General features: G+C 39.4%; 5 protein-coding genes, 1 non-coding gene and 1 pseudogene across 20 annotated transcripts in view; all 7 read left to right on the forward strand.

Annotated features, from left to right (window-relative positions):
* Positions 1-37,783: 37,783 nt before the first annotated feature.
* Positions 37,784-51,973, forward strand: LOC131222501 (copper-transporting ATPase HMA4). 3 transcript variants are annotated; one of them, XM_058217585.1, is made up of 9 exons: positions 37,784-38,075; positions 39,368-39,670; positions 45,302-46,044; positions 48,219-48,690; positions 48,798-48,965; positions 49,184-49,438; positions 49,588-49,710; positions 50,582-51,064; positions 51,418-51,973. In XM_058217585.1, exons 2-9 carry the CDS (start codon positions 39,380-39,382, stop codon positions 51,838-51,840), a joined length of 2,958 nt encoding a protein of 985 aa, XP_058073568.1. In that variant the 5' UTR covers positions 37,784-38,075; positions 39,368-39,379; the 3' UTR covers positions 51,841-51,973. The 3 variants fall into 3 exon arrangements, with proteins under 3 accessions (XP_058073568.1, XP_058073569.1, XP_058073567.1); XM_058217586.1 differs by having other exon boundaries at positions 37,784-38,056; XM_058217584.1 differs by lacking the exon at positions 37,784-38,075 and adding an exon at positions 38,276-38,576.
* Positions 51,974-68,883: 16,910 nt separating this feature from the next.
* Positions 68,884-71,195, forward strand: LOC131222502 (uncharacterized). Of its 3 annotated transcripts, none has more exons than XM_058217587.1 (3): positions 68,884-69,058; positions 69,263-69,367; positions 69,467-71,195. In XM_058217587.1, the coding sequence occupies exon 3, from the start codon at positions 69,521-69,523 to the stop codon at positions 70,919-70,921; it is 1,401 nt and encodes a 466-aa protein (XP_058073570.1). In that variant the 5' UTR covers positions 68,884-69,058; positions 69,263-69,367; positions 69,467-69,520; the 3' UTR covers positions 70,922-71,195. The 3 variants fall into 3 exon arrangements, with proteins under 3 accessions (XP_058073570.1, XP_058073571.1, XP_058073572.1); XM_058217588.1 differs by having other exon boundaries at positions 69,263-69,336; XM_058217589.1 differs by lacking the exon at positions 68,884-69,058 and having other exon boundaries at positions 69,088-69,336.
* A 4,636-nt stretch (positions 71,196-75,831) lies between these two features.
* LOC131222503 (uncharacterized) lies at positions 75,832-97,372 on the forward strand. 3 transcript variants are annotated; one of them, XM_058217591.1, is made up of 2 exons: positions 75,832-76,126; positions 95,882-97,372. In XM_058217591.1, exon 2 carries the CDS (start codon positions 95,900-95,902, stop codon positions 96,653-96,655), a length of 756 nt encoding a protein of 251 aa, XP_058073574.1. In that variant the 5' UTR covers positions 75,832-76,126; positions 95,882-95,899; the 3' UTR covers positions 96,656-97,372. The 3 variants fall into 3 exon arrangements, with proteins under 3 accessions (XP_058073574.1, XP_058073575.1, XP_058073573.1); XM_058217592.1 differs by having other exon boundaries at positions 95,916-97,372; XM_058217590.1 differs by lacking the exon at positions 75,832-76,126 and adding an exon at positions 91,897-93,046 and having other exon boundaries at positions 95,916-97,372.
* On the forward strand, positions 88,028-88,134 carry LOC131224465 (small nucleolar RNA R71). Its single transcript, XR_009160948.1, has one exon. It is a non-coding gene; the product is annotated as a small nucleolar RNA R71 (small nucleolar RNA).
* Positions 97,373-111,540: 14,168 nt separating the features above from the next.
* On the forward strand, positions 111,541-118,880 carry LOC131222505 (ADP,ATP carrier protein 1, mitochondrial-like). Of its 2 annotated transcripts, none has more exons than XM_058217593.1 (4): positions 111,541-111,702; positions 115,566-116,073; positions 116,347-116,718; positions 118,309-118,880. In XM_058217593.1, exons 2-4 carry the CDS (start codon positions 115,576-115,578, stop codon positions 118,603-118,605), a joined length of 1,167 nt encoding a protein of 388 aa, XP_058073576.1. In that variant the 5' UTR covers positions 111,541-111,702; positions 115,566-115,575; the 3' UTR covers positions 118,606-118,880. The 2 variants fall into 2 exon arrangements, with proteins under 2 accessions (XP_058073576.1, XP_058073577.1); XM_058217594.1 differs by lacking the exon at positions 111,541-111,702 and adding an exon at positions 111,775-112,043.
* A 1,093-nt stretch (positions 118,881-119,973) lies between these two features.
* LOC131223975 (pentatricopeptide repeat-containing protein At2g22410, mitochondrial-like) lies at positions 119,974-123,157 on the forward strand (annotated as a pseudogene).
* Positions 123,158-138,855: 15,698 nt separating this feature from the next.
* LOC131222506 (E3 ubiquitin-protein ligase BIG BROTHER-like) overlaps positions 138,856-144,179 on the forward strand; it is a 12,519-nt gene continuing 7,195 nt past the window's right edge. Inside the window, exons 1-6 of one of the 8 annotated variants that reach the window (XM_058217598.1) lie at positions 138,856-139,107; positions 139,788-139,890; positions 139,997-140,165; positions 140,632-140,869; positions 142,726-142,757; positions 143,403-143,447. In XM_058217598.1, the coding sequence (XP_058073581.1) occupies positions 140,025-140,165; positions 140,632-140,869; positions 142,726-142,757; positions 143,403-143,447 (456 nt within the window). In that variant the 5' untranslated portion in view covers positions 138,856-139,107; positions 139,788-139,890; positions 139,997-140,024. Of the gene's footprint in view, positions 139,108-139,483; positions 139,601-139,767; positions 139,891-139,996; positions 140,166-140,320; positions 140,346-140,456; positions 140,554-140,631; positions 140,870-142,725; positions 142,758-143,402; positions 143,448-144,179 lie in introns of those variants that run through there. The other 7 variants (XM_058217596.1, XM_058217599.1, XM_058217595.1 and 4 more) reach the window with 7 other exon arrangements.

Below are 144,179 nucleotides of genomic sequence, written 5' to 3' on the forward strand. Positions count from 1 at the left end.
AAAAGCTATTATAATTTATCATAAATCAAACTTATTTATCCTAAATAAGTTACTTTTCTACTGCTGTAAGTAGAAAAGTAACTTATTTGGCGGTATCCAAACGCCCCCCATCCTAACTTGCTTAGGATAAGCTACTTATGTCACAAGTAATTCATCTTAGTTTGTACTTATTAAGAAAATAAATACATTTGGTAAACAACATATATACTTATAAACTTCTCCTCTATCATATCTCCTTGTGGCTCTCTTTTCTAACTTATGAAAAGTAGGAAAGTTAAAAAATTTTATTGAAGTGATTGAGTTCTTTTCAGTTAAAATATATATATATATATATATTACTTATAACCAACCATAAACCAAACTTACATATCTGAAATAAGTCACTTATTTACTTTTGTAAGTAGAAAAAGTAATTTATTTGGTGGTATCCAAACTTGCCCTAAACAACTTAAAAATTTATAATTTCTTTTTTCATTAATTAATAAAATTAAAAATAAAAATAAAAAATAAAAATAAAAAATAGATAGGGTCATATAACTATCTTTTTTTATCAACAAAGAAGAGAACCAAGAATTGCAGGGATCTACAGTATGTGTCTCACATCCAAATTGCCTAACAGATGCACACCACATTATTATCCGACTAACCAAAAATATGGTAGATCCGATAAAAAGGTGGGCCATTCTTTAAAAACTAATATTAAGTTATTTAAAATATCCTAATTCAAGTATATATAGCTCAGCTGATGATCGGCATACGTTATGTTTGTTTTAGGCGCTGTTTGATTTTTCAAATCCTCAGGTAAATATTTCCATTGTGGATGTTTGGTATTCGGTGAATATTTCCACCTTAAAAACCGGTCCCAAAAGGGCTGACTTAAATGCGTGGGCTCTATGTGATCTATGTGAATTATCCACGCCGTCCATTCATTTTTAGGAGAACAGTTTAGGGCATTAACCTAAAAGTGAGGCAGATCCAACGCTCAAGTGGACCACACCACAGGAAACAGTAGTACTAAAATGTCCATTATTGAAAGTAGACTCCTTCCCAGGGCCCACATTGATTTTCACTTGTCATCCAACCTATTCTTAAGGTCACACAGACATGGATAAAGGGAAAACACAAATATCAGCTTGATCGAAAACTTTTGACGCACAACAAGTTTTCAACGGTAGGTGTTCAATTCCCACTGTTCCACGTGGTGTGGTCCACTTGAGTGTTGGATCTGCCACATTTTTAAGTGGATACCTTAAAATCAGCTGGTAGAAATGATGGACGGTATGGATAAGCCACATACATCACGGTGGGGCCCACTTTTTTCACAGCCCTTTTCGATTTCGGCTGACATCTATTTTAAAAAAAGCAAAGCCGTCAATCTCCGCAATATCCGCGTGCCAAAAGGTTAGGATCATCAATGAAGCATGATTATATTATCAAAGCTTGTATGTGGCAGCAACCAGAACATGAACAGTTCAGATCGTATTCTAAGATCCAAAATCCTGGTGAGAACCCACACTGTACGGTTCAGATCATCAAATTTTTGTAGTCGCAAGCCCCACTTGATCTTTCTGCGAGGCCCAATTCCAGGCCCACAAACTATTTAAGAGGTTTAGTAATTAGACGTGGCAGATGAACTGGGCTGACTCTGGCCCAAGTCAATCAGTACAAGTCCAGCCCAAGCCCAACCTCTTCATGTAACATTCCTCTATCCTTAACCACCATCCAGAAAATTGGAGCCCACTCCATATGAAGCAGATTGTGCCAGACGGCGGCCTCGAGTCCAATCCAATCCATTGCAACTATTATATCCGAACGCACCACGGAATGCAACCAAAAGTCTCAACTTATTGAGGGAAAACCAAGACCGCTACAGGCAAACCAACCGGTCCGCATTCTCATCCCGAATTCTCATTTTCGGGAATTCAGTTGGGCGGCTAGGTAGCCCACGCCTAGTAAGAGACACTGATATGGGCCGGGGCACTAAAATCGTTGATGCCCACTATAATACGCCATTCGGCAGGTCAACTCATCCGACCTGCTTTTAAGGCATGCTCAGGCCAAGCTAAATTGTAGTGGGTTGGGCTCAAGCTAGAAATGTAACCCATTTGAGTAAATGGGTTGGGCTTGGGTTGAATCATTACCCAACCCAACCCGTCCATCTACGTATCTATGGGTTGGGCCAGATGACCCAACCTAACCCAACGCAAAATCCGAAACAAAATAAAGAAAGAAAAGTAGTTTTCAAACTGTGGGCCGAGCATTGCAAAAGATCTCTTCAAGGGCCCACATTAGGGCTTTGATGCCAAATGGGCCACACTTGGAATGAACGAATAGTGTGGATCAGCCTAGCAAGAAACGCCCAGACCAATCTACGGCCAGCCCATTCCCAACCCAAATTAAGACAATGTATTTTTTGGCCCATGGTACGAAAAGATTACAACAATGATTTAGGACTAACCAATCTTTTTACAAATTTTCATACCTAATAATCATGCATATGCTATGGCTATAACTATATATAACCCTTTACACTAAGAAAATCCAACAGCATTTGGAATTCCTTACACAATCCTCCTATGATAACCATACAAAATCATGATATTAGTTTATTTCTTCATTAAGGCCGTGTTTGGTTGCACCAAATATCATTATATTTCATCATTTGATGTCTAATTTGGTGCAAAATATCATGAAATTTCATGACATTGGGTGCAACCAAAACACGGCCTAAATTACTAATAACCAAACTGAAAACAGTGACTATAATGATGGGCCCATCCCAAGATCGCTTTCGAAATCAGCAGAAATTGGACCTTCTAATTGCCCAAATTGCGACAATGAATGATTAAGGGTGTATTTGGAGAGAAGTGTGGCCCATCACAAGGTTTTAAGTATTTGGGTCCCACTACATACTAATGCCTTGTTTGGCAGACACCTAAAAATGAGGAAAATGAGTTCATCTCATTTTAGTTAAATGGTAATTTTGTAATAGAGATTTTGAACTCTAATACAGAACCATTAACATGAACTCGTTCCATATTTCTAATCAAGATCTCTCATATGTAATTATTATTAACTAAAATGAGATGATCTCATTTTTAAGTGTCTACCAAACAGATATTAAAAGTAAGATATTTCGTAAAAGGTAAGGATGGTGCAGTATCCCAATTTCCACCAAAGGGTGCCTAAAAAACAAAAGAAAATCAAGATACCATGGGAGTTGCAATTTCGTGCAGGTTAATACTCTTATCACCTTCCTATGTTTTCATCTTTTCGGCTTTTTTATATTTCAAATGGCTACAATGGTCTTCATTCATTCATGGAAAATGGCAGTCAGAAAATGCAAAAAGAAAGAAAAAATGCTAATGAAATTCAGATTTTAAAAATTCAGAAGTCTGATACCTTCCTAAATTGCTGTGGAAAATCGACAGAATGTCAATGCTCAGAAATGGGGCTGAGAAGGATGTGTAGTTAGAAACTTGATAGCCAATAGTCACAATTTAATGGGCCTGTGTTGTTCACATGATAAATGGACGGGCCTGATTTTAGGATAGGATACATGCGCCACTCAGAACCACCTAACCAACGTCTGGATCCCGCACACATGTGCTACATTGGCATGCATGGTGCATTTGTCTTTGGTGTTTGACGATGAGGTATATGGAATTAGCATCCATCGAAGATGAAAGTTAGAAAGCATCGTTCCTTTTCTTGAGTACCAACAAACAATCAAAATTCACTTCTTTTTAATGAAATCAAAAAATACCAACAAACCTTCCTTTGATATCGATCCAATCGCGTAGTTGATCTTTAACATCCACCTAGTTAAAATATTCATCTTTAATATTAATCCAATGGAATTATTGATATCTAATTTTGATCTAATCAAACCATTCATCCTTAACGTTCATCTAATAAGACCATCTTTAACATCGTGTGAATTAGACCATTTGTCTTCCACATGGTCCATTGGTTTTTAATATTAGCACAATTGGATTATTCATCTCCAATCTTAGAACATGCGAGCCTTACTCTATATGATTGGGAAAAAAAAAAAAAAACTTATCTTACGCAAATTGAATTGAACACATTTTTTGGACCTTTTTATTCAAAAATAAAATAAAATCATTTGATGGCGTCCCTAAAATTTTATATTTTAGTATTATTTATTATAAAATATAATCACATATATAGCCTTTTTATCACTACATTTTAGTATTATTTTGACCGTCTTTTTAATTGTTGAAACTGAAATGATGGACATTTCTCACTGTTTCTTTGTCACACGGTTACATAAACTTTTAGGCTTTCAACTGCTGAGATTGGGTGACAATTGGTTGGGGTCATTTCAGTTGCGGATCACTCAAACCCAACCTATTTATTAATAGGTCAAGAATTTTCACTTGAATTTAATGAAGAATTCATTACTTGTTGTTTCCAAACCTACTTAAAAAGTTGAAATTCATCTGACATAAGTCCAAACCAACTTATTTATTGCACTTCAATTGGAGTAAACCGGCTTGATTCAACCCCACACAACTAGACTCATAAAAAGGGAACAAGGGGAAAAGGGTCTGCCCAGCTGGACCCATTTAGTGGACATGTAGTGTATGTAGATTAAATCAACGACTAATATTTTATTAGTTTGTTTGGGCTTTTAGGCACAATTGAGTCAAGTCATATGGCCCAGCTCATTGATAACATATACATCCTAATGTAAGACATGGATCAAGCATGTTCTTACCAGATGGACCGGAAAAAGCCTAAAGAGAAATTGAATTTTGACATAGTTCTACCAATCGATCAATTGAGTCTACATGTGGAAATTCTACCAGAAATTTCAGATTCATAGTTGGACAATTTCTACCGGTTTCATCTAGTCAATAGATCTGGTCGACAGGTCAAAGGCCCTGTTCCACAAGTCAACGAATCGAGTCAACATGTCGAAATTCACATAATTTTTTGTTTTAACATCTGAACGTCTTTTAGCCTGATTGACTTGACCAGTCAATAAATGGTCGACAATTTTAGAATTTATTTCTTTATTTAATTAGGACTCTTTTAATTACATTGTAAGATTTGTTTATGATTATTTAAGCATGTTAAACTCATTTTTTTTCAAAAGCTATCAATTAAAAATTCTCATATTTATATCATTTCTCTCGGGGATTTGTAAAATTCTCTCATGGATTCAAGGTGTTTATGACCGAGGAAGATGGTGATCGACCTCATGACATCCTTCCCCGTATCACATCAGGTCAGGTCTAGTACGGTTCAACGTAACCTCGCTCATATACTTAAGTGAGCCACATTTCTAGGTCAGGTCAAGTATGGTTCAACATAATCTCAACCACATACTTAAATGAGCCACATTTCCAGCCCCACCATAACCTGCTCCCTCTTTAGCTTGGCCTATACCCACCACAGAAGTTGGTTGGGCCAATTACCTGATGGGCCAATCGTTTAGCTCGAGCCCTCAATGGATTGGGCCTGTGATGATCAAACTCAAAGATTTATAGGCTCAGCCCAACAGAATCATCCTGGGCTGTTCAAAATCCTAGACCCGATCTACTACTTAGACTTGGCCCACTGAACTGCACGAAGAACATGCTTCCAATACAACGACGAATCCATGTTAGGCTTTCTGCATGCGCTAAAAGGAAAGCTGGTTGCTGGTGGGCCATGAAGTTGACGGTTAACCGATCACCTACAGTCGAGGCACTACCACAACTTGTGGTCCCCTCGCCTCTTTTCTGACAACATGCCACTGGTGTCGGACACTGAAAACGGTACGCCCCACCATAAAGATCATCTCAAAAAAAATCAATCCAAATGCTCGTCAGGTGGGCAACGCCACTGGAATCAGTAGACAACTGAGATATTTTGTTTTGATGTAAAGCAGGCCGAGGACAGTTTCATGGCCAAGATGGATCAGAAAAGGCTCGGTCAACGACAAAAGTGATCCAGACCATCAGAATTTAAATCGGGCATACCTCGTAATCCGGAATGAGTTATCAGACATAAATATATGACTTTAAGGTAGAACAAGCTACTTTAGCCCCCCAACCCGCTATGCTGGATTGTGCAAGCCGGATTTGTGGAATACCATCAGATCATGGTTGTTCCCTATTTTAATTCCGTTTTTACTAAAAATGGTAAGTTTTAGTTTGATCATAACTCTTCATCCATTGGGCTTTAAGAATTGCTTCAACCTAAAATGCTTAGAATAATCAAGAGAATAACTTGGTTATTAAGTCAAATAGGACACTATTTTTGGCCAAAAACCTTGCGCACTAGTGGACATCTTGACCGTCTATAACTAGTAAATTTACTGTTTATATTATGTTGCAAATTCCAAAAATTTTATGATTCTGAAATTTCTCTCATTGCTTGTAATCTCTATTTAAAGGGTTGTAATTATTTTATCTACCAATCAAATTAAGAATTTTGTAAAATTTATTTCTATTTTTCTTGCTTTTTTTCTTTATATATTCGGGAAGTTCACTTGAAGAGTCAGAGAAGCTCCCTGTATTCGGAGTAGTTGTAGTTATGCTCGGGGAAGACGATGATCGACCTCATCACGTTCATCCCTGTGTCATGTTTCAACCTATTGGTGTGGCCCACCCAGCGAGCCGATCAAATTGGTTTTCAAGAAGGGCGATCTTCTTGGTGGGGCCTTTAAAATGATGGGCAAATCGCCCATCAGCACATGTTCCAAGCATTCCAATCGACAGTATTCTCGATTTTCAGTCTGGACAGGTGTAACATGTAATCCAGACCGTCGGGATGTTGCATGGTACTGTTGATGGATCATGCATCAATCCTCAATAACACAATTGAACCTTCTCCATTAATTCCTGGCCTGCAAATGGATGGTTAAGAAGTGAAATACAGCAACGGTCCACATTCAACTGAAATATGCCCCGTGATTGGTGGCTATGGTCTTCCAAATAGAAAGATTTTGGTTTTCCATCCATATCCATTACAACACGCAACATACCAACGGTCTGGATTACTGAACCATGGTCCACACTTGTCAGAACTGAAAACCCGAGTGCCCTGCAAAGCTTAGCTAGAGTGGAGGATTCAATAATTCCCCACCGTCAGACCGGAAATGAACCACAACCGAGCTCAGTGGAGCCACGGTGTTGTATGTGAGACATCCAATCCTTCCATCAGGCGAGTCCCCTTTGTTCACCGTACATCTCAAAAAAAGAAGTCCAATAAGAATTCATGTGGGCCACACTACGGAAACAGATAATCATGAATAAAACATTTTAATTTCATTTGGTGTGGCCCACCTGAATTTTGGGTCACTCTGATTTTTGAAACATCCGTTCATCCTAGCGGGGCTCACCTGATTAACGGGTTGGATTGAATACATATACCATGGTAACCCCCAGGCACAAACCTATTGCTGGAGTACTCTCTTCAGTATTCTCTCTAGTGTGGCCCACCTGACACTTCGATCAGACTAACATCGAGAGGCACGCCGAATGACGGATCACATGTCATGCACAAACATGGTGGGCCCCACAGAGCTCGGACGTTGTACCGGCTGCACATATTGCATTGGTCCCATTGCTGCAAGCTGTAAGAATAATGTGCTGTCCACTGGAATATGGAATGTGAGCCAGGTAAACAGCATTTCGTTTTTATTTTCGTACATAACGAATAAAACGACAAATTAAGAACTTTCAGCTTTATGTCATCCAAACGCATTTCTCGATTTTTTGAAAATCCATTTTCCAACTGAAATTCAACTTCCAGTCGTTTTTTCTTGAAGAATGCATGCATTGATGGTCCCTCTTCACGTGGATGGTATTTACTTTCCATCCCTTTCAAACATCGAGGTTTCACATTGCTCGATAGGTGCCATGTCTCCATATCTCGGGGGGCGGCTCCCGGCATATCACATGAGGCTCCCTAATTATAAAAGCTTTATATTATAGCAAAATTAAAAAAATTTAATTATAAAAGTCTCATATTATAGTAAAATTAAAATTAAGAAGAAAGAAAAAAATCTAAAATTTTTGAAATAAAATTTATTGAAAGACTTACAAAATAAAAACATTTAAAAATTAGTTTGAAATTGAAAATAAAAAATAAATTTTAAAAACTGTCACGCCCCGAACTCGGAAACCGGGCTCACAAAATTTCCGATTGCCGAATCCTGCGCCGACAGCCTCCGTAGAACCTCATTCTCGGATCCCGGCACACATTCACCAGGTTCCGATCCTGGGATACTACAAGGAGGGTTTCAAATCATCAGTCTGATTCATAATGAGCATAACAAAAGCATAACCCACAAACAATAAGCACAAGAACACCACCACAAAATTCACTATGATCAAAAATTTTTTTAGTACAATGCGACAGAAAGGGGAAATACAATGTAACAAAAGAAGCAAAACTCCAGAAGCTCAGCTGCACGCTCCAACTACAATGAGACTATGGCTGCGACTGCGTCCTGGCGTCACCTGCACGCATCAATCGTGCATAAGCTTATAGAAAGCTTAGAGGGTGGTGTAAGTATATGCGCAATATAAACGTACTCAAAATGCAAGGTCAAGGCAATGCGGAATCATGGTGATGAGCACATGAATGCAATCAGCCGTATCAAGGCTATGCGGTGCAAGATATGAATGCTATCGGCCATAACACAGCCATGTGATGTGAGATGCAACTCAAGCAGGCCAATCCTCATCATGTATCAGTACAGTTCTCATTCAGGATAATCACCGGGGTTCAATACACTCTAAATGGCACGGTCTCTAACCGCACATCCAAGTGAGCGTAAGAAACCTCACTATCCGCCCGATCAATAGTCTGCCAATCCTACCCGAGACGTCGATAGCGGACCCATTCGCGAGGTGGTCACTCAACCTAGTATTGCCCCCTACCCTCGGGCGAGTAAGGCCACACTCCTTTCCAACCGACCACGACACTGGGAGACGCGGCCTCCCGGTATTCGGCCCTCATGCGCTCGTACATCCACTCCTGGTCTCGACGTTGGAGTCATCCTCCTGGTACCATCGGGTTTAGGGATTTTCACCCAGGTGGACATCTATGGCGCCCGTATGCTGTAACCAAACATTTCCTAGATTCAATCCAAACCCACCCACGATGTGTCTGTGGAGGCTATGGCCCTGGTGTCGCTAGGGCATACAGTAACTACAATCACACAATGCAAGTGCATGAGTCACACTACCAGTCATGCAATAGTCCTGCGTAAACCATGCGCTCATGCAGGGCAACTCCGCCTATCAGGGAGCTCGTAACAGTCTGCCCGAAGGCATATGCTATGATCAATCACTCCTCATACCAGTCATACATATGATGCGTATGATAATAAGTCATGGATCTATACTAAACATGCATATAGGGATGGGCTCTGCGTATCATAGAGATGGGCCTAAACGGCCTGCAGAGTATAAGTATGGACCTATCAGTGGGCCTTAAGGAGTGTGACAATGCGGACATTTAACCAACATTATCCTTACAATGTGGACGTCAAACCAACATTGTTCCCAAGGCATAGCCCGCCATAAAGTACCATTACACAAACCATAGGAAATCAGACATTGCAATGGACCAATATACATCTCATTAGGCCTCGACCCATAGTTCTCAGATACATCAAATGGGCTATCTCATATGGGCCTTATATAAATCAAGTGGGCCGCATTAGTGGGCCTTATGTACATTGCAATGGGCCATAACCCATGGGCCTTTAAATACGTTAAATGGGTCGAATCACATGGGCCTTATATATATACCAAGGTGGGCCTCAATAATGGCCACAAATACACATCCAGGTGGGCCTCAACAACGGCCACAAGTACACATTAAGTGGGCCTCAACAACGGCCATATGGTTGAACAACTTGGATGCAACACATGCATCATGGTGGGGCCCATAGAGGCCCACCATCATATATATATATATATATATATATATATATATATATATATATATATATATATATATATATTATAATTAAAAACCTTAAAACCCTTTTCATTTCTCATAATATAATATTATATATATATAATATATATATATATATATATATATATATATATATATATATATATATATATATATATATATAATAGGTATGTATGTATATCCACACACACTCACACAAGTGCACACACACCCACATGCATACACACGTGCACACACACCCACATGCATACACACGTGCACACACGTGCACACTCACGTGCAGCAAGGAGGGGTCCCACCGTCCAGGAGGACGGTGCGGACGAACACATACATCAGTAGGCCCCACCGTCCGTCTGGATGGGCATGTAACACATGCATCATGGGTCCCATGTGAGGCCCACCATAGCGTTTATCTTCCATCTCGATCCGCTCATAAGGTCACACGGCCAGGGTGAAGGGGAACAACAAATTTCACCTTGATCCACTTTTGGGACCCGAAAGGGTTTCAATGGTATAGTTCAATTCACACTGCTTTCTTGTGATGTGGGCCGCCCGAGCGTTGGATTGGCCTGGATTTTTAGAGGGGGTCCACGTCGATAGTGGCCCACCAAATGGGCGGTGTGGATACAAAATATACATCATGGTGGGGCCCACGGATGGAGCCGTGGGTCCCTGCCTCTTGGCCGCCCGTCACTGCAGCATGGGCACGTCCTGCAGCAGCAGCGTCAGCGCTGGCTCTCTCTCTTTTTTTTTTTTTTGTTTTTTTTTTGTTTTTCCACGGTTTTTAGTAGATGGGGCCCGCATCGACAAGATCCAATCCGGCCATGGGTCCCTGTGGCTCGATACAGACCTATAGAGTCCAAAGTTGGGCTGTTTTTTATATACAGGAACATAATGGAGTAAATCGAAGGTAGGATCGCTATTCCCTATGGTATGGCCCGTTTGATTTTCAGATTGGTCCCAAATTTTGTCTCAACGGGTAAAATAATCTGGGAAACGGGATAGACGTCTTAGATTATATGCATACTTCAAGGTTTGTACCGCTCATGTCAGTGTATACTCCACTGCTCGGCCACCAATAGCACGTCCAGCGTCCCTGGACGCTGGACGGCATAGGATTACACTTCATTGTGGTGGGTCCCACGTGGATGTGGCCCACTAATCACCTGTATACACATAGTATATATAAATATCCTATATTATATATAGTATATATATAATATATATTATATTATATATCATATATATATTATATAAAATATATCACATAATAAGAAGGGCATTGGGCCCATTTAACAATGGATGGTGTGGATCTTCACCATCACAATGCACGGGAGAGAGAGAGGGAGAGAGAAATTAGAGAAGCGGTGATGGAGAGGAGGAACCCCGCCACTACGGGCCCTCCATTGATACAACTCATACATCAAGTGGGTCCCACAACAAGTGGCCCTTAAAATTTTAAAACAACGGTAGATCACCCACCTTTAAGCCTCCTCCTTGCTCCCTTGGCTTCAAATGCACCTTGCCTATGCCTTGGATGGTGGATGATGGGGGATTAATGGTATGGATGAGAGATGGGAGGGTGTAGATGGATGATGGAAGGTGGACCACACTTGTGGTTTGGGAGAGCAGTGTTGGACGTGAGAGGCTTGGGTTGCTTGGAGAGATATGAGAAATGAGAGAGAGAGAGAGAGAGAGAGAGGGGGTGATATGGATGGGTGAGGTGTGATGGGGGATGGTTTGGGTTGAAAAATTGTAAAAGGGGTATGGGTGATGTTGAAAATGGGAAAAAGAGGAGTGGTGAGGTGGAAAGGGAGGTAGACTTTTGAAAGAGATGGAGATGGGTTGTTGTACTTGAGGTATGGGATGCTTTAATGGTTGATTGATGAGACTTATAGTAGAGATTCCCTCGAAATCCGCAACACGCGGTGTTTCTTGGGAATAAACGCAGATCGGCATCTTCTTGCCTGGGTATCGGTTCGGTGCGCAAGTTACGGCGTTGGAACCGCGGCGACGACGCGGTCGCTATGATACAACTTTCGGATCAAGCTGATGTCGGTGTGCGGGACCTGGCTTAGGATCGTGCGCAAACACCGAATACGGTGCGAAGGTTGCCGAAATTTGACCGGAAGGACCGCGGAAGCCAACGGAACAGTACGGATTAGGACACGGGTCTTACAAAAACTAATACTATCAATAATAATAGTATAACTCTATTGTCTCTTTTCAAAATAATAGCATCATTCTTAATAAATTCTTCTCTTAAAACCTAAGACCACAACTACCTACTTTATTGTTAATTAAGTTTTCAAAAAATTAAATTCTAATGCTATTTTTCTAAATTAAATTCTAACTTCATTTTTCTAACTGTTTAAATTTATTTTCAAAATTATGAACAATTATGTTTCATGATACACTACGCCAAAACTGCGAAAAAAGGACGGTCCAAAACCGTCTCAAATGACCAAAAAGGACGATCATGGACCGTCGTAAGGGCCGTCAAATTTTAACGTGTCGTATTACTTAAAGGACGGTCGAAAACCGTCATTTTTATTGACGGAAAAAGGACGGTCATGGACCGTCCTAAAAAAGGACGGTCTCGGACAGTCTCTTATGAGCCTTTAAAGGACGGCCATCGACCGTCCTTAAAAAAGACTGTTGTAGACCGTCTCTGATGAGCCTTTAAAGGACGGCCATAGACCGTCCTTTTTAAGGACGGTCATGGACCGTCCTTAAAAAGGACTGTCATGGTCCGTCTCTTATTAGGCCTTCAAAGGACGGCCACAGACCGTTCTTTAAAAAGACGGTCATGGACCGTCCTTAAAAAGGATTGTCATAGACCGTCCTACAAAACGACTGTCATGGACCGTCCCTTATAAGAGGGTCAATATACACCTGTTACATCATCATATTCTTCCTGATATACACCTGTTATATAATATATTTCATTATATTCACATTCACATTCATCTAAACCTAAATTACGTAAATCCAACATAAACTACATTCATCCAAACATAAACTACATTCATCTAAACCCAAACTACGTAAATCCAACATAAATTACATTCATCCAAACACAAGCAATCTTATCCACATTACATTCATCCGCACATAAATATATATAAGTTTAACATCATAACTTAAAAAAGAAAAAAAATCAGCAACAATTTTCTTTTTGTGTCTTTCACCTGAAAAAAAAAATATTAAACCAACAAAACATTATAATTTAGAATCATGAAGAATTGCATATACTTCTTCCAAAAAAGTGAGCACTTTTTAAAAATAAAACTGATCATTAAAATAGGTTCATGTTTAGGTTTTAAGTTTTAGGTGTTAGGTTTTAGGTTTAGGTTCAGGATTAAGTTTTAGGTTATAGGTTATAAGTTTAGGTTATAGGTTATAGGTTAAGGTTTAGGCTATAGGTTTTGGTTTAGGTTAAGGTTTAGGCTTAGATTATAGGTTTAGGTTAAGGTTTAGGTTTTAGTTATAGGTTATAGTATATAGGTTATAGCTTTAGGGAATTAAGAATAGGTTAAGGTTTAGGTTTAGGAAATCGGGTCCGAGTTCGGGATCGGGTTTAGGTTTGGGTTATCAAGTTTAAGTTTAAGTTTAGGTTACGGAGTTGAGATTATGATTAGGTGTAGGTTTAGGTTTAAGGATTTGAAAATACATTTCGATTTTAGGTTTAGGTTTAGGTTTTAGGCTTATGTTTAGGTTATAAGTGCAAGTAATAGGTTTAGGTTTATGTTAGGTTATAGGTTAACGTTTAAGTTTAGGAAATCAAGTTCGGGTTCGGGATCGGGTTTAGGTTTGGATTAGGGAGTTGAGATTAGGATTAGGTGTAGGTTTAGGTTTAGGGATTTGAGAATACATTTAGGTTTAGGTTTAGGTTTAGGTTTAGGTTATAGGTTACAGGTTTAGGTATAGCTTTAGGCTTAGGTTTAGGTTACAGGTTTAGGTATAGCTTTAGGCTTAGGTTTAGGTTACAAGATAAAAGTTTAGGGAATTGAGAATAGGTTAAGGTTTAGGTTTAGGAAATCGGGTTCGGGTTCGAGATCGGGTTTAGGTTTGAGTTTTCAAGTTTAGGTTTAGGTTTAGGTTAGGGAGTTGAGATTAGGATTAGGTGTAGGTTTAAGTTTAGGGATTCGAGAATATATTTAGGTTTTAGGTTTAGGTTAAGGTTTAGGTTTAGGTTTAAGAAATTGAGAATAGGTTAAGGTTTAGGTTTAGGAAATCGGGTTCGGGTTCGGGATCGGGTTTAGGTTTTGGTTTTCAAGTTTAGGTCTAGGTTTAGGTTAGGAAGTTAAGATTAGGATTAGGTGTAGATTTAGGTTTAGGGATTTGAGAATACATTAAGGTTTAGGTTTAGGAAATCGAGTTCAGGTTCGGGATCGGGTTTAGGTTTGAGTTTTCAAGTTTAGGTTTAGGTTTAGGTTAGGGAGTTGAGATTAGGATTAGGTGTAAGTTTAGGTTTAGGGATTTGAGAATACACTTAGGTTATAGGTTTATGTTTAGGTTATAGGTATAGGTTTAGGTTAAGGTATAGGTTTAGGTTTCGGTTTAGGTTATAAGCAATGTGTTTAGGGAATTGAGAATAGGTTAAGGTTTAGGTTGAGGAAATCGGGTTCGGGTTCAGGATTGGGTTTAGGTTTGAGTTTTCAAGTTTAAGTTTAGGTTTAGGTTAGGGAGTTGAGATTAGGATTAGGTGTAGGTTTAGGTTTAGGGATTTGAGAATACATTTAGGTTTTAGATTTATATTTAGGTTATATGTTACAGGTTTAGGTTAAGGCTATAGGTAATAGGTTTAGGTTAAGGTTTAGATTAAGGTTTAGATTTAGGTTTAAGGATTTGAGAATACATTTAGGTTTTGGGTTTAGGTTTAGGTTATAGGTTACAGGTTTAGGTTTAGGTTTAGGTTTATGCTATAGGTTTAGGTTACGGTTTAGGTTTAAGTTTAGGTTATAAGCTATAGGTTTAGGGAATTGAGAATAGGTTAAGGTTTAGGTTTAGGAAATCAGGTTCGGGTTCGGGTTTAGGTTTGAGTTTTCAAGTTTAGGTTTAGGTTTAGGTTAAGGTATAAGTTTAGGTTTTGGTTTATGTTATAAGCAATTGGTTTAAGGAATTGAGAATAGGTTAAGGTTTAGGTTTAAGAAATCGAGTTTGGGTTCGAGATCGGGTTTAGGTTTTGGTTTTCAAGTTTAGGTTTAGGTTTAGGTTAGGAAGTTGAGATTAGGATTAGGTGTTTAGGTTTAGGTTTAGAGATTTGAGAATACATTTAGGTTTTAGGTTTATGTTTAGGTTATATGTTATAGGTTTAGGTTAAGGCTATAGGTTATATGTTTAGGTTAAGGTTTACGTTTAGGTTTAAGGATTTGAGAATACATTTAGGTTTTAGGTTTAGGTTTAGGTTATAGGTTACAGGTTTAGGTTTAGGTTTATGCTATAGGTTATAGGTTTAGGTTAAGGTTTAGGTTAGGGTTTAGTTTAAGTTTAGGTTATAAGCTATAGGTTTAGGGAATTGAGAATAGGTTAAGGTTTAGGTTTAGGAAATCGAGATCGGGTTCGGGATCGGGTTTAGGTTTGAGTTTTCAAGTTTAGGTTTAGGTTTAGGTTAGGGAGTCGAGATTAGGATTAGGTGTATGTTTAGGTTTAGGGATTTGAGAATACATTTAGGTTTTAGGTTATGTTTAGGTTATAGGTTATTGGTTTAGGTTAAGGTATAAGTTTAGCTTTCGGTTTAGGTTATAAGCAATTGGTTTAGGGAATTGAGAATAGGTTAAGGTTTAGGTTTACGAAATCGGGTTCGGATTCGGTATCGGGTTTAGGTTTTGATTTTCAAGTTTAGGTTTAGGTTTTGGTTTTCAAGTTTAGGTTTAGGTTTAGGTGAGGGAGTTGAGATTAAGATTAGGTATAGGTTTAGATTTAGGGATTTGAGAATACATTTAGGTTTAGGTTAAGGCTATAGGTTACAGGTTTAGGTTAAGGCTATAGGTTATAGGTTTAGGTTAAGGTTTAGGTTAAGGTTTAGATTTAGGTTTAAGGATTTGAGAATACATTTAGGTTTTAGGTTTATGTTCAGGTTATAGGTTATAGGTTTAGGTTAAGGTATAGGTTTTGGTTTCGGTTTAGGTTATAAGCAATAGGTTTAGGGAATTCAGAATAGGTTAAGGTTTAGGTTTAGGAAATCGGGTTTAGGTTCAGGATCGGGTTTAGGTTTGGGTTATCAAGTTCAGGTTTAGATTTAAGTTAGGGAGTTTAGATTAGGATTAGGTGTAGGTTTAGGTTTAGGGATTTGAGAATACATTAGGTTTTAAGTTTTGGTTTAGGTTATAGGTTATAGGTTTAGGTTTAGGTTTAGGTTTAGGTTTAGGTTTGGTTTTGGTTTTGATTTAGGTTATATATTATAGGTTTAGGTTAAGGTTTAGGGAAAGGTGGTTTTGATTTAGGTTATAGGTTATAGGTTTAGGTTAAGGTATAAGTTTAGCTTTCGGTTTAGGTTATAAGCAATTGGTTTAGGGAATTGAGAATAGGTTAAGGTTTAGGTTTAGGAAATCGGGTTCGGGTTCGGGATCGGGATCGGGTTTAGGTTTTGGTTTTCAAGTTTAGGTTTAGGTTTAGGTGAGGGAGTTGAGATTAGGATTAGGTGTAGGTTTAGGTTTAGGGATTTGATAATACATTTAGGTTTTAGGTTTAGGTTAAGGCTATAGGTTACAGGTTTAGGTTAAGGCTATAGGTTATAGGTCTAGGTTAAGGTTTAGGTTCAGGTTCAGATTTAGGTTTAATGATTTGAGAATACATTTAGGTTTTAGGTTTATGTTTAGGCTATAGGTTATAGGTTTAGGTTTAGGTTTAGGTTTTGGTTTCGGTTTAGGTTATAAGCAATAGGTTTAGGGAATTGAGAATAGGTTAAGGTTTAGGTTTAGGAAATCGGGTTTGGGTTCGGGATCGGGTTTAGGTTTGGGTTATCAAGTTTATGTTTAGGTTTAGGTTAGGGAGTTTAGATTAGGATTAGCTGTAGGTTTAGGTTTGGGATTTGAGAATACATTTAGGTTTAGGTTTTAGGTTTAGGTTTAGGTTATAGGTTTAGGTTTAGGTTTAGGTTTAGGTTTGGTTTTGGTTTTGATTTAAGTTATATGTTTAGGTTTAGGTTTAGGTTTATGTGGTTTTGATTTAGGTTATAGGTTATAGGTTTAGGTTAAGGTATATGTTTAGCTTTCGGTTTAGGTTATAAGCAATTGGTTTAGGGAATTGAGAATAGGTTAAGGTTTAGGTTTAGGAAATCGGGTTCGGGTTCGAGATCGGGTTTAGGTTTGGAAGTTGGTTTAGGTTTTGGTTTTCAAGTTTAGGTTTAGGTTTAGGTGAGGGAGTTGAGATTAGGATTAGGTGTAGGTTTAGTTTAGGGATTTGAGAATACATTTAGGTTTTAGGTTTAGGTTATAGGTTATAGGTTACAGGTTTAGGTTAAGGCTATAGTTTATAGTTCTAAGTTAAGCTGTATGTTCAGTTTCAGATTTAGTTTTAATGCTTTTATTATACATTTTGGGTTTAGGTTTATGTTTATGCTATAGGTTATAGGTTTAGGTTTGGGTTTAGGTTTTGGTTTCGGTTTAGGTTATAAGCAATAGGTTTAGGGAATTTAGAATACATTAATGTTTAGGTTTAGGAAATCGGGTTTGGGTTCGGGATCGGGTTTAGGTTTAGGTTATCAAGTTTAGGTTTAGGTTTAGGTTAGGGAGTTTAGATTAGGATTAGGTGTAGGTTTAGGTTTAAGGATTTGAGAATACATTTAGGTTTTAGGTTTAGGTTTAGGTTTTATGGTTTAGGTTTAGGTTTAGGTTTGGTTTTGGTTTTGATTTAAGTTATAGGTTTTAGGTTTAGGTTTAGGTTTAGGGAAAGGTGGTTTTGATTTAGGTTATAGGTTATAGGTTTAGGTTAAGGTATAAGTTTAGTTTTCGGTTTAGGTTATAAGCAATTGGTTTAGGGAATTGAGAATAGGTTAAGGTTTAGGTTTAGGAAAAGGTGTTAGGTTTCTGGATTAGGTTTAGGTTTTGGTTTTCAAGTTTAGGTTTAGGTTTAGGTGAGGGAGTTGAATTAGGATTAGGTGTAGGTTTAGTTTAGGGATTTGAGAATACATTTAGGTTTTAGGTTTAGGTTATAGGTTATAGGTTATAGGTTTATGTTTAGGTATTTAATAATACTTTTAGGTTATAGGTCTAGGTTAAGGTTTAGGTTCAGGTTCAGATTTAGGTTTAATGATTTGAGAATACATTTAGGTTTTAGGTTTATGTTTAGGCTATAGGTTATAGGTTTAGGTTTAGGTTTAGGTTTTGGTTTCGGTTTAGGTTATAAGCAATAGGTTTAGGGAATTGAGAATAGGTTAAGGTTTAGGTTTAGGAAATCGGGTTTGGGTTCAGGATCGGGTTTAGGTTTGGGTTATCAAGTTTAAGTTTAGGTTTAGGTTAAGGAGTTTAGATTAGGATTAGGTGTAGGTTTAGGTTTGGGGATTTGGGAATACATTAGGTTTTAGGTTTAGGTTTAGGTTTAGGTTATAGGTTATAGGTTTAGGTTTAGGTTTAGGTTTGGTTTTGGTTTTGATTTAAGTTATAGGTTATAGGTTTAGGTTTAGGTTTAGGGAAACGTGGTTTTGATTTAGGTTATAGGTTATAGGTTTAGGTTAAGGTATAAGTTTAGCTTTCGGTTTAGGTTATAAGCAATTGGTTTAGGGAATTGAGAATAGGTTAAGGTTTAGGTTTAGGAAATCGGGTTCGGGTTCGGGATCGGGTTTAGGTTTTAGTTTTCAAGTTTAGGTTTAGGTTTAGGTGAGGGAGTTGAGATTAGGATTAGGTGTAGGTTTAGGTTTAGGGATTTGAGAATACATTTAGGTTTTAGGTTTATATTAAGGCTATAGGTTACAGGTTTAGGTTAAGGCTATAGGTTATAGGTCTAGGTTAAGGTTTAGGTTTAGGTTTAGGTTTAGGTTAAGGTTGAGGTTTAGGTTATAGGTTAAGGTTTTAGGTCATAAGTTTTGGTTTAGGTTAAGGGTATGGTCCCTGCAAATACAGATATAAACACGGCCATCCGACACAAATTGTCAGGCCCTTCCAATGCTGTCCATAAAAAATGGACAGCTTTATCATGGTCATAATAGCGGTTCCCTCTTTCCAGGGAACCCCGCTCTTCCGGATAGCTCCGACGTACATCCAGGTCTGCTCCATTAATTTCGAGTTTAATACATAAACATGGCCTGTCCAAATGGTCAGGCCACTCCAATGCTGTCCATAAGAAATGGACAGCTTCATCATGGTCATAACAGTGGTTCCCACCTTCCAGGGACCCCCCAACATCCGGATAGCTCCGACGCACATCCGGGTCTGCTCGATCAATTTGTATTAAATACATAAACATGGCCTGTCCAAATGGCCAAGCCACTCCAATGCTGTCCATAGGAAATGGACAGCTTCATCATGGTCATAACAGCGGTTCCCACCTTCTAGGGACCCCCGCTAAAAATCCGGATAGCTCCGACGCACATCCGGGTCTACTCCATCAATTTCGAGCTAATACATTTAAAAACAACATAATTATATCTAAAAGCATCTGGATACCTGGAGAAGGCCTCCCATATTCGTATTGTTGGTTACTCATCCCTTTGTTTATAAGCCACAATCGACCAACACTTTCTATTGCTACCTGTACTCTGAAACCAACACAAATATAACTGGGAAACAATATAAGGAATAAGAAAAAATCAAGAAAACATTTACTAAATAAAAATTTTCCAATTTATCAGTAAGGTTCAATTTATTAGTCAGATACATCCAGCTAGACCAAATACTGCTTCTTTTTTTCTAGATTGAAACAGGGTAGATAGTTGATGATCTTTTCATATATAACCAATGTGACATATGGAGAGATGGACTCACAATTATGCCATGTGCCTCACTCAGACATCTCCTAACAAATTTTCTTTCTAATACAACAAAAAGCTCATCACTTGTCCATCCTCTATTCATGAAACAAAATGAAGGTTCTTCTTGAAACAATGCTGGGTTTCAAAATCAATTTGGAAACACTATATATAAGCATGTTTTGCATAAATGATAAAAGCCATATATATAAGATCTTGATGTCACCAAAGAATATATCAAAATCAATTTGAAGGCATTGTGGATAAGTGCATTTTGCAGATAAGTATGATAAAAGGGGGTGAAATACCTACAGAGACTGTCCAGACATCACACGAACATATCATACTGCTATCCATAACGAATATAACAAGATCTGGTTTCTACAACATCAAGGAACTTAAATGTGATATAGATAGCATGTTGACAACCAACATAAATGAATAAGAGTGATAAACCTTTATAATAAGAAAATGAATACCGTTGCTTCAGACACTTGGTGCATTTCTTCAAACAGAGCCGCTTCCTGTTTGTGGTGTCCACTTGTGTCTACAATTATCAGATCACAATTTTCCTTCTTAAACCGTTCTACACCTTCTGCTGCAATTTTTACAGGGTCTGACTCCATGTAGCTGTGGATACAGCACAAATGATTTTTTATGTGAAAATGTTAGGGAAAACACAAAATGAAACAAGCAGTGTTATGTAGACATAAACATATTTTATCTGACCAAAAGACGAGCAGCACTGGCAGCATTAACAAATTTGGAACTAATGTACAAATTTGGAACTCGTTCAGATATTCCAGGACCTAAATCGGGTTTCACTGTGATGACCCATTCTCCATGGTTGCTTTTGAACTCATACCTATGATTCAAAATTTTTGAGGCATCAGCACCGAAAAAAAAAAATCACATTCAATTTTTATAAAGGAGTCATGATAATAAATAATAATACCACACTGCCACTGCTGTGTATATTTCATGAAACAAAATAGATACACCTAGATAGGGGATGGCCCTAACTAACCCCTCAATACAAAGCTATATAATGAAAAAAAACAGACCTCTATGCACAACCGCAACACTTGGATCCCTAAAAAATCAAACATCAAAGGATCAAGAGAATTGTAGCTTCACATGTACAACATGTAAGCACAGTAGCTCTCAAAGATCCCCATAACTTTCCAGCTATTTTTCTTGGGATCCAGGCCGGGTTAAACATTTCATTTAAAGCAAACAAGGGCCTTTTTTGTTCAGGTCCTAACAGTGTTCCAGACAGAATGTACAGCAAAGCTAAAGAACTTGAAAATAAAGACACTTGACCAGGATCTCCATGAACCAATCGGATTCAGATCAATTTGATGAAGGAAGAAAAAGTCACACTGTGATGTCAAGAAAAATCCTGCAACTGCTGATTACATCACATTTGTATGTATCCAGAAAACAGCATCTTGAACAGGACAACCATGCAATTTTTTTCTTGTATTTACAGAGCACTTTGTAAGAATGCAGATAGCCATGCAATTTTTCTTATATTTACAGAGTTTGGTGACTGTTTTATACCAAAATCTACCCAATGCCTCTGAAAAGCAAAGAGATCTCAGGTCCATTTAGACATTTGACTGAACATTCGATAATTCCAGGGGTCTGAGGAAATGAGATCCTCTTTCCCATTCTTTTCAGTATTGTGGTGGAAGGTTGTATTGTAAACAATGCTATGACTGGTCATGTTCGATCCATTTCTGCTGTCCTATCAGTTGCCTCAATGGATAGGTACCTCCTTTTTCTTTTTCTTTTTGAGAAATGAAATTTTCATTGCCGATTAGAAAAAAGAGAAGAAGAAGAAGAAGAGCTAACTCAAGATTCTACAGTTTGATTCAGCAGTTCTTCATGGGGACAAAAAACAGCTCAAATCTCCTTGCTTGCAACAAAATCCAATCATTTCAGGGAAAACATGAATAACCAACAAGAAAAACAGCGTATTAAGAGAAGCACAGTTCATTTTTTAACCAAAATCAATCAAGATATTAACACAAGTGAAACCAATCAGCAAAATCTGTACTCATTTCCTTAACCAAGGCAATAAAATGAGCAAGGAACGAGTATACAACAGCAGAAAATCAATATCATTTGCAAATTCTCATTTCCTACAACAAAATCCTTGGAAACAGTGGTAAAGAAAAAGCAATGTAGGAAGTACATGCTAATGTGGCATGCTACATCAGCTGATTGCATCACTGGTCCAATGGGCCTTGTTTTTCTCTTTGCACCCAATAAGATTTTATATGTATTTTTATTTCGTTCTTAAGGGATGAATAACAAAACAAACATTGTACAGTTCTCAAAATGTCTGATTGGTTAAGACCTAGTACACTAAATCTGTGTATGCTTCTTGTTACAGTGTTTTGCAGATTGCATTGAAACAATGTCGCGAAACTCACTGCCACTTCTGCTTCAATGAATTTCCAGCAAATAGTATACCCTGTTCGTCATGTATGATTTCAATGTATTGCTCCCAGCATTGCCAAGAATAGGCAGGAGGAATACAATCTTGGAACAGTCAGCTCAAAGATACTATGCATGAGCACATATCAGACAAATTTCTGCAGAAGTGCTTGTACAAGTTCTGCATCTCTATTAATGTCAGATCCGAAATGTGAATTACATAAACTGAATTTTAGAGTGTAATCCAAGTTCATGTAATTATAAGATATGAATTAGAGATCGACTAAAAATATATGAATTCATTTTAAAGTGGAACCCAAACAGGTCCTTAGAATTTACATTCAAAAAATCCTCCAGTCTTTTTCCTATTGTGCAGGAGAACCATCTATGCACATAAAATTGCTGGCAACTTTTTTTTTTTTTTTTTTGGTGTATTAAAATCCTCTCACCCCAAACAGGTGACTTTCCTCCCCCAAACGCCAACTGTAACTACGTCACCTGTAACTTACTAACATTTTAGAAAAGTTACAGGCATCCAAACAGGCCCTTAGTTGCATTCTGCTTCAACTGATCAAAAGCACCAGCTCTAATTTTTGGGATAAAGCCCTAAAATGATCTGTAAAAATGGATGAATGGCATGGATAAAATATATACATCATGGTGGGGCCATAGATCATGGTGGTGCTGCAGACGAAATCGGATTGCATACTGAGTTACTCAGTACGCTCTTATTGTACTGAGTAAACTCAGTAGGGCCCACCTTAATCCCAAAATCCCTAAATCCCCATATCCCAAAATCCCTAAGGGCCCGTTTGGCCGGTCGGATTGGAAGGGATTGGATGGTATTGGAAAGGATTAGAAGTTAAATCCCGGGATTGGCCTGGCGTGCCAAACAGAGTCGTGATCTAATCCCAATCCCATGGGTCTTAAGACAATCCACTGACAAAACCATATTACCCTTAAATCCCATCCAATCCACCCTAATCCGTTCAAATTTTCCAGGGACGTGTTTGGCTCCAGGGATTGGAAGGGATGGGAAGGTTTAATCCCGGGATTGGCCGGGCGTGCCAAACAGACTGGATATAGCAATCCAGTGATATAGCAATCCCATGGATCTCAAGACAATCCACTGACAACACCATCATTACCATGCCATCCACCCTAATACCATTCAATCCCTTCTAATCCACCCGGCCAAACGGGCCCTAAATCCCCAATCCCCAAATCCCTAAATCCCCAAATCCCTAAATCACCAAATCGTTTCAATCGGTCTTGAGATTGAGAGAGAGAGAGAGAGATACCTCATGTGGATGTACGAGAGAGAGAGCACCGAGAGAGACAGAAACAGAGAGAGGGCGCGGTGGAGAGCGGACCGAGAGAGAGAGAGGATGCGCGTGAGTGAGAGAGGGCGGCGAGGAAGGGAGGGCGGCGAGGGAGAGAGAGAGAGAGAGAGAGCCCTCGCCGAGGGAGGGCAGGGGTGAGAGAGAGAGAGAGACAGAGAGAGAGAGAGAGATGAGGGAATGTGGGCGCGCGCGGCTCTTTTGAGCGCGCGCCCAAATTTGGGCGACATTGGACGGTGCTCTGTGGGCCCCACCATGATGTATGATTTTCATCCATGCCGTCCATCCAATTTTACAAATCATATTAGGCTCTATGCCGCAAATTAAAGGGAAATAAATCTCAGGTGGTCCACACCACATGAGAACAATAGTAATTGGATATCCACCATTAAAATCCTCCTAAGGCCCACTGTACTGTTTATTTGACATCAAATCTGTTGATTTGGTCATCTAGGACCAGATGAAGGGAAAAAACAAAAATAAGCTTGATCCAAAACTTTTATGCCTATTGATCATATTTTTAATGGTCGACGCTCATTCAACACGTTTCCTGTAATGTGGTCCACTTGAGATTTGCATATATCTCATTTTTGGTCTCATAATGTAAAATTATCTATAAAAATATATGGACAGCATGGATGAAACACATACATCGTGGTGGGAGCCATAGAGCACTGAACACTAGTCATTGGTTAGTGTCAGGGGAATAGTCAATCCATTCTCAAGCGTACAGAGTAAATCCTATGGGGGCCACCATAATTTATTTATTTTATCCACTCCATCTATCCATTTTAACATATAATTTTATTACATAAGTTCAAAAATGAAGCCTATAAAAATCTGAAGTGGACCACATCATAGGAAATAGTATAAACTGAACATCTACCATTAAAATAATTTGTAAGGCCACCGAAGTTTTGGATCAAGTTGATATTTTAGTTTTCCCTTCATCCATGTATTTGTGATCTATTGAACAGGTTGGATGACAAATAGAAATCATTGTAGGCCATAGGAAGATTTCAACGGTGGAAATCATTATTCCTAATGTGTTCCTGTGGTATGGTCCATTATGTCCACGTCATCCATCTGAGAGAGAGAGAGAGAGAGAGAGTGTGTGTGTGTGTGTGAGAGGACAGTGAGTCTCTCTTACGAGCGGTCATGGATCACATGGTCTGTGCTCTGTGGGCCCCACCATGATGTATGTGCATGTTTCATCCTTGTCATCCATCTATTTTTCATTTTATTTTATGATATGAGACAAAAAATGAGGTATATCCCAATCTCAACTGGACCACATTATAAGAAACAGTGTTGAATGAGCGTCGACCATTAAAAACCTTTTGGGGGCCATATAAAGTTATGGATCAATTTGATATTTTTTTTCCCTTCATCTGGGCCTGTATGACCTAATCAACAGATAGGATGTCAAATAAAAGGTACAGTGGGCCTTAGGAGGGTTTTAATGGTGGATATCCAATCACTATTGTTTTCATGTGGTGTGGTCCACCTGAGATTTATATCCCTTTCATTTTTAGTATTTTGCCCTAATATGATTTGTAAAAATGGATGGACAGCATGGATGAAACACATACATCATGGTGGGACCCATAGAGCACCGACTAACATCCAAAAACGGTTACTTGCCTCGAACATATTTCGTATGAGAAAGATATTGGGCAAACAAGATTGATTAACAAATTGAGTGAATTTTGATTTAAACATCTGAAGTTATTTACTTTTCATGTTTGGACTGATCAGATTGTCCAAAAACAGTTAAAGGTTGTTCATAATATCAAAAATATATAAATAAATAGAAAATACAAACATCAGCTTGATCCAAAACTTCTATAGCCACCAAGAAATTTTAAATGGTAGAAGTTCAATCACACTATTTCCTGTGGTGTGGTCCACTTGAGCTTTGGATATGCTTCCTGTTTGTTCTTTAGACCTCAAATTATCTGTTAATATGGATGAATGGAGTGGATAAAATAAATAAATAACGGTGAACCCCACAGAGTTTACTTTGATAAAGGTAACGAGTAATTCACTTAAATGTAGTGGAGAAAGGTTTCCTTAAAACATTCATAATCATATATTGGGCCTGCCTAAATGTGATTCACATATTCAACCCACTCATTATGTGTGTCCCACTTGGATGAGGGGTCAGACCAAGTTTCAACCGCATCCAAAACTCATGTGGGCCCCACCAAGTGCTTTTATATTTTTTAGGATGTCTTCACATAGTTTTAAATGGTATGGCCCACTCGAGTTTCATTTACCGATGATTTTTGAGATATCTCATAACTATAAATAGGACACATCAAATCCACGATGTTGATGTTCGACACACATCATGATGAGGCCCACAAAACTTACTAACATCAATTCTTAGGTTCTCACGAGGTCAGTTATAAGTTGGGTCACAATTTTAACCAGAATATTTGGCCCATTTCACATGTCTAGTTCATTCACTCTATTTTACTAATTAATTCTCAATTTGACTAGTTACTCGCCTCAATCAGGCTACATATATATGAGAAAGATATTGGGCATACAAGATTGACCAACAATTTCAGTGAAATTTGATTTAAACATCTGAAGTTATTTACTCTTCAATTTGAACTGATTAGATTGTCTAAAAACGATTAAAGGTTCAATTAGTGGATGTGCCTAATAATTTAGTAATTTTATTTTTCACAAATAAATTTAACATTTTTTTTTTCAAAATGTATATATTTTTTCTCTTTTAACTAAATATCATTTTTATTATAAATAAATTTAACATTTTTTTTTTACAAAATTTAGTTTTCTTTTTTTAAAAAATATATATGTTTTTACAATTTGTCAATTTTTTCACAAATTTGTTTAATTTTTTAAAATTTATTTTTCAAAATATCATTTTTTAAATCTCACTTTTGTTATAACTTTTTAATTTTTCTTGTCAAAATACAAAATCTGATTAGTGGACTTGGTATGATTTGATGGATGTCGGTCGTCTTTTTTTTTTTTTTTTTTTTAAATTCCATTTGGCTTAAACTATATTCCAATTCCTTTTTAATTAACAAGCAGCTTAAACTATATCTAAGCTGTGCAAGTTTACATCTCATTGCTTTGGAGACGAGTTAATAGCCGAAAAATGATAACATGAGAATGGCCTATACTAATGTATGCATTTGGTACCAATTCTTAATGTTGGCAACACCTGACATACCTGTACCTCTCCAAAGGTCACACTGATTGAATGATCTTAACTGTCTGAAATTGCCGTTGGATTAATTTGGACCATTTTCTTTTTGACTATCCTGAAGAACATTGACTTGTACTATTCTTTTTAAACATATATATGCTTCAATCTCCTTTGGTCTGCACTTGTGTTGAAGGGCACATCTATTATGTTGGGTAGAACACTTATTTTAATATCACAATGACTGGATAATCTCAACCATCTGATATTACCGTTGAATTTAGACCATTTTCTTTTTTACCAAGGTATTGAGGAACTTTGATTTGCACTCCTCTTTCTTAAACGTGTATATTTTTTTTTAACATCGAGTTAACACTCTTCTTCTTCTTCTTTTTCTTTTTTCTTTTCACGTTTACATGTTTTTAATCCCACCTTGTGTATTGTAGGCCACATCCATTTAATTTGGTATAGATCCTTTTTTTTATTCAATTTTTCTTGTCAAAATACAAAATCTAGTTTTCTTTTTTAAAATATATATTTTTTTACATTTTTTCAATTTTTTCACAATTTTGTTTAATTTCTTTTTTTTTTTTTTTTTAAAAATATAATTTTTTAATATAAATTTTTTTATATAAATTTTTAATTTTTTTTTTAAAAATAAAAAATCTAGTTTTCTTTTTTTAAAAAAATATATTTTTTTACAATTTGTCAATTTTTTCACAATTTCATTTAATTTTTTAAATTTTCTTTTTCAAAATATCATTTTTTTATCGAAATCTTGTTATATAACTTTTTAATTTTTCTTTTCAAAATACAAAATCTAGTTTTCTTTTATATATATATATATATATATATATATATATATATATATATATATATATATAATTTGTCAATTTTTTCACAATTTCGTTTAATTTTTTAAATTTTCTTTTTCAAAATATCATTTTTTCAATATCACTTTTGTTATATAACTTTTTAATTTTTCTTGTCAAAATACGAAATCTCGTTTTCTTTTTTAAAAAATATATTGTGTTACAATGTGTCAAGTTTTTCACAAGTGTGTTTAATTTTTTAACTTTTCTTTTTCAAAATATCATTGTGTAAAGTTCATTTTTGTTATCTAACTTTTAAAATTTTCTTTTCAAAGTACAAAATCTAGTTTTCTTTTTTAAAAAATATATTTTTTTTACAATTTGTTAATTTGTTCACAATTTTGTTTAATTTTTAAAATTTTCTTTTTTAGAATATCATTTTTTAAATATCACTTTTGTTATACAACTTTTTAAATTTTCTTTTCAAAATACAAAATCTAGTTTTCTTTATTAAAAAATATATTTTTTTACAATTTGACAATTTTTTTACAATTTTGTTTAATTTTTAAAATTTTCTTTTTCAAAATATCATTTTCTTATCAAAATTTTTTTTTCCAAAATTATCAACTTTATTAAAAGTTCTTAATTTTTATTTCAAAATCTAAATTTTTTTCTTAAACATTGTTAGTTATTTTTCTAAGCTTTTTAATGTTTTTTTTTTTTTCGAAATTCATAAATTTTTTTTTTGTTTTTAATGTTTGAGTTGAGCATTAGTCTAATATAGATGGTCATTGACAGTCTCAAATAGGGACTGCTACGGACCGTCCCTAATGCAGGTTCTTTTTCCCTACCTTGCAAAAGCAGTAAAAGACGGTCGTTGACCGTCTATAATTGAGACGGTCCATGACAGTCTCAGATTACCAATGCAAGACGGTCCTTGACAGTCTCAAACAGAGACAGCTAAGAACCGTCCCTAATACAGATTATTTTTAACAGTCCTAAATTACAGGAAAAGACGGCCAACGACCGTCTCTAATTGAGACGGTCCATGACAGTCTCAAATTACCAGTAAGAGACGGCTAATAACCGTCTCTAATAGGGACGGTCTTTGACCGTCTCAAATTCCAGCATATAAGACGGTCAAGGACTCTTTTATTCCAGACGGCCAATGGCCGTCTTTTATCTGCAGTTAACGACGGTTTTCGACCGTCTCAAATGATTTGTGGACGTTGAAATTTTCAAGACAATAATAAGGACAGTCAAGGGCCGTCTAAAAGTTTAGAGACGGTTTACGGCCGTCTCTAAAGTGTCTTTAAACCAAGTAATTTTAGAGACGGTCCAGAACCGTCTCTAAATCCGTCATTTTTTCCCATTTTTCACGTAGTGATAGATTAACCGGTTTGGTAATTTTATTTATCGAAACTAATTTATTGGTTAAACTTGAATACAAAAGTTTAATTAGTAATTTTGTGTCTACAAAGATAAGAAGCAAATTTATAGTTTAATTTTGAATTTATTAATTTTTAAAATTTAAAAAACTTTATTTTTATGACTTGCTTACAGCCCTCAAAAAATGTTGAGCCGCCCCTGCATATCTCGGTGGCCCAGTTTGAGCCGTGGCTCTGCCCCTCCATCTAGTCTGTCCAGTCCATTTATTTAACTTAGATGACAGATGATTGTAGTCATCAATTTTTCTAGTTAAATCTATGCCGTCCATTTGAAAGTCGTGTATGGTCCTGAATCATCCGATCAGGCAAACTTTCATATTAATAGAATGGTTCATTCAGTTTGATGTTCGTTATCGTGCTCATATTGCTGCATGCATGCCAACAAATTACACGCATGCGTCATTTGAGCCATTGAAAAGGTGAGCCCCACAAGGATGAGTTGGCGCAGGAATCAGATTCTTCCGTGCATCAAGTGGGCCACATGCATAATAACAGCCGATGACAATCATGCACAACAAAAACCATAAACATGGGCCGTAAACCACACCAACGGATAATCTTAACCATCCGATTTTTCCGATTGGGTTTGGAATTTGGTCCACTAGCCAGTATATAATCTGCAGCCTTCCATTTTGATGGCCATTCATTAGACAGAATCTATAAATCATATTTTCTGCACCGGTGATGGGCCCGGGAAAAAGTACAGTCTGGATTATCCACGTGCATGCGACATACGTTGTGGATAAGTGCCCCGCTAAACCTCGATGTGCGTTTGCTACACCTTGTTACGCACATCAAATGGTAGTGACTCATCCACTATAAGTGTGGCGCACATGCATGTTAATCAGGACTGTCCAGATAACGGCCCGTTGCTTTCAAACAATCCTAACCATCCAGTTGGCAGTCGTCAAGTGGATGGTTAAAAGATAAACGGTCTAAAAGTGCAGGATAATATATAGAGCTCCCGATTTGGACCGTCTGAATCAATGGATGGTCGATGAGTTGCCACCGTTTAACACTGCGAGGGAAGAGCACACACGGGTCTAGCGAAAAAGTCGGATGCAGGGCTCTGTGGGGCCCAAATTGATGTAAGTGTTTTATCCACGCCGCTAATAGTTTTTATCAGATCATTTAAAGATGTGATCCGAAAATTGAGGCAGGTCCAGGTCTTAAGTGGACCGCAAAGTGGATATTGAACGTACACCATTAAAAACTTCCTGGGATAAAGCCGATATTTGTTTTTTCACTTCATCCATATGAATAGGTTGGATGGTAAAAAAAAAAACATCACGGTGGCCCTTAGAAAAGTTTCAACGGTGGGTGTCATTATCGCTACAGCTTCCTTTAGTGTGATCTATTGGATCTGTGAAACTGCTTCATTCTTAGAATCATATGTTAAAATGTTCTGATAAAATCGATTAACGGAGTGGATTAAACACTTACATCAAGGTGGACCCCACAGATCCCTGCCCGGACTGATTACCGTCGGGGTGGGGTTAGGACGCAATCCGCGTCCGAAAAAGTCAGTCTCAGAGGCATCTTTGGCAGAGGGGAAAATACTTTGATACTCTCACGGAGTGTGATGGAAGATATGCATGCAGATTGAAATTACTGACAAATTGCAGGAATGAAATTCAAGTAATACAAACTAAACCCTCCAAATTAAAATTTTAGATTTATCATAATAAATATTACTCTTATCTAATCATCTAATTCGGACCCAATCGATTGGAGAAATTATTATCTAGTAGATTATTGGACATTTGTTGGATGGTTAACAACGAAAAATATACAATGGTCTTATTAAAAGATGTTTACAAGTCAGCATGATAGTTCAACTAATCTAATTTTTAGGGGGGCCGATTAGGTTAGCCGAGGGGAACAGCTCAATGAGTGAGTCTTTGACCATGGGCCCATCTCATTGATTGTGTTATATATCCGATTTTCCCCCTCATTTTAGGGCATGGCTTGAAAATGAAGTATATCCAGATCTAAGGTGTACCACCCACAAGAAATAGTGTTGACTGACAACTAAATTAAACTTGTAGGCTATAAAAGTTCTGGATCAAGCTAGCATTGTGTTTTTCCTTTATTTATGTTTGTGTATTCTTTCCAACGTATTGGATAGCAAAAAAATATTATGGTGGCCCTTTGGAAGTTTTTAATGGTGAGCATTCAATGACCATTGTTTCTTGTGATGTAGACCATGTCTTAAACTTAGCCGGCGGAAAGGATGAACAACATGGATATATGATACATACATCAAGTTGGACCCCATGATCTAGGACTCACCCATTAAGTCGTTACTCTGGATTCACCTAATCCTAGCCTAATTTAATTGATTTTATTAGATATAACAATCCATGCAAGGGTATGTACATGGGTAGACCTGATTTGTATATCACCTTCCCACATGTGTTGCAAAGAGATGACTCTACTGTATTCTGGCTCTTTTGGCACTACCGCATCATGTGCTCACTGCTCATATCATGGGTGGGTTCAATTTAGACACACCATGAACTAAATATTAAGCTTATTTGATATCTTATCATTGTATTATTGGACATTCTTTAGACCATTGAAATGATAATTTTCTAAAGGACTTATTCGCCCGGTCATATCAGATTTTGGGATGTGACTTGGCAACCATGGGTCTCAGTGTAGCATGCCTAATTCTATCTAATGTGTACCGCATGTGCACTTTTTAAGACCTTTAATGCAAAGATGTATATCCTCTAAAAGTATTAGATAAGCAAAAGTGGCAAAGGTCTCAAAAAGGTCTCATTTAAATAATAATACTCCTACGAGGCATAACTCCTCGTGTAACTGGTGTTCTTATAGTGCTCATTGGGTTTTTCAATTTTCATGAAACGTAAAATAAATGAGTTATTATTATCATTTTCATGTGTTTATTTAAATAATAATTATAAACTGGGATTTAAGTACACTAGTAAAGAAAGTATGTCATTAAAGTAAATTATAATAATTAGATTTTTCATGTTATAAAACTATCAATATTCATTTGTAGGTGAAAAATTAATAATGTAGTAAAATTATTATTATAGCTAAATGTAAGTGATATCATTACACATTTACAAAAGTAAAATACTCATTACCCATTAATAACTATTTACCAATGTAATTGGAGAATTAAATGGGCTTTAAAATACAAAGTAAATGAGTCATCATTATCATTTATAACAAAATCATTATTGCAATAAAATGTAAATGATGTCACCACATAATTACAAAAGTAAGGTATCATCATCCATTAACAATCATTTACCAGTGTAATTGAAAAATTAATCATATTTTTAAATGCAAAGTAAATGAGCTATTATTATTATTTCTTAGCTTTTGTTTTAAACACCTATATCCATAGCTCAATTGGCAGACTAAGTGGAGATACCTTGTTTCAACACTTGGGGTCTTGGTATTGATCTCTAGCGGGGGTGGCTAATATGGAGAGTGTGTACTGACATGGGTAAGTAAATGAGCTATTATTATTATTTCTAAGTTTTTGTTTTTTTTAAAAAATATATTTCATAAGCAAAAGTCAAAAATACACTCCTAAAGAAAGTAAAGCAAATTGTTATATTTTCTCATTATAAAATTACTCAAATGGGTTTGGCAACCTCTATCCAACCAGCTAAATGGATGTGTCAAAAAAGTGTTCTTCCTCGAGCTTTTATATAAAAAAAACCTAGGACCTTCTCACAAGCAATAGCAGCTAAGTCAACATGCGGTTTGACAAGTACGGTGCTCCCTACCATATTATCATAATATGACAGCAAGGCCACTTTCCGCACGTGGAATGCACCCTTTGATTGATCTGAACGTTGAATTTCGTACCTCTACAATATAGAGTCTAGGGTCATGTAGTCATACTGGATCGTTGATCATCTAGACCTTTAAATCTTAGATTTGAATATGAGCCATTAAATAATCGTCCTTGCGAGTCAATAAATGCTTCTAACTATGTCCCCAGTAGCATTGAATCCAGACCATGAACGGTTCAGATCATCATTCAAGACGCACACTTGATCAGAAACCAGCCCACATACCATACTGTAGTTCATGGGCAACGTAACATATCAAAGTTGGATTTGCAGCTTGATTACAATAATCAGCATACCTCAGGATCTGACAAAATGTTGATTCATTAAAATCTATTAACGTGTCGAGTTCATGAACTTCGCCGAATCCATAAAATAAGAAAGTCTTCCAAAAGCAATAAAGAATGATCTCGGTCAGGGAGATGACACCATAGACCTGAAAGAACATGTGCTGGGTTATCCATTAATCTGAACCGTCCAACTAGTGGACCTCGGAATGGATTGATTACATGCCAAAAATCGTACTTATCTGAAGACCATAGCGATCACTCATCTTTCCTATCTAGCACTGAATGTTGACCATTAACTGTTTTACTTCCTACGGCCTATTTAATGTCTAGGATCATACAGTGGATCAATTTCCATCCGTAGTTGACCCACTAGATGGACGATCCTGATTAAAAGATAACTCTGCCACGTGTAATGCAACCATATGGTTTCGGATCTTCTGGCTTTCTTAAAAAAAACAAAACAGTGATCACCGAAGAACAGGTAGGAATACCAATTGATGTAGAGCTGCGGTACACCATCGGATTAATAGATAACTTGCCGGTCACAGCACGCTAGAGTAAGACTTTCTTTAACGTGTGAAAAAGAGACGACGTGAATGAAATCCATGCCGTCCATTTGGTATAATGGTGGGCGTTCCTTCCCAACCGTCTCTTATGTTGTAACGACCTAAGTTTTGGATTATCATGATTTCTTAGGTTCAATGGTTAACATGAGGCAGCTTGCTGGATGAACGGAGTGGATCTCAAGAAAGTTACACCAACATAGCACGAGATTGTTAGCCCTCCAACCATGCATCATCAGGTCGTGGATGTGGCATGGCCAAAACAGCTGCTTTTTGTACGTTGAATGTAAACCATTGGCAGCTCCTTCGACCATTTTTAACACGTGTGAAGGCCAGCCTTATTTTTCGGGCATGTCTCTACAAGGTGGCGCCGACATGAAGCTTTGTCTTGGATGCCACGCAGCTGTGCCAAGTTCTAATGCGTGAAAGCCGAGAGTTTTTGTCACTTCTATTAAGAAAAGCTTTGATACTCTTAACAGATTATGATTGGACAACACATAAGCACGTAATGACTGCACGTGTGATGATGTTTGTCTCTAGGTAAACCGTTCAAACAGCAGGAGCAATTTGGTATAGTTTGGTCAGCAATTTAAAGATAAAAAATAAAAAAATTTCAATCTTTAAAACTATACAAATAATTTTAATAAATCGAAGACCACCAACTATCCAAATGAAGTCATTTGAACTTTACAAATTTATTTGGGGCGGCAGAGTTCAACATAAGAAATTTATGAAATTATAATTTATTTATTCCATTGAGAATAATATAAATATATAAAAAAGCTAAGAGATAAAAAATCTTAAATGATAGAAGTAATTTTTTTACTTAAAAGCACTTAATCACTTAAGATAATTTTTTACCTTTCCTACTTTTCATAAGTTGATGCAGAAAAGCATTAAGAGAAATGAAAGAGAGGAGAAATTGATAAATATATTATTTACCAAACATACTTACCTTCTTAATAACTAGAAATTAAGATAAGTAACCCGTAGAATGAGTAGCTTATCTTAAGCAGCTTACGATCCAAATGCCCATTAAAGGCCCTTTTGGATACCGCCAAATAAATTACTTTTTCTACTTAAACCAGTAAGTACGTTTAGTTTAAAATCAATTATAAGTAACTTTTTTACTTAAAGTTGCTTAATCACTTCAACTTTATAAGTAGAAACTAATAGAAGTTACTTGAGACATAAGTACCTTCTCTTAAATAATTTGCTATTTAAACGCCATATAAGTTACTTTTTACACTTAAGTTTGTTTGATAAGCACCATCATAAAAGTAACTTAGTATTAAAAATTACTTATTTCAAGTATATTTTTAATAACTTTTTTACTTATTATTTTCTTACTTTTCTCTTTAATTTACTATTCATGTCAAAGGAACCTTTATTACGGTCCTTATCAAAGGAGGTCTCACACGATGGATTATCCCCATTAAAGGTAGGACTTACACGATGGATAGTCCACATCCAAGATAGCTCCACATGATAGATGACACCAAATTAATGTGGTCCCACATAATGGATAGTCCATGTTAAGGTCGGCCCGATGAATAGCCCACATCTAAAGCAAATAGGTATAATAGACAACCTACTTTAAAGGTGGGGTCTATGCATGGATGATGCACATCAAATGTGGGCTCCACATGATGGGCAATAGACATTGAAGTGGGGCTCAACATGATGGATGGCCCACATCGAGGTGGGCCCCAAATGATAGACGATCCACATTGAAGGTTGGCCCTTAATGATGAATGACCTACATCCAAGGTGAGCGATGCATGATGGATAACACACGTTAAAGGTGGGGCCCACATGATGGACCATCCACATCGAAAGTGGGCTTCATATGATGGATGACCAACATCAAGGTGGGCTCTACATGATGGACAATCTACATCAAAGGTCGGCCCTAACGATGAGTAGCCCACATCCAAGCTGGGACCCGTATGGTGGATGACCCACATCAAAGGTGGGATTCACATGATGAACGGTCCACATCAAAGGTGGGCTCTACATGATGGGCAATAGATGTTGAATGTAAACTCCACGTGATGGATAATAACATTGATGGTACACGATGGATGACCAATATCAAAGTTGGGCCCTATATAATGGATGATGCACATCTATAATGGTGAATGACTCACATCCAAGGCAGGTCATGCATGATTGATGAACCACATCAAAGTTGAGGCCCACACAATGAACAATCAACATCAAAGGTAGGTCCCACATCATGAACAATGAATATAAAGGTGGACCAAACAAACTAAAAGGATAAATACTTGTGTGTGATGTTGGAAACAAAACATGCTTTTCTTGTAGCTAACAAGTATGTTGTTTACCCTAAACTTATTTACTTAACAAGTAAAAAAACCAAAATAAGGTATTTAAGTCATATGTAACTTATCTAAAGTAACTTATAATCCAAACGCCTTCTAAATATCTTATACTCTTAACTCAAAAGTTAAAGTTAATATGGTGACAAAATAATGGGTAACATGCCACAAGTATGCACTTTGGATAACTTGTAACAATTGGCTCTTCAGTGAATGACAAGAATATACACGAGAGGTGAGAGATCAATAGAGATCTTAATAAATATACATGACTTCAATTAAATAGCAATTTATAATATTTTATGTTCTAATATAACCAATGATTTAAACAACTTAAAATAATTTATAAATATATTCTTATCATTCATGTGGCATGGTTTGCCTAAGTTTTGAATTTGTCTCATTTTTTGACATTGTTCCGTTACAAGCCTGCCAAACTGAAATGCAGAATAATTGAGCGATGCTTGGAATAGGGTATTTGGAAGTAGATATTGAAATGATGGGATCCCCACTTTCATCTTTTCATATTAGATGGTCAGTAAATCTCATCCTAAGGTATGAATCAATGGGTGAAAAGGAAATCCAATACTTTTAAACTGACAGCTTCCCATCTCCTGAAATCGATGGACAGTAGGGCTGTCAATGGGTCGGGCCTCAGGTAGGCCTCAGCCCGGATTCTAAACTGTTTCGGGCCTGGCCGTTGAGCTGGCTCTATTCAAAATTCTTATTTTCAGGCCGGAGCCGGCCCATTGGCATCCCTATTGGACAGGCATGGCTGTCAATGGGCCAGGCAGAAGTTGGTTTTGGACTGGATTTTGAACTATTTATTCTGATTTTGAAGGCGTGAACCCGGCTCATTGACACTCCTACGGACAGTGAGGGCATTGTTCGATACTCCCAGAGAGTATGATTGGTGATGCAGGGGCAGTTAGAATTTACTCAGCAATTGCACAGGTGGCATATAAATTATTCAAATTGAAGCGTCCAAATTACAAGTGCCATGCACCATGAACAAATAACGACGCTTTTATTTGACTGTCACTATTGAATTGGTGGAGATTATCCAATGGTTAAAAATGAAAAATATCCAACGGTCCTGTTTAGAAAAATAAATAAAAAAAATCCATGAATCAGATATTAAGATTCAATTAACCAATCTGATTCGGAGAGTGTGACTTTGCGACAGTCGATCCACAGTTTAGTCCGTTTAATTGAAGTTAGTTATGAGCGACTGCGTATCAAATGTTATACCAGCCATAGTATCAAATAACACCCAATTGGCAAACGCGTGCGAGACCCCAAATCAGGTGGGTCCCACCTCGAATGATCAACGTAGCAGATCATTCGCGAGCGTGCAATCCTAACTTATGGATTCGGTGTGTCCTGAATGAAGAAACGAATGGCCAAGGTCGGTTCGGTTGACTTCTTTAGAGAACATTCTTCCTTCCAAGGTCCTCAAAAACAATGAATGATTGGGGTATTGTCCCACCGACCTGATTTATGTAACGTGGTCAAATCCAAGGTAGGACGCAACCGACCATCGGTTCGGATACTGGAAAAGTGTCGCACGATAAGCTTGTAAAAACTCTAGAAGGGCCATACTGTAAATTTCATCAATATCCGGGGCAGTCCTGCCACTATCGGTGGTCCGTTGGACATTTGAAAATTCAAAAAAGCAAGCCACTATAAACACGAAATGAAGTTGGCGAAGCGTTGTTTTTGGAGCGAAAGACAGAAATTTCCTGGCGCACTATCGGCCGACTCCCCCTTCAGAAACCTCTCTCTCTCTCTCTCTAAACCCTAGCTTTTTTTCGTTTCAGAAACCCTAGCTTTTCTCTCGCCACCAGAAATTCTAGCTTTTTATCGCTATTGGAGACCCTACCTTTTCTTTTTCCCCATCATCCACCTGCGATCTGACACGGTAAACGTCAAAAGGTACTCACGCACGCCACAGGTACTTGCAGACTTTTCATTTTTTTTGCCTTTTTAGATTCTCTTTTCTCGAATCCTGTTTTCTGTTATGCTGATTTCTCTGCTTCGATTTCGATGCTCCTGTCGTTTCTAATGTTAATTATCTTATCTTGATTTCTTCCTGTTGTTGAGGAATCGTGATTTTAGGGTTTATATATATTATCTTGTTTTGTTTGTGAGATGGGAGAAAGGATTTGAGTTTGTCAATTGTCTTTTTCTTGCTCACGATTTTCGAGAACAAAGTTTGACACGTTATATCTTTAAGGTTTTGTGTGTTTTCTTTAGGATTTGATTCTTTTGGTGAGTTCTGAGAAGGAAATTGAATTCCTAAGTGTGCATCCTGCGTGCGGATTTGGATTCCAGATTGAAGTCCAGACAATCTGATCTGGGTTTCATCACCGATGTTTATATGAAATTCTATAGAGAAAATAAAGAGTAGTTCTGGTTGTTTGGAGGATCTCGAACAAAAATGTGGATTTCAAGGGTAAAAGTTGCAATACGGTTTTGATGTTTGAGTTTAGATCCCTTCTTTTTATTGTTTGCAATCCTTTTCTGTTTTTTCCTGTTTAGTGTATGATTCTTTCCTCAGGATGAGGATTCATGTGGAAGGTTAAAATTGAGTTTTGTTTTTAATTTATCTTATTTTGGAACTAGGATAGCTTGGTATTGATTTCAAGTTGTTATGGAAAGTTTGTGGGTATTTTATGCATTTAGGCTGCTTTTGGATTCTCAACTGAATTGAATTGCAATCACTAAATTCAAGAAAGGGTGAGCAGGCAAAGTCTGGCTAGTCTCACTTCTTTCGGTGGCCCCCAAGTTGTGGTTACTATCATTTCAAGGCCAAGTTGAAGTGCATGGAGCTGTACTTGGTGCTAACCCCCACTCTGGTCGGTTCCTGTAATGTTGAATTGCAATTCATTTCGATTGAGCTTCCAAAAGCACCACCATTGTTGCTGTTCAAAAAAAGAAGAAAAAAGGGCATCATTATTGTCTTTGTAGTGCCTACAAAAAGTTTCACCAATCAGATTGCCGAGTTCCATTGAAATTGGTCCTTTCTAGAAAGGATACACCCAAAATGAGAATTCTGAAAAAATTGAAATTCGAAATCTGAATTTTTTTTTTCTTTTATATATACTGAGTATAAGAGAATAGGTTCTCCAAGTTTCCTGTCCTGAAGATTTTTGCAGATTATTTAGGAAGAATTGGGATTGGTTCTAGAGTTGACTTTGGTAAAAAATTGAAAATTTTGACCTTTTATTTTCCAACACTTTTCAGTTGGCATCGGAGATGTTTGGAAGGTTGAATGGTGTGAACAATAAAATGGAAGCTGAAGGGAAGGATGATCTTAAGGTGCCTCTTCTACAGCCTTCAGAAAGTGTTGCAGTCAGTGTCTCCAGGCCATCTCCAAAAAGAATCAGGAAATCTAAGACGGTGAAGTTTAAAATTGGGGGAATTAAATGTGCTTCTTGCGTAGTTTCCATCGAATCAGCGCTAGGGAAGCTTCAAGGCATTGAAAGCGTTGCAGTCTCACCAATTCAAGGCCAGGCTGTTATCAGATACAGACCAGAATCCATCAATGTAAGCCAGCTTTAGAGAACTTTCATAGGCATGATTATGTGACACTAAGCCTACTTAATCACTACAGTGAGCACATAAGTAGGGCTGTCAATATGCGTGGGCTTTGGCTGGGCAAGGGTAAGCTCAAAGTGGTCTGTTCATTTGAATTGAGGCCCCGGTGCATGCAGCCCATGACATTCATAAATGGACTCGTTGCCGGCCTTAATAGGAAAGCTATCAAATCTGAAGCCACAGTACAGCCCATTATATGTTGGAATTTGGGCCCCAGATTTTGGCTTTGGCCAAGGCTCATTTTGGACAAATCCTAATTGGCCTCCTAGTCAGTCCTAACATAAGTTGGGCACTTTAGATTCAGGGACATCCCTGCGTCTGGGGCATCAATTCTAAGCATGAGTTATGTCAGATGGTGACTGTCAATATGCGTGGGCTTTGGCTGGGCAAGGGTAAGCTCAAAGTGGTCTGTTCATTTGAATTGAGGCCCCGATGCATGCAGCCCATGACATTCATGTTGGGGGCCTTGCACAAAACCTTAGGATCTAGCCTCCAAAAACAAATCAGAATTATGGGATACTAAATTAATGAAATAAATCAAAGCATAAACCACACGACACGAGATTTTTACGTGAAAAACCCTCAAAGAGGGACCTTGTCCAGATCAACAATCCACTATGAAGTAGAACGTTACAACCTTCTTCACTCATGCAGGAGTGAATAAACAATAAGAGAATAAAAGAAAAAACGGAGAGATCTCATCGATCACGAGGACGTCGAAGCGTTGAGATGTCGAGTGCACAGTAGATCACCTCTACGAGCATAGCCTCCCTTCCACAAGCTTCCTCTCTTTCTTTTTCTCTCTCTCTCTCTTTCTCACACCTTTGATAGCCCTAAACCCTTTAGCAAAACCTTGCAAAGCTTTAGGAAACCCTCTTACATTGCCTAGAAAGGCCCTAGGCACCCATATTTATAGATTTGGAAACCCCCTTTCGCACCTCATGCGAAACCGCCTCCAATTTTAGCAATCCGCACAAGATCCAGACTCAAATATGCGTAAGCTTGACTAGTCGAGCCGTGTCCTCGACCGGTCGAGCGGCCCACTCGACTAATCGAGCGCCTCGGAGAAAAAACATTGAATGGTCGCTGGACTTTGAGTCGAGCCCCACTTGACCGGTCGAGCGCCACCCACGACTGGTCGAGCAACGCGGTGAATTACTCCGATTTTGCACCCGCTGCTCCATCTGCTCTGAATTGAGGAGGAAAAACCCCATCAAATCTCTCCCTTTCTGACTCAGGAGGAATTCACCATCTAAGAGCTTGCGCATGAACACACAGTAGACCGACTCTCTTCTGTCAATCCCATGCTTCAACATAAACGAGTTGAACTTTTTGTACCATTGCCGTGGAGCTTGTTTTAGCCCATACAAGCTCTTCCTTAGCCTACACACTATATGCTCTTTGCCCTTGACTTCGATGTACTTCAGCCTCTGTCGTCGACAATACTACGACCTTCTGTAGCTTGCTCTGCCAAGAAACCACTCCCCTTGCAAACGTGAACATGAACCCCGATGTAGACTTCCTGGAGTCTATGTCACCTGCCATATCTGCATCCGTGTAGCCCTCTAACATAAGTTTTCCGTTAGCATAGCATAGGCTCAACTTGGATGAGCCTCTTAGATACCGCAGTATCCACTTCACCATATCATAGGTGTGGTTCTTATACAAGGATCTCATCTCCTCTTATATAGCTTTCAACCACTTCCCTTTCTGCTCGTCGGCTAGGGCCTTAGAATAATCTTCTGTCTCTCTCCCATTATTGAGCGTAATGTACTCATCCAGCGAGTACCTCTTGGACGGCTGTGTCTCTAGATGACCTCCTCACCTGTGGCTCAACAGGTGGATCAAGTGGGGGCTGCTACCCTGGTCCGTCTTCTAAAGGAACTCTCTCATCCTCTGCACCTTGCTGTATTACCCCGTCATTAGGCACCACGAGAGGAATAATCGGATCCATATCCTCTAGCTCACCTGAACTAGGCTGATTCTTCTCTGGCTCACCAATGTCTTCTATACACTGATCTTCAAAGAATACCACATCTCTGCTCCTGATGAGCTTTTTCTGTGTCGGATCCAACAATCTATAACCGAATTTTTCATCACCATACCCCAAGAACACACACTGCCTAATCTTCATATTGAGCTTTGACCTCTCGTCCTTTGGTACGTGAACATATGCTCTGCATCTAAACACCCTGAGATGACTGTACGATGGATCCTGTCCAGTCCACACCTTCTCAGGTACTTCTCCATTCAACGGGGCTGATGGAGACCTGTTTTTCAAATACACCGTCATGTGCATTGCTTCTCCCCAAAACATCTTGGGCAACTTCGCATGGGATAACATGCATCTGATTCTCTCTACAATAGTGCGATTCATTCGCTCAGCCACACCATTATGTTGAGGGGTCTTGGGAACTGTTTGTTCATGCCGTATACCCAGGGACTTACAATACTTATGAAAGTCACTAATGTTTCCACCACCATTGTTAGTGCGGATGCACTTCAATGATCTACATGTCTCTCTCTCTCTCGATTTAAACACACCAAAGACCTCATCCTTGGATTTCAAAGCATAAACCCAAACCCTCCTAGGTGCATCATCTATAAAAGTGACAAAATACAACGCTCCACCCAAGGTTTTTGTCTTCACAGGACCACAAACATCAGAATAAACCAAATCTAATGCATGCACTTTATTAACATGAGAAACAGATTTAATAAATGAAACTCTATGCTGTTTCCCTGATAAACAATCAATATAGGTTTTGAGAGGTATACCTGTCACGTCTGGAAGGAGCCGCTTCCTCGCTAATAGCTGAAGCCTTTTTTCACTCATGTGGCCTAGACGCCTGTGCCACATGTCAATAGTTGAATCTTCTGCTACGTTCAACCCACCCTTGCACACATTAACACTTGCTTTGTAAAGAGTGCAACACTTCTTTCCTCTGGCTGCGATCAAAGAACCTTTGATGAGCTTCCAACGCCCACAAGCAAACCGGCTTTCATAGCCATCATCATCCAACCTTCCCATCGACATCAAGTTGAGGCGAAGGTCTGAGATATGCCTCACATCCCTGAGAACCAATGTGCAGCCCACATTGGTCTTCACACAAATATCACCGACCCCTACGATCTTCGATACGCCAAATTTTCTCATCTTCACGGTCCCATAGTCACCTGACTTGTAGCTTGTGAAGAAATCCTTGCGTGGAGTCGCATGAAAAGAGACTCCTGAGTCAATCACCCAGTCGTTGTCTTGACTCGTAGCCGTGAAACAAACATCATAATCTGCTGAAAGAATAACTACAACGTCGCCATCTGAAGCGACCGCAGTGGAATCTGATTCATCTTCCTTCTTCTTTTCTTTTCCTTTCTTGTCGTTCTTATTCTTACGACATTCATGCTTATAGTGGCCCTTCTTGTCATAATTTCAGCATTCAACATCCTTCCTGGTACTCGACTTGCCTCTTGATTTATTTCGAGCCTTCCCACCCTTCCTGTTATTTCCTCTCTCCTGTTCCTGTGTCACAAGGGCCTCTTGTTGAGTAGACCCCCGAGACTTCCTCCTTGTATCCTCATTGAAGAGATAGCTAGTTACTTGTTCCATGGATACCTTTCCGTCTGACGCGGAGTTACTTAGAGATACCACCAAGTCTCTCAACTGTCAGGCAATGAGCTAAGCAATAGCAAAGCTTGTAATTCATTATCCAAGACCATCTTTATAGTGGAGAGCTGGTTCAAAATATTGTTGACCTCATTCATGTGCTCAGCCATAGAACCACCATCTTTGAACTTGAGATTCACAAGTCATCTTATCAAGAAGATTTTATTACCGGCTGTCTTCCTCTCATACAACCCTTGTAGTTTCAGTCATAGGCTAGCGGCTGAGGTCTCTGTAGACACATGATGGAATACAGAATCATCCAACCATTGTCTAATAAACCCCACCGCCTTCCGGTCCAACTTGTTCCAATCATCATCAGAGATATCCTTGGATTTTGCTGATATCCCTAAAATTGGAGAATACAGGTCCTTTCAATAAAGCAAGTCCTCCATCTTAGCCTTCCATATGATCCAGTTAGAACCATTAAGGCTAATCATCCTTGATGAGCCACCTTCCATAATTCAGAATTGATCCCACTCCGTTCAATGAACTTAGCTCTGATACCACTTTGTTGAGGGCCTTGCATAAAACCTAAGGATCTAGCCTCCCAAAATAAACCAGAATTATGGGATAAAAAAGCAATGAAATAAATCAAAGCATAAACCACACGACACAAGAGATTTTTACGCGGAAAACCCTCAAAGAGGTAAAAACCACGGGACCTCGTCCAGATCAACAATCCACTATGAAGTAGAACATTACAACCTTCTTCACTCACGCAGGAGTGAATAAACAATAAGAGAATAAAAGAAAAAACGGAGAGATCTCACCAATCACGAGGACGTAGAAGCGCCGAGATATCGAGTGCACAGTAGTTCACCGCTACGAGCATAACCTTCCTTCCATAAGCTTCCTCTCTCTCTTTCTCTCTCTCTCTCACACACCTTTGATAGCCCTAAACCCTTTAGCAAACCTTTGCAAAGCTTTAGGAAACCCTCTTACATTGCCTAGAAAAGCCCTAGGCACCCATATTTATAGATTTGAAAACCTCCTTTCGCACCTCATGCGAAACCGTCTCTAATTTCCGCAGTCCGCACAAGATCCGGACTCAAATCTGCGTAAGCTCGACTAGTCAAGCCATGTCCTCGACCAGTCGAGCCGCCCACTCGACCGGTCGAGCACCTCCCTCGACTGGTCGAGCACCTCGGAGAAAAACATTGGATGGTCGCTGGACTTTGAGTCGAGCCCCACTCGATCGGTCGAGCAACGCGGTGAATTACTCCGATTTTGTACCCGCTGCTCCATCTCTCCTCTGAACTGAGGAGGAAAAACCCCATCAATTCATAAATGGACTCGTTGCGGGCCTTAATAGGAAAGCTATCAAATCTGAAGCCCCAGTCCAGCCCATTATCTATTGGAATTTGGGCCTTTGACCAAGGCTCAGTTTGGACAATTCCTTATTGGCCTTCGAGTCAGTCCTAACATAAGTTGGGCACTTGAGACTCAGGGACATGCCTGTGACTGGGGCATCAATTCTAAGCATGAGTTATGTCAGATGGTCATACCTTTGTTCTTGTTCCCTATCTAAGTAATATGGTGTTGAGATTGTGTTTGCATGTCCATTGTTCTTTGAGTTCTTGTATGTATTTGAAATCAGTTGTATGTCTAGGAAATCTGGACCTATTTGGTTGCCTTCACCAACGTTAGTTTATAGATGCATTGGGTGTTTACATGCACATACTGTTTCCTATGCTATGAAATGTGGTTCTGTAGTTCTTTATTTTTTGATTTGCTCTCTTCTCATGTAAGCAACTTTCAGTTTGTGTATGGACCAATTAGCTTATAAAATTTTCAAACCAGGAGCTCTTTTTCCTCCTAATTTTGATAGAACTAGCTAACCTTCCAGCCCTCAACCAGCTATTGTCATCTTTCTATTTCTGAAAACTGGAAGTATTCACAGTTGATCCTTTCCTCAGGCAAAAACAATCAAAGAAGCTGTTGATGACCTAGGCTTCCAAGTTGATGAATTTTCTGAACAAGATATAGCTGTATGTCGGCTCCGAATTAAAGGCATGGCCTGCACCAGCTGTTCTGAGTCTATAGAGCGGGCCCTCCTCACGGTTGATGGAGTGAAGAAGGCCGTGGTTGGTCTTGCACTTGAAGAAGCTAAGATCCATTTTGATCCAAACGTCACCGACTCTGATCACCTTCTCCGATCCATCGAAGATGCAGGATTTGGAGCTGATCTCATCAGTTCTGGAGATGAAATGAACAAAGTGCACCTAAGGCTCAAAGGCCTCTCTTCTCCCGAAGAAGCTGCTATCGTTCAGTCCTCCCTCGAGTCAGTGGAAGGTGTGGATCATGTGGAAATGGATTCAGCAGGCAACAAAGTAACTATTACCTATGACCCAGATCTCACCGGTCCAAGGTCTCTTATACAATGTGTTCAAGAAGCTGGCCATGGCCCCAACTTCTACCATGCAAGCATATACACTCCTCCAAGAAGAGGAGAAGCTGAACAGCAACATGAGATTGAGGTTTATAGGAACCAATTCCTTTGGAGTTGCCTGTTTTCAGTTCCTGTGTTTCTCTTCTCCATGGTATTTCCCATGCTTCCTTATGGGAACTGGTTAAACTATAAGCTTCACAACATGCTTACAATTGGGATGCTGCTGAGATGGGTCCTTTGCACACCTGTACAGTTTATCATTGGCCGAAGGTATGCCATTGGTCGTCTCATCGATATTATGCTGCTGTTTTGTAACTTATTGTTATAGTTCTTATCAGCTGCTATTGCTATAGGTTTTTTGTTTTCTTTATTAAGAAATGGAAGGAGACGAACAAGGAGAGGGAAAAAAACAAAGGGGGGAAAATTGAGAGGAGACTAATTTTCATAATGCCCCGTGATTAAACTGTTTTTCTAAAAATAATTTTGATGCTTTTGTTAGAGAAAGTTTATTTATGCGAGTTCATTTTGCTATTCCCTCAGGGCACCATAACCTTTCATACATTTTCTTTTTTACTACTAGTGGCATGTCCTAACTTCTTCCACCCACTGATAAACATCTGGCCAACTGCAACCAATTAAGGTAATTCATTCTCATCTAATTTCAGTGTTAATAACTGATCCTAAATGTGGATCTTGATGACTAGACCCCCCAGGTGGAAGCACCTTTTTGATCACCCATCCCCAAATAATCTCCCGGCAACACAATGAAGGGAAATATGACGAATAGGGATGAAAAAGAAATCAATCAACAAAACCAACTGTACCACATACCATAGTCCAACGAACCTATAACAGCTATATGACAAACATCACAACTTCAGTGAATTGTGGGTTCACCAAGTGTCGCTTGACATCCACAAACAAGATGAATAGGGAGCTCCTGAATATGAATGGGGAAGACAGGCCACACGAAGGCAACAGAGGATGTCAACAACCATACAAGGTACTGGACATTGCTGCTGGCAGCGGTTCTGGGACAGATTGGGGGGAAAATAATGTTAGTGAGCTAATAAAGGGTGTCAATGGGCCAGGTTGGCCCGTTGGGCTTCTGGGCCTGGTCCACCTTGGGCTGGAGTATCAGGCCTGAGGGACAGGCTCAGGCTTAAAAATCAAGCCCATTTCAAAATCAGACTGAGCTTGGACATAAATGTCCGAAAGTCCAGCCCAGCCTGCTAGAGCTTGGAAATGAGAGAGAATATGTTATTGGTTTTTGTGAGTAGTTATTTGGGTCTGATTTTCCTTCTTGAGAAGTGTATGAATGGTTTCATTTTTATGGGCTAGCAATTCAGAAAATGGGAGCTAAAAATCTCTTAGTAGAAAAGATGATGGAGAAATGAAATAAAAGAAGTGGAGGAATGTGTTTGCTTATAGAGAGGGTTGGATTTTTCCTCTTCTTCTTCTTCTTCTTCTTCTCTCTCTCTCTCTCTCTCTCTCTCTCTCTCTCTCTGAGGCTGGACTCGGGCTCAGGCCCAGCAAAAACATATCAGCTGGACTCAGGCTGGACTATTTTGGCCTGTCACGGGCTTGAGCTTATGTTGGAGGTTGCGGGCCGGGCTGGACAGTACTCGGCCCGGCCCGTTGACACCCCTAGAGATAATGGCCTCCCTTACCCATTTTATTAAAATTTACGTATTTTATTAAAAGAGAATGTACAAATGGTTATGCCGTCCTGGGGGAGCACTGAAATGAACATACATTAATAAACTCTCTCTCTCTCTCTCTCTCTCTCTCTCTCTCTCTCTCTCTCTCTCTCTCTCTCTCTCTCTCTCTCTCTCTCTCTCTCTCTCTCTCTCGGGCTGGACTCAGGCTCAGGCCCAGCAAAAACATATCGGCTGGACTCAGGCTGGACTATTTTGGCCTGTCACGGGCTTGGGCCTATGTTGGAGGTTGCGGGCCGGGACACCCCTAGAGCTAATGACCTCCCTTACCTATTTTATTAAAAAGTTACCTATTTTATTAAAAGAGAATACACAAATGGTTATGCCGTCCTGAGGGAGCACTGAAATGAACATACATTAATAAACTCTCTCTCTCTCTCTCCGACACTTTTTAACTATTGAACTGTCAGTCATTGAGTCATTGCCCACCTAGGCTAAGATGAAAAAAAGACCCAACCAGGCACTTTATTTTTGTGGCAATTCATGCTTGCTTGGTTGGGCAGATTGGTGATTCCAAGTAATTGCTAGTTGGTTCTAGCCATTGGAATTAAGCAGCTTTGCTGTTCTTTAAAATTTCACAATTGACAACATCACCGTTGATTGAAGTGAACACAAACTGTAGAGTTATTTCATCAATTTTCTGGGGATCTTGTTACTGAAAGAACAGGTGTATGCCAGTAAGTTTACATAAAGTGGGTAACTGTATGGCTGTTGTTGTTAATTCAGGTTTTACGTTGGATCTTACCATGCGTTGAAACGGGGGTTTGCTAACATGGATGTTTTGGTTGCATTGGGCACCAATGCTGCTTATTTTTACTCCCTATATATCATTGTAAAAGCAGTGACTTCATATTCATTCGAAGGGCAAGATTTCTTTGAAACCAGTGTCATGTTGATATCTTTCATTCTTCTGGGAAAGTATTTGGAGGTGGTGGCAAAGGGGAAGACATCGGATGCTTTGGCAAAGCTTACAGATCTTGCTCCTGATACAGCATTTCTATTGAATTTGGATGGGGATGGGAATATGATTTCAGAGATGGAGATCAGCACTCAGCTGATACAAAGGAATGATGTCATCAAGATTGTTCCTGGTGCAAAAGTTCCTGTGGATGGAATTGTTATAAGGGGTCAAAGCCATGTAAATGAGAGCATGATCACTGGAGAGGCGAGGCCGATTGCTAAAAGACCGGGAGACAAGGTTCTATTGCTTTTTCCATTGGTGTTCCTTTTTTTTACTTTCTTTTTTCTTTTGTGGTTTTGCACATATAATATATTTGTGCCAAATGCCGAACATTTTATGGACAGGTTATTGGTGGGACAGTGAATGAGAATGGATGTTTGCTGGTTAAGGCCACTCATGTTGGGTCAGAGACTGCACTGTCCCAAATAGTACAACTGGTAGAAGCTGCTCAGCTTACCAGAGCACCTGTTCAAAAACTAGCAGATCGTATTTCCAAGTTCTTCGTTCCTTCAGTAAGTTCTGCCCTCCTAAAATCTTCATTAACTTTTAAAAATCGCCAAGATCCAATCTCAAAGTTTCCTTTTTTAAGTAGTTCTGCTTACAACACCCATGTGAATGCTCCATCCTAGAGAGTGTGCGTTTTGATTTTATTTTTTTGCGAGTTACATGGCATATTCTGTTGACAATGTAAAATGTGATTTCCATTTTCTTTTGTCCCTCTATGTTTCAGGTCGTTGTGGCGGCATTCCTTACGTGGCTATGCTGGTTTATCCCAGGAGAAGCTGGCATTTACCCTCGGCATTGGATTCCGAAGGCCATGGATGGGTTTGAGCTAGCGCTGCAGTTCGGGATTTCAGTATTGGTGGTTGCATGCCCGTGTGCTCTAGGACTTGCAACCCCGACAGCAGTAATGGTCGCCACAGGAAAAGGTGCTTCTCAGGGCATCCTCATTAAAGGCGGTAATGCACTCGAAAATGCACACAAGGTAAGTTGAAACATAGCTGAGCAGTTCTTGAAAATTAAGCAAAAAGTAGAATAAACAATTACTACAGTTTCTATTTTACTGTTCTGGTGAATTGTTTCGTGGTTCAAGTTGCAAATTGATGATGTTTTGATTCTCTGCTTCGGTTACAGGTGAAAATTGTCATTTTCGACAAGACTGGAACACTGACGATTGGAAAACCGATGGTAGTTAACACAATGCTTTTCTTCCATGTGCCGATCCAGGAGTTCTGTGATCTGGCTGCAGCTGCTGAGGTAAGCATCTAAGTTATGACCTATTTCTTCTGTCTCAGAACAAGATTTCTTTGCTGTTCTTGGATTCTTCTTTAGGTCTGTCAGTGAGCCAGCCAGCCTGGATAGTCTGGCCTATTTTCCTTCTGGGCATGAAATTTAATCCCAGCCTGTCCTTTAACAGCGACAAACTGCTCAAATTTGGGGTTCCATTAGGCTTTAATCATGGTTTAGAAATCATTCGATATGGCTTGGTATTGTCTGAGTCATGATGGTTTCGGTCCCAAACGAAACAAGTTGCCACACTGACACTGACTGAAATGGGACTGGGTCAGACCTAGTCATATTAGTTTGGAAAATTATCTGATATGGCTTGGTATCAACCGAGTTGTATTGCTTACCGTCCGAAATGAAGCAAATCACCACACTGGTACAGGACTGAAATGGAACCTAGTCATACTGAGTCGGATCTATTTGGGGCGAGTCATACCAGTTCTAGTTCCCAGGAGAGTCCACTCCAAATTTGCTACTTAAATCCATCTCCGACCCAGCTCTGATCTGTTTATTCATCAAGACTGATTTTCGGGCCCACCCCACACCCCAAAAATGAGACTTGAGTCTGGCTCCTGGTATGTTGGATCTTGGTACCTCACTGACTAGCCTGGCCAATCGAGAGAGCTACCTCTCCTGCACACGCATTCCTCTGAGGCTGTCGAATTCATGAGCTGGCACCAAACATATCAGGCACGTTCATTCATATGCACAAGACACACCCATGAGCGCTTACACGTGTTCCTAAACCTGATGTTATTTTCTTGGAGAAAGTTTAGGGATTTCCCAATACATTCCCATTGATTTTTATTTTTATTTTTATTTTTTAATTTTTTATTGACAGGCCAACAGTGAGCATCCTCTGGCAAAGGCGGTAGTTGACCATGCTAAGAAGCTGCATCAGCAGTATGGGTCCAACATTGACCATTTAGAAGCCAAGGACTTCGAGGTTCATCCAGGAGCTGGTGTGACCGCAAACGTTGGTGGCAAAGCAGTCCTGGTAGGGAACAGGAGGCTTATGCTGGATTGCCAGGTCCCCTTAAGCCCTGAGGTTGAAGACTACATGTCGGAGTCCGAACAGCTAGCTCGCACATGCGTTTTGGTCGCCATTGATGGGAGGATTGCCGGGGCTTTTGCAGTGACGGATCCGTTGAAGCCGGAAGCTGAGCGTGTGGTGTCGTTCCTCCAGTCAATGAACATCTCAAGCATTATGGTGACTGGTGACAACTGGGCCACAGCAACTGCCATTGCGAGGGAGGTTGGGATCGGCACGGTGTTTGCTGAGATGGACCCTCTGGGGAAAGCTGAGAAAATCAAAGAGTTACAGGTAAAAAGTCCAACCGCAGTTTTGAACCTCAGCTAACAAATTTGTGCCACCCCAAAGAACTGTAAGCATCACCTAAGCCAATGTGGCAGGTTATGTGTAATATCAAGGCAGTTCATCAGGTGGGCCCCACTGTAAGAATATGGGCCATTGGTCAGGTGTTCATAACCATCCACATTTTTCATAAACATTTGGCCCATCTGCAGACCGGACAGGCCTGATTTAGTCTACGTCATACACCACCGGATGAACAGCCTGAATTTCACACATGCAACGTTAGCACGTGTGGGAAAGTAATATTTGCCAGTAGCCATCTCATTCTTCATGTTAACCATGATGTCTTACATACAATACAGATGAAAGGGATGACTGTGGCTATGGTGGGTGATGGAATCAATGACTCGCCAGCCCTGGTTGCTGCTGATGTTGGCATGGCGATCGGCGCAGGCACTGATGTCGCAATTGAAGCCGCTGACGTTGTCCTCATCAAGAGCAACTTGGAAGATGTAATTACGGCCATCGATCTCTCAAGGAAGACCCTTTCCAGGATCCGGCTCAACTACGTGTGGGCCCTGGGCTATAATGTACTCGGCATGCCAATTGCCGCCGGCATCTTGTTCCCGTTCACCGGGATCAGGTTACCACCCTGGCTTGCAGGTGCTTGCATGGCGGCATCGTCACTCAGCGTCGTGTGCTCCTCTCTCCTACTGCAGTCTTATACGAAGCCTTTACATGTTCAAGACACTCGAGGACCAGTCGATTACTCAAACTCTGTGTGAGCTGGTGGGCCACAAGGCATATGGCTTGTTTCAGCATTCGTAAGTATCACTATTGATGTACTTCATTTGATAATAATGCAACTGAACATCTTTTGGTCATATAAGAAAATAAAATGTTGGGGTAGTTTACTTAGTTCATTAGATCCATGGGTTGTTCATGTCATTCGTGTGGGGCCCATTATTTGATAATCCAAACTTGTGATATCATGGACCCTTATCACGGATGGAGGGATGCCTGGAAATCTTGCAAAGTTAGCAATTGGATTCATGGTTGAGACAAGAAATACAGCAATGGTCCATGTTCAGTGGAAAATATCTTTCTATCTGCAAGATTCCATCCCCATCGCTGGTGAGGCCTATGATATCGGCGGTTTGGATTGTGGGATCGCCGGAAGATGGGCCTTCTGTGCTCATTAGCAAACTGCATTTATTGATGGCCAGGACCTTACAGGGCTCCAGTTGGGTCCCATTTCCTGATCTGAGTCGTGATCTGCTTAGGTGTGATGGCCCCTCTTCACCACCGTCTGATGATGAACAAGGCAGACATCAGATGGCTGAGATGATTGGATTTATCTTCCATCCACAGCAAGTGTGATGGATGTCCAAATGCTTGTTTGGATAAAACAAGCACCTAAAAAACAAGTCCTTTCAGGTAAAAAAATCAAAGAAATTGGGATTCGACCTCAGTCCAAATGGGCCATGATTATAGGTCAAAATTTCCTAGTGATGGGAGGATTATTGTTAGGCTCTTTTTCGACTGGCCAGTTGCACGTTGCACTCAGGTTTCCACTTTATACAGCTGGGGCCCATTGCTCATTGTTCTACACCATTGGTCTATCAGACAGTATCGTGGATGAACCCTAACCAAGAAGTGTCCCAGATTGGAAGATCCCAGCCACTAATTCTGGGCCTTCTTTTCCGTTGAATGTGGATAGTTGCTGTACTTCTCTTCAAAACTGTCTATTTGCCTGCCACAGATTGAAAGGATTTGATCTTCACATCCAAGAGTTTTTTGGACGATCATCCATCCACAAGGGGGGGACAAATAAAGCAATGGTCTAGATTACTGAAACATAGCCCAACGCAAATCCTTGCTTCTTGTGTTGAGTTTATATTGGAATGAAAATACCCCTCCACGAGTCATTCTCATGTGATTTTCTCTGTAGGGGCCCAATCTTGTGGTCCACGGGTAAATTCTTAGTGTGCTAGTTGGCCCGTGTATGATGATGGGAACCGTTCTAAAGGCAGGTCCCACCATGAATACCCCTTGAACCCAAACATCCGGCCAATCCGCTAATTTGATAGGCCATAACACAAGGAAACAATGGGGGAGGACCCCACCATAGAAAAACCAGAGTGAATGTGGGGCCCACCATATAAAAACCAGATTTTATGTAGGGCACACCATAGTTTCCGGTGTGTATATGCCATCTATCCTATTCATATTGTGTCTTGTTGAAACAGTTTTTCTTTGTTCTTTAAAAAAAAATATATTTTGAGACTTGAGAAGGCTCCAACTACCGTATTTCCTCCTTTCAATTCAAACTCCATAAAACTAATGTTTTTGTTAAATAATCCTCCTTTCTGTTCAAAGTGCACAAAACTAATGTTTTTATGAAACCACGATCTCATTGCTGAAACATGATGAAGAGATTTTATTTTATTTTTTTCAGATATTTTGTTTTTGACGTAGGCTCGCTTGAATCGAAACAACAAGATGCATGTAGATAAAGGTAATTCATTGATCAAAATCAACCTAGAAGAACTGGGGTATATGATCATGCAAGTGAACAACAACACAATGATGAAAACCAACAAAAATTGGGGAGCACTATAAAATCTAAGAAAAGTCTCCAAAGTTTTGGATTAAAAAAGATGAAGAGAGATAAATATCCAATCTACATGGCTATTTACAAAAGAGTCTTTAGATGATTATGATTATATGCTTCTTTTTTTCGCTGGAAAGCATGGTATAATTATAATTTGGCATAATTATAAATATTAATTACTATTGGGCACAGAAGCAACCTCAGATCAAATCAAATAAGTAATAAAGAGAGAAAAATCCAAGCAAACACAAAGAACACACGAATCTTACGTAAAAATTTCTAACAAGAAAAACTACGGCACAAAGCGACGATCAATCCACTATAATCAAAAGAGAGTTACAAGAGATGGAACATCTTACGGTAAAAACCCTAACTTTTCCTCAAAAACCCTTGACTCTCAATCTTCTCACGTTCTACTTAACCCTAATCACACTTAACAATGTATTTATGCACTTTCATACAAGATTAGAAAATAAAACTCGTACTTACGCATATCGTTGGTCGAACTATGTGACATTCGGTTGAATCGAACAAACTCACACATTCAGTCGAATTGAAAATGTGCGAAAGTGAACAACGTGCAACTAGAGAATCTACCCCTAATTTGGTCGAACCAAAAGTGACACTGGTCGAACCGTGGTAGGGCTTCTCTACATTAGATTAAAGACACTTGATCAACAATTTACACAGTGGCTTTAATCCTTCATCTCCACTACTCCAAGCTGCTATCACCATTTATAATCATCTTCAACAGTAACACCATCAACATCGCTTCTCATGCACACTTTGTCTTCATTTCTTCTTTGTCAAGCTAAGAGGAGTCAAGCAAAACTAGAACTTATCTGTAAGAACAACTTTCGTAAGCATGTCCGCTGGATTTTTACTGGTGTGAATCTTCTTCAGAGTGACACCTCCTTCATCTAGCATCTGCCGGATAAAATGATAACGAACATTAATATGTTTAGTCCGAGAGTGATATATTGAGTTCTTCGCCAAATTGATTGCGCTCTCATTATCACAACGCACTGTCATGCCTTCTTGTTGAAGCCTCAACTCATTCATCATCTTTTTTAACCAAAAAATATTCTTGAATGCTTTCGTCACTGCCATGTATTTAGCTTCAGTTGTGAAAAGTTCAACCACGTACTAAAGCTTCAATATCCAACTAATAATTCTACCCCTTAATACAAACGAATAACCGAAAGTCGATCTTTTATTATTCACATTACCTGTGTAATCTGCATCCACATATCATACAAGTTTTTTCTCAGAATTTTCAAAAACTAAGATATAGTCCATCATACTTCACATGTAACGAAGTAACCACTTCACTACTTCCCAATATTGTTTATTGGGGTTTGGCATGTATCTAACTACAACACCAATCACATGTAAAATATCTGGTCTAGCACAGACAATGTCTTACATAAAATTGTCGACTGCTCTCGATTAGGGCGCACGAGATATATATTGTTTTTCTTTATCTAATGTATGATACTGCTTTAAAGAAAGCTAAAAGTGAGCAGCGTGGGGAGTGCCAACCGGTTTAGCCCTTTTCAGTCTAAACTTAACCAAGACCTTCTCAAGATATTCCTCTTGAGATAACTATGGCATACTCATTTTTTAGTCTCTATGTATATCGATGGTGTTAGTCGAACCACGTAACCTTTGGTTGGACTAAACCGAACTGATTCACATACATTTATTCGAACCGAAAATGTGTGAAAGTGGACATCGTTTAATAAAAGAATTCACCCCTAATTCAGTCGAACCGAAAGTGACACCAGTTAAACTATGATGGGGCTTCTCTGCAATAGATTAAAGACACTCTATCAACAATTACTTCTAATACTAACCATCTATTTGCATAAAGCATTGACAAATTACTAAATCAGATTTGAATCACGTCACTACTATAATCTTTCAGTAAATTATCCAAACTCACTCATATAATTGTATGATTGTCGGCTCTTTTTGAAGATGACTTAATAAGCTTTCAAACACAGTAAATTTTAAGTTGTTGGCACATTATTTGATACCAAAAAGTAATGAAAATATATTGTTTAACAAGTCATTATGTATAGTGTCAAAAATTGGAAGCCAACCATCACCAATTTGGAAAATGAACCAAGCTCCAACATGCAAAATCGCTCTGACTATTTGTATAAATGATTATATGAAGATAATATGAAATATACATCACTATAAATTTAAGTATACATAAAATAAGTAAAAAAATAGACACAAGATGTATGTAGTTCACCATAATATGATTAAATCCATGGAGAATCAATGGCAAATCATTCTATCAGTACATAAGGAGAGTACAAGATTAAAGTGAGACATTACCTAAACACAATGAACACACAAGAAATATCTTCTCCACAGTGATGTTTATTTGCCAGCACACCCGTTGATAAGGTAACGTGGACCTGGATGAAGGGAATATACAAATATCAATTTGATCCAAAACTTAGTGGGCCGCACCATGGGACCCAATGTGATATACGTGTATTATCCAAGCCGTTTCCAACATGTGGGTCCCACTTGATATTGGACCCGTTATGGTGTTTGTGTTTTATACACATTTTTCATGCATTTTGGCAACCTAAATAGCCCTCTTTAATATACGCCGTTGAACCATTTTTAGGCCCGCTAGGATATATGTGATGTATGTTTCAAATTATCTCTCAATTTAGTAGCCCCTGCGACCCACTTTGATATACATATTTTGAGCCCACGTTACAAATTACTTGAGTAGCATGGTAAGGCCTATTACCAAGGCTTATTAGGCCCAAATTAGTGCTATGTCAAGACCCAAACATGCCGATTTGTGGGCTAGAGTATGAGCCTCATGTGAAACTCAAAACCAATGAGATTTTTGTGTATTTCAAGGCCCAACAACTCTAAATGGACTGGCACAACTCTCGTGTACATGATTTATGGTTTGATTGATGGGGATGTGAATTATGTGTGGTTGGTTTACATGTTTGATTTGAGCCATTGAAAATAATGTAATAAGCCCACAAGGACATGTGATGTATGTATGATATAGGTAGCATGTAATGTATGCTTGATGTTGATGGTATGTATGATGTAGAAGGCATAAGATGTATGTATAATATAAATGTCATATGAGATATGCGTGATATAGATGGCATGAGATACATTGCATGATGTAAGAACATGATTGACGTTGGACTGTGGTTAGGCCCATGTTGAGGCCCATTGCTTATGGGTACCAATGGTGAGATCCAGCCGTGTTTAAGTGAGATGAAGGGTCAGGATGAACTTTTCATGAACAATGGGCTATGAGATGAGGGTCTAAGGACCATGGTACACTTGTAAGTTGCATAGTGGCATAGCATACATGGTTTACACAATGACTTGCTTAATAGATTGATTTCATGAGCATCCATGTCACACATACATGAGCATATCATGATGTTGGGCCCTCGTGTTGGTCCGTATCCCTGGAGGAGTTCTAGGGGAGTTGGAGTATTGCTATGGATATTGTTTATACGCCATGAGACCACATGTGGCAGGACCTGGGTTGTGAGATTGAAAGTTGTGTGCACTGAACCCAAGTAGTTCTATTTAATGAATTTTGCGTCCATTAAGTTGGTATGGATGGGTCCCTTCCTACTAGGTTGAGGAGTAGGAGCAGCGCAGTTACAGGGTGTCGAGACCCTTTACTGCCAAGACCGGAAAGGAAGAAGTATAACGAGCCTACCTACCATTAGGCCTAGGTCAATGAACTACTTGAGGGTGTATGACATATTCCCGACTACTGAGGACAGGGATGGGAAAGCAAATGCGATCTTCATTGACAAACTAGGTGGCCAAGTCCACTATCGTGTGTCAAATGGAAAAAGGTGTGGCGCGCCCAACATTTGCCTCATAGAAAAACTAGCGTCACCCACACCGTCACATGGGGGCTTAGTCCCAATCCGAGGTCTAGCAGACATATATACATATGAGCCATTGTGAGGGAATGGTATTAGAATTATGATTTTGATTACGAATATAGTTTTTGCTACGTTGATATAGATGCGATATACGGACATGTACGATATTCACGCATTCGGGATTGTGCATGCATAAATATAGTCTATGTACACATATTCATGGGCTATGGTTCCCAATAGATATGTGCTTATTCGAGATCAGGAGTATATCATCATGGAATCACTTCGCACTTTAAGTATGGAAATAACATGGGTTGTGGCCCTTGGTGCGAAGCCCTTATTGGTCCACAATACTACGCACCACGACTCGACCATTCACTATGTATTCTTTTGTAATATGCTTACTTATGATATCATGCCTATGAAAACATATTTAACATGCTTAATGGTAATTTATTATCCTATGTGTGTGATATCTCTCGTGATTGAGGAATGTCCATGATAAATCGTGCTCAACTTCCGGCATGCGGTATGATCCACAAGCTTATTTCTCACACCCATATTTTCTTGTTATGGATGTCCTTGTTATTGCTTCTTTCTCCTTTTTAATTTTAGATATGTAATTGTTATGTATTTTGGATCATATTTTAGTGATGTGTGGATTTGGTTTTGGCGATCATTCCTTGGAAGGATCAAGGTTACCCTTTTTATAGATGTTATGAGCATGCGAGGTTTTACATTTCTATTATAGATGTAGCTTGCCTAAAAAAAATCCTTCACCATAAGCCAAATTTAGAGTTCGGGAATTGGGTGAGCCCGTTTGCCAAGTTTGGTACGTGGCGAGGTAGCTAGAGCAACCTGGGATTGGCGCTCGGGAAGTCGGAGAGCCCGATTGCTGGTTTCGAGGTATTGTGGACCTGGATTCACTTGTATTCCATCCACTTGAGTGCTTGTTCTTCATAATCCATTCTTCTTTAAGATTGGATTGACACGCCAATCACAATCTTAACACATTCTTTATTAGATTTCACTAATGTGACCTTTGATTTATTTGTCATGTATTACACACCAGTTGATAGTTGTCTTTATTGTTTTGATTGTTGATCCATTAATCAATCTAATAGTGGATTTATTTACTATCATTTCGACATGTTAAGATTTGACAAGAGCTTTTCTTTGTTGTTGTGCAATTTCTTATAACCTATTTGAGACGTATTTGAGCTCTTTTAATTTCTCACATATTTGTTGCTTGCGTCTTCGAAATCTTATTTGTTTTCTTAAATACCATCTTAGCAAAAGAAAATAGGCGAGATAAAAAGAATATTTACTTCACATGAATTTTGACTCTGATACCAACTAATGTAAAATTGTTTAAATTAAAATTATGAAGCATATAGACTGCAATGTAAATGAAGGTGACTTGTATATCAAAATTCGCTTAGATAATTAGGTTACGTAATCTTGCGAGTTATTTAGGAAAAAATTAACTAATGTAGGAGATATAGAGAATATAAGCATCTCAATTGGATCAAACCATAAGTCTTTAGCACCTTAGTGAGTACTCTTGTTAGAACTTAAGAAAACTCTCTATATTTTAAAAAATCAGTATTCAATCATCGAGTAAAAATAATTCCATAATCATATACATTTGTTAAAAGCAAAGAATTACTATTATTATATTAACTATTATTTCTAATCAATTTTCAATTTAAACATAACATTAAAAAAGATGAAGAAACCCTTGAATCATGTCATAGTTATATTGGTTCAGTGTTAGAACTTTATAATCTTTGCATCATTTGACAGTTCTTAAAAATAAAATTAATTTCATGTCACTTGAAAATCATTTTACATCAAAAAAGTCCAAGTAACCTCCAATCTAATGCTTTAACGGAATCCAGACAACTTCAAAACATATGAAAAGATGAAGGAGAATTAGGGATATCAAGGGTTGGTACAATAGTTTGTCAATTCAAACACCTACAAGCACTTAATGGAACAAATTTTTAGCTTTGTTCTCTCTAACCTTCTCAAATTTTTATTAGTCTTACAAAATTAATTATAGTTAAATAAAGGGTGGAAGTTTTTATAACCTTTAAAACCTTTGTTACGACAAATAATCCTTACCAACTTCTATTAATATTTGTCCCTAAATATTGAAAATGTGAATATTCGAAAAATATAATCTTATTAATAAATATATGGTAGAAATGATTACAAATTTGAGGAAATGAATAGCTATCTTTGATAAATTATTTCTTATAAATAACGATCATGCTATTGTCATTGTTGTTAGATCATGAATTTAATAGCCATAATGCGAATAAGCGCATGTACACCTCACTTATTTAATGTGTGTTGGGGCGAATTTAATATATAATTAAAACTGTTATTTAAAAAAAAAAAAAGTGGTATGGTGCATGTATGTGATCATGTCTCATATATGTGTTTCAATCAATATATGTGCCCGCCATTTATTTATATTTTATGAGTTTGAAGTCATATTCTAAAACTAATTAATTTCCAAATAAATTAGTATTAGAATAATATATATTTGATTATGTTATTATCTCTACACCTTTTGAATGACATGTGGAATGCCCAATCATTGACCATGAGTTCATTCAATAATAATATGGGATGTTCCTAACCCCTTAAATGAGACAAATTTGTTACAACCATCTGTTATGTATAAGTCATAAATCACATTGTTAGAATCATCAAGCCAATGTGTTATGTTAATAAAAAGTGAGAGTGGACAAGGATATTTTTTTGGAACACAATTGCATAATGTCATCGGAAGAAGAGAATGGATGTTGAATGGTCACCGGATGGCTGACAGAGGTTAGTTGTAACCCCATAAGCAACGGTTCTAACCGTTGGTGGGTTGTAGTCCACCTCTGAAAAGAAAAACAATAACACTAGCTCTTGCTTGTAGCATTTTGGTCATAAAAAAAGCATCAAAATGTCACTAAATGAAGAGAATGGATGTTAGATGGTCGCCGAATGTTGGCCGTAACCCCACAAACGACGGTTCTAATGATCGGTGGGTGGTGGTCCTCCTCTGAAAAATCCAATAACATCAGCCCTTACTATGGGCATTTTGGTCCCAAAAAATATCAAAAGTTGACCCATTGCCAAAAAATGAAGAGTACATTAGGAAGTTGGGGCTAAAAGCTTACAATAGTCAAACCTTATGGCTATTTTAATAAATAAAATTAAAAAAAAAAAAAAACACTCATCCCTGTCGGTTTTAATGCACATGAGTGTGTTGTAGCTAAGATACATACAATGCTTCTTAAAATACACATGTCATTTATCTCAAATCCAAACCGTCTAAATAGTGGAAGCTACTGTATGCTGATCTTATGGAAAAAAAAATGAAATATATTAACAGTAAGGTTCTAAAAGGCGATTATACGAGTGAAGCACTCATCTACTGCAAGGGAATGGAAATGAACCTGTACCAAGAAAACAAAGTTCACAGTATTTTTTTCCACTTAGATGGTTCAGATTTAAAGAAAATTCTACATATATATAAAGATACACGATGTGTATCCAGGTTACCATGCGGTCAGGTGTGACCTATCAAATCCCGCTTGCAAATGCGTTTTCTTTTATAAAAATGCTAATCTTATTGACTGCAAGTGAATTAGCCTCACTCGTAGATGAGCCATACACATGAAAGATCCGGTAGGATATTTAGGGTATTTTTTATCACTTAAATTTCATGCATCTAAAATCAGTCAAAAATTATCATAAAGTGGACCACACAGTAATAGATAATCCAATCATATCATTCATTTTTATTAATCATTTATTTGTCCAGTATAAATAAAAATCCATGATCATCGCATATGCTTGAAAATTTTCGTATCATACATTGTATTGGATCTTGTGATGATTGGCTTCATTTATCTATATTATATAATTAAGTTTAAAGTTATGCTCTGAAACTTAACTATTTTTCAAACAAATTAGCATTAGAATAGCATATATTAGGTTTTGTTATCGTTTTTAAACGTTTTGAATGGCATGTAGGACGCCCGATCATTAATCATGAGTTCATTCAATAATACTATTGGATGTTCCTAACCATTTAAATGAGCCCAATTTGTTACAATCGTCCCTTATCTATGGTCATAGAACACATGGTTAGAATCATTAAACTATAGTATTAATGTTAATACAAAGTGGGATCTATTGAATCATTCAATCTTGATCGTTTATTTTTCATTCGTGGATCGGATGTTTAAAAATAATTTGATGGGAATAAATTTTGCACCTGGCTTACTCTTAGTTGTATTGAAAGAACGGTTAAAACAACAACATGCAATTCTATATGTAATTTAAAAGCTTTTCGAACATTTTGTCCCCATATGGGGCAGTATGTTAGCAAAACCCATATATACTTATATACTATTGATGAATGATCATGTGATTTTGTACATGATGTACAATTTCTATTCAAGGCACCTCCTTATTTTAGGTATACGACCCCAATGCGATGCATAAGGTGGAGACTTTCTGATGGAACATAGAGTCCAACACATAATACACCGGTTATTAGATGAGCCTCACTTGGATGAAGGAGAAACCAAAATCAGAGCCATTACAAAACTTAAATTGGCCGCACCACTTGAATATATAGGTTATGGGCTTAGTAATGCAATGCTTCTGTGGTGTGTTTAGCTTGAGTTATGGATCAATGATATTCTTGAGATATATGTTGAACATCATGAGGCTCACCAGATGCACCGTGTAGATTCTCCATAGATTAAAAAAGGAGCATTGCGTAGCTCAACGTACCTTTTCTTTTAGAGACAACGCCATACTGGCGCTTATATTTTAATTGAATTTTTTATTTTTTTTTTTAAAAACACTTTCTTTTAAATTATTTCATAAAATCTGCCTAAGTTTCTGCCGTTAGCCAAAAAGCCGCACACGTCTCGTACAATATTTTTTTAAAGATAATTTTACCCACATTGCTATTCCAAGGGGCGCAAATGGGGTGCCACCCGCACTAGGACATACCTAGAGATGGACGGCCATGTCATGAGCTTTATGGGACCTACCATGATGTGTAAGTTTTATCCATCTTTCTATCTATTTTGAAAGATCATTTTAGGGCATGAGCTCAAAAGGGAGTTAGATAGAATAGCCAAGTGGACTACACCAAGGAAGCAATGTGGATTGAACTCCTATCATTGAAAACTTCCTAAGGCCACAACACATTATTTTCCATTCAACATTTTCATATCCTCTTCATGAGATCACATATACTTGAACGAAGGGAAAACATAAAGCTTGATCCAGAACTTCTATGGCTTGCAAGAAGTTTTCAACAATTGGCTTTTATTCCCCACTACTTCCTATGGTGTGGTCCAGTCAAGTCTTCAATTTGCCTCCTTTTTTAGCTCATGCCCTAAAATGATTTATAAAAGTAAATGGATGTCGTGGATAAAACATAAACATCACAGTTGGCCCCACAAAACCCTTGATATAATCATTCGTCTCTAGGTACGTCCTAATGGGGGTAGTTTCCAATCCGCGCTTGATTCATGTTAGTACACTAATTTGGCACAGTGTTTGTCAATCACATGAGTTCGTGTGTCATGTAATCAGCTGAGCCCTTGGAAGCTGAAGATGAAAGACACAAGAGGATGTGGAGCATTAAGGAGTAAAGAGCAGGTAAATGAGGTGCATTGGTGGCCATAACCCTTGACCCAAAACAACTCTTGAACCTCTATATGATCATGGCTTAATAAGTAAACCTTATTTGATCATTTTTAAGCCTTAGGAGCCTAATTAGAATATGATTAGTAAGGTTTGAAGATGTGTTAAGCTGTTGTGAAATTGTATATCCAAAACAACAGTTTCAAGTGGTTCTCGATCCCATCGAAGAATGAGTTCAGCAACCAACAGAGATAATTCTAAATTTTCTCGATGTGATCGATAGAGGGTTCAATCCCATCAAAGGCCCTTTCAATCCTATTGACAGAGCCATTATCTAACCGTTTTATAGCTATTATAAATCAACTTATTATAAAATGACATTCGGTTTTTGAGCAAGATAATGAGTTTTTGGTGCAATAGAAGTTTAAAAGATTTCTCACTCATATCCCATATTCTAAGGCTTTAAATCCATGAGATCTAAGTCATCTTCCTTATAATTCACCACTTTAAAGAGGATTCCAACTTTAATGAAGAAGATGAACTTAGTATCCACCTTGTTTTAGATATTAGACTTAAGTCAATAGTCAAATTTTTATATAAACCCTATAAAACACCCATCTAAGTGAATTTTCTTGGATTATAATCTTCCATTAATTGTAGAAGATTCACCCAACCTCTCATTACCTTAGTCACCTCAAGGGAGCATTACATGCAAAACATTTGATCTTTGAGCTAAAGCCTTGATAAAGCATCAACATCAATGATTGGGGAGCACAATGAGATTTGATTGAAGTACGGGAGAGTAACAAACAAGCAACCCAAGAAGGTACTATAAAATGAGTTGAATCTGACAAGTGAGTTATCAAATTGTACGAGTCCACACAATCCTTCCTTATGTAAGATTGAGTGTAGAGTTTATAATCCAAACTCACGTAGGTTCTTGTGTAAGATCGTATCACCACCGACACATGTGAATATGTGTTTAAGCCCTTGTGTAGGCCACCGACACGAGTGTGTACATGGGTAAGTCTTTGAGTAGGCCACCAACATGGTTGTGTACGTAATAAGTCCTTGTATAGGCCACTGACACGAGCGAGTACGTCGATAAGTCCTTGTGTGCATCCGGTGGGAGTGTACATTTGTAAAGGTTAGACATGAACCTGATTAAAAACCTCCGATAGTAAAATCCGGTACACTCGTGAGTTGAGTACGTTCAGCAGGAGTAGAGTAAGAAAACCAAACCATTATACATGCTTTTATTTGGGGTTGTCATTTGAGCACTTATTTAATTATACTCATGCAATTAATTGATGAATTATATGTATGCATGATTATATGAATGATAAGACTTAATAGTTAATACATTCCACACATACACATGTACACTATCTTTTATAAATTAGTTGCTTAACATGTTATATTATTTGTAGTACATGTGATTGAATCCTTTATTGATTTGGAAGCCTTAAAATTAATTAGCTTAATTTAAATTCATACATTAGTTTAAGTAAGCAATTATGTATTCAATAGGATACATTTTATTTTGTCCTAATCACCCTCATGTAGGACATATCCTTCATCATATAGCCTCACCAAGCTTTTGCTTATACCTACACCACGTGTAATTTCAATTCCAATGCATATTTTGTGCAAAAGCCTTATCGCACTGAAAAGTTACGTTGGGCCCCCCGTGAGGTCGTCCATCCAATTTCCAAGCTCATTTCAAGACGTGGCAAAAAATGATTCAGATCCAAGACTTAAGTGGCTCACAAGAGTAAAATTTGGAAAAAGGAAATGCCCATGGTTGAAACCTTCCTAAGCTCCACCTTGATGTTTATGTGCCATCCAAACCGTTTATAAGGTCATTCTCACTAGGATAAATTGTAAAGATAAAAAACTTATCCTGCTACAAAACTTTTGTGGCGATATGAATGTTTCAATTGTGATCATTTAATCCCTACTATTTCCTCTCATGTTGCCACAGATCCGGCTCATTTTTTGTTGCATATTCTAAACTGAATTTTAAAATGGATGAATGAAGTGAATTACTCACAAACATCACAATGACCCGGCCCACTCAGCTTCCTTGTCACGCCCCAAACTCAGAAACCGGGCTCACAAAATTACCCTGCCCGTGTGGGGTTCATTTTGATGTATTTTAATATATCAACACTGCCCATCTGTTTTGCATCTCATTTTAGGATGAGATCTCAAACCTTAAGAGTATACAAATCTCAGGTAGACCACTAAAAATAGTAAAGAATGATCAGTAAAAACATTTTATAGGCAACATAAGTTTTGGATCAAGCTGATCTTTATAGAGAATACTAAGAAAGCCTTACTAATTAAGGGATAGCCCACGAGAAGTTTTTTACGGTCAATCGCCTCTGTTTTCTGGTGTGATCTCCAGCTGAGATTTGGTTCTACTTTATTTTTGGGATCAGCCATAAAATGGTATGTAAAAACATCACCGTGGTCCTCACAGTCAAGGATCCACTACTAGAGGGTGCTCGGTGGGCCAACATGATTTATGTGTTTTATTCACACAGTCCATCCATTTTTCCAGATAATTTTAGGGTAGGAGACCAAAAATGAGTTTGAATAAAATTTCAGGTAGACCACACCACAGGAAACAATCGTGATTTAACATCCACCGGTAAAAACTTGTTGGGGCCACAAAAGTTTTGGATCAAGTTGATATTTGTTTTATTGATGTATGTATTCTACATCTGCGCGGACTATCCGTTTTTTAAAGATTATTTTGGCCATGAGCCCAAAAATGAAGTAGATTCAAAATTATGGTGATTGATCATTAAAATTTTATTATAGGCCAAAAATTAAGTAGGTTTATGTGACCTTATCAACGGGTTGAGTAGAAAATAGAAGTATTGTGTTGGGCCATAGGAAGTTTTTAACGGTGGGCCGCTGTTTTTATCGTATGATCCCCTGAGATTTGTATCTGCTGCTTCGTCTTTGTACTCGTGGGACCGCATCCCCTTGGGTGAGGTCGCGCCGCACCTAGTCCACTTCCTTTCCGCAATCTGCGTATTCTTCGCACAGAATTTCCTGTGATTCTGTGAAGGCCTTTCGCAGGAAGTTCCTGCGCTGGAAACTTAGGTGGGGCCTACTGCTATGTTTGTGAGAAATCCACCCCGTTCATACGTTTTGTGAGCTCATTTTAGGGTTTAAGACCAAAATTTAGAAGGATCCAACACTCAAGTGGGCCGCACTAAAGGAAAATATGTGTAGGGAAATTCTTACCGTTGAAACGTTCCTTTCGTCGACAGTGATGTTTATATGCCATCCATACCGTTAATAACGTCATTTCTATTGGGATGAAATGAAAAGTATTATCCTGATTCAAAGCTTTTATGGCAATACGAATATTTCAACCGTTGACGTTTAATACTCACGTTTTTGGCCCACCTGAGTAGTGGATCCGGTTATTTTTGTCTACAAGTCCTAAAATGAGCTCACAAAACATATGAATGGAGTGGATTTCTCCAAAAATCACCTCGGGCCCCACCTAAGTTCCCACCGCAAGACTTCCTGCTAAAGCATTTCGCAGGGAATCCCGTCCGTCTTCTTCGGAAGTCTCGCCGGGTGGAGCAACACGTGTGAGCCTAGCAAAGCTCTTCCTGTCAGAAATGCTTTGGCAACGGGACGAGAGTGGAGGGGGCTAACATGTCACACTTTTGCAAGATCCGGACCATTCATCTCGTGGGTCCATTGTGAACAAGCTCTTTCCCAAAAATCTGGCCGTTCAGCTGATAGGATGGGGACACGTGTATGGGAAATTGGGTAGTTAAGGAAAATAGGACTACTGTCTATTTCGGACACACACGTGTGTGGATCTCCTCATCGGCAGATGGATATTCGTTGGGCCCGGGCATTCTGCACGGTGAACCTCACCTAACAAGCACCAGGGATCTGTACTCGTGCGGTCATGTGCTCAGCTAGCACGCATTTATCGGTTGCAGCAAATATCTGAGCACTTAAAACCCATAAATTCATGTGGGCCACTCGAGTGCACGGTATCCAAGATACATACAACCCTTTCAAAATTACATGTGGCATTTACCTCAAATCCAAACCGTCCAAATAAAATCCAATATATGTTGATCATGCAAATATAAAATTGGTTAGATAATAATAGTGTCTGATCTTTAATATTTACCGTTGATATTGACTGTTCATTCATTTCATTTTACAGTGCACCATTGAATTTTAATATACATTTTCTTATAATCAATCAGAGTATCCTCTGTACCAAGAAAACAAAGTTCACAGTATTTTTTTCCACTTAGATGGTTCAGATTTAAAGAAAATTCTACATGTATATAAAGATACACGATGTGTATCTAGGTTACCATGCGGTCAGGTGTGACCTATCAAATCCCGCTTGTAAATGCGTTTTGTTTTATAAAAATGCTAATCTTATTCACTGGAGTGCAAGTGAATTAGCCTCACTCGTAGATGAGCCATACACATGAAAGATCCGGTAGGATATTTAGGATATTTTTATCACTTAAATTCCATGCGTCTAAAATCAGTCAAAAATTATCATAAAGTGGACCACACAGTAATAGACAATCCAATCATATCATCCATTTTTATTAATCGTTTATTTGTGCAGTATAAATAAAAATCCATGATCATCGCATGTGCTTGAAAATTTTCGTATCATACATTGTATTGGATCTTGTGATGATTGGCTTCGATATTTGAACATGCGCCTCCCATGGTCTTCATGTGTGAAGCGATTGCATTCTTCCTCTCTCAGCTCCGGCGAAGAAAACGCTCGCGTAACGTTCGTAGGTATGATGGGGCGTGATTTTCGCTAACATGGAAGAACGATGTCATGTAAATGGGATCCATGTCATCCATCAAGTGACTACTTTATTTTTGGATGACTCCTAAAATCTAAGGGCCCGTTTGACCGGGTGGATTGGAAGGGATTGAACGTCCCAGGGTGGATTGAATGGGATTTAAAGGTAATGATGGTATCGTCAGTGGATTGTCTTAAGACCCATGACCTATGGGATTCGAATCAAACCATTTGGCACGCGGGCCAATCTCAGGATTTAACTTCCAATCCCTTCCAATACCATCCAATTCCTTGAAATCCGACTACCCAAACGGGCTCTACGTGGATTAAATACCCAGGTAAAAAACAGTTGTGATACTTAAACCCTACACCATTAAACTCATTCAATTGTGTGGGAGGTCCAATGTGGTGTTTCGATTCCGTGCAATTCACTCATCTACCGGCTAGACCAGGGTTGGATGGGTTAATCGAAAATATTGCCACGTAAATACTCAGGTGAGCATATCACATGAATTTATATATTTTAGGTATGATTTTTACAAATCTCCCGATGGTACGAACCACCTAAGTATCATATTAAAAATATTTTTAATATCGAAAAGTGAAAATATATTGGGACACCTGATGAACGGTGTGGATCTGATTGATATTTGTCACACGCTGCGATCAAATAGCGCAACTCAGGCCGGCACGCGAGTCAGTCGACGCAGTTCAGGGACAGGGTATTTTGGGAATTTTTCTGTTTGAAAAGAAAACTCGACCTGAAAATGCCGTTTTTTTTCTAAATCAGGCGAAGGAAAGAGAGAGAGAGAGAGAGAGAGGCGACAGAGACAGAGGTCGAATGGCGAGTGTAAGCCATGCCTTTGTATAACTCCCAAACGAATCCTTTTTCTTATCCCTTTCTATCCCTACCTTTCTATTTATTACCACATAACTCCCTCTCCTTTCGCCATTTCCTCCGTCTACTCTCCTTCCAGGTCAGCTTCTCTCCCTTTTAATTTCTTTTTTTCACTTTTTACCCGTTCCCAATTCCATCACTTTGCAGTTTCATCCACGCCAAACGCTTCTTCAATTTCAGATATTTGCATTTTCATCGATTTCGATTTCGATTTCCTTTGTTTTCCCCCCTCTGGAATATCTAAGTGAGTGGAAAGATCTTTTCTTTTTTCTCTTCTTTTCAGGCGATTACATGCATGGTGTGGTTTTTCTAGGATTTTGGAAACCCTGTCGATTCTGGAGAAATCGGCAACCGACGGTCGGATTTCGCTCTCTGATGTTAAATCATGGTAGGGTTTTCGGTTAGTTAAACTGACTGGCTATGTTAGGGTTATTGAAAAATTTAGGATTTTTTTATTTTATTATTTTTTTTTTTTGGCGTTTTTTAGGGTTAACGAAATGAATTGATTGATGCGATCTCGCCGTCTGGTGGTTGGAAAAAAATGGAAAATTCGGTTATGGGAGGTGGGCTTTTGTCGGGCCCGCCGGCTAGGTTGCTAGGTCTTGAACCGTCGATCCATCGGCACCCACTACACCACCATTTTGCCCATGGGCCGCCACTGACGCTGCCCCATCATAATCACCATCAGATGCAGGCGATGGGCATGATGGCCGGGTTCAGTAGCGATCAGTCGATGGCTGCTCGGAAGGGCATTCCCGTGAATTACAGTAAAGGGAAGGGCATTAGTTCTGCTACTATCACTGCCACGATGAATGCTGCGGCTGACAACAATAGCAACAGTAATAATAATACAAGCGATGATGACGAGCCGAGCTTCACAGAGGACGGGAATGATGCCCATTTCAATGGGGCGAAGGGGAAATTGGTGTCTCCATGGCAACGGATGAAATGGACGGATGACATGGTCCGGCTATTGGTGGCGGTGGTTTCATGTGTCGGGGAGGATGGTCCACCTGATAACGCCACTGAGGGGCTGAAGAGGAAATCCGGTGCGTCGCAGAAGAAGGGGAAGTGGAAGATGGTATCGAAGATCATGATGGAAAGGGGCTGCTATGTTTCGCCGCAGCAGTGCGAGGATAAGTTCAATGATCTGAATAAGAGGTACAAACGGCTGAATGATATTCTCGGCCGTGGGACCACTTGCCAGGTTGTGGAGAACCCGATTCTCCTAGACTCAATGACACACCTCTCGCCCAAGATGAAGGACGATGTCAGGAAGATCCTGAGCTCGAAGCACCTGTTTTACAAGGAAATGTGCGCTTACCACAACGGGCAGAAGATACCTGGTTATAACGAGATTGATTTGCGAGTTTACTGTCCTCCTGGTGCGAGGTGCTCAAAGGACAGCAATGGATTCGAGGGGGAGGATGATGAGGATAACGAGGACAGTGACGATGATGCGGAGAATGAGGGTGATGCAAATGGGGACGAAGACATTGAGAGAATCACCGATTTCAGGAAGAGGAAGAAGATGAATGAAGAAGATATTTGGTTGCATTCTGGCACTCTGGATAATTTTGGAGCTGAGATGGTAGGCATGCTTCAAGACACCGCAAATTCACCGTGGGAGCAGCCGGAGTGGATTAGAAACCGAACCCTGCAGCTCCAAGAACAGAGTGTTAGCTTCCAGGCTCAGGCATTCGAACTAGAGAAGAGTCGGTTTAGGTGGCTGAGATTCTGCAGCAAGAAAGATAGGGAGCTGGAGAGGCTGCGGCTGGAGAACGAAAGGATGAGATTGGAGAACGAGCGGATGGCATTGCAAGTGAAGCAGAGGGAGCTGGAGATTGATTTCAAGAGGTCTGAAGCATCGACGAATCCCCTTACTATCAGGATGGACAGACTGCCAGGAAGAGATCAAATTGATCGGGGCAGGGTTCAGTAGCTCCTTTGATGCTAGAATACAGTCTTACTGCAAGGATGATACATGGTGCTCTTCTAACCTTTAGAGCCTTGAAATGAACTAACCTTCTGAGACTCTTTAGAGCTTTCAACAGTTTACCAGAGACATGTTTCGTGCCATCTTTCGATGCTGGGATTTCTGCAGTGTACAGTTGAGGAGGTAGCGTCGGTAATTTTCTAATATTTTATCTTTCTATTTTCGTTATAATGTGAAAGGCTTTGAGTTACTGTAATAAAGTGCTTGATGTTTTATGGAATTTGTTGTGGCTATATGTTAGTGTGGAAAGTTAGGAAACATGGATCTGCGATTAGCGAAGGCTTCCAGGCTGTGTGTTTGGATGCACCACTTCACTGAATCACCGGAATTAGTTCTTAGTTCAACAAAATCGAAATAACCAAATTGAGGTTGCCTTATTTAGTACTGAAAATGAGGGACAATATGCGCTGGACCATAAAAGACAATGTGGGCCTGTGTCAGTCTTTCTTTTTCTTTTAGCCCAAAAGATTTTGAAATCTTATTGGAAAAAAATAAAATAAAAATTGTAAAACACCAAAATCTATTACTTTTGTGTTTCTAACATTTATTCAATGGTGTATAAGACTCTTTTTTTTTTCTTTTTTTTCTTTTTTATAAATTTTTTTTTTTTTTTTTACATATATAAGAATGCTGTTTATGGGCTTGACCTGCTAAAATTCAATCAAATAGGCCCTAATTGAATACAAATCAAGCATGATTTGTTGATTAGGGCTCATTACACTGTAACACAACAAAAAGAAAACCAAAAACATTAGTGATAGTTCACCCCTTTGTATTTTTCCCAAAATTGGTTCACTCCACTCTGATTCCTTTGATCTTACTCAAAACTTGCATTTCGATCCTTAAAATAAGCCTGTCGTGTCTAAAGTGAGTTTCTAAGCTTCTCTTATGTTTTTTTTATTATTTTTTTATTTTTTTATTTTTTATTTTTTATTTTAACTCTAAAGTGAGTTTCTAAGCTTCTCTTATGGTTTTTACTCGAAACTTGTGTTTTGGTCCCCGAAATAAGCTTTCTTGTCTAAAATGAGTTTCTAAGCTTCTTCCTTGATTGCAAAGAATACAAGTAGAAAAATGAGAGAGGAAAAATAAAATAAAATAAAATTGTACTTGATATTCAGAACTACATTGACTAGGCTCCAAACTGACTTGAAAGAAATGCAAATACTAAGGAATGTTATTACTACTTGGTTATATCGATTGAACTGAATGTTAACAACTCAGGTCAGTTCTGCACAAGGTATTCAATAATGGCAACGGGAGCTGTTATGACCATCATAGTTACCACTACAATATGGCCATGGCGGCCGTTACAACCATGGTATTTCTTAAGGGGTCGTTTGGCAGCTGGCAGTGTGGATTCGATGGTAATAGGTGGGGATAGTAAAAAATAAAACTAAAAATAAAAGAAGAATAAGAAGTTGCGTTTGGCAACATGAACGGCAGTGCCATTTACCACCAATTTAACCATTTAAAAATCACTGCATTAAGGCGTAAATTCAACAAAGATGACCATGGATTCCACCAATGGTTAGAAATTGGACCGTTGGAAACAATGGCACAGGTGGGCATTTGTGGGTCCACCACAATATTTATGTGAAATTCACCCCGACCACCAGGTTCATCACCCCATGTTAGGCCATGTTAGGCCCATAGCTTGAAAGTCATCCCATTGAGGGATGCCTGCTCTTGATTTTTTTGGGCCCCCTGTAATGGTTATATGAAATCCACACCAAGGTAAAGCATTGGGGCCAAATATTAGGCCCACTTGTTATCTAGGTGGGACACACGAAGGTAAAATAGTTTGAAGGGTGAGTGTTTCCCTATATAATGTTTTCAATCGTGTGGTCCCCCTGAATGAGGTTAAATTGTCCTAGGCCTAACTTGGTGTGACGCACTTTGTAGTTAGGGTGGATTTTGCATAAACAACTTGGTAGGTCATTTGTGAGAATTTTTTAGCTTTGTGTGTGGTTGACGTCAATCAGCTTACACAATCAACCTTGATAATTATATGAAATCCACTCTAATCATTAGATGCCAAGCTAAAATTTGTGTTTGGGGACAAAAATTTAATCCCAAAAGTAATTCATTTTGGCTATATGACAGGAACGGTTTCAAGGGTGAGCCCGGCCTTATACACTATTTCATTGTGTGGTCCACCAAAATCACGAATGTAGTCGAATTTTAGCTTTTGGCCTAACATAAGGTGACATGCCTCGTGGTCAAGATAGATTTCACATAAACATTACAGTGACTCATTTGAGAATTCTTAGAACCCATTTATGGCCTGTTTTTTTATTTTTTATTTTTTATTTTTATTTAATTTTAAACACACGCACACACACCACTACATACACGCTCACGCCTAAGTGGGATTTCACCTCCTATGGGTACTCGAACCCTTGACCAGGTGTTGATACTCCTAAGAGTCTACCACCGGAGCAAGAGCAAGGACCCAAAAAAAAAATATTAAGAATTACAATTTCACTCCATTTGCCACCCAAACATAGTCAAGGATTTTAAATCACATGGATTTCATAATAATTGTGATTTGAATTACAATTTATAACAATACCAAATACAATATGTTAAATGACCATTAGCTACCAAAGGGACATGGATTTCCTGCTAAAGCGTTAGGAGGAAGTTCGTGTGCAAGGATGCTAGGTAGGGCCCACTGAAATGTACTTGAGAAATTCATTCCGTCCATCCATTTTGTGAGCTCAGTTCAGAATGTGCAACTAAAAATGAGGTAGATACAAAACTAAGTAGTTCACCCCAGAGGGAAAATTGAGAAAAGAAATTCTTACAGTTGAAACCTTCCTATCTCCACCTTGATGTTTATATGCTATGGGATGAAGTGAAAACACAAAAAATATAACCTAATACAAAACTTTTATGTCCATAAGAATGCTTCAAGGTGCTCACTAAATGCTTATTGTTTTCGCTCGTGTGGTCCGGTTGAATGTTGGATACACCTCATCTTTTTTATCTAACGTCCTAAAATGATCTCTCAAAACAGATGGACGGGGTGGATTTCTTACAAACATCACCCCATATAAAATCCTTGTGCATGAACTTCCCGGAAAAAAGGCTTTGGCAGGAAATCCGCATCCCTTGGTAAGTTTTTTTTTTTGCCTTTTTTCTTTTTCCCATGAACGGCCATTGTAGCCGTCAAGATCTCATGATGTGCAATGGTTACCAATGTTACCGTTAAAATGCTGACTATGGCCAAACTTCAAAAAAGAAGAAGAAGAAGAAGAAGAAACAAATGCACAAGGAAATATGCGTTTTAGAGGAACGAAATCAATGCTCTACGTTCAAGATCGATAGGTTGCCAAAATGCATGTACATATAAAATCATGTGGGGACACCCAGATCCATAGTGGTAGACTGAGTGAAAGATATCTTGGCATCGATTCCTTAGTGGGGGTGGCTAACAGTGAAGTGTGATTTGACAGTAGGTGTACTAATGAGCTAACAAAAAAAAAAAAAAAAAAGGTCACGTGCAGGAAGAAATAGAGTGTATGGGGCTAAAATGACTTTAGGGCCTGTTTGGCCAGGCAGATCCCACGGTATGAGCAAGGATGGGATCAGCAATATCTTGGGATAGCCAAACAGGCAGATCCCACGGTATTAGCAAGGATGGGATCAGCAATATCTTGGGATAGGCATGACGAGCCAAACAGATCCGGTGAACTTGGCCGGGATATGGGCAATCCCATGGATCTTAAGACAATCCATTGACATCACCATCATTACCTTAAAATTGATCCTATCCCTTGGTTGGATGGATTGGAAGGTAAAATCCCGGGATATGCACGGCGTGCCAAACAGACTGAGTGAACAGGTCCCAGGTCCCAGGATATAAGCAATCCGATGGATCTTAAGACAATCCACTGACACCACCATCAGTACCTTAAAATTAATCCCATCCCTCCTAATACCATGGGATCTACCCGGCCAAACAGGCCCTAAGCATTATTCTAAACACCGTTCCTATGTCCATGCCATGAAGCGTATGAAAAATAGACGCCCAGCCACCACTTCCAGCAGTGCGGTGTCCATGTCTTGGGCTCTGTGGGGCCTATCTACGCCGTCCATCCGTTTTCCCCCTCATATTAGGGTATGAATTAAAAAATAAAACAGATGCGAAGCTCAAGTGGACCAAACCATAGGAAACCGTAGTGATTGAATGTCCACCGTTTGAAATTCATTGGGTCGTGCAAAAGTTTTGGATCAGGCTGATATGATATTTGTGTTTTCCCTTCATCCAGGTTTGAGCGACGTAATCAACAGGGTGGATGACAAAAAAACATTACGGTGGGCTCTAGAAAGGTTTCAACGGTGAGTGTTATTATCCCCACTGTTTCCTGTGTTGTGGTCCACTTTAATTTCGGATCTTTTTCATTTTGGGGTTCATCCCCTCATTTGAAGGGAGAAAAACGGATGGACGGCGTGGATATAAAACAAATACACCATGTTGGGCCCCACAGCGTTCAACACACCGACACCTAGGTGTGATGTTGGCCACCTAATCCGCGTCCATGACAAATGCGTTTATCCCTTATCATGTAAATAATAGTGTACGTACCGTACGTTATTATTATTATTATTATTATTGTTATTATTATTATTATTATTATTAAATGGAAGCACTTTTAATGCTGTTAGTTAAACACTTCACGTAAAATAGTGGTGGCTCATCCTTCTCACACGCGGCAATGATGTAGAGCTATCCGGACCATCCAAATGGGGAGTCCTATCTTCATATGTTCATTTGCCCATTTTAGACAATCTTAAACTGTTTATAAATGGGCCTCCACCTGTATCGTAAATGGTGTCGAACTCACAATTTTTAATGAAGTCCGAAAGGGTTTCGAGAGAGAGAGGTCTTCTCTCGAAAGCCTTGATATTCCACGCAAGCTCACCCAAATCCAACTTTTCGATTCTCTTGATCCACAAAGCCGTTGAAGACGAGATTTTGGCCGATGAATCGAGCCTGTAAGAAGGTCAATTTTCTGTATTTTCAAGAGCATTGGAGCCCTAACGAAGGAAAATTTCAAATTTCCCCCTTTTCACATACGTACGGCTAGGAAGCTCAAAAAAAATCAGTTTTTCGATTGATTGAATCTCTTCTCGAGCTTGAAAGAGGTACGTTCTTACCCCTTAAGATCTGTGTTTTTTTTTTTTTTTTTTGGGATTTTTTCCATTTTTTTTTTCTTTTGAGGAGGCCGGTTGCTATGTAATGCTGTAGGATAGGATTGTTTGATGACATTGTTATGTGTAGGGCCTGCTGTGATGTGTGTATGGCATGCATGCGACCCATCCAAGGGCCACTATCGTTCAGTGGAGGTGTTTGGGTGGTTGTGCATTGTTTTCTATGCCGTGGCCCACGTGAGGGCCCTCTGTGGTGTGTGTATGGCATGGACTCCAAACTGTCCAGTTCATCATGTTGGCCACCACTCTGTAGTTGTGGTTTTTTAGTTGTTATCCTGTGTAGTGTAGTGTGTGATGGTGGTGGTCCTGTTTTCTAGTTGTGAATGTCCATTGTTTCTATGAGCTTGTTTTCTATTATGTGGCTGTTCATTTTTATCTATGGTCAAACACTTAAAATGTTAATAGGTTATTTGTCATCTTTTATGATTTGTTAGTTTTGTTTTTCAGTAAACTATGGTTAAATACTTAAATGACTGTCCATTGTGGATTGGCTTGCGTTTTCTTGGAAAATGAAGCATTATTTAAGTACTTTAATTATTTTTTTAAAAAATATTGACTTTTAATATTTATCATTTTTTCTATTTTTTAATTAAAAAATAGAAGTATTGTGTAGCTTATGCTACACGGTATATGTTCACACCCCAAGTATAGGGTTGTGATGTGGTAATAATCTCAGTAAGACCGAGGTCGAATCCACAGGGACTGAACCTTGTACGTAATCTGAAAGTAACTCGAACTAGAACTAGAATAAGATGTAATCTAAATCAGGTGAATATGAGGGAATAATGGTGAAATGGTAAACTAAAACTCGTAGAATTCAAAGGTAGGAAACTAGCGTTTTCAGAGGATCCACCTGTAGAGATCAGGGAGATCTATGCCTTATTCAAGAACACATCTGGACTCAGAGTCCTATCTTCATCTAGATGGAAGATACAATATGAACTTCCTTTGATCCAGTTTTCAAGAGATGAGAGGCATGAGAATTAGACTGATTCCATCACAAGACTATGCCCAGGAGACAAAGTAAACAACAGAATTTAACCAATCCACAACCAATCTGAGAGAGTTATGAACGTAAGGAAAGGTTCCATCATCAACCATGCCCATGAGACGATGGTGAACATCAGGGTTCCCACGATCATAACCTCTACGTATGTATAGAAAATACCAGAAGATATTGCAGATCTATTGTAATTTAAGTCACAACAAACCATTAAAACCTAAAGGCATTCCTTATAATCAAACTAAAATCAAAATCAGTTAATAAAACAACTTTAAATCAAAGGCATAAAGGAAAGTCTCCCATCTCACTACAAGCTTCACCTCTTAGCCCTAGCTAAGAGGTTTAGCCAGACATGATGAGGCTATAATCTCTGAAAAAATTCATAAAAGAAAAGAACTAAAGAAGAAGAATGGAAATTAGAACCTGTCTTCGCCCTCATCTCTCTCTCTCTCTTCTTCCTCCATGTCCAGATCCTTGGATGATTTTATAATCTCCAAGCTCTTGACTATTTCTTTTATAGGCAGCATGAGGCTAGGTAGGCTGGCGAACCGACCTTGCTTACGCAGCCAGTGCGTATCTCTTACGCAGTTGCATGCGGAACCAAGAAAAACAGCAAACTTGCTATTTTGTTTTCACCTGTAGCCATGATCATCCAAGTGTGGGGTTGACTCATCTTTAGGATGTTTTGGATTGCCGAGAAGATGAACGGGTTGGATCTCCCCATCGGCCAATTGTGGTGGCCCACCTAGTTTGTCAGATCTGTGCGCAAAACAGGGCTCGCACACGAGGCTGCGCTGGTGATTTATGGGGCCCATGATCAGGATTCTTTGAGAAATCCAGTCTGTTCATTGAATGAGGCTCGAAAAACCGGTCGGGGAGGACGTGTTGCAACTCAGGTTCGGTGTGGCCCACGGAATTTTTCATTGCACCGTCTATCTTCCGTTTGGGCAATTGGAAATCGTTCTCTGCTGCCTTCTGGGATTCCATAACCTAGGCTGTGATCATAGGGCCCTTTAAAGTCTGATGGACGGTCCTGATCATCCGGCCAATTGATCATGGTGGCCCATGACAAACCGTCTGCAAGCTTTGTTTGAGCGTTTGCAGACGAGAAGACGAGGGAATTTGAATTCCTTTTGAATTTTTCGGTCAAAGGTCTGTTGACCGACTTTACCAGTTCGGTGCATTGCAAGTGCACAGCTAGGGTGCACTCTCACTCACGCAAAGTGGGTCCCACCTTGATGTTTTTGATAAGACCACACTGTCCATCAGCTTTCGCATCCTATTTAAGTGGTCGAGTCCAAAATTGAAGCATATCTAGAGATCAGGTGGGCCCCAAATCAGAATTTTAGAGGCTGATCTGTCAGTTGGGCCACTTCCACAAAGATCCAATGGCTGAAATTCAACGTGTACGGTTAATTTATGGTCCTCGGGCTAGATATAAAGTTTCGAGCCGAACGGATGGTGGGAACCCTGTGATCTTGCAGTCTGGATGACTTTCAGGCCCATTTAACGCGAGTGGCGTGATTTTCTCAGATTTCTGGTGTGTAAATTCTTCAATCTCGGTCCCCTGAGGTCCGTCCCTTGCTTTGGTGATTTTAGAGTGTTAAATCCATGCTTTTGGCATCCTTTTTCAGTCCAGGTTCCTAGATTCACCTTGCAGCACAACACAATTAAAAATAGGCCGTTAAACAGTATCATGTTCTTAATTTCAGGTAATAACTGGGGTCTAATATGCAATATTTGACCCTCAACACAACTCCTAACCAGCATTTTGCTAGTCCCGAGCAAAGTATGCGAAAAATAAATTGAGAGTTACAGGACAATCTCTAAAAACTCGAGTGATTTTTGAAAACAATCCAGATACTAGAAGTCTAAGATTCATGAATGTTGGGCGTTACTTTCTCCAATACTCAAGCGCACGGTAGACTTCATAATCAAGTTCAAAGTATTAATCCATCAATTAGAAAAAATTCGAAACATTAGGATCCATGAGTATATAGTGAATCCTAGCTTATCAACATTAAGATTCAATTCGTTATTTCATGATATCATTGGTAACCAACAAGAGCATTCAGGACAACCAAAACCTAAACCAAAACTTGCCTCACAGATCATCCTACCACCTTTTGATTTTTTCATTAAAAATGACTCTAAGAAGGGGAATCAAATCTTCACCTATAAGGAGCAAACCTATGGTGAAGACCAGTTGCCAGACAATTTCCGAATGTCAACCTTGGGCAATCGAACCGTCACTTATAGGGAGCAAACCTATGGTGAAGACCATTCTTTCAGTTCTTCTTTATAAGCATGATGGACAAATTTCTCAGGCTGGTTCCTTTCATGCTTAGTGATTACCAAGTTAATCCTTCAATATCGAACTGAAACCTCAATGTGTAAGCGAGATGTGACATGTGAAATTATGATTCAATCAATGTTTAAAACTTTTAATCATGGATTGATAATTCGAACTCAACTGTGGAATCTATCAGACAGTTAAATCCAAGAGACGTAAATCCCCAACACTCTGTATCTTATAATTCTAAAGCAACGATGGCCGTCAAAATCACTTCGAATTCACAAGAATTTCCAAAAATTTTAAAAAAAAAAAAATCACAATTTTTGCTCAAAACCAGAAAATACTGATTAGGTAACCTAATCCTCCACTCTCAACCTAAAATCTACATTGTCCTCAATGTAAAAAGAAATAAGCATGCAATGCACAATGGACAACGAAAGTAAAAGAGGAGTGATGGAAAGATAGTACCTGGACAAAAGAGTCAAGAGGTTTTCCAAAGATATTTGCATGAAAGCAGGTCAGCACAAGATGGAGATCAACGAAAGCAACTATCTTAAAACATTGTAGAAAACAAACTAACCTAATGGCATAAAACTGACTAACTTAGAACAACATAAAACAAACTACCTTAGTCCTATGAAAGCAGTAAACCTACCTATACCTCCATCAGACTAGGAGATCAAACCTGGTAAACAGGATCAGTCAGAGGCATGGACATAGCTCAACTGGCAGATGAGTGGAGATACCTCGTTTCAACACTTGAGGTCTTGGTATCGATCCCAAGCGGGGGTGGCTAACATGGAGTGTGTGTATTGACATGGGTGTGTACTAACAAGCTAACCCAAAAAAAAGAAAAAAAAAAAAGGAAAAAGAAAAAAAAGAGGCATGGACATGTCCTTTACATCAAATTTCTCGAGAAATGGCTTTAGTCGATATCCATTCACTTTAAACTCATTGCCATTGTCTGGATTCCGAATCTCGACAACCCCATGAGGATAAACATTGATAACAGTAAAAGGGCCAGTCCAACGAGATCGAAGCTTACCCGAAAAGAGATGTAATCAAGAATTGTACAAAAAGACTTTCTAACTAGGTGTGAATGATTTCCGTAGAATATGTTGGTCATGAAACACCTTCATCCCGTCCTTGTAAATTCTCGAGTTCTCGTACGCGTCATTCCGGATTTCTTCGAGTTCATTCAACTAAAGTTTGCGTAACGAACCAACGTTGTTTAGATTGAAATTTAAATTTTTAATCGCCCAGTAGGCTCTATGTTCCAACTCCACAGGCAAGTAGCAAGCCTTCCCATAGACAAGTCCAAAGGTAGACATTCTAATAGGGGTTTTAAAAGCAGTACGGTAAGCCCATAAGGCATCGGTCAATCGGATTAATCAATTCTTACGGTTAGGGTTAACCGTTTTCTTCAAAATGTGTTTGATCTCTCTATTGAAAATCTCAGCTTACCCACTTGTCTGTGGGTGGTATGGGGTGCTCACCTTATGAGAGATACCATATTTCTTCATTAAGCTCTCAAATGGTCTATTACAAAAACATGAGCCCCCATCACTAATGATAGCGCGAGGCATTCCGAATCGGGAAAGGATGTTCTCTTTTAAGAATTTAATGACCATGCGATGAGCATTATTCCGACATGGAATCGCTTTGACCCATTTAGTGACATAGTCTACGGCGAGCAAAATATATAGATCTCCAAAAGATAGGGGGAATGGTTGCATGAAATCAATGCCCCAGCAATCAAATGCCTCTATAATAAGAATGGGGTTCAAAGACATCATATTTCGACGGGGCAATGCTTCTAACTTCTGACAATGCTCACAAGCTTTGCAAAACTCATGAGTGTCCCTGAACATAGTGGGCCAGTAAAAGCCACGCTGCAAAATCTTGGCCGTGGTCTTTTTAGCAGAAAAGTGACCACCACAGGCTTGTGAGTGACAGAAGGAGATGACACTGATGCTCATCGTCTGGCACACATCTCCTCAAGATTTGGTCTGGGCAATATTTAAACAAATATGGATCGTCCCAGAAAAAGTTATGCACCTCGGTGAAAATTTTCTTCTTATCTTGCGCAGTCCAATGTGTCGGTATGAAACCTGTGGCAAAATAATTAGCAATATCAGGGAACCAAGGTGAATGAGAGACTCTGAACAACTGTTCATCAGGGAACATATCATTGATATGTGTCGTCTCAAGGGAATCAGAGAGATCAAGGCGAGAAAGATGGTCAACCACTACGTTCTCTACTCCCTTTTTATCTTTTATTTCTAGGTCAAATTCCTGGAGTAGGAGGATCCATCTTATCAGGCAGGGCTTAGCATCATTCTTAGACAGAAGATACTTAAGCGCTGCGTGGTCTGTGTAAATAATGATTTTGGATCCGATCAAGTGGGACCTAAATTTGTTCAAAGCGAACACTATGGCTAAGAGTTCCTTTTCCGTAGTCGAATAGTTCACTTGGGCAGGATTTAGAGTTTTACTCGCATAATGAAAAACGTAGCGTTTCTTATCTTTTCTCTGGCCTAGAACCGCCCCAAGAGAATAATCAGACGCGTCGCACATAAGTTCAAAAGGGATGCTCCAGTCTGGTGGCTATCTGATGGGTGCACTGGTTAACATGTCCTTAAGCTTAGTGAAAGCTTCCTGACAAGGCTCAGTCCACTCGTATGGTGCATCCTTTTGAAGTAGATTACATGGAGGACGAGAGATGAGACTAAAGTCCTCTACGAATCTTCTGTAAAACCCGGCGTATCCTAAGAAGGATCGCACGTCCCGTATGTTCTTGGGTGGAGGTAGGTTAGAGATAAGATCGATTTTTGCCTTATCCACCCGGATTCCTTTGGACGAGATAATATGTCCACGGACAATTCCCTTATGAACCATGAAATGACACTTCTCCTAATTAAGTACCAAGTTCTTTTCTTCACATCTTTTCAGCACACATTTAAGACTTTCTAAGCACTTACTAAAAGATGGACCGAACACAGAAATCGTCCATGAAGACCTCTAGATATTGCCCCCAGTGTTCAAATTGTTGAAGAAATGTCGATATTATCGGCGATAATATCGGTGTCGCTAGTCTAGCGATACCGAAACCCCAATTTTTCGTTTCTCTCCCTATTATCGGCGAAAAATCGGAGATATTGTCGATAATTTTGGATTATCGCCGAGAATATCGACCATAGCCACCAACCACGTAGCCAACAACCCATTTTTTCGATAAATAGGTAAAAATAAGAGGAAAAAAAAATCAAAAAATTGCTTTGATTTCGCTGTTTTTGTAAATACGTGAGAGGATAGCGTACCTGGTTAATCGAAACTCACAGCTCGGAAGAATGCCTCATGTCGATCTTCGAACATTGCAAAGAGGTAAGAAAAACCTCAAAATCCCCTTTCCCTTTTCCATTTGAAGCTTGAAATTTCGGCGAAAAATCAGCGATTTTGGGAATTTCCTCGCGATTTGGGAATGATATAGGGTTTCGAAACCCTCCCTCAAAAACCCCCTTTCTTCGGCAAGAATCCCTCGCGAACAACATTTCAGGGTTTTCTTCCTCTTTTTTTCTTTCTTTTTTTATTTTTTTTTCTTTATTTCGGGCTCGATACGAGGACACGGATTGGCTGGTGTACCTTACACCAGCTGTATACCTGCTGTATTGACGTCAGCAAGTTAAGTGGGTCTGATGATGAGGTATGTGTTATATCCAGACCGTTAATCCATTTGGCAAGCTCGTCTTAAGGAGTTAGAAGAAAAATAAGACAAATCTAACTATCAAGTGGACCACACTGCAAAAAGTAGTGGGAAATTGAACGTCTACCATTGAAACACGTTTTTGGGTCACAGAAGTTTTGGATCAATATGAAATTTGTTTTTCCTCTTCATTCATGTCTTTGTGACATTATGAACAGATTGGATGGAAAATAAACGCTACGGTGGTCCCTAGGAAGGTTTCAACGGTGTACATTAATCTTCCCCCAGTTTTGTGTGGTGGGGTCCACTAAAGCTTTGAATTTGCCTCATTCTCTGGGTAATGCCTTAAAATAATATCTCCAAATGAATGGACGTTGTGGATACAACATGTACATCCTAGTAGGGTCCACGGAACTTGGTGACGTGTAGCGAGTGTCGCTATGTCAGTATCTAATCCGCGTCCGGTTTTTACGCGGAAAGCAGATTGCGTACTGAGTTTTACGCTCTTATCGTATCGAATAAACTCTATTAGGCCCACCGTGAATGCATCTGGTCCATCCACGCCGTCCATCCGTTTTTTCATATTATTTTAGGGGTTGAGACCAAAATTTAAGCATACCCAAAGATCAAGTGGACCATACCATTGGAAACAGTTGGAATAATAACTTCCACCGTTGAAACATTTCTTGGGCCCACGGTGATGTTTATTTGTCATCCAACCTGTTCATAAGATCACACAGACATGGATGAAGGGAAAACACAAATACAAGCTTGATCCAAAACTTCCGTGGCCCCCAAGAAATTTTCAACAGTAGATGTTTAATTCACATTGTTTCCCATTATGTGTTCCACTTGAGGTTTGGATATAGTTCATTTCTACGCTCAAGCCCAAAATTTATCTATTAAAATGGTTGGACAGAGTGGATAAAATACATAAATCATGGTGGACCCCACAGAGTTTACACAGTACGCTTAACCTATTGCTTCCTTTTAGCGTGGTATGTGGGTGCGAACATCAATGGCGTGTGGATGTCACCAAGTTCTGTGGACCCCACCATGATGTATGTGTTATATCCACATGGTCCATCCAATTAGCGAGATCATTTTAGATAGTGAACCCAAAAATGAGGTAGATCCAAAGCTAGGGTGGACCACACCGCCAAGGCAATGGGGACAATGATTTCTACCGTTGAAACCTTCCTAGGCGCCATGGCCCACAATGGTGTTTATTTGTCATCCAAGTTGTTCATAAGATCACACGGGGATAGATATGAAGGTAAGATACAAAAATGACATGGATCCAAAACTTTTGTGGCCCCTAATAATTTTTCAATGGTAGGCATGTTCAATTCACATTGTTTCCTGTGGTGTGGTCCATTTGAGCATTGGATATGCTTCATCTTTGGGATCAAGCCTTAAAATTATCTTGTAAAATGGATGGATGGGGTAGATAAAATACATAAATCACAATGGGCCCCACACAGTGATAAGCGTACTGATTTATAGGGTGCGCACGTGTCACTTGTTTGTATCCGTGGATTGATGGGTTGATGTTATGTGGGGCCATCATAATGATAAATATTTTTATCAATGTTGTTCATTTATTTTGATAAAAAATTTTGAGGCATGAGTCTAAAATGAGACGGATCTGCATGACTGCATCTCAAGTGGACCACAGTAAAGGAAACAGTGGTGATTAAATGCTCACCATTAAAAACTTCATTGGGCCATTTTAATGGTTTTTTTTTTTTTTTGCCATCCAACCTCTTGATTAGGTTACACAGATCTTGATGAAGTGAAAACACGATTTAGATTATGTTAAAATTTGCCACATGTATCAGTTTCAAATGTTAGGTATCAAGCGTCATACACAGCCAAAGTATCAAATACCACACTGATTAGATAATCTAATCCATCCTTGATTTGGCATCTTTGAGTTCATTTACTTTTATATGTCTTAATTACTGTATACTAGCTGCATTTGAATTATATGAACTCATTTTGGTTACCATTTGAATTATTTTTTACGACAACGCATGCTTTTTGGCTCCCATTAAATGAAAACTTCTAATTTAATGCATTCTTTTTGCAATTTTTTCATTCTTGAATATGTAAATATGTGTATTTAGGCATGTCCTGAAGTTTCACTAAAAAATTCCACCATTTTCTCCATGTTTCTCCCTTTTTCCCTGCATTTCCGATTATCGGCGATATTATCGGTGATAACGATATTATATCTTTATCTCCGGGCAGCGAAACTTGTAGCGATACCGACAACTCGAACACTGATTGCCCCACCATCTCAGAAAAGATACTCATCATACATCGTTGAAAGGTGGCAAGGGCATTACATAGTCCGAATGGCATCCTTCAGTAAGTAAATGTAGTCTTTTCCTGATCTTCAGGGGCTATTTCTATCTGATTGTAGCCCGAATACCCGTCAAGGAAACAGTAATAGGAATGACTAGCTAACCTTTCCGAGATCTGATCGATGAAGGGCAAAGGAAAGTGGTCCTTCCTCGTGACAGTATTCAACTTCCTATAGTCAATGCACATTCTCCAACCAGTAGTAACTCTAGTTGGCATGAGTTCATTATTGGCATTGGCTACGATGGTGATTACGAACTTCTTAGGAACCACCTGAGTTGGACTCACCCATTGACTATCAGATAGAGGGTATATGATACCCACATCCAATAGTTTAAGAATCTCGGCCTTAACCACTTCTTTCATGTTTGAATTTAATCTATGTTGTGATTGCCGAAAGGTCTTATCATTATCATCAAGATAAATGCGGTGAGTACAAATCGAGGGGTCAATTCCCTTGAGGTCCGCAATCGTCCATCCAAGGGCTCCCTTATGCTCAATGAGAGTAGATATGAGCATACTCTCTTGTTTTTTCTCTAGGTGGGCAGAAATCACCACCGGGTATGTCTCATCTTGACCTAAATATGTATATTTCAAATTAGAGGGCAAAGGTTTTAGGTCAAGCTTCGGTGGCTTGAGGTTAGACGGTAGAGACACTTCATTAGTTTGGGGCAACTTTTCAAATTGTGGCCTTCACCGGTTAACTTCAAGTACTAGCACAACATCAAGCATGACACACGTCTCCCTAATCATGTCATCATCAAAATCATGGGAGTGGGCCAGACACGTCTCTAGAGAGTCAGAGGATAAAGTTAAAGGTGTCCTATCTTCCATGAAAGTGTTAATCATGTTAATGTCGTGGAAATCGTCATCATCCTCTAACCGTCTGCCTGTGTTGAAAAAGATATTCATTTCTAATGTCATATTCTCAAAAGACACACTCATGACACCATTCCTGCAATTGATAATTGCGTTTGAGGTGGCAAGGAATGGGCGACTAAGAATGACGGGAATCTGAGTGCTCATGTTACCGATGGGTTTGGTATCCAGGATGATAAAATCTACAGGGTAGTAAAATTTGTTGTCCTGGACTAACACATCCTCGATTATCCCTCTCGGTACACAAACAAATCGATCAGCAAGTTGTAGTGTGGTTAGGGTGGGTTTTAATTCACCCAAACCTAATTATTTGTATACCGAGTAGGGGATCAGATTGATGCTTACTCCTAAGTCAAGAAGTGCGTGCTCAATTCGATAGTTCCCGATTACACATGATATGGTTGGGTTACCAGGATCCTTGAATTTCTGTAGCACATCTTGCTTTAGGATGACACTTACTTTCTCAGTCAAGAAGATTTTGTTTTGAATATTCTGTCGTCTTTTGGTTGTACACAAATCGTTAAGGTATGAAGGTATTTGTTTCACGGTATCAAGTAGAGAAATGTTGACTTTCACTTGTTTCAACACCTCTAGAATATCCTGAGAGTTAGAGAGAGGTTTTGGTGCAACCAACCGTTGGGGAAATAGAGCAACCAGCTTCCCTTGAGGTTTTAGTTCTAATTCCTGTGGAGCATGGCTAGATACATCATCTTTGTCCACTTCCGGGTCCTTAGGCTTTTCAACCCTAACCGGAATGGTTTTGTCAATGATCTTCCCACTCCTAAGAGTGGTGATGGATTTAGCTTGTTCCATCTGATTTGAATAGCTAGGGTCACTTGTTTATTGCGGTTTTGGATTGGGGAGAGGTTAAGCAGGAAGCATCCCCTTTCCTCCACTTGTTAATTGTGACTCTATCCTTTGAATAGACGACACAAGCGTTCCTAATACTGTATGGATATTATGGAACGTTTGTGCCGAATTCTGATTAAGTAGCTCTTGTTCTCGAATATGTTTTTGAACCGGATCCTCTTGAGGTTTCTCTTGATTTGGAGTTTGATTGATGAAACCTTGAGGAGTAGCCGTTTATCCATTCCTCCAATTGATGTTTGGATGATTTCTCCAACCAGGATTATATGTATTAGAGGTAGGTCCATTAAAAGGTCTTTGATAATTATTTACAACATTGAATTGCTCAATTAGTACCTTTTGAAAGGCAGATATAGTTGGACACTTTTCAGTTGTGTGACTGTTACAACCACAAATACCGCAAACAAATTCCTTACCCTTATCCTTCTTTGATTTCATAGCCTCGAATTTCCTTATGAGATTAGCCACTTTAACATTGATATCATCATCCTCTTCAGAAGGTATACTCCGCCCCTTTCCTTTGATTGAGTGGGCCTGGAATTGGTACTTGATTTTGGGTATGTGTCCCATGATTGTCCTTTTTCAGCAAGTCTATCCAAGTAGTCCCACACATCATCGACATTTTTATTCATGAATTTCCCATTACACATTGTCTCAACCAATTGGCGCATGGAAGATGTCAGTCCATCATTGAAAGAGTGTGTAATGTGCCACGTTTCAAAACCGTGTTGTGGGCATGAATTGACAAGATCCTTGAATCTTTCCCAACATTGGAAGAATGTTTCATCCTCCTTTTGGGCAAATTTCATGATTGATTTTCTAAGGGTGTTCATTTTATGATGTTGAAAGAATTTCTTTATAAACTCCCTTTGCATATCATTCCAGGTGCCAATAGATCTAGGACGTAGTGAATGCAACCACGTCTTATCTTTCTCTTTCAAAGAAAAGGGAAAGAGTTTCAGCCTAATTGTGTCCTCAGACACATTTGGAAAATATAAAGCGGCTATGATCTCATCAAACTCTTTCAGATGTAAATATGGATTTTCTGATTCAAGCCCATGAAATTTAGGAAGGAGTTGGATTACCCCTGGCTTGATATACATGTGTCTCATATTCTCAGGAAAAACCATATATGAGGGCGTGCTCACCCCCACCGGTTGTAAATAGTCTCGTAAAGTACGAGGCAGGGGTGCTTGATGCACCTTATTCTCATCATGGATTTCCTTAACCCTAGGTTGGGGTAGAAGAGGTTGGTTTTCAGCCATCACTTCAATTAACTCAGGGGATTTGGAGCTGTGTCTAGTCCTGCAATGGATAGTTAACCCCTCAACCAATCCTCTTTCTGTCAAGAGACGTCGAGTGTTGTCATGAGCCCACTTAGGCATGAAACACTCGCAGCCCTCAATTCAGATTCTAAACCTAAACCTAAAAGAAAGAAAGGAAATAAAAATCTAGAAAGAAAGAGGAGGGTTGGAAAGAAGTTACCAAATTGGAGTCCCTACGTTAAGAACCTGCAAAACAAAACAAAACAAGTTAGTTTCTAAAAATAAAAAGTAAACTATTTTCTAAAAAAAGATGGAAGAATTCTAAAGATGGTCAGAAATAGAAAGTTTCTAAAAACAAATTAGGAAAGTTCTAAACCTAAGGTAGAGAGAAAGAAATTTCTAAAAGAAAACCTAATCCTAAAATTAGAAAGTAATGTTAGTTTCTAAAAAGGAAAATTTTCAAAAACTAGAACCCTAATTCTAAAAATAGAAAAAGTAGAGAAATTAGAAAGGGATTGCCAAATTTAAAAGTTTATGTCAGGATCCTACAAAACAAGAAAACAAGTTAGTTTCTAGAAATAAAACAGAAAAATTCTAACTTAAAAATTAGAAAAATCCTAATCTTAAACTAATCCCAAATATAGTTCATCTCAGAAAAACTTAACCATCAATCCTCGGCAATGCGCCAAAAACTTGTTCACACCCCAAGTATAGGGTTGTGATGTAGTAATAATCTCGGTAAGACCAAGGTCGAATCCACAGGGACTGAACCTTGTACGTAATCTGAAAGTAACTCGAACTAGAACTAGAATAAGATGTAATCTAAATCAGGTGAATATGAAGGAATAATGGTGAAATAGTAAACTAAAACTTGTAGAATTCAAAGGTAGGAAACTAGGGTTTTCAGAGGATCCACCTGTAGAGATTAGGGAGATCTATGCCTTATTCAAAAACACATCTGGACTCAGAGGCTTATCTTCATCTAGATGGAAGATACAATATGAACTTCCTTTGATCCAGTTTTCAAGAGATGAGAGGCACGAGAATTAGACTGATTCCATCACAAGACCATGCCCAGGAAACAAAGTAAACAACAAAATTTAACCAATCCATAACCAATTTGAGAGAGTTATGAACGTAAGGAAAGGTTCCGTCATCCAATCATGCCCATGAGATGATGGTGAACAACAGAGTTCCTACGATCATAACCTTTACGTATGTATAGAAAATACTAGAAGATATCGCAGATCCATTGTAATTTAAGTCACAACAAACCATTAAAACATAAAGACATTCCTTATAATCAAACTAGAATCAAAATCAGTTCATAAAACAACTTTAAATCAAACGCATAAAGGAGAGTCTCCCATCTCACTACAAGCTTCACCTCTTAGCCCTAGCTAAGAGGTTTAGCCAGACATGATGAGGCTATAATCTCTGAAAAAATTCATAAAAGAAAAGAACTAAAGAAGAAGAGTGGAAATTAGAACCTGTCTCCGCCCTCCTCTCTCTTTTTGCTCCACGTCCAGGTCCTTGGATGATTTTATAATCTCCAAGCTCTTGGCTATTTCTTTTATATGCAGCATGAGGCTAGGTCGGCTGGCGAACCGACCTTGCTTATGCAGCCAGTGCGTATCTCTTACGCAGCTGCATGCGAAACCAAGAAAAACAGCAAACTTGTTATTTTGTTTTCACCTGCAACTGTGATCATCCAAGTGCGGGGTTGACTCATCTTTAGGATGTTTTGGATTGCTGAGAAGATGAACGGGTTGGATCTCTCCATCGGCTAGCCGTGGTGGCCCACCTGGATAGTCAGATCTGTGCGCAAAACAGGGCTCGCGCACAAGGCTGCGCTGGTGATTTGTGGGGCCCATGATCAGGATTCTTTGAGAAATCCAGTATGTCCATTGAATGAGGCTTGAAAAACCGGTCGGGGAGGACGTGTTGCAACTCAAGTTCGGTGTGGCCCACGGAGTTTTTCATTGCACCGTCTATCTTCTGTTTGGGCGATTGGAAATCGCTCTCCGCTGCCTTCTAGGATTCTATCACCTAAGTCGTGATCATAGGGCCCTTTAAAGTCCGATGGATGGTCCCGATCATCCGGCCAATTGATCATGGTGGCCCATGACAAACCGTCCGCAAGCTCTGTTTGAGCGTTCGCAGACGAGGAGAAGAGGGAATTTGAATTCCTTTTGAATTTTTCGGTTAAAGGTCTGTTGACTGACTTTACCAGTTTGGTGCATTGCAAGTGCACAGCTAGTGTGCACTCTCACTCACGCAAAGTGGGTCCCACCTTGATGTTTTTGATAAAACCACACCGTCCATCAGCTTTCGCATCCTATTTAAGTGGCCGAGTCCAAAATTGAAGCATATCCAGAGATCAGGTGGGCCCCAAATCAGAATTTTAGGGGCTGATCTGTTAGTTGGGCCACTTTCACAAGGATCCAATGGCTGAAATTCAACGTGTACAGTTAATTTATGGTCCTCGGGCCAGATATAAAGTTTCGAGCCGAACGGATGGTGGGAACCCTGCGATCTTGCATTCTGGATGACTTTCAGGCCCGTTTAACGCGAGTGGCGTGATTTTCTCGGATTTCTGGCGTGTAAATTCTTCGATCTCGGTCCCCTGGGGTCCATCCCTTGCCTTGGTGATTTTAGAGTCTTAAATCCATGCTTTTAGCACCCTTTTTCAGTCCAGGCGGCTAGATTCACCTTGCAGCACAACACTATTAAAAATAGGCCGTTAAACAATATCACGTTTGTAATTTCAGGTAATAACTGGGGTTTAATATGCAATATTTGACCCTCAACAGTATAGAGGGCTGAATGCCAGGCAACGCGCTAAGTGCTGTTTAAAACACCGAATCAGAATAGTATTGATCCGGATTACAAATGATCCATAGTGCAGATTGCACGATCATTATCTTTTCCTATTCCAGATTGGAAGACTTGTGGGTTTGGAGATTTAGGTAACATTGGTTGCATCTCTACCTATCTACTTGGTGGTATATGCATGAAATAGAAGCATGCTTAATTTGAATACTATTGCTACCACCCCCCACCCCCCCACGCTCTCTCTCTCTCTCTCTCTCTCTCTCTCTCTCTCTCTCTCTCTTTCTTCTTCTTCTTCTTCTTCTTCTTCTTCTTTTTTCAAAAATAAAAAATAAAAAATTATATTATCGCAACTTGCACTCACATGTCTACTGTTTCTTGCAAATGTTGATTGATGTCGCTTTATAGATTTGCAAACGGCCTGTAATATGGCTAGAAAGCACACCAGTTTATAGGAAAGTCATGGTGTGTTTGGATGGGTGGCACTTCTTTAGCTTACAAGGAAGAACCTGTTAGCATTAGCCCTTAAAGGTGGGCAATGCAGCGCTTATGTCTGGACAGGTGATTTGGACAGTTTGGATTATCTGTGGGGCCCACAATAATGTGGTTGTACACAATAATAAGGGCTTTATTGTATCATATCCTCACATAGGGAAAAGACACATATGGTTTCTCTCTCTCAGAATGAGTTGTGGAGACATTTTCAAATAGAAGTCACTGGTGGGTAGACTTTCTAGTTTCTATACATACAAGTCTTGGTCAGAACTTCTTCACACATTTTGCACATCAGCACATCCCATACAGGTGTGCATTTGGGTGTGAGCAAGCAAGCAAGCGAGCAACATAATCATCAATGGCAAATACAGGTATAGTCTTCCAAATCCAATTTCTTGTGTATTTGATGCATGAGATCCATGGGGTCGAGGCCGAATCAGCAGTTACATGTGGTATCAGAGACGTATCGAAAGTTAGGATTTATGTTCCTCCATATGGGATCAAGGCCAAATCAGCGGTTACATGTGGTATCAGAGACGCATCGAAAGTTAAGATTTATGTTCCTCCACCGATTGTTATATGGCTAGATGGGATTGTATTGATTTGCCCTCTGATCACATGTGGATAACTAATTTTCAATCATATAGGATTATATTGTCGTTAGAAGAGGAATGATGCAACCTGATCTCAGTTTTGATCATTGCTTTGGTAGATTTTTTGTCCTGTTCAGAAATGTTCTAGCTCTGTTTTCTGAAGCGATCTGAGTATCAAACAGTTTTGATTTACATTTGGGTCCGGTGATAGATTGGTTACTGCTGTGAATTCCAACCTTTATGTATCATCCAGACATGGATTATGATCTGATATTGCATTCAGTTGCGATCTATTTGGCATCAAAATCTCCTCACCTCATAATGTTCTGATAGTCCACGTTCCTGAATCTCAAACTGATCATGCTTCTACTGAGTTTTGATTCAATGATCTGACCATCAGTTGATGAATACCTCTGTGGCTCCCCTATTCGTGTTGCATGCTTCCTGCTGCTTGCGATGTCCTCATGCTGCAGCAGATATGTTGATAGATCCAAAAGTGTACTTGCCGATACTTGTAGCACTGCTCTTTCAACGTGAGATCTCTTTTACTGAAGGTATGAATTTGGTGTTTTCCTTTGTTGCCCAAATCTCGTTCTTTCCCATGTGGGCCTTTCTTCTTGGTTGGTGAGTATAGCTATCCTGCATCTATTTTATGTCCCTGCCGTGTCATCTTGACCTTTCTTCTTGGTTGGTGAGTATAGATATCCTGCATCTATTTTATGTCCCTTCTGTGTCATCTTGAGCCTGTGCCTATTTGCATTCAGCCCCATTATTTCTCATTTGTACTTGACAGCAAATTGTATGAATCGTGTGCTGGGCTGTCATTGGCAAGGTGTAAAGTATCATCCGAAACTGGTACATGTCACCCGATACGTGCCTATTGCCCATGAACAATATGGTTGTATTGGCCCAAAACAGCCCAATACGGGATGATGCATAGCGGTATCAGTGGTGAATGATATGTTTCATAAGATGCTGATTTCAAATTGGTCATTGGGCTTAATGTGATATTCAAGCCCAAATAGGAATGTATGGACTATTGGACTGTACTTGCCTGGTTCACCGATATCTGGAACCAGTCAGGACATTGCATGTCTTAGGGTTCTGGTTGGTTTGGACTCGTTGTTTTGGGTCACAAACGATCTGAGGACATCTCAGCTCATACGCTGAGAATATCCATCCTAAGTTCATGTACTGTGAGAGTGAGTGCTTGAATTTTCTTTCTTATTGGACTTATGAGTACTCAGAGACTGTTTTTGGGTGATGGGAAAGAGTGAGAAAGGTGATGAATTTGGGTACGGCTGGCCTTTATAACATTCCAAAAATATGACCGTATGAGGGGAATAACTTGTCTAGGAATTTTCTCCCCGGCTTGTATGAAGTAATCACAAAATGGCTTTTTATGTCAACAGATTCTCGTAAGAATCCATTCCCAGCAATTTCTCAGCATCCAAACGTGAGAAACAACCCTTGCTGGTGGATTCTGTTTCCATATGCACTACTTTCTAGTTCCAACTGACTCATAAGGCCCTGGATTTAAGGTTTATGATTCACAATTTGTGATTGTTTTGATTTGTATGAGATTCAGGACTTTTGATGGTTGAAGGGTTCATGCCCAATCTATTGGGCTGGCAAGGTAACTAGGGACTAGGTGGTTCGACCTTGTTATCAAGTCAATGAGACCCCGACACCCAAATCATAAAGAAATGGAGAAGAGTTCCCACAAGACTATTTGAATAGCGAGGGAGAAATAATTTATTGATATCAAACTTCTTCTTCCAGTACTTGAGAAAAACTCAAATTTAGAAAATTTTGGAAATGTGTCCTACACCACCCCTCCTCTTATAGAACCCTTAATGAATCTTCAATGAAAATCTCTTGAACTAAGATATTGATTTGAAATATAATCAATTTCAAATCAATGTAATCTACCTAAGATGGTAAAAGCATATCTAGGAAGAATCTTCAATCACGTCAAATTAGCCACATATCTTCAATCACATCTCCACGTCTTCAAACACATTTAAATCAGCCCCATATTTCCCACAAATAGTAAATTGCAAACTTGATATTTAGCCCCAAATCTATAATAAATAGTCCAAAATCAGCATATGTTGGGCCCTATGGTAGTTTGTGGGCCTAGGTAGGCCATGGGGCATGGGCCTGTATCAATTCTCGATGGCTTAGAAAGGACTTGTCCTCAAGTTGGAAGCCAATCTTAACTTTTGGACTTGTACTACCTCTACAATAAATATTTTTCTTTTGTGGAAGTTGGTGATGCAACCTTAGGTGTTGACTCCGTACAGCCTTTACGGAATTTCTACTGCAATTTTGGGTTCTCTGTCATGTTCCAATAATCCAAGGATTCAATAATTGGTGTCTTCATAAGCCAAGGCTTCCCATTGTTGGTAACTTTCCCTTGTGTGTCCAAGTGTTGTAACTTCGGTCTTTGGATTTCCTCCATGCCCGAGCTCCCCCACTTGATTAGTGAGATTGCCTACCATATGCATGAGCTGATCTGTGTGTAGATTACTTTCACAAACTTTTCTTGTGTCACCTCCTTCGAAGCCATCAGGAGATGATGTAGAGTAGCAACTCTCTAACAATCACCTGCTCTAATACCAAAATGGTGCAACCCGATTATCGAGTCAATGATGCCTCGACACCTAAATCACAAAGAAATGGACAAGAGTACACTTACATGAATATTTGAGTAGAAGCAGAAATGCTTTATTGATATTAAAATTCTTCTTATAGTACTTAAGAAGAACTCGCTCTTGAAAATTTTTGGAATGCCTTTCTTCTACCCCTTTATAGAACCCTAAATGAATCTTCAACGAGAATCTCCGTAACTAAGAGATTGATTTCAAATAAATCATAAATTGATTTCAAATCAATGAAATCTACCTAAGATGGTAGCTTCATAATAATAAAAGCAAATCTAGGAAATAATCCTTCAAATCTTCAATCACATCTTCGTACTAGCCTATATCTTCAATCACTTATTTAAATTAACCCCCATATTTTTCACAAATAATAATTGCAAATCTTAATATTTAGGCCTTAAATCTATAAATAAACGGTCCAAAATCAGCACTTGTTGGGCCTTACTAGGTTGAGGGCCTGCATCACTAGGCCACCTTAGCTATTACATGTGTTTTGATATTTAGGATTATGCCATACCCCATACCATGTTAGTATCCTTGTAAATGGGTATACTGGAACAGCATATGCAATTCAAAAGATGATTCCATATATAATGCTTGTACAGACTCTTCTAAGAAAGTTAAAAACCATACATTTTTGTAGAATCTCATTTTTTAGTAGGTTGTTGCCAAGCCTTTCAAAACCATGGCAGTTGATCTGTCTTACCCCATTTACCAAAACAGATCATTCATTTTCTTTGCATGCTTTTTGGAAAAGGATTGCCGCTGGGGAATTGCACTGCAATGGAAAAAACTTGCATAGAACAGGAATCGGAATCTTCATCAGTGGGCATTTCGGAGGTACCTGGGGAGCCCGCTATTGTTATTAATGGGGTTCCAAACATGGCCCCAATTGATGGTGCTTCCACTTCCTCAGACTCCACAAGCGACTCAGAATCGGAAGTTAATCCTGGCTTCGGTGAATGGTTGGAAGGCAGGGGAGTTAGAAAGATGTTTGGTGATCAGTATTATTCTGGAAAGGTGGTAAAGTTCGATGCAGAATCAAATTGGTACAGGGTTGTGTATGAAGATGATGACTTTGAAGATCTCGAGTGGCAGGAGTTGCAAGAAGTACTTCTTCCCCTTGATATTGCGATTCCGCTGGAAGCATTGGCTTTGAAAATACACAAGTATGAGAAATCAGTTGATGGGTCTGAAGAAAATGCCTCCAGATCAAGGAAAAATCATGCGAAGAATCCGCCAGTTAGGAGGAGGTCAGTGGAGGCAGGCTGGGGAGCTTTGGTATCCAAGTCAAGGGAAAGACCAAGCAAAGAACATGTGGATGGGCTGACAGAAAGACGAAAAAGGGGAAGACCAAGAAAAGAACATGTGGATGGGCCAAAGGAGAGACGCACATTTTTGGGAAACACAGCTAGAGCTGAAAGCCAGAAGCGAAAACAAAGTATGATTGAGTACAATACCAATGAAGCAAAAAGCACAGTTCTGAATGACTCATGATTGCAGAAAATGGCTGAGACTGAGAGTGCTATCTCCTTGCTTTGACTTGTGCCATTCCATTGAGCTTCTTTTGTTTGATCTTCATCTTCAGGAACATCAACTCCAAAGCAAGATTGTAAATGGAACTGTCACAGGAGAGAATTTGTTTCAATGCCATCCACATCAGATGCTTGCCATCTACATTTGGGGTCTCTTGGAGAGTTCTGCCTTTCGAATTGGAAGCCCGGGCTGTGGTGCTATAACTGCATCCTTGACACAGTCCATCTACCTGTTTGGTAAGTGTCGATGGTTAGATGCCTGCAACTGGAATGAATTTTTGAATATGCAAGGGGAAGGATCATCAAGAATTGGTTTTGGTAGAGATGTTCCACATGGCACACCCATACAAGATCCAGACGTCTATTAGGTTTTTACACTGGATGGGTGTACGTCAAATCAAAGTAATCAGATGATCCTAGCCGCTCGTCGGAGGGCCCTTTGCCATTTAATGTTGATAGTTGGGACTTTTTGTCTCTAACCACTGAATTGTCATCCTTAGAAGCCACCCAAGCAGCGGCACTGATTACCTGTATGCCTAGGGCCCAGCAGATGAACGGCCTGGATCTTGTTTATACCTCGGGGTTAACCATCGCTATAAGACTTGCAGCTGATAACCTGTTGTAGAACTGTTACAATTCAGTACAACCTTGCAAATGTGTTATAAAGTGCATTGTCCAACATTGTGTCATTCCCAAACACGGCCTAATGTGGGCCATGGAGTTTGATCACCCTCTGCAGACTCTTTTTATTATGCATTTGGGACACTGCAAGGGGCCTGGTTTAGGGCTGTCAATGGGTTGGGTTTGCCGTTGGGCATTCTGTCTTGACCTGAGGGCCATGCTGACCTAAAATTTAAGCCTGTTTATTAATCGGGCTGGGCATGGAGTGTGCCTGAGAACCCATCAGTCCGGCACGAGCCTGGGGCATTTATGGTTTCAAGGCCCTGTTCTTTCCCAACCCTTCATCTCTAACTCCTCTTCGCTGCAATTGCTTGATGTTAAAATCAAATAATATGCTAGGTGCTGTTTTCCTACTGCAACAAAAAACTCGTTTGGAATCCGCACTTTCTTCTCGCGGCATCTGTTGGGTGTCTTTATCATATATCATGCATGTTGCAAAAATAAACAGGTTCACCTAAGCCGAACCTTTGCTCATCTGTTGGGTATTTTGAAATGCAGTCGAGTATGAAATTTTTGAAAACTTGGATTTAAGATTTACAACTTTTTAAGTGGGCATCCAATGTAATTCCTTTAAAAGATTGTAATTTGCTTTTGTATGGAGAAAACTAATTCACTATCTCAGCAGTTGGTTTCTTCCCCGTTTCTCTTTTCACTTTAATGAAAGTCTTTGTTATCTCTCTCAAAAAAAAAAAAAAAGATTTACAACTTTTTAAGGATCTGAATTCAAATATTCTCAAGTTTCTAAAGAAGAAAAAAAACTTAAATTCTACTGTTAAAACGCACCTAATAAATACGTGTTTTGTTTATACTAATTTTTCAAATTTGAAAGTCTCTTTCAGATCTATTTTAGATGAAGAAAGGTGAGTCTACGTAAAAACAAATGCTAATTTTTTACATTGGAAAGTCTCTCTCACATCTCTTCTAGATGAAGAAAGGTAAGTACCTACGTGAAAATAGATATTAATTTTTTAAATTCGAAAGACTGTCAGATCTATTCCAGATGAAGAAAGGTGGGGAGTCCATACATCAAACCTCGAAGTAAGGCGAAGGGGATGTATGCCATTTACATGTGTGAAACATGTGATGGGGGGTGAGGAAGGAGTAGAGGAGAGATGTATGTCTCTCCAAGCCCTACCTAATCTTACAAGTGAGTTAGCGTTAAATAAACATGCATGTGTAATTTAAAAAGCATTTTCTATAATCTAAACCGTTTATATGATGGGACATGCCAGGAATAGAGGGATGCATTAAAAAATGTCTTAGATTTAGATTTATTGGAAAACCTCAATCATGTAACTCTTGTAAAAATATTCTAGCCCAATTAGGGCAGAGCTGGGCTAGGGCCTAGTCTTAAGAAACTAAGGTTGGGCAAGGGCAACCTCAGCTTGGCTCATTGCCATCAGTAACTGCTTGCCCAAGAACTACCTGTGTTGGGTTGGAACTAGAAGCCTAGTTACCTTGTAGCCACCCCCAAATTCTTATTATATTTTGGTCCACTTGATGAGTGGATAAATAAATGCATGAGATCTTGATGAGTGGATTGACACGATATTTTGCTCCAGCTGATCTTCTCCATGGATAGCTACAAGATCGGCATGCTTTGGGGAACAGAGTGCTAGGCATTCAAGGAACAACATGCCCATTGGATCAGTGCAGTGGAAATGAGGATATTGCTTTGGATGTGTAAAGGATAGAATTAGAAATGAATGTATTTAAGAGAGCTTAATAGGAATACTAATAGGTAATAAAATGAGGTAAAATAAGCTTACATGGATCGGTCATGTGTAATAGAGACCAAGAACTATGCCAATTTGGAGTGACTTCGAAAGCCTTAAAAGAGAAAGGGACAAAACTAGAAGGACATGAGTGGAGGTAGTAGGAAACTACTCCCGAAGGACATGAGTGGAGATAGTAGGAGACTACTCAATGATATAGTCTGACTAAAGTTATAGCTCTTGATAGAGTGGAATGAGAGAGTAAGACTTGTTTAACAAACCCCAATTAATGATGATGATCTTTTCCATTTATGGGATGGTTGAGTGTCACACATGCAGGAGATCTTGGCATGTGTCTCCCTTTATCTTAGAAGTAGGAATCATAATTTAACAAGTTTAAAAAAGGAAACTAATTGAATAATATGTAGGCACTTAGATTTGAAAAATAAATAAATGTACATTGAATTTATTACCCCCCCCCAAAAAAAAAAGGAAGAAGAAGAAAGAAGAAGAAGAGAAAAGAGCCCCCATAGGCCAAATTACAACTAAAAACGATGGAAAAAAAAAAAACATGTAGAAAAGGGTAAGCACAGTAATAGCCTGAAAATACTAGCTACTTTTAAGATCAACCAACTTCTACATTAAAAAAGTTGTGACAGCTGTTACAACCCGTTTTATAACATTAATGGTATTGACCATTATGAAATACCTTAGGGCCTGTAAAAATTCGTGTTTTAAGGTGTATTGTATGGTATTAAAGGGCTTGATGTGAAATGTATGGTATTTGGTTTGGAGTAAAAGACTGTGGAAAACCATGCGCGTGAATACAGCGCGGAACCAAAAAAACGCAGCCATTGTAATGTATCGTCAAACGTCTCAACTGCCATATGTACAGCCTATTCAATGCGGTGTATTTTCGCCAATTTTCATGCCTATCTCTTCCAAAAAGTTCCTTTCTCTCTGAAAAAAAAGAAAACAACTGAAACTCAAATAGTTCTTTTTCTTCTCCTTCAAATCTCTTCTTCCCATCTCTTGTTGGTAAATAGGATCAGATTTTATCATTTTTCTTCTTCAAATCTAGCAAGAAGAAGAATAAGAAGAAAGCCCATCTCTTTTGTTTTTCTTCTCCTTTTGTTATATAAGTTTTTTAAATCAATTGCTATTTTTTTCTGTCTTTTTTAATATCTGAGTTTTAGAAGGAAAAAAAAAATACAAGAAATAGGGAACGGCTGAGATTGAACATTCTCTTTTAGGTTTTTTTATTTGTTATACTGCTTGTTTTGATCTTTGATCTTGAAAAGAACATTTGAAAATCAGATTCAAACAGGTGTTTCTCCTTCTTCTTCATGTTCTTTCAGACCCTCTTTGATCTCTTTTGCACTCTTTCTTTTAACGGTTTTTGGTTTTCAGAGTTCGATTCCATTACCAACATTCTTTATATTCTCAGCTTTGATTTTATCTACAATTGCGATCTTCACTTCCACAAAGAAGAAAGATATTCCAGAAGCAAATTCATCGAAAGCTGAGATTTTTTTAATAGATGAAGGGCTAAAAACTCAGCCAGAAAAGGAGGTTGATATGAAAATTCAGCTGGAAAATGATGCCGGATTGATTGTACAATACGCAGGCCTAATACGTCGTATCCAAATATTGATCTATACAAGAATTTGTATACTTGCCCGAACAATACCTCCTATCCAAACATTGATTAATGGTATGTTGATTTGGATGTATTTTGAAAACTATCCAACGTATACATGAACAGTACTCGAATACAATACAATACACCCTAATATGCGAATCCAAACAAACCCTTACACAATAGAGACCAATTGATGGTTTGTGCTACTTTGGGAATAAGATCTAGAGATGAGAATGGCCGTCTAATTGACGGTGAGAGATGTAGGCAAATCCCAAGTGGCTAAAATCAGAGGAGGCGCTTTTAAGAGCATCAAGGTTGGCTTTGAGACAGATGCAGCATGCATACATGGCACACAAGCTATTCAATACCAGTTTAGATGTATCATGAACACTTAATTGAATGGTTAAAAACGAGAGGCACCTAATACGGTCTTTCAAAAAAAATAAAAATAAAAACAAATATCCATGAATCAGAAATTAAGATCGTTCATCCAATATGATTTTTTATTGTAACTCAGATATAGTGGGTTCCTACAATATATACGACTTAGTTTGGGTTAATATGTTCTGTGTATACAATTTTTAAGTGCCTGCATATTAAGCGTGTTACACAGCCAAGGTATCAATAAACTTTCCGATTATTTTCTATGATTCTTGGAGAGAGCGTGGAAATGGAAATGATTTCTTTCCGCGAGTTCTTCACAAATCAAAACAGCCCACGCATCCGCCGTTCCGTATGTTGGCCTTGATCACAGAAATCAGACTGATTCAATAATCAGGTGGGCCACCCCATAGGGAAGAATATAAAATTGCACATTCGCATGTTGTAGCCCACATGAGTTTCCGAACGGTTTGATTTATGCTAATACTTTCATCCTGATAGGCGCATGCGATGAATCCACGGTGGGCCCTACACAAAAGTAATGGTGAGTGAGCCCAACCCAAGTGTTTCCTACGCTGTGGGCTCACTGAGTTTTGGGTCTTCACGATTTTTGGATTCCAGGTTTGACATGAAGCTGCCTACCTGATGGACGGGGTGGATCTCATGCAAGTTCCACCACGTGGCTCTTGGTTAGCTGGTTAGACTCCCACGCGATGTACGGTAGTACGGTCCATGATAGGCGGTCGTCAAACCCGATTGTTCGCCGTTGAATTTCAGCCGTTGACCATTTTCCCTTGTAAGAAGTTCTAATACGTTTCTTGCAGAGTAGAAGGCATCCATGGACGGTCGGATATTTCCAATCACTGGTACCTTTTCCCATCCACATGCTGAACAGTATTTTCCACGTGTACCATTAGCGGCAATCTGCATAAAACTTCCATCGATACATCCTGCTTTATTGGGACGCCGATTACGTGGTGGCCGACCTCCCTCGTGACAAGGCTGTGGGGCCCACCGTGTAATGTGTTTTATTTGAGCCGTACGTCCTGTTTTTCCAGCTCATTTATAGGCCATGAGCTCAAAATTGAACATATCCAAAGCTCAAGTGTACCACACCAAATGAAACAGTAGGGATAATAAGGTCCCGTTGCCACCTTCCTAAGGCCCACAGTAATATTTATTTGCCACTCAACCTGTTCATATGGTTAAAAGGGAAAACACACATATCAGTTTGATCTAAAATTTCTTTGACCATAAGGAAGTTTTCAACCGTAGGCGCTCAATCCCCATTGTTTCCTAAGTTGCGGTGCTTTTGGATATCCTTCAATTTTAGAATCACACAAACACCTCACTTTGAAAGGGATTATATTCCACTTATTAACTTCAATTGAACTCTGAGTAAGACACGTGTAGACCAAATGAAAGATACCTCATTTTAACACTGAGGTCTTGGCTTCGATTCACTATAGTGGGGTGTCAGTGATGTGTGAACTGACAGGTAAGACACGTGTATAATTAAAACTGCACTCTAAAGACAATCATCAAAGCGAACCAGCTATTCCCGAGCCACATGGGCTAATAGAAGTATGAAAGAGCATAATTTAAAATAATTAAGCAAAGCGCATTTGAATTATACAAAAGTTAGCAGGGTCTATGTATAGTGTAGAGGCAGGACAACATGATCCAGCTAACTCGACTCGTCTGACTCGTTCTGATCCAACTCGATCCGAGCCGAATGGGTGAGTCAGTCCGAACTGAGTAAGCTTCGCCCAGTTTGAACTAATACTGAGTCGAGTTGCCCAGTAACTTAACCCGACTCTCTAACACTACCCCAACTCGATCTCAACTTCTCTCTCTCCCTCCCTCATCCTCCAAGCTCGGCAACCACTCACCACCATCACCCTCCTCCTCCTCCTCCTCCTCGCTCTCTCCTCTCCAATCCCTCCCTCCCTCATCCTCCTCTTCCTCTTCCAAGCCCGGCAACCACCCACCACCATCACCCTCCTCCTCCTCCTCCTCTCTCTCCTCTCCACTCCCTCCCTCCCTCGTCTCTCAATGCAAATCACATAGCCCCTGGACTCATAAATATATGAAACGCAAACATGATCGCAGGCCCCAGCAGAGTTCTTGGGTTCACCACTCTGCGTCCGATCTCTTAGATCGTGGCAAAAGTGCAAAACTAGAAGGCATTCGCACATGTGCAGCGAACGAAGAGTAGAAGGCATTCCCTCGCGGAAACGGATTGGCTACTTCCCATGGCACCACCCAATGGCTGATGGTGGGTGATCTGTGGGCGCCACCATGATGTATGTGTTTCATCCATGCCGTCCATCTATTTTTCCATATCATTTTAGATATGAAACCAAAAATGAGGTATATCCCAATCTAAATTGAACCACATTACAGAAAACAGTGTTGAATGAGAATAGACCATTAAAAACTTTTTGGGGGCCATAAAAGTTTTGGATCAAGCTGATCTTTGTTTTTTCCATTCATATGTATGACCTAATCAACAGATTGGATGTCAAATAAACAGTACAGTGGGCCTTAGGAGGATTTTAATAGTGGATATCCAATCAATATTGTTTTCCTATGATGTGGTCCACCTGAGATTTATATCCCTCTAATTTTTGGTATTAGAACTAAATTTATCTGTAAAAATGGCTGAACGGAATGGATGAAACACACAAATCATGGTGGGGGCCCACAGAGCACCGACCATCAGCCCCGTGGCTGGTGGCAGGGGGAGTAGCCAATCCGTTTCCTTCGCATACGAAGGAATGCCTTTTCAAGGATTACAACGTGCGGCCGCTCTTGCGCACGCGCCTCACAGAATAAGACCGGCACGTACCAAAATGGTTCACATGTATGAAACCGGGGACATTCTTTAGGAGGGCCCTTCAGGGAATGTGACCTCACCTAAAACTTGAGCCAGCACATGTCACACGTACGTTGAATGTCGACCATTTATTATCCATTCTCAGATTCTCCATTCTTGGTACACGTGTTTCCAGCCTGATGATCGTACCAGTCATATATATATATATATATATTGCAACACACGCACAGACACCGCTACACACTCACACCGTAGTGGGATTTCACCACCTATGGGTACTCGAAGCTTTGATCAGGTGTTGAAACTCGTGAGGGTCTACCACTGGAGCAAGAGCAAGGACCCCAGTCATACTTTGGGACAAGCATAACTCAACATGCCTGAGGAACGGCTAGGATCACCCACATGTGTGCCATGTTTTCAACCGTAGGCGCTTGTGTTTGTCACGTGCAGATGCGAGGCTGAGAAAAGTATTCCTCTTGCCTTTTCCACGTGGATTCTAGACTCCCACCCACCCAAGAAGAATCCTCTTCGGTGGCCGCCCATTCTCGGAGACCAGAAGATAGGCAGAGGTTTATAGCCACCCGTTACCGCGTGGGCCCCGGTTGGCATATGAAATGATATCTCGCACGTGAAACGATATATCGTCCGATAATTTGCTGATAATTCGATATTTACGACTAAGAAGTGACAGCTATGACATATAGCTGCGGACAGTTTGTTTTGGATTTATTCTCATAGATTATAGCCTATGGCTGAGAAAATAATAAAGGCTTGTGTTTGTCCACGTGGAAGGGTTCTACTGGATCCTAACCTTTCATCAGGTGGATTCTACCTTAGATGGACCAGGCTCCAAAACCCATCCTGATCTGATGGTCCTAACCATCCTTTTTTAAATTGGAATATTAAAGGTCAACCCGACTCGTACAATCATTAATTTGGACTGTCCCATGTTCAGTAGTGTACGGAACTGGACTGATTGGTATTCTGGCAGATGCTGTGTGGCCCACCGTGACGTATATGTTTTATCGAGGCCGTCCATCCATTTTGCCAGCTTATTCTAGGGCATGAGCCCAGTAATGCAGCAGCTCGAAAGCTTAAGTAGACCACACCACAAGAAGCAGCGGTGATTGCAGCCACCGTTAAAAATAAAGTTGGGCTCACAAAAGTTTTGGATCAAGAGGATATTTATGTTTTACCTTCAGCCCGGTCTGTATGACCTTATTAACAGGTTGGATGGCAAATAAACATCATGGTGGGCCCAGGAGGATAAATGGACGGTGTGGATACAAGACACATACATCACGGTGGACCGCAATAGGTGCGCCCGATCACCACTTTTTTCTTGTGGTGTGACCCACCTAAGATTTTGATCTACTTCATTTTTTGGGGTCATGCCCTGAAATGAATTGCAAAGCAGATGGATGGCGTGGATGTAAAACACATCACGATGGGCCCGCAGTCCCTGCGAAGCTGCATCTTGGATTGAGTGGTTAGGATCATGCTGATGTTACATGGTGCGCCAATAAATCATACTCAAACGGAGTGGGAATCCTAAAACACCCAAGCTGTTTGATTGTATATGTGAAATCCTCTCCGTTCATCAGGTTCCATTATTAATGCTAGGGCATTAGTTAAAAATCAGCCAGACTCACAACTTTGATGGGCCACACAACAGATGAAGGGATGATATAAAAAATTACCTTGACGAAAACTCAGTAAAGCCACAACGCATGACCTTAGAGGAAGCGGATTGCGTCATGCACCGCAGGCATAGTCTCGGTCTAGGTAGGCTTTGTGGTCCACCATCGTGTATGGGTTTTATCTAGGCCATCCATCCATTTGACCATATTGTAATAAGTCCAAAAATGAGGTAGATCTAAGGCTCAAGTGGACCACGCCACAGGACGCAGCGGTGATAGTGGGGTTGATACCTACCTAAGGCCCACCCTGATGTTTATTTTCCATCCAACCAGTTAATAACGTCACATGGACCTGGATAAGGGAGGTATTCGAAAATCCACTTAAGCCTTGGATCTGCTTCATTTTTGGAGTCATGCCATAAAATGATCTAAAACAATGAACAAACGGCGTGGATGAAACACATACATCACAGCAGGCCCAAAGAGCCATTGCCTGGACGGAGTCCATCCAGCTGGGCGCAGGACGCAATCTACTTCGAGAATAGAGGTTTTATACGAAACTATGCAACACGGCGGCTCCCAATGAGTTTGGGTGCTTTACGCAGGGCCTAAAACAGGCGCAAGGCTTTTCCGGTCCGGTCGCAATCGCACTATCTTAAGTGTCCGGTGCGGACGTGGATTTCCTGCAAAAGCCTTTAGCAGGAAACTTAGGTAAGGCACACCGTGATGTTTGTAAGGAATCCACTCTTCGTCCGTTTTTTGAGCTCATTTTAGGAGATTAGAAGAAAAGTGAGCAGGATCCAGGACTCCAGTGGACCATAGTAAAGGAAAAGTTAGTTAGGGAAATTCATACTGTTGAAACCTCTTTGGGTTTGACAGTAATGTTTACATGTCATCCGTACCGACATCATTCCTACTTGTATGAACTGAAAATATAAATATTAACATGATTCAAAACTTCCATGGCCCATGAATATCTCAACTGTGGACGTTTAATTATTACGTTTTCAGCCCCCTTGAGCATTGGATACTGTTCCTTTTTGGCCTCATGTCCTAAAATTAACTCAAAAAATGGATAGACAGGGAGGATTTCTCACAAACATCGCAGTGGGTCTCACCTGCATTCCGTCCAGTGCGTTCAAGTATAGGATTACCTGCCAATGACGTTAGAATCTAGGAATTTGGGTTTTTACAAGTGGAGTCAATGGTTCAATGATCCAAACCCATGATGCGATCTGATCCGATCCAATCCTGATCCAATCCACAGGGTACAGGCAATACCTTTAAACGATCCGAGATTGGAAGATCTTAGCCACTCATCTCGTGCCATTTTTCATTTGAAAGTGAACTTTAGTTATATTTTTTTTGTCTCACCGCCTGTGGCAAACTCTACAATTAAAATGTGGGAAATTAATTAAAAAAGTCTTCAATTATGATGTCATAAAGATGCAGACAATAAAACTTTAAGTTATATCTTTTTTAACCACACGGGAACTTGGCTTTTTCCAAACTAAAATGCTTATTGTCAGTCATCCCTTCATATGATGGTAGTTTTTTCCGAAAGTCGAGAAGGCCTTTTGAGAATGAGGGTATGAGCCACACTAAATCAACGATTGAGGCCACCTCTTAGCCGATTTGATTCATTCACTTTAATCAGACAATCGTAAACCACCTTTGGGTCATTAAAAAAAAATACTAGAGTTGTCTATAGCCCACAATTGTATTAATGTCATGAGTTAATTCCGAACTATTTCCTCCAGTATAATTCATCTGTGATTAATCAAACTTAGACAAATAACATAAAATTAATATTCATTTCATGTGGATAACTTGGATTTGCTACAAAACGATCCAACTAGCCCACACAAGATGTGGGATCCGTTCATCAGTTGCGTAGGAAGGTCATTTAACATTTTCTTTATTTCTTCTTCTTCTTCTTTTTCATGTGAGGAGACCATTTTGGTTGTTATAATCATTGTTACCTCCATGGCACACACTCTGACAAGCTTTTATCGTGCATCCATCGTCATTCCCTCTATTCTACGCGAGTTTCTGAGTGTTTTTCGAAGATTTTCGGCGATGTTCTTCAATGTAAACACTATGATTACCAACACCATATTTAAGTTAGGATAATAGTGAAACTTGTGTGTTATTTTTTTATGAGTATCAATGGTGAGAGTTTGTGAAAGGAAGGAGGGTATGGTGGTTATCTTTAAAATTATTTTTTATTAAGTATGAATGGTGGGAGTTTGTGAAATCGATGAATTTTATAATGGAAGAATGTTGTAATAGATAAATTTTAAAATGATAGAATATTATAATGGATGCATATGATGAATGTTGAAACGGAAGAATGTTGTAATTGATAAATGTTGAAATAGATCAACGGTCATAATAAGGGAGTTATGACCATTTTCGTTGGATCAACGACACACAATATGTATTGACGATCCACAATTTTTTATGAACTTTGGGCCTACTTTCGGGTAATTAAATGATGTCTAAATAATATGATTCCAAAGACATTTGAAAGTCCATCAAATTATCTTTCTAGCGAGTATAATATCACCCAAATTAAACATGTAACGAGGGAGTGGTGATCGTTTTCGACGGATCAACAATCAATAATGCGTATTGGTGATCCATAATGAGTATCGGAAATCTAAAGTTAATATTGGCGATCCCCACGGAATACCAACGTTTTACAGTGAATATCGACGATCCACAGTAAATATCAGCGATCACCATTAAATATCGACTGTCCACAGTTAATATCGATGATCCATAATTAATATCGACGATCCTTACTGAATATCGGCGATACACGCTAATTATTAGTAATCCCCAATGATAATCAATGATTCACTATACAACATTCTTCCATCTCAACATTCATGTATTACAACATTCATCCACTACAACATTTATCCATTATAACATTTTTTCATTTTGATATTCGTATATTATAACATTTTTCTATTTCAAAATTCAGCCTTTCAATATTCTTTGATTGCAACATTCTACCATCTCACAAAGCTCTCATCATTCATACAAAAAATAAAAAATAATTATAAGGGGATCCACTACACTCTCATCATTTTTCACAAACTCTCACCATTGATACTCCATAATAGATACACACACACACACACACAAAAAAGCCAATATTACCCTAACATAAACCTACATTTGACAATCATAGCTTCTACGTGAAAAGTGTGACCAGAAACATTAAAACAAACACTCAAAAACTCGCTAGAATGGAGGAAATGATGTCAGATGAACGCACAGAAACTTATTAGAGTGTGCCATGGAGGTGGGAACTATCCTAACAATTAAATGATCTCCTCCTGTGAAAAAAACCAAGAAAAAAGAAAGAAAGAGAAGGCTAAATGCCTTCCCGCACAAGGGATTCACCTATTGAATGCATCTCACATCTTGTGTGGGACCTACTAGATCGTCTTGTACTATATTCAACCCATCCACAAGAAATGAGTTTTAATTTCATGTCATATGCCAAAGTTTAAAGGCAAAATTCATCACAGATAAACCATCCTAGATACAATAGTTCGAAATTAACTCACAACGTTAATATAGTTGTGGGCCACAGATAACTCTATTTATTGTTTTTTAAAAAATAAACTTATCATGACTTTACAGCTATCGATTAAATTGAAAAGATCAAATCATCCAAGGAGTGATCAAAATCATTGAGCACAGACTCTATCTTCAAAAGGCCCTCTTGACTCATGACACAAGTTAATGTCATGCAATGTAATGACAGGTAAAGGTAATATTTTCAACACCTGAAAGACGCCAAAAGGGCTTTAAAAAAATAGACATTAAAAATTTAGTGTCACCACTTTTATCTATCATAATTAAGGATTGTTTTAATTAATATCCCTCCAAGTATAAGCATTTTTTATTGGAAGCAATTTTTACCAGGTGGTCCACAATTGAAACCTTGGTAAGTAACTCGTGCGCACAGGGAACCAGGTAAATGGATCTTTCATGAGATCCACCCCGTATATCATGCAAACTACGTCATTTTCACTGTAGAGTTAAAAAAATAATTACCATCAAGAACTTAGGTAGGACACAAACTAAGAAAATGTTGACAATGGAATGCATACCATTTGTTTTGAGTAGGGCCTACCATGGTGTTTATATGTCATCCAATCCATTCATCTTAGGTTTCTCATCGGGATGAAGGAACTACCGAAAGAGGACAGTATTCCAAAATTCATGTAGACCATGTCAAGTGAGTTTTAGAAAATTTTAGGTGTAGTTTTACGGGTGGCCCAACTGAGTGTTCAACGAGCCTGAATTTGATGATCAAGGCTAAAAAAGAGGTGATGCAACTGATGGACGGTGTGGATTTCATGCATGTTGAGTTGTTTATGCAGGTTGGAGAAAGATATCCAATAGGTGCACACGCAGGGTACACAAATGTCTTGCAATTAAAAATATTCATAGAACCGTGAATAATAAAAAAATCACACTCCTTAAAGCGAGGACGCGAGTTTCCTGGACCCATGTTACCCTAAGTTCTGTGGGGCCTACTGCCAGTACGTGTGACATCCACTACGTCCATCGGTTTTTCCCCCGCTCACATTAGGCAGTGAGCCAATTGAGATTCAGATCGAAAACTCAAGTGGGCCACACCACAGGGTACAGTTGAAATCGAACGCGCACCATTGAAACCTTCTTGATGCCGGCACGAGTTCTGGATCGAGTCGATACGTGTGTTTTACATTCATCCGGTTTAGAACATCTTCTGAACAGGTTGGATGGCGTATAAGCATCAAGATGTGTGCTAGGAATATTTCAATGGCAAAGTGTGGCCCACTTTGATTTTGGATATAACTCATTTTTTGTCTGACGTCCTAATAGGATATGGTGAAACTGATGGACGGCGTTGATGTCGCACGAACGTCTCGATGTACCACAGAGCTTAGGATTACAGGGTCGTGCTTTTAAAATGCTCACGGGTACTATACACACGAGATCTCGTTGGCGACGAGAAAGGCGAGAAAATCTTAACAAAGATACTTTCGTGACATGAAAAACTAAAGACGAATCGCGCGAGGATAGAGAGAAGTCTCGATCAGCTGACACATAAAAATTCGGATACGAGTTTTGGATCGGGTCCATTCATAAGGTGCGTTCTATCGTGAAAAATTCCAGAGATCAAAAGATAGGCTGTGCCGTTCCTTGGGTGGGTCACATATGCACGAAAAAAATGGACGATCAGAACAAATGACACCAGTCGAGATCCAATGCACCAAATATTCGCTACGAGGTCCACCGAATAAATGCTACGGCTCTCACAGACGTGTGCGAATGGCCTCTTGAATGATGCGGATTGGGCACGACATCAAGCTAATAACGGATAGAGGCTCTGAGCGGCGACCGTGATGTATGGGTTTTATCCACGCCGTCCATTCATTTTTTTCGTATCATTTTTAGGCACTAGCCCAAAACCGAGGCACTTCCAACGCTGAAGTGGACCACACATCCTGGATTAAACACTTATCATCCAAAACATTTTGAAGGTCACAGATATTTTGAATCAACCCCATATTTGTGTTTTCCATTCATCCAGGTCTAGATTACCTTATGAACAGTTTGGATGGTAATTAACCGTCGCAGGGGGCTCTAGGAATGTTTCAACGGTGGGTGTCATTATCACCACTACTTCATGTGGTGTGGTCCACTTTAACCTTCGATCTGCCTCAAATTTGTTCGTTTAACCTTAAAACATATGGAAAAATGGATGGACAGTGTGGATAAAACCCATACATCACGGTTGCCCCTCAGAGCCTCTATCCGTTCTTAGCTAGGGGGATACTGCCCAATCCGCGTTTCTCTTGAACAGTCCCGCGAATATCCCTCCTTTCTACGACTCGCCCAGTCCACCAGGCCTCCTACACGACCTTCCACGAACCTCATAGCCCTTCCCATTTATTTGGCTCTTCGTTCTCTTCCTTTTTTCCAGCGTCAACCCCCTCTGAGATCTTTTACATTCCAATTCTACCCTTCCTCTCTTCTCCACAGAGCGAGAGAGCGAGAGAAGAGAAGCATTGCGGTAGCCCGCCTTATTCATACAAGGTATGTTCTGTAATTTTCCCGCACCCCTAAATTTCCGTTTTTCTCCTTTTTTTCTGTTTCTGTTTTTCTCCATGTTACATACGTGTCGAAATCCGAACCGTACATTTATCCTGATCGGACGATTTGAACTTGTGGACCGGCGCTTTCTCCCGCATCCCGAAATATCGCCGTTTCTTGTGCCATGTGAACTGTTCTTGCATCTTTTCTAACCGCAACTCCTCCACGCCTGCCCTCCTCTTTATCTCTTCCTCTTCACTGCCCTTTTCCCAGATTTCTCTCTCTCAATCTCTGTATTTTTCTAGGGCTTGCGATTTTCTTCTTCTTTTACAGCAGGAACGAAGGTCGGTTAAATTTGTTTGCTTTTCGTTTTCTTTCTCTGTTTGGATCTCTGCTCTCTCTCTCTCTCACTCTCTCAGTGTGTGTTTTGGAATGAGGGTTTTTCATGTATGGATTTCGTATTTCACTGAAACTCGATGTATTTGGTGGCTTAGCTTTGGAATTAGTGTAGATCTCTGCCGATCTGAACTGTTCCATTGCGGATCTGGCTCTTGATTGGATTTTGGCCTAAACTCGGTGTATATATTGATTCGAGCTTGGAATTGGCGTAGATTTTTATTGATCCGGACTGTTATACTGACGATTTGCATCTCGATTGGATTGTGGCCTAAAAGTTGCACCGATCTGATGTTTCTGACCGGCCGATCTGTTGTCTATTTTTGGACGGTTAGCAGAAGTTCAATGGATCCGTCGATTAGGATCATTCGATGGATATGTTATTTTGTATTCTGCAGTGGTCCATCGAACAGGCTCCTTGTAAATTGCTAGATTCACCTCTTGATTGGATTGTGGGCTAAACTTCCGTGGATCTGATGTTCCTGACCGGTTGATCTGTTGTCTGTGGATTGGTCGGTTGGGATCATTTGATGGATATGATTTTTCGTCTTCTGCAGTGGCCGCTCATGGAGGCTGCCCATAAATTGGTGGACAGTCTGGATCAATGAGTTTGCCTGGCAGTCGGACGGTAGATGTAGTCCAAAGACTCCGTACACTGTAATTTAGTGTATTTTGCATTATCTTTTTATGTATTTATTTATATTTTTATGCGTGTGTGATTTTTTTGTTATTCTTGTTACAGGATCTTGTGTTTTCCCCTGGCTTGATGACTATTGTGATGATAATTTTATTTTTTTTGTTTTTTTAATGAAGATATATGATGATATCTTGTTATGATTTACGGGTTTTCCATTGAATGCCATATGGGAATCATGTTCTCAATTATTTTGAGGGGTTTTTGTTTTCTTGTAACCACACACCAGTGATATCTTTTAGCCGTTGAGGCTTCTTTATAGTGTTTGTCCACATATGTAACAGAAAAAATGTATAAAAGCAAAAATAGGGAAAATTTCAAGGGCAGTTTCAGGATTTCATAAGCGTTAATCATTGTTGGAACATTCATCTTTTCGATTGTGTTTGAAGGGATGGTTAGAATGTTATCATTTTCAATTGCTTGAGGAAATTCAGCAACAAAAGGAAAATTTCCAAGTTATTGATTTCATCTCCGTTTCAAGAGCTTGTGAAATTGGCCAAAAAGAGAGTATTATTTGAATTTCTCAACATTATGAGAGTTGTTAGGGTGAAAGGCTTAGCCCCATATGACTGCTTTCCACTTAGAAATGGGATGTTTACGTGCGTGCATGCATAGTTCCATTTTGCATTTTTCATGCTTTTATTCCTTCCATTTTTATCTTCTGAAAGTATGTCATTGGTAGTTCTAGTTTGAGAAATGCTAATACTCAGCTTGCACCATAGAAGACATAAAAAGGTGGGGTGATTTGCATAAGTGGACCCTCGAGTGATATGTTGGGCCGAAAGTGATTGGATTTAGACAGCTCTGACAATCCAATTGTTTTGACCTCCTGGTTGAATGTGTACTCTAGCTGTAACTGTTCCTTTCACACTGCACTAATTGGGTGGTTGCCACAATCCACACCCCCCATTTATTTGGATATGGCCTATCTATGTGGTGGCCCACCAAATCTGCAGTCCCGATACCACACATGTTGTGTCCTCCATGAGGAGGGAGCTCAATTGAACTTTTACAAGAGCTTCAATCTAGCTTTTCTCTCTGCTTTTCTTTCGTTTAGCTTACCATTTCTTTAGGTCAGATTCATAAACTATAGGTATATTACTCTTCTTGATCATTTTGTCATCGTGGGAGTGTCAATTAACTTGTGTATTCGTACCCAGTTTATGCGGGTGTCTTTTCCCTTTTCCTATTCATTCTCTTCTCGTCTCGATTGGCTGATGCATAGGGCTGGCAATGGGTTGGGTTGATCCAGTCAACTCACAGGCCAACCAACCTGACTCGCTTATGTCAGGGCTCAGGTTGCCCTTGTCGGGTTTTGGCTTGGGCTTGTTTCGGAAATGTTGCCCATTTAACTTAGCGAATCAGGTTTGGGTTGAGCTTGACCTGACCCCCAAATATAGAATTTATATATGAATAACTATGTAGCTTATAACAACCATGCCTAGCTTTAGTGTTACCGATGTGCCGAAATTTGCATGGTCTCTGTTTTGAGTTCTTTGTAAACTTTTTTCTTTCTTTCTTCTTTTTTCATGAATGGGTCAGGCTGGGCCTGTACTGGGGCTTAGGAATTTGCTCAGGCCTGGTCATCTCATCTCAACTTACTAATCAAGCATGGGCCTGAAGGCTGGACGTTTTTAGTAAATGGATTGGGCTCGGGCTGGGCCTACTTGACCCTAACCCAACGTATTGCCACCCCTATTCATGCATGTTTTGTTTTTTGGATACACACAACTGTGCTCACTTTGTTATTCTACATTTTCACTCCCCAATCTGTTCTTATTCTGAGCATTGTTGTACTAAGAATTGCTTAGATTTCAACTACAATGCCACTTTGAAATTTAGCCCTAGATTTAAGTGAAAGAGAGTGCTTTCTTTGTTAAATTTACATTTTTAGATGGCTATGTACTTACAAATGCTTGGTTTCTTTCCTTACATGATAGCAATTGAGAATTTCAGTTATATTGCATAAATTTAATTTCTTTCTAGCTTTAGTGTACATGGAATGTTCAGCTTGTCACTGCTTTATCTGCTTGAAGTAATCGTGATCATCCTAAAATAGACATGAAAAAGATAAAGAGTATGGATTCAGTAAGGGAGGAGGCATTAGAAAAACTACAAAAGCAGGGAAGGGTCTACCTGTGGTGTTTGACATTCATCATAACGAACTGATTTTGGGCTCCATACATGATTATATGTGGCACAGATTCCGCACCATTTACTTGTGGGTGTCGATGCTTTTGCTAAATTATTCTTTTTTTAAATTGAATGCTAGTTTTTTAGAGAAAATGACCATCCAGTAATCTTGGAAATTATTTAGTCATTTAGTGATAAACTAATAATAAAATACCAGTGTAAGTAGCCGGATCCCATAGCTTACTGTCCATGGTTGGTAATCTTGTCCAGTTACAGTAGTGCATCGCTTCTAGACTGGGTTTTGGAGTATGGCGAATGGAATATTTTTTCCCTTTGATGTCTGGAAGTAGCACCTTCATCTTTCAAGAATTGCTGCTGTTTGTGAGTTTGTGCAAATGGTGGATGTTCTATTCAACGAGTCAATATGAAGTTTCTGGAAACTGTCATTAGTTTCCAGCTTTTCTAAAATTATGGATTTTCTTCTCATTTGATCATTTCAGAACCATCTGTGACCATTATAACCATTGGAAATACCTTTTGCCCCTCATAAAGTCATGATAGAAATGTCAACCTAAACTGTTTCAAGCTTGTGTAGTGAGCATTTCCCTTCTTTGCTTTTCTCACATCCAATGTATGGTTTCAGTTTGCAACCCATGGCGGATCGGCCTCATCACCCAACTGTTATTCAGAAGGTAGCTGGTCAGCTCCATCTCAGCTCCAGCTTCTCCCAAGATTTGCAAGCTCGGAACTGTGGCTTGTATAAGCCAGCTCTGTACCAGAGGAGTTTTGCTAATGGGAGGTATAGCAATGGAGGACTGCAGATGCAAACAGGGAGTGGTTGCCATGATCTATCCATGGTTTCCTCTGCATCACCTGTTTTTGTACCAGCACCTTCAGAGAAAGGGTTAGCTGGCTTTGCCATTGATTTCCTGATGGGTGGAGTCTCTGCTGCTGTCTCCAAAACGGCTGCTGCTCCTATCGAGCGTGTGAAGCTTTTGATCCAGAACCAGGATGAGATGATTAAGACTGGTCGGCTCTCTGAGCCCTACAAGGGAATTGGAGACTGTTTCAGTCGAACAATAAAGGAGGAAGGAACCATGTCATTGTGGAGAGGGAACACTGCTAACGTCATTCGCTACTTCCCTACTCAGGTTTGGTCTCTCTCGCTGTTGATGATCTTCTTTTACCTTCCCTTTTCTGACAGACAGAAGAACTTGTTAATGAACTGAATGATTCAATACAGAGCAATGGTTTGTATTGAGTGATTATAGTATAGAGAATGATTCATTACAAAGCTATGGTATCGTGCCATGCAGTCTTTACTGATAAAAATTTGGACTCTTCGTGTACCTTGCTCTTGCTCTTATTGAGGTTGCCTGTTCCCCTTCCTATATGCTAATTTCTACAAACTGAAATCTGCACAGGCCTTGAACTTTGCATTCAAGGACTACTTCAAGCGGCTGTTTAATTTCAAGAAAGACAGAGACGGTTACTGGAAATGGTTTGCTGGCAACTTAGCATCTGGTGGTGCTGCGGGTGCCTCTTCCCTTCTCTTTGTCTACTCCTTGGATTATGCCCGAACCCGTTTGGCGAACGATGCAAAGGCAGCGAAGAAGGGAGGGGAAAGGCAATTCAACGGCTTGGTTGATGTTTACAGGAAGACTCTCAAGTCGGATGGCCTTGCTGGACTCTACCGTGGGTTCAACATTTCATGTGTTGGAATCATAGTTTATCGTGGTCTCTACTTTGGAATGTATGATTCTCTGAAGCCAGTAGTTTTGACCGGGAAGATGCAGGTTAGTGGAAATTTTGAACTTGCTTTTTAATGATTTTACGACATCAACATTGGTTGTCTATATTACATTCACTAGGATACATTTGTGGGTTTTGACGTTGGATCAGTGCTACGTTCCCACCGTTCCACATTTCAAAGGAAAATCAAGATACATGGAAGTGGGGGATGCATTGCACATTATTATTATTACTGTCGCTGTTGTTGTTGTTATAATTACAACGAACAATATGAAAAGTAACAGAATACTTGAGAACATATATAATATTGAAACATAATGAGAATCTATCACTGTGACAAATATCACTGAGATTTTGTCGTAGAAAATTCATTAGATGATATTATCGTGATATTTTCAATATCTTGGAAGTTTTAAAATTTTCGCTTTTTAATTACAAAATTATCATAATTTTAGCAAAATGAATATTTAATAGTTTAAGTTAATTCCAAAATGAATATTTAAAAGTTTAAATTTATTCATTCTTACCCATATTTTGAACTTTTAAAATTATTTATGAACTTTTTAATAAATGATTTTTAGCATTTTATTTTTGGTGAGATTTTCCCGATATATAGATAGAAAATCGTGAGAATCTGAAAATCTCCTGAGAAGTTTCCATGCTGAGAAATTGCCAAGAATGAGATTTGTCACGATGGAATCTATATGCTGTAAAATTATGTAAATGGGTAATGATTATCACTACAGTAGTCCGAAGTAAAGCCTTATGTAATACCACTCTCGCAGCTTTAATTTTGACCTTGGATATGCATGTAAAGTTTCACCGTGATTAGATGCATGTGGATATAACTTGCCCAATATATGTTATATCCACACCGTCCATCCATTTTGCAATATCATTGTAGGGCATGACCCCAAAAATGAGAAAGATTCAAAGCTCATGTAGACCACACCACGGAAAGCAGTGGGACAATGACATCCACCGTTGAAACCTTCTTATGGCCTACTAGTATTTTTATTTTCCATCCAACTGGTACATGAGGTCACACAGACCTGGATGAAGGGAAAACACAAATATCAGCTTCATCCAACACTTCCGTGGACTGCAAGAAGTTTCAATGGCAGGCGCTCAATCCCCACTGCTTTCTATGGTGTGCTTAATTTCCGCTTTGGACGTGCCTCATTTTGTCTCTTTCAGTAAAATGATCTCGCAAGATGGACGGACAGTGTGGATATAGCACATACATCATGGTGTGGCGTACAAAATTTTGCCATGTCAACGCACCTCAGCCAATCCAAGTCAGTAGTAATTCTGACGGATTACTGAGATTTGACAGCTGGTTTTATCCTATCAGCAGTAATGATGTGAGTTTTACACCACATTACCTTGTGTTTCAAGGAACCAAACAGGCCTTTAGTTTAGCCACAGAAATTAGTAATAGATCCACACTCTACTTTTGATAATGCAACAGTTCAAATTTGTATCATTGTCTTACTGAACGTAGAAACGAAAGGTGTATCCATCAAAGGGGTAGCATACACACTTGATTGATTCCCTGTTGAGTTTACACATTGTAATAAGCATGTCTGAGTTACTATGCAGTTTCATCACATCTATCTATTGTGTTATTTCAGGATAGCTTTTTTGCGAGTTTTGCCCTTGGTTGGGTGATCACGAATGGTGCTGGCCTTGCATCCTACCCAATTGACACTGTCCGTAGAAGGATGATGATGACCTCCGGTGAAGCTGTTAAGTACAAGAGCTCGATGGATGCCTTCTCTCAGATCCTGAAGAATGAGGGGGCCAAATCCCTGTTCAAAGGTGCAGGTGCGAATATTCTCCGTGCAGTTGCGGGTGCTGGTGTGCTTGCTGGTTATGACAAGTTACAGATTATTGTCTTTGGGAAGAAGTACGGCTCTGGCGGCGGCTAATTTCTTCCTTTTGATCTCTGTCAACCGATGGTGATGAAAATGTTAGGTTTCTGCTTGAGAGTCTGGATACATGTCTCTTAGGTGATTTTTCCATGGAATAATTTTAGCTTCAGCAGGTATTCATCCTGCATTTTATTTTATTTTTTTACTGAAATTTTGTTATTTAAAACCTTTTTATTGTAGTTGGGAGCACGTGCTTTCCATATGAGTCCTCCATGAAGGAGTTATGCTTACAAACATTTCATTGCTTTAATCATAGCTGAACTATCCTTTTGTTATTGCGGTTTTCGTATTATACGCATTCATTTTATTTTCCTCATCTGTGGACTTCCTTTTTATCTTTTAATGATATTGCAGTTCTGTGATAATGACCGTTAAATCTAATGAGCTGTGCTTGGACTGTAGATGCACCATGCCTAATGATCTGATGATAGACTGGAAGATCCTTCGCATCCAATCTTTAACCTTCTCTCTATCGTGGGCAATTGTTGTATCTTTTCATAACTGCCTATTTGCATCTCCCTAATCAAATGGCTAGGATTCCAATTTGGGGATTTTCAAGACACAGTGCATGGTGTGGGGTTATGCATCCTAGTTGCAGCGACTTAAGGTCCAGGTACCATGCAATCCGATGCAGATAGGCAAGTTCTTTGAGAAAAAGCATAACGAATGAAAGAAAGCACAGGCAATGGATTGAATTTATTCCATCCATTATAACTATTAGGAACTGCATAATGTGACGGGTGCTTATGTAGCAAGGTGTCTAAAAAGGGGGAAGAAATAGCTAGCAATGAGGTGACACTTGGATCAAGTCAAGTTTCAATGATCCAAACCATTAGAATATGGATGATTTCAATCCTTTGATATGTAAATCTTTTTAAGGACTGTTTGGACAGTGGGAAAAGAAAAGGAAATTCTCAAGATTTTCCAGAAGCATGGTTACATGGATTCTATTAACCATTAGGAACTGCATAATGTGACGGGTGCTTATTTAGCAAGGTGGCTAAAAAGGAGAAAATAGCTAGCAATGAGGTGACACTTAGATCAAGTCAAGTTTCAATGATCCAAACCATTAGAATCCCTTGATATGTTAGTCTTTTTAAGGACTGTTTGGACAGTGAGAAAAGAAAAGGAAACTATATTTTGATGATTTCTCAAGATTTTCCAGAAGCATGGTACCATGGATATGAGCGGAAATCCAAACAAAGTTCTAACAAAAGCCACCTAATATTTCATGTATGCAAATTTGAATATAGTATTTGTGTAATGATACCATTTTGAAATCCAATGTTTCTTTTACTATCGAGAACATCTTGACGTGAGTGGTTTCTTCCATTTTCTTTTCCAATGTTAGTTTTTGTGAGGGGCATGAAGCTGCCAATCTTGGGTAAGCTACCCGTGGACCACATCGGTGCCATGAAGACGGTAGGCCCCCATGCAGATCGCCTGGCACAAAAATTCAGGCATATCCTCTCATCAGGTGGGCCGACCACACCATCGGAATCAATGGACAACTGACTGTCTGATTCAACAAATAGGTGTGGCCAACCAACTGTGGTCATATTAGCCAAATTTTCAAGGGGAGAACTGACGGTCGGATTTACAATATAGGTGTGGCCTACCAACTGTGGTCCTATCAGTCAAAATTTCAAGAAGGGTGATCTTTGTGGTGGGACCATTCATTTTCATGGATCTGATTTTTTACACGTGTGCAACGGGTGATCACACCATGGAGATCACGTGGGGCCAAAATTCTGACTTGTCCACTCAATAAGTGGGCACAAACATACATTGCGTCCGGCCATCATCAGTGCTACACTGATTTCCACGGTGTATCCCCCTTGGTGAGTTTTTCATCATGGTTTTCTCGCACGCTTTATCTGTTGGCACGTGTGCTTGCGGTGTGCATGTGGAGGAGTCAAACAGACCCGTGGTCGCTGAGCCTTCTTTTGGCGAGAACTTCAACGATTCAACCATCTTTTAAAATTTCGACAGTTGCACCCCCAAACTCCCGTCTTTTCTACCTTAACCTAAACTCTCTTCCCCTTAACCTGCACCCCCTTCCGATGCCAAAAGATCTCCTCTTTCTCCAATCGATCCCTTCCATTCCCAAACACCCTTCAATCCCATTCCCACAGATCTAATTCTTCCACACTTGCCTCATCTCACTGCACGATTGAAATCCCAATTGCAATCCAAACACGACCGCCCCTCATCTCAAAAACCCTCTTCTCTCTCTCTCTTGCAAAAATCCAATGACATTAGACATCTGAAGCAAATCCATGCCCAGATGATCTTAAGTGGATTGATCCTTGACACATTCGCTTCAAGCCAATTTATCGCGTTTTGTGTGGATTCCAATTTCGTTGATCCCGATTATTACTGCAAGATACTGGTCCGCATCGAAAACCCAAATGCATATATGTGGTGTATTACCATTAGAGGGTTTTCGGAAAGCGAGGACCCACCCCAAAGAGGCTCTTTTGTTGTATAAGCGGATGCTCGGGATGGGCTCTCGGCCCGACAATTACACATTCCCCTTGTTGCTCAAGGCATCCGCTCGATTGTCCGCCATCAAGATTGGTGCTGGGATTCTCAGGCATGTTTGGCATTTGGGCTTCGATTCGGATGTCTTTATTCGCAATGCGGCTATTCATATGTTTGCAATGTGCCGTGGATTAGAAGATGCACGTCGGGTATTTGATGGAAGTTGTGTGAGAGATTTGGTTTCTTGGAATCATATGATAAATGGCTATGTACAGAGTGGGCGGGTAAATGAGGCGTTGAAGCTTTTTCGGGAAATGGAGGGAGAAGGGGTTGAGCCTGATGAGGTGACAATGATTGGGGTAGTTTCGTCTTGTGCCCAATTAGGAGATTTGGAGCTCGGAAGAGGGTTTCATCACTACATTGAAGAAAGATGATTGAAATTCACCATAGCTTTTAGTAATGCTCTCATGGACATGTATGTGAAGTGCGAGAGTTTGGAGCAGGCAAGGCTGTTGTTTGACAACATGCCGAGAAGAACGGTAGTTTCTTGGACTACAATAGTCGTGGGGTATGTGAAGTTCGGTTTTTTGGATGCTGCTGGGAGTGTTTTGATGAAATGCCCGAAAGAGATGTTGTGACGTGGAATTCCATGATTGCTGGCTATGTACAACACAAGCGGGGCAAGTATGCGCTAGCTCTGTTTCAAGGAATGCAAGTTACAGGTGTAAAGCCCAATGAGGTTGCCATGGTTAGCCTGTTGTCTACGTGTGCACAAATCAGAGCACTCGAGACAGGGATATGGGTTCATCACTATATCAACAGACACAGGATTCCTCAAATTGTAGCATTGGGCACGGCTTTGGTGGACATGTATGCTAAGTGTGGAAAAATCGAAAAGTCACTCCAAGTGTTTGAAGAGATCCCTGAGAGGAACACGTTGACGTGGACGGCCATGATTGGTGGTTTGGTCATTCATGGACGTGGACGAGATGCTATAAGCTACTTCATAAAGATGATTGATATCAGTTTGACCCTAGATGAGGTTACATTTGTAGAGGTCTTATCAGCTTATTGTCATGCCGGATTAGTAGATGAGGGTCATCGATTCTTTAATCAAATGAGCACAAAATTTGGCCTATTTTCGAAACTCAAGCACTATTCATGCATGGTGGACCTTCTTAGCAGAGCTGGGCTTCTAGATGAGGTAGAGGACCTGATCAAGACCATGCCCATGAAGCCGGATGTTGTGGTGTGGGGAGCCTTGTTTTTCGCTTGTAGAATGCATGGTAATGTTATAATGGGAGAGCAGGCCGCATCAAAACTCTTTGAATTGGACCCTCATGACAGTGGAATCTATGTGCTACTTGCAAACATGTGTATGGAAGCGAACATGTGGGGTGAAGCTAGGAAGGTGCGGGCCGCAATGAGAGAGAGAGGGGTAGAGAAGACTCCTGACTGTAGCATGATTGAGGTGAATGACATTGTTTATGAATTCATTGTCCGAGACAAATCACACCCACAGACCAAATAGATCTCTGCATGCCCGGTGCAGCTGGCCAAACAATTAGAGCTGGCTGGATTTATGCTTGATGATTCTCAAATCATGTGAAATTAGAGCTTTGTTAAGCCCATATGCACCTCCCAGGCACATGGCATCTGAGCTGTGCATTGAGTGGGCCCCATTGGGTACATGACTGGCATAAATATCGGGGCTGCCCACTCATCTAGGGCTGTAACAGGTCATGTTTGGGTTGGGTCTTGGAGTACCCATACCGGGGTTGATCGGGTACAGGTTTTTCCGGGCCTGGGTCCCGTTTTTTAAGACCCAGACCTAAATCGGATCGGTTCCAGGTACCCATCCAGTGGATGGACTTGATTGCACACACATGTTCTGCGAATTTAATGAGTATTTAGCATATACAATATTACTATCGAATTTAACTAGACCTGACTCGACCCAATTATAACCGAGTTTAAGATGGTGAAACTGACCCAACCCAAATAAACTTGATTTTTAGTTGTGGTGGACCTGAACATAACACTGTTAACTGTTTTGAAAATTGAACCAGACCCATTAAAAATGGGTAAAGCTCATCAGGCACCTGTTGACAGCCTTATGGCTTCGTCTGATCGAACGTCCCATCCATAGGAATAAGACGCAAGATAGACATACACCACTCGTGGGCTGGGCGCATAAGCGCCTGCTTGAGTGCCACACAGCGTCCAGGAGTTTCTCCTCCCAGTCTGTTCTGTGTATACCAAAAGAGAAGATTCTCGAGCTCTCTTTTGCTTACCTCTGCTTCTCACCGTCAGAGGCTTTTATTCCATTCCGGTTTTTTAGGCGTTAGAGGCCCTATTCCTCTCCTCAGGGTTAGGGTTCAGCTCTTCCCGTCAAATTGATTGATCAATGAAACATCCTTCTTACCCCCGTTCATCATGTTTGGAAGCAGTCCACATTCAAGTTACATGTATGATGAACCATCTGATGAGCTGGCCAAGCCGATCTTTCGACCACTGATTCACAGCCCACATGATACATGTGGTCTTAGCGAATGAGTCAATGCAATCAGAAACACCAGATTTCAGTGTGAGCAAACTTGAAGATGAGATAAATTGATTTTTCACATGTTCAGACCACCGCCCCACTCAGGTTGTGGGCCCCTCCATAACTGATAAGATTAGTCAGTGGACCCCACATGTGAGAATCCATCTTTAATAATCACATACACCCAAACTTGGAGTCTATGCTTGCTGGCTCATGCGATGCCACCAAAAGGTGGTTTTCACATGAAAGCCTAGAATCATTTCCCTTTCTTTTTTTCGACCTGCTTTTGGAAGCTTTTGGTGAGGGAGAGTGTATAGTCTTTGGTGCTATTAGAATAGGTGGAGCTTTTGTGGAAGCATGTGAATGAGAAAGATGCGTGAACGACTCATGACCTTCACTGGTTACATGGATTGTACTTTCACGGGTTTCAACAGTCAATATCTTTCCTTGTGTTGTAATTTAGTGAGCTATAACTCTCTCTTTCATTTTATCTCTGTTATATATAACGTTTAGCTAATTCTTTCCCTATAATCAAATCATGAGAGGCATGTGAACTTTTGATTTTAAAAGGAAAATGATATGTTTGGCCTTTTAGCTAAGGGTGTTTTTGTTATTTCAATTCTTTCATGTGAATGGTTTCCTTCCATGTCTCCTCATTTTTGCCTGTAACGACGCATGTTATTAGGGAGACCATGCAAAAAGGCTATGTATAGCTCATGATAATAAATTTATGATGTTCACTCTATACATCTATTGTGCTGTCTTATATTAGAAAATCAACTAAAAAGAGATCAACCCAAAAGTTATGTTGGCCAGAATGTTAGAAAAAGTGGAGATAAGTCACCTATGTTGAACTTTGGATGCGTCTCTCTATTGTTTCCTTGTGGGCAGTGTCCGTGCTCGCTATGGTGGTGTTGAGTGGATCCCCACATATTTGTGGGAGGAATTAGCAACTCCTTACCAGATGATGGGCCCCACTCATTGCTGATTAGATGGTTGATTGGTGATGAAATTCTATGCACCAAATACTTGTAGTACCCACCATTGGCAAAAATATTCTCTCAAGTCTAAAATCACTCCTCTTTAGCAGCTAATCTGTTATAGTTGACTAGTGGGTATGGCATGTGCATTGCACATGAAAGAGAGAACAATTTGCAAGATTTGGAGGAGCAAAGGGGAATTTTCTTGGAATATTTTAGTAGAGTATGACCCTTAATAGTATAGGTCCAAACATCAACCGTTGCATATGGATCCTTTTCAATTCAATGATCAAAATCATCTACATGATGGCTCTCTTATGTGTGTGCTTTACCTCTAAGTTAGGTTTTTATTTATACAAAAGAATTATGATTTTAAGAAGAGATACAAGTATGGTGCTCCGCCACCCAAAAGACATTGGTATGTTAATCCAGTGCCTATAAGAATTTGTAAATCATATATGCGAATAAACTCTATTTTTCCATTGAACATGGTTATTTGTCTTCAATCCAAATCCCATGTCAATTAAGTGATAGACCATAGGATCTCAACTGTCAGAATTACTAGAAAGTATGATGAAAACATTTTAAGGATTAAAACAAAATATTAAAAATTGAAAACACTTGTAAAATCATTTGAAACCTTTAAAACATCGATACCAATAAAAATTCACTTGATGGATGATCCAATCTATCAAAATTTAGGCATAAGAGTATCATTAGGAGATTAGTGGATCTCTTATTAGCTCACATAGACCTTAATCATATTCAAATGTATGAATCTAGCAATACCCATATATAAGCCATTGCATTTGACTTTTTGGGGTAGACAAAGTACATTGCATCAAGAACTTGAACTACCGATACATTATCCAGCCCAAGAATTATCAAAAGTAACACATATACAAGTTGATCATAGTTCATGTTGAAATTGTGTGGATTGTCTACCACGGTACACAGAATCTTAGCGGGGCTTAAAATTATAGCTAAGTCCTGGGGGTTGTGAATATGACCACTTAAAAATTTACGTCAATTAAAAACAATTAATGCTTAGGCTTCCAAGCCAAGTAAATCCAATTACATATAATACAAATGATATAACTAATTAAGCAATTTGTTTATGTGAGATAGATATCTTGTATATGTGCGTGCTCACAATTAAATACCTAACATACAATCCATTCAAGCATTCACATAATTTAACCAATTAAGCTCATAAGCATAAATAGAAATGTGCTCAAATCACAATTACAAATACAAGGATATATAATGGTTTGGCTACTTGTCTACTCCACTCCCTTCGGACGTACTCTCTTCGAGTGTACTAGATTTCACTATCTCAAGGATTTTTAATAGATTCACCCCTAACTTTTACAAGCATACACTCCCATTAAAGGCCTACACAAGATTTTACAAAAGCACACTTCCGTCAGAGGCTTACACAAAAACTTATTCTAGTTTGGGTCGCAAATCATATACTTAATCCTGCACAAGAAAATAATATATGAACTCTAAATTGACAAGTTTACTTGTTAGATTGAGCCCCATTAATGCGCCTTACTTGAGATACGTCTTCATTTATTAAATTCGTTTACCTTGTGCTCCCTTGATTTTTTAAGTCGATCTTATTTCATTTCCTTGAGTCAACTATCAGTAAAGACCTTCTTATAAGGTACGAATGTAATGGGAGTTGGGTTGAATCTCGTATATTTTATAATTTTAGTTAGTTCTTAGTAGGAATTCACCTATATGGATACTTTAGAGATTGATAGGCATTAGGATTTATATATGTGATTGATGTCTTAAAGGAGACTTTAGATCATGTTCTTCTTGTAATTGAGCTTTGGAATGCTCATTAGAATGAATAATCACTAAGAAGATAATATAAATCTCTTTGAAATAGAGCCTAAGAGGTATGATAGAGCTTGGGATACATTAAGGTCTCTAAAACACTAAATTTCATCAACTACACAGATCTAATTGCTAAATTTATAGAAAAAATAAAAATAAATGTTCAAACGGATCTATAATGGCTAGCTTCAATCGATTGAGCTACCTCTTCGATCAATCGAACTTAGTTCGATAAAAATATATAAAGCTTGTTAGACACTTTTGCACATTTTCGATCGATCGAGCTTGATATATCAATCGATCGAGGTTTCTATAAAACAGGACAGAAAGCTTACTGGACATTTTAGCCCACCTTCGTTCAATTGAACTTATGCATTTGATTTTCTTTCTTTTGCACATGATCTAGTTGGCACAAATATAATGATTAAAGGTTTTTTTATATGGACCAAGTCATATATGGTAGGTCGTTTTGGAACTAAAATGAGTCTATGGCTAGAACTACCAAAGCACCTCATGATTTACCTGTTATCTTTAACCTTGATGCTTTGAGTATTTAAGTTTTATATCTTCAATATCTTCTTATGGAGGTATAACCGACTTAAGACATTGACAAAATCGAGACACTAACACATGCATGACAAGTCTCTTAGCTTGGAAACTTAAACCGATCATCCAATATAAGTGTCTAATAAGTCTAATACTAAGGGTTGATTCACATAACACACACCTTTATTTAGGGTAGGGCACAGGCACATCGACTTGCTGTCGAAACCAAAGGTAGAGACCTTTCATCCAATTCATCATCAATTTCCTCACCCAGATGACTACATAAGAATATAGCAACCATGATTAACTAGTTATGGAACAACAAGATGTTGAGATCCATGAAACACAACTCTCTTTTAATTATTGGTTTTTGTGTTTCAAACTTAAGTTCTTGAGACCAACCAAAGAAATCCATCTCATTTAACCTATATACAAGGCATAATTTAAAATAATATCCAGATACTAGCTATGGCATTATTGAAACATCCAAACATCCACAAAAGACTAATGATCATTATAATCTATAGTTAAGATTGTCAATTAATGATTAATATTAATATATTGACTTTATAAGACACACAACATTAATAATTGAGCATGTAAAATATGAACTATTGATAGTTAAGCAACCACACACCTTTCAGTTAGATGAATAGCCTTGCCTTCAAATGCTATTTGGATGGATGACCTCAAGGCATGGATATTTTTAAAAAAAGAAAAAAGAAAAGAAAAAGTAATCACTAATTTCATAAGCAATGTTAAATTATAATTGTGAAATTTCAAATTCATTAAACAACAGTGGTTACTAAATAAATGCTGTTGCAAGAATAAGAAAAATGATTATTTTGCTGAATTTATAGTTTTCTTTACAATTCAAGCTACGGGAAATGTAGAATCAAAGGAAATGTTTTCTTTTCTCATATATACCTCGTATTAAAATATATCATTATTTCAGATATGCTTATGTTAATCTAAAAATCCAAAATTCCATGAACTCCAAAAACTAATTTGGGAAAAAGAGTTACCCTGGTCACTCGCATAATATATAGCAGAGGAAAAATCAGCCATGCCTAGCTAGCGTCAGACCATGGAGTAATGATGATTATAATAAAGGGGCCTACCACACGGGTCCAGACCGTCAGATCAACGGTCCTGATCATCACATATTCGTCACGTGCATCTTAGGATTGAACTACCGACAACATACATGAAGGGCGTCGTCGTATACTATCCAAAGCATCTCTTTTTGAGTGGGTCTTTTTCAGAGCATGAGGTTCTTCTCCCTTGCGTTCTCGGATTCGCATTACTCGCGAACGGCCCGATCCACGTCAGCCGTTGCGGGCCTTTCGAGTCTCCTCGGGATTCGTGAGGATAAGAAGAAGTCGCTTTTTATCAAAGGGGGAATCATATTATGCTCTGGCGGAGTACGGGTGATCATACTCTATATCCACCCACCTCGCAAGTGGCAACGACGTATGGCGATCCGACCGTTTGAAATGTGGACCACCGTGTAGATGGGAAATAGATAATTATCAAATTAATCACACGATCCTACTCATTCTGTATTTTCAGTTGTCAAATCTTTTTAGCTATTCGTTTTTCATGACCGTAGATCAGACGGTTTAGTTCATCCGAGTGGTATGATTGTTTCTCTACGCCCCTTCCACAGTGGGACCCATCATTTGCATAGTCTGGATTGATGTATACCCACACCATATGTACGTCATGTGTATGCGAGTGTGATGGAGCATACCATGCGAGAGCCGGTTTGGAGCCGTAATACGGCTGGGTCATTTCTGCACAGTACACGTGGCAGCGTGATTAATGTACCGATCCGGATCATTCATTTAAGGGGCTGTATCACGACGGCCCAAATTTCAAAAATCGTACTTGCAGGACGATCCTAGCCATCACCTTTCCACACTTTCCGCATAATGTCAACCAACTACCAACTCCTATTTTTATTAGCGTTGGTTCGAGGGCCAAAGATCAGGTGTCGAGCGGGTTGCGTTGGTGGTCAAGCCTTTTTTTCTGTTTTTTTTTTTTTTCTTTCTTTCTTTCGTTTTTTGGGTTAGCTCGTTAGAACGCCCATTGTCACTTCACACTTAACTGTTAGCAACCCCCGTGGCTAATCGATACCAAGACCTCAAGTGTTAAAACAGGTATCTTTCACTCAATCAATCCCTTAGGCTGATCTAGGGAGTTGCTGGTCCATTATAGCCTAAAGTTCCCATGCTTCAACCCTAACCCAATCCAACCCAAGCTTAACCCAAGTGGGTTCGGTCCAGTGGATATATGCTAATATTATTATATTAGCATATATATATAAAGTTTTTTTTTTTTCAAACAAATAAGCTAAAATATAATCATTTAGAAGTCATGTTGCATAGCACATAATCTGAATAAAGAAATCCAAAGTATCCTGTTAGCTTTAGTCATTGGAAATGAGGTGGACCACCGATACGTGACATCCTTGGAATTTCCAATGCCTCTAATATAAATGATTTGTACTCAATTATAATTTATAAAAAACTTATATATTTATTGGGTTCAAAATTGCGTTGGCCAATTCGAGGCCTCAACCTAGCCTAGCTGGCGTTTGTAGAGCTCAAGCCTGAGATGAAACCTGATACATCCTGCCTAAGCCATCGTCAGGTCGGTCACAGGTCGGGTTCAAGGTTAAGATATGGTCCATATAAATGGTGGTTTTAAGACTCGGCTATTCAAATTGACTCGTTTGTTCTGAGTCCGGGGTGTAATTCTCTGACTCGCCTGAGTCAGGGTTGACGCTGAGAATATCGAGCTGGATCGTCTAAATCCGACTTGACTCGGACGTGTCTTAAACCGATGCCATATATGATTGATATATGCCAGCCAAACGCCACACAAAGTAAACATAGAAAAGCTAGATCCCTTGTACTCCTACACAAGGAAACATATCTTACACTTGTGTTTTCCTATACTGGCTTACATTTCTGAACCCGTGGTTTGGCAATCCAGACGACCACTGGTCTAATGGGCCCCACCTGGATACAACGTCTCTCGTAAAGCACCTTGACAGAGCAATCGTACAACGAACCGTCCACATTCAATTGAAAATGTCTTAATAAACGTTGCTGGGATGTCACAATGTGGGATATTTTTAGGACATGCTCCATTGATGGTGTAGCTCAACGGACCAATGGTCTGGATTACAGAACTAGGACCCAATTGTCAGAACTGAGAACTGTGTGTATTATTTACATTGTGGGCCACCATCATATGATTCTTCGACATGATTTGGGAGGCAGCGCATGAAGTGCACGTTAGCATACAGTGGACTCGCTATTCATGATGCTCAGATCAAATGATGGTGATGAGTGGGGCCCACCACTTACTCTAGTTGGTATGGACCACACTCATCACCGTTGACTGATCATGGTAAATGAGGTGAATTGTTTATAAAAAGAAATTGCAAGACGGATGAACCAATGCTTTCAAAAGTATACACGTGGTTTCAATTCTGACAGGTAATCCAGACCATTGGTCTATTGCACCCCACCATGGATGGGCCATGCCCGAAAATATCCTAGTTTCGACAATTTTGACCTTTAGATTTGTGGCAAAAATATAGACGGTTAGAAGAGAGATATACAAACACCGTCCCCGTTCAACTGAAAAAAAGTCCCAAACCTGGTTTCTAGGATCTTCCGATCTGGGAGATTTTCTAGGCATGCCTCATTCATGGTGGGACGAATCCTACCAACGTTCTGGATCACCGAACCGTGGGCCCCACTTGTTAGGATCGAAATCTGCATATATTATGCGAAGACTTATTATAATCAGTAAATTCAAGCTGTGTGGGACCCACCGTGATGTGTGAGTTTCATCCAACCCATCCATTAGATACGAATCCCATGCCTAGATCCCAAAATCCATCTTGATCCGTAGCTCAAGTGGGCCACAACGAAAGGAACAATGGGAGACGTTGGAATGGGCATGCCCACCATAAAAACTTCCTGATTGAATGTGGGGTCCACCGAGCGTGTATGTGTCATCTAACCCATTAACCAGGTGAAACCCGCCAGGAAGAAGAAATAGGCCGAAGGTCAAGACATTCCGAAACTTAAGTGGGCCACTGCCTGATTGCACATTTCTTCATATGGTGTGGCCCATCTGAGGTTTGGATCAGCATGATTATGGGATTTTACGGTTATCATGAGGAGATGCACTAGTTACGTGATTTGGATTAGACATACACATCATCAGTGGTCCCCACACTGCTCGAATCTATGGTAATTACCATGCACTCGAATGTATGTGATAATTCCCGCTGATAAAAAAAGGTTTTCAACCATCTGATCCATTGCCCCATTGAACTGACTGACGCTAGACTGTTCAGGAAGAGTTATGGGTGAAAATAGATAAGGCAATCCATGATCAGATAAGCAGGGCCCTCCGATCAGGGCCAGTTTTTGTCACGCCCTATCCAACAGATGGCCCATTGATTGAACAGTCAGTAACTAGTATGGGCATTGTGTACATTGATTGGAGGACTTCATTGCATGGTTTATCCGCGAGAAATGCTCCAGTTCTCTCGGAGCACTATAGGTTATAGTGCTCCTGGTTGCATCGGGACATTTAGACAGCCCAATCTATCGATCCATACCGTACATTAGGTCCACCACACTAATCTGAGAAATATTATTAATATGAACGGTTAAGATTATTTACATAAAAATGTGTCTATCAACGATTTTGTTCAACTTATTTGTTAGGGTCCATCATGGATTGCTTATGATTCTTAGGAATCAACTTTTTAAAGCAATCGTAAACATCCCATTCATAGCTCAGAAAATGAATGGATTATAAAGATAAGGACAAATTAAGGATAGATTGGACCATTCGATCAGTGTTATTTTTTATGGTGAACCATAAATCTGTTATGAACATAATGGACAGTTCAGATCGATCGATTGGACTGTCTAAATGAACAGATTGATCTAAGAGCGCTATAATTTGTAGTGCTCCGAGAGCACTGCATCGTTTCTCTTTATCCACGACCACGATTTCTCTGCAATTCATCCACGGCACTGAGGCCTGAGATGTTTGGTAAGTCCACGCGAGTATAGACGGCATACTTTCTACACGCAACCACATGCGCTGGCATGAAAGACATCCAAGCCGTTCATTAGGTACGTCTGACTGTGTAGATGTTCTATCACTTATCTAGAGGGTCACGATTTTAGAAAAAACTGCTCCGCTGAGAAGATTTTAGTCAGGATTTTTCATCCATTCATTTGTTTTTTTAGCAGAGGCCCATCAGGGTAGTGGACTGACGTTATTCTTGGGGCAAAAAATCAGCACAACGGAGTCCTTGTGATGGGTGGATTGATCTCATAAATTGGGGAATGGTAACACGTGTGGTGGCGTGTGCACGCCTTATACACGCGTGTGGATGAGCAAAGCAATCGAGCAAAAGAAAAAGGCACGTTTGTAAATCATCACATTGGAACCGCCGAAATTACTGAGGACGTTGAGCCTTGGGACCTTGTACATTTGGGCCCATGGTTTCATGATCCGGACCATTGATCACGTGGGTCCCTTGATGGATGGGGTATCCCCCAAAATTATCCGACATTGGAATATCATAACTACTTCAACGTCGAGCTATTTTAGGTAGGGGGAGTTAACATTCACGGCCGTCCATCTAACGTAACTTAGTGCGGACGGCCAATGATTCAAAATTAAAATAGATTGGATGATCCTATCCATCTAACCAGTGGCCTTCTAAGCAACGGCAGAAATCAAATATGCTCGATCGTTGAGTTTAATTGAGATGAAGTCACGAAGAAGCGTGGAAATGGATTTTCTAGATATGATTTTTGAACATGTGTCGCATATATGATGGGGCCACTAGATGAACTGTCCCGATTGAAACGTGCGTGTTAATTAGACATAAGACCTCCTTCGTTGGTCTGTAGCTCCACGTGGACACAAATCCGTTGGTCTGTAGCTCCTCATGCACTATTACCCGCAGCACACGTGCCAATCCAGGTACGTGTGAAAACAGCTCGTCTAACTTGGAACTTCTGTGTGGTTATTCACCATTGAGAAGCCGCCACGTGGAATTTGCAACCTACTTGGACAGGGACTCGCGTGTATGAGTACTTGGATCAGTCACGCGAGACGCGACCCATTTCTTCAACATCTCGTATCGCACATATCGTATTGGGAGAAAATGGCATTTGAAGACGTCGCAGGGAAAAGGAGTTTTTATATTATATGATCCTCTATCCTCTATCCAGAGCACAATCTACTCGGGTTTTCACGTCTGTGCAATGGAGGCCCAGTTTTAAATGATCCATACCATTGATCTGATGGAGTACACTGTGGATGGACAATATGATAAAAAATCTCGTTATAATACAAATCCTTCGTGTCAATTTCGAACCAGATAGACTAGACAACCAATATGAGAAATTTTCAACTGAAGAAGATCGAAGATCTTTGTTAGGATCTTCCATATGCAAATATGTGAAACTTTTGGTTCATGGTCCACCCATGGCCGGTTGAATTAAACAATGGTCTAGATCAGTTAACCGTGAGCCCCATTAGTACAAGCAGATAAGGCAAGTACTCGGGTCGAGGATCCTAAAATTCGGGAAGAAAGAGGACCCGAGAGGACGAAAGAAACAAGAAACTCTCGTGACGTGAAAATAACCACGAGGAGTACAATTTTGGATGTTCCCGAGGTGTACCTGCCTTTTCCTATTTTTAGCGTAAGACACAGGTAACCTGCATTTGGCGCTAGTGTCGCATTTTCAGGTGATCACAACCGTTGAAGAGGTAGAGGCTCCATTATGATGAATCAAATGTTCAAGGCATTTGATTGAAATGTTAGGATCGTTTGTTCGGAGATGTCTTTTTTTGGTGGTCGATCTGCGTTGGGACCATCCGATTGAACGGTATTGATTATCCATGAACCTTCCCTGGGAGCAGATTTTCAACTGGATTTTCCTGCAGTGGATGCCAGTTTTACTAGTTTTCTATTGATATGTCATCTATTTTCTTGCCATGTTCGTTTCACTGACCCAAGCCAGGATGGCCTAGTGGCTGCATATTTCGATGATTCAAAGATTACCTGGTGGCCCACGTGCAAAAATACCCGTTCAATCTGGTGTTCCAGAGCTGGCTGGACGGATGTTTGGGTGCCACGTGTACGGTGCACAGTGTGGAAAATGAGTATCTTTGGACATCGGATCCTGTGCCTCTGGAGGCATAGGACATAGGGCACCTCTATGTCATTGATGCACACGTGGCATTCATCCACCATATTTGACGGTACAAATGGTGGATGGGACATAATCCGAAGATCTTTGCTGTACACAAGGATGCTGGAGACAAGTTAGCGAAAGGTCACATTTAGTGAGAAATGGTCCATCTATTTGGATGGTTGGGATATAGTCTAAACGAAGCAATTTTTTAATTGTGGCTAATAAATGATATGCCCCACAGGATGAATGGATCAGATCATCATAGACACGTGCCATATGTATGACTCCCGACCTGACTGCTAGAAATGTCACTACTCGTAAGCAGCCAAAATTGTACAGCCCAACATGGGACGGTCCAGATCATCCCACATGGCTGCCATGAGCCATAAGACTCTTTTAGGAAGAGACGAGATATAACTGGCATAAACCCCAACGGAGGGTCCGTGGTTAGGTGTTCAAGACCGTACATGTCATGGCCGCACAATGAATTAGATTTGCAGGTAAATGGTTGAGGAGACATGCTGAGATGGGCAAAGATCAGATGGCTAGAAATTTAAAATATTTTGTCTGATACCCACGGGGCGACGCATCAGATCAACGGTATGGATCTCGGAACCATTGATCGAATTGCACCGGACCAGGAATCAGTACATTTGTCACTTCTCACGTGTAAGGGAATGATAAACAACAAATTAGAGAAAGTACAAGATCTTTACGCATTGCATGTGTTGGTATAGAATTCTAGATGGGGTCCATCTTTAGCGGATCCAAACCGTTGATTTCAACGGACGTGCCTCTTTCTCGACTCCAGACACCTCTAAAATATTAGAGATGGCAAGATCTTACCCTTCCAGTATATGGTCTTTTATTGGATCAGTGCTGCATATTTTCTACCCCATCTATATACTTGTCATTGAACTGAATGTTGTATTTAATGTCTTAAATATAATCAGATTTTGTACAAAATTTTTCACAAAATTACAAAAGTATCAAATTTGTTTTTGATTGCGTTAGGATTTTTTCCATTTTATTTTCCATTTTATTTAGAATTCTTTCTATAACTATATATTACAGGATTATAGGATTTTTTAAGATTTTTCACGTTAAATCTTTATATTCCCTTGTGTTTTCTTGATACTCTTAAATTGCCATCTAAGATCCATTTCCGTGTGATTCCATAGCACAATCTCCAACATTGAAGGGTTAGTATATTTTAAATTTATAAATTTTCCCAGCATCATCTATCCACATTAAGGTACATCATATTAGCGGTTTGGATCACATAATCATGGTCCCACTTTTGTAGACCGGCGCATCATGACATACTCTCACGTGAATGCTCCCGGACATATCCATCTTACCCATGTTCACGTGAGGAATTATATGACATGTGGGCCGCATATATGGACATGACACACGGTTTTCAGCTCTGGCAGTTGATGAGGAATTGTATGACGTGTGGCCCACATCTTTCCACATGACACGGTTTTCAATTCTGGCAGTGGGACCCAATCCAGACCGTTTATCTCTCGTATTTGTAAGATGTGCTATACCTAAAACTACCTCGGCCATGACAATCTTATCATTTCTATATTGAGTTTAAATGTAAAGCCCATTTGATTAAGAGATTATATGAGGTAAAAAATGAGGTATGCACGGAAGCTTCTGTTGTTTTTTTTTTTTTGTTAGCTTGTTAGTGTTAGTACACCCACTTCCTGATCACACTTCACTGTTAGCCACCCCCACTTAGGAATCGATGCCAGGACATCCGCGTTGAAACGAGGAATCTTTCACCCAATCTTCCACTTGAGCTATGCATCTGGGTGTATGAAAGCTTCTGTTAACACACCACAAGGTATGCATGCGATCGTTCTTCATGAGTGAAAGCTTTGCATATAGAGCCTATTTGATTAAGAGTATGGTCCACCAAATTCCGGCGGCTTCACTTAATACAATGTATTTCTAAGGGAAGATTTTGATTTCAAACATGAGATTTGATTTCCAGAATACAATGGTATTTTCATACATGTAATCATTGTGCAATAATAATATTAATTCCATCTAATACAATTCATACAATTTAATCCCATTGTCCAAGTGTATTACCATCATAAATGGCCTTGATGTTAAACTAAGTGTTGCTGCTGTAGGCCATTAATAAATACTATTATGGGCTACTTGATAACAATAAAAGTTTAGTACTAGTTTTATTAAAGCTAAGACCCTATAAAATTTTCATATACTGTCTATGGAAAATAAAAACCTTAAAAGATGTAAACATTAGTGTGTGTGTGTGTGTAATCATTTTAAAGGTTTCTCTTGTTAATACAGGTGGGTTTAAGTCGCATGAAATTTTGTTTAGTCCAATGTAAACTTTATCCCACGTTTTTAAATGATGAGAATATTTAGATTAATTCAAGTGTCATATCATCCAATCCAAATAGGAGATGTAGTAGGATTTCTTGTCGATTTCAAAATCCATTACATTCATGGTCCTATGTTGATACATATGTTTTATCAATCATTATCCATCCATATGCTCTATTTACAAGTGATAATCAAGTTCCACATGCATGCAGGTGACTGACATCAATTTTGAAATTTGATCCATAAATCACAATTCCATGATACACCAAATGCAGTTTTTACTTCATGTAATGTGGTCAGGTGGATGGTCAAATTATCATGGTATTGCCAAGTATATAATCAAAATGCAATAATATCGTCAATGCCACCTAACATAATTTAGAACCATTTAATCCCTGGTTCCAAACAAGCCCTTGAAGTATTTGCTCATTCTATAATTGATAGTGCACAAGTGGCAATGCTAATACCCCACGGGTGCAGTTGTCCATCTTCTAAACCTTGTCAATTTGCAAATTTAATTTTTAAGTGTGCTTTATGATTTACATGTGTGAGTTGTAAATGCTCCATCCAACACGTGCCACTATATATTTTCAAGGTTTCACACCTTCATGAATATATATTTGGAATCACCCTCATAGGTAAAATGTGTAACAATAAATTTTCAAGTGTCACATGTGCCACGTACGTGCTCCTGTTTTTTTTTAACCCCAGATAACCACATGGGTTAGTCCCTCCCCCAATGCGAATATCTCAAGCTGAAGATGGCATGTGGCACATGTTTGAAAGGTAGAAGCGTGCGAATGCAGCACATGGATGGATGACAGGCGATCACATTCCAAGTTAGCTGAGGCTAACTAATCTATGATAACCTGACCTAAACATAACTTGCTTTCACGCATTCCCTCAGCCACAGCCCTGCTTTTTCTTGAAAGTGTGGCCCACATTCATCATCATGATTTGGCCACCTTGCAAACATGCTCGATCTCACGCGTTGAGCAACTCGGATCTAGCAGAAGCCGTCTACCCTCGCACGTGCTAAGTATTTGTTCCGTGCGCCACTGTTTCAAATAAATTCCATCCACGGTGCGACTCAACAGACCAACGGCGTGGATTACCAAACCACCGATTCCACACGTCAGAATCAGGAAAGCCGGATCGGACAGGGACTCTGAGGGGCCACTGTGATGTATGGATTTTATCCACACCGTCCATCCATTTTTCCATATCATTTTAGTATTCAAGCCCAAAAATGAGGTAGATGCAACAGTCAAGGAGGCCACACCACAGGAATCAGCGGTGATAATGACACCCACCATTGAAACCTTCCTAGGGCACACCGTGATGGTTAATTTCAATCCAACCTGTTTATAAGTCCACGTAGACATAGATAAAATGAATACTTAAATATTAGCTTGATCCAAAACTTCTGTGGCTCCCAAAAAGTTTTCTAACTGCAGGTGTTTAATCTCCACTGTGTGGTCCACTTTAGCCTTGGAACTGCCTCGTTTTTTTTTCACATATCCTAAAATGATATGAAAAATAGATGGACGGTGTGGATAAAACCCACACATCATAACGGCCCTTCAGAGCCCTTGTCCGTTCCTAGCTTGGGACGGGTGGGGTAGAACCCAATCCGCGTCTGCGTGTGTACAAGACGCTGGCCGTGTATCATATCGTATACTTCTCTCATTGTTTCTCGCGATAATATGGAAGGCTCTCCTCTTGTTTTTGTTTTACAGAAGATTGATACTCCGGCGGAGTGTGATGGATGGTACGCAGGCACTTAGAAATTGCATACATGGCTTAAAATTAGTCAAATTAAATAGTCAAAATTACGATAACAAATTTTTATTTATTATGGACCAAACCGAAGCTTTTCTGATCATCTGACCACCGGATTGTTGGACATTTACTGGACGGTTAAGAATGAAACATTATCCAACGGTCCGATTTCCACAAACTATTTTCCATAAATAAGAGGTTAGGATTATTAAAAAAATATTATATTGGGTTTTTTTACCTTAAATTGGGATACATAATATAGTCGGCTTTATTTGAGTTACCACATGCCGATTGTACAAGTTCTGAGTGCCTACGTATCAAGCGTCACACGCAACTCAAGTATCATATAACTCCTCGTAATTTATTTATTTTCTTTAAATTACTCGGACTTGCTGTTGTCGTGTCCGTGACACGAGGATAAAGACTCGACAAAGACAAAACCATAACTCGATCGCCTCGCATTTTCATGCTCTTCGCTTCCATTGCAGAGAGAGAGAGAGAGAGAGAGAGAGAGCACGATCAGATGCCTATTTAAGCTCTAGAATTTCGGTATATCCTTCCTTCAATCTCTCGATCGATCGATAACCTCGATCTTTTCTTCTTCTTCTTCTTCTTCTTCTTCTTTTTCATGGCGAAATCGCAGAAGCGGAGGCGTTAAAATGCGGAACTCTCTGAGATCGCGTTAGACGAGGTAGAAATGACCATTCTTGCCTTATAATTCGAACTTCTACCCGATTTTTATTTTTATTTTTTATTTTTGCTTCTTGGAAGAGGTGGCTTAGAACTCACATTGATGGAAAATCTTCGAATATAGTGATAGTTGAAGCTGTAGTTGATTTTATTTTTATTTTTATTTTGCTGTTTTTCTAAATGAGATTGCAGAAAAATGGATCTTTTTGTCGTAAATCTACAGAGATTTCGTTGGAAGAGGTGTTGTTTTTGTGTTCTTTGACCTGGAGTGTGATCGTTTTGCCCTAGAATCAGAAAAATTGAACGTTCACAAGCTTTATTTTTTATGGCATTTGATTTAAATTTATTTATTTATTTATTTATTTATGCTGTTGAATAATCTCTGCAACTTTTCCCTTTCATCTGTATGATTTGAGAATTTCAGAGTTTTTCCTAAACATCACCGAAATCCCGAGAGGATTCACTGAAATCGTGTAAAAATCGATTTACATGAGGTAAGAATGCAGGTTTCTCGGAATATTTTTATCCGACAATGTGACTCTTACTGAACTTACTGAAACTAAAAATAGAAATAGAAAACATTGCACAAAAACTATCAGAAAATGCCGTAAACGAGGTGTTGTTGTTAATTCAGACCCTCTGTAGTCATCGAGTTTGTGAAATTTCAGCTGTGTAATGCAGAAAATTCGGAAGGGCATATGCGCACCAGCAGAAAATCTTGAAGAAAAATTGAGACTGGTGTGTGTATTCCCCACGGGACAATGTAAGCTATACGGCAATCTTGGTAGTTGTCTATTCTCCAGACATGCGTTTATCTCCAAATGCTTTAATTCATCCATTTAAACTTCGTTTGTGTGATCCTTGTAATTTTTTATTTTTATTTTTTGCAGATTTCGTGACTGAACATATTGGTTTCAGATGAACGGCAACCGGCAGGTGGAAGTTCATTACATAGATACTGGATTCCCGTACACAGTGACCGAAAGCTTCATGGATTTGTTTGAAGGTCTGACATATGCTCAGGCGGATTTTGCTCTCGCAGGAGCTTTATGCGATCAGGTTCCTTTTACAATGTGACAAGTTTCTTTCATCTGGAGATAGAATCTGATTCTTTGCTTTTCAAAAAATATTTAACATGTGGAAGCATCCCTCTGTTTTTGCTGAAATAACCTTCACCATTCGTTGTACACAGTAAAGCTTTTAGATAATCTAAAAAAGGAAAAAAGAAAAAGAATGAAGGTTGTGGAAATGAATAGAAATTCCACAATTTCAATACATATATCCTTCTCTTTTCCTTTTAATTGTAAATGGGGTTCTTTTCCTACTTGTAAAATGGTCCAACCAGTGCTGTTCTTCATATTGTTTGTTTGAGCCTTCAAATAATCGTCTCAGAGTAGTTATAAATCAGACATTCTTTGAAATGGAAAATCAGCATTTTTACGCTCTTGTACGAATCATTTAAAGAATCAATTGTTTGATTACGATGCATCGGTGACTTATAGAAGCCTTTTTGGTGTTGATGCAGGAAAGTGCTTATTGGTCAATGCATATGAATTCGTACAAGTATGGACCATCTAGTTCAGGCAGTACTTCATATTACAGTCACAGCCATGCTTATGAGGTAAACGATTATTTGCCAAGAATGGATGGAGGCCGAAGGCCTTGGGGCAACCTCTCATTGGTGAATAGTGAAGAGCCACCAGCCCTCATTCTGCATGAGAGCAGAGGTGCTGATTCAACTATACATGCCAGCCGTGAGGAATGTGAGTTAGCTTTCTTCTGTTGAGTAATGTGTACAGTGATGGGTTGGAGATTCTAATGGCCTGTTTGGGAGCGTGGATTTGGAACCCCTTGGATTCGGAACCCCTGGGATTTGAAATGGATTTGGAATCCTCCCATTGTGTTTGGCACCTAGAATTTAGAATCTCCTCTAATCCAAAAGTAGCTATGCATAATATATTTATAGGGGTTTGAATTTAATTACTAAATCAACTTTAATATCTCCAATTAGTGTATGTATGTCATATTTGACACATGGTTGTAATAAGCCCATTGAAATATACACTTTGCCCGAAAATGATGAAATTCCAAGTCTTTGATGGGCCACAAGCATAAGATCACATCCGAGTGACTAACCAACAATTTTTTAACCGTTGATTTACATGGATAATGTTTGGACGGCGCAGATCATCGTATTAAAGGAATTATAGTGATGCAATTGATAATCTAATTGTTTTGGGATATCATCAGTGGGCCATGTCCCCAATCCATGGTGCCAAACGACCCCTAATGGAAACATTTGATAGGAGCCATAACTGCATGACAAATATATGAGTCTTCAAAACGAGCCATAACTGCATGACAAATATATGAGTCTTAAAAACTTGATCAAGGATTAACGAGTTACTTGATGAAACTGTTGAAGTTTTATCCATAAAACTATTGCTTAGAGCATTTGATACCCACTCATTTGATTTCAGCATGCCTGCAAACAGTTATTGATCATTTCTCTGTCACTCTGAACTTCTTTTTGCCGTTAGAATCCTATTTTTCTTACAAAATAGAAACTTCAAGTTTGAACAACGCATATCTCTTTGGTGTAGAATTATGGCCAGGCTATTATGTACTGAAAGATCCTTTCAAAAAAATTATGTACTGAATGATTCACCTCCTGCAACCTCTAGATAGCTAGATGCTATTATCTTCATAGATAGAAGCTTCAAATTGAATAATGCCCATTCTTAGGCTTAGAATTGTGTACAAGGTGATGGCATAGAAACAAGTAATCCACAGCTCTAGTTCCAGAACTTAGTGGCTTTGGGCTCATATTTGTACTAGATGCACATATTTTGTCATGTATTGATTCTTCTGTTGCTGTTTGATTCCAATAGCATGTGGGGGCAGTTAGTTTTTGCTGCAGGCATTTGTTAAGCATGTTAACCATGCTTTAGTAGTTTGTAAAATTGCAGAGCAGGGGGTTTGGGGTGTTTGGACATCAAAGTGAATATAAAGTATTCAGGTTAGGTGCCTAAACATGCAGTTCAAGCATTCCACTAGCCTGTGTGGAGGCTGGCAATTTGTGTCCACGCACAGAGTTGCTGTCAATGTAGGTTGACCAATCACTTTTCCAGTCAAGTGTCATGTCTTTTTTTTTTTTTTTTGGATGACGACAGGGTATCCCCACCTCTTTTTAAGGTGATACTATTCCCTGTAGATGCACGCAATCACCCGCAAACCATGTGCATTGGGTAAATCACAGGGAGGGGAATCGAACTCACGTCTGTGGGAAGCAAACCCATGGCGCTAGCCATTTGCCCAAACCCCAGGTGGTAGTCAAGTGTCATGTCTGCAGTGAGATCATTCATAAATGAAGCAAAATATCATGCAATCACTTTTTGCATGTATTTTTGATGGGATGGTTAGGAACTCTAACTAGGAAAGAAGTGGTTTCCTTCCTGGATGTGGACCTAGTTTTCTTTTAGACAGCACATTTGTTTAAGTGACATTAGTCAAAGTCTACTATTATTATAAAAGGTGTTATTTCTATCTTTTTTTTTTTCTTTCTTTTTTTTTTTTTTTAACCTAGAATTTTATTGCTTGTCACCTTTGGTTTTTGCAGGCATTCGAAGTCGCGATAATGCAAGTTCTCAGGTGCGAAGTTTGCTTAACTATAATCTCCCAGGGAAACGAATTATATTTGGGTAGCGTGTAATCTGCATCACTTCTGAAAAATGGAAAATTTATTATTATTTTCATTCCTACAACTCCAAGGAGCAGAAATTTTGTGATTTTTAGACTCTGCATTCTCAATATGCATTTACTTCTAGACCATATAAAAAAGAGAACTGATCATCTATGACTGGTAGGGTAACTGACGACCCCTTTTTACAATCAGTTTTCCCTTAAAATGTATTGTTTGATCTTTCCCTTCATTCATGGGTAGTTTCTTGTGCTTCATGAGTTTTTGCTGTTTTTCCATTTTATTATTCTTACTACATCCATACATAGGGGTTTTCCCTCTCCTTTATGCAGTGATCCTGATTTTCAAAATTTAGTCATATTCCTCCCCATCTTTTTGCATATAAGTGTAGCAATTGTTTTCTGTTAATTTTAAACTGTCACATGAAGTTTCTATGATGTACATTGATCTTATTTTGCAATCATACTTTTTGGCGTTTCGAATGTGTCATCTGCAGAATGCATTTATCCATGAGAGTCAGAATTTCATAATATATATATTTTTTTAAACCCTTGAAGATAACTAATAAAAACCCCCTTTCGTGCTATGGATTGCAGGCCATTTGGCAAGACAATATTGATCCAGACAACATGACTTACGAGGTTTGCTACAAAGGCTGTAAAGTATTTCCTTACAAATTACTGAATGTGAATTTTGTTGAAATCCAAATAACCAGTAGTATTACTCTTGCATGTTCAACCTATGATTTGTCTTTAAAATATATGTTTAACACAGTAATATTGTCAGGATATGTTTTAGAACGACCATATTTATGAGTTATGATATTGGGCTTTGAGGTTACCCCCTAATAGAGTGGAATGGCATTATAGGATTCATGTACCCGACCCCAATCTAATGGGATAAGGCTTAGATGATGATGATGAGGGGGTTCTCCCTCTGTTGGTGGGCGTAAGCTGGCTGATTTGTTGTCATCTCTTTTCCTTTCCTCTCCTTTGTGTCCTTCTGTTCTGTTTGGGGCCTCGCCTGACACCATCTTTAGAAATTGTCTAGGCAGCAACATTAGCTTTTTCAGAGGAAAACAAAGTGTTCAGTTTCAAAGTGGTGCCCACTATCTTGTTAGTATTAAATGGAAGTCTCCAGGGTTATACACCATTGGTGGAAAGCCCAATTGATGATGTTTTGGGAATTTCTCCTCCGTGATATAAGGCCCGTTACAAGCGTTGGAGAGAACATGAACCCCATTGGGTGGAGCCTCAACATGGTCAGGTCTCCCCAGTAGAGCCCGAGTTTGGGAATATTATATTCTGCTCCCAAAGGTTGCCTTCATCACAGTGGGGCCTGAATTGGTGGACAGGAAGCATTGAAGTTCAACT

The sequence above is a fragment of the Magnolia sinica genome, chromosome 13 (assembly GCF_029962835.1).
Source record: "Magnolia sinica isolate HGM2019 chromosome 13, MsV1, whole genome shotgun sequence".
In the NCBI taxonomy this organism is placed as follows: Eukaryota; Viridiplantae; Streptophyta; class Magnoliopsida; order Magnoliales; family Magnoliaceae; genus Magnolia; species Magnolia sinica.

Excerpts from the sequence above, each read along its gene's own strand:
- LOC131222502 (XM_058217587.1), top strand. The coding sequence starts at position 69,521 with ATGGAAAATTCGGTTATGGGAGGTGGGCTTTTGTCGGGCCCGCCGGCT.
- LOC131222505 (XM_058217593.1), top strand. The coding sequence starts at position 115,576 with ATGGCGGATCGGCCTCATCACCCAACTGTTATTCAGAAGGTAGCTGGT. Across the intron at positions 116,074-116,346 it reads TTCGCTACTTCCCTACTCAG|GCCTTGAACTTTGCATTCAA; the intron begins GTTTGGTCTCTC and ends AAATCTGCACAG. Across the intron at positions 116,719-118,308 it reads TTTTGACCGGGAAGATGCAG|GATAGCTTTTTTGCGAGTTT; the intron begins GTTAGTGGAAAT and ends GTGTTATTTCAG.
- LOC131222501 (XM_058217584.1), top strand. Across the intron at positions 39,671-45,301 it reads ACAGACCAGAATCCATCAAT|GCAAAAACAATCAAAGAAGC; the intron begins GTAAGCCAGCTT and ends TCCTTTCCTCAG. Across the intron at positions 48,691-48,797 it reads CTAAAAGACCGGGAGACAAG|GTTATTGGTGGGACAGTGAA; the intron begins GTTCTATTGCTT and ends TTTTATGGACAG.
- LOC131222503 (XM_058217590.1), top strand. The coding sequence starts at position 92,896 with ATGAATACCTCTGTGGCTCCCCTATTCGTGTTGCATGCTTCCTGCTGC. Across the intron at positions 93,047-95,915 it reads TGAGATCTCTTTTACTGAAG|GATTGCCGCTGGGGAATTGC; the intron begins GTATGAATTTGG and ends TTTTTGGAAAAG.